This window comes from Odontesthes bonariensis, chromosome 20 (assembly GCF_027942865.1).
Source record: "Odontesthes bonariensis isolate fOdoBon6 chromosome 20, fOdoBon6.hap1, whole genome shotgun sequence".
NCBI classification, from domain to species: Eukaryota; Metazoa; Chordata; class Actinopteri; order Atheriniformes; family Atherinopsidae; genus Odontesthes; species Odontesthes bonariensis.
Genome location: NC_134525.1, coordinates 1,771,711 through 1,915,889, shown reverse-complemented (window position 1 = coordinate 1,915,889; position 144,179 = coordinate 1,771,711). Strand labels below are relative to the sequence as shown.

Here is a 144,179-nt window from a genome sequence, read left to right as displayed (position 1 = left end):
ACTGCTCGGCCAAAAGGAGGAAATGGCCACCGAGTCCTGTTTATCCTGTCCGGCCTCTTACTGTGAGGAACACCTTCAGCCTCATTATGATGGGCCAGAACCAGAACCAGGACCAGGACCAGAACCAGGACCAGAACCAGAACCAGAGAGCAGAGCTGGATTCTTAAGATATTCATGTGAAATCACTCTGGATCCAAACACAGCCCACACACGTCTGTTGCTGTCAGAGGGGAACAGAAGAGTGACGGTGCTGAAAGAAGAACAGTCTTATTCTGCTCATGCAGACAGATTCTCTGGCTGTTGGCAGGTCCTGAGCAGAGAGAGTCTGACTGGACGTTGTTACTGGGAGGTGGAGAGGAGAGGAGGAGGAGTCGATGTAGCAGTCGCATACAAGAACATCAGCAGAGCAGGAGGGGTGAATGAATGTGCGTTTGGGTTTAATGACAGGTCCTGGGCACTGAGATGTTACCAAACCCATAATGAATTTAGGTCCAACAATATGAAAACCTCCATCTCAGGTCCTGGTTCCTCCAGAGTGGGAGTGTACCTGGATCACAGAGCAGGTATTCTGTCCTTCTACAGCGTCTCTGGAACCATGACTCTCCTCCACAGAGTGCAGACCACATTCACTCAGCCGCTCTGCGCTGGGATCAGGATCGGATGGACTGGAGACTCAGCAGAGTTGTGTGAGCTCAAATAAAGTGGAAGTTCTTCTGTTTATTTGCTGCTGTTTCCTGTGTCTGTGCAGCCATGGAGGATATCACTGCTGATGAGGAGTTTGATTCACAGAAATATGAAAATCTAAACTTCTCTGAGCTCTAAACATCAGCCGGATCCTGGTGCTGGTGTGTCTGTATGTTGTTGTTTCTCAGACCTTCCTTTATCACAGACTCTGTTGTTGCTGTTTGTCAATAAATGAGGAAGTCTGTGATGAGATTTCCAGGATCATAATAAATTGGAGCGTTCATCGTGTTTCATGTGAGAACAAATGTAGGTTTTCAGAACAAATACAACTTTTAAGGAAAGTATTTCTCTTTGTTTTTATTTCGAGTTTTTGTTATTAAATTGACAAAACAGAAATATGTAGAAAAATCCCAATCATACGCGCTCACACTGACTCCTCGGGACGATTTAAAGTCTCTAATAAACCCAACCAGGTGGGAAAACCTACGCATGCACGGAGAAACATGCAAACAAGACACAGAAAGGCCCCCGCTGGGATTCAAACCAGCAACCCTCATGCTGTGAGGCAATGGTGCTAACCCCCAATACCAGCAAACTTCTCACTATAAAGTTAGCTCTGGAGCAATGTTGGCACTGGCTCAAAGGAGAGAAGTTTCCCTTTCTTGTGTGCACAGACCACAAGAATCTCTCTTACCTCAGATCAGCTGAAAGACTGAACTTTCATCCGGCACGCTTGGCTTTGTCTTTTGGACAATATGACCTCATAATATCAAACCCGATGCCTTGTCAAGCCGGTTTTCCTCTTCAGAAACCGCCGAGTCAGATACTATCCTGCAGCCTTTCTGTTTGGTAACCACTCTCACCTGGGAAATTAGAAGGAGCCGAGAGCCTGAACCATGTCCCAGAAATAGTCCAACAAACCGACTTTTTGTGAGTGGGGTACCAGCTGCCTCTATTTCCTTTAATTTCCTTTATTTATTTATTTATTTAAAACAGGGACAATGCACAAAAGCATTAATCGTGAGAGAAGAGATGCCTTGTGCCAGGTTGTAGCAACATTTGATCATTTCCACCCGTAGTCTTTGGGCACGTAAGGTAAGAACAGATTAAAATATGACAGATAAAAGTAATATACAGACCATAATATTTTAAAAATAGATCAAATACACTGGCAAAAAAAGAAAAAAATGCACATGACCCAGCTGTTCCAGATGTGCAAAACCACCTCAGTCTCTGCCGTAAGGTCTGGATGTTATGGGTGTTGTGAAAATAGTTTCTAAGACTAGAACTGCTTCCTTCACAGAGAAACTGGGAATGGATTTACCAATAATCAGCTCAATCTGATGTCACTGCGCCGTTATGTAAGTAAATACGGGGAAACTGCCCAAAGATAACACAGTTTGACAGACAGAAAATAGTATTTCTGCAGCAACATTAATTGTTTATAAAGAAAAAAGTACAGTTTGACTTCAGGGATTTTTTGAAGAAGCTCAGGAGATGTAAGTTATCAGATCAGATGCGGCTGTCTGGAGCTACACTCTTCACCAGCTGGTGGCGGTAGTGCACGATGACGTTGTTTGCTAACCCCTATTAAAAACAAATAGCAGAAGAAGAATGCGAAGAGGAAGAGAGATGGCAAAAGTTATGGGAGGAAGAAAGAAAAGGACGTTGGTTGTATAAATACAAAGGAAAATAGGGAAAATGAGAAGAACAGAAAGAAGTAGGAGAGAAGAGACAATTATAAAAAGACTTAGAATTGGACATAATGGATTGAATAAAAACCTATATATGATAGGAAAACATCAGTCAGGGAAATGTGAGTGTGGGGAAGATAATTGAACATGTTATTTTATATTGTTGGAATTATCAGGCTCAGAGAAATAATTTAATTAGAAATCTTAGTAGGGTGAAAATGAAATTGGATATAGTAGATTTATTGCAAAAAGAATCAGGAAACAGAGGATATCAGGTTATTTTTTTATTATTTAAAACAGTGTAGGTTGTATAATAGAATTTAGTATATATAAGAGTATATAAATGAGTGTATATGAGTAGGGAATATGTAACAGTGTAGGAATATATAGATATAAGGGTGGATATGTGTGTATATATATATACAAGTATATATAAATATAGGTATATATAATTGTCATGTGGACTCAGGTCAGCTGGTCCAGTCCAGAGTCCAGACTAAACATGGAGAAGCAGCATTTAGCTGTTATGCTGCAAACAAGTGGAACAAACTGCCAGTGGAGATTAAACTTTCACCAAATGGAGACATTTTTAAATCCAGGTTAAAAACATTTCTGTTCTCATGTGTCTATGCATGAAATCTGCACGATATCTTTGAACTTATCTGGACTGTTGCTTGTTTTTAAATTCATTTAAATTATTTTATTTGTTTCTCTTTATATTCTTTTATGTATTTTTAATGCTTCTTCCACTCCCTGCTGCAATGCTTTTATTTTATGTAAAGCACTTTGAACTGTTTGTACATGACATGTGCTACAAATCATTTTTATTTTATTTTTTTGATGTGATCCACACTCCTTACCAGTTGGTGGCGGTAATGCTTCTTTAAGTTGTTTACCAACCGCCAATAAAAAAAAAACGAAATAGAGAGAGAATGCGAAGATGGAGATTTGTGGTTTAAACGGTTCTTAATGTTACGGAAATTCAAAATAAACGAGTGACATGGAGGATTTTTGGGTGCTGGATTAGAATTTAGACGCTCTCTGCTTTGTCGGAAAAGTGTTCCAGCTTCATAACAGAGTTTGTTTCCTGGAGCCGTTCAAAGGTAACTACCAAGCTAACGTTAGCACAAGTTGGATTCATCTTAAATGCATCATGTTGTTTCCTGAATGTTGTCTTCTGCTTCTCTCCTTGAGTTTTGTTCTGAGGTCAGATGTGTTTAATGTAAAAAATAAGCTGAAGCAAGTGGAGAGTCTTTGGAGGAAATAACGGTTACGACCACAGCAGCTAAACGTTTAGCCGTGGAGCTAATCGCTAGCTCCTCCAGTTAGGGTTGCCAACCGTTCCTTGAAAAGCGGAATCGTCCCGTATTTAGAAACAACAGCACCTGTCCCGTATTGAGCTGAAAAGGGACGCACTTTGTCCCGTATTACTGTGAGAGTCTAAAAATAGTCAGTATCATGCCAATGGAAATGAATAACGGGGCTTTAAATGAAAATGTACGGTAAACTTGTTCCCAGGCCCTGTCCTGCTCTGTGACCAATGAGCTGACAGCATATTCACACACCATAAATACGCTGCCAGCTCATTGGTCACAGAGCAAGCCCTGTCCTGCTCTGTGACCAATGAGCTGGCAGCATATTCACACACTAGAATACGCTGCCAGCTCATTGGTCACAGTGCAGGCCCTGTCCTGGGGCCCGTTGCACAAAAGTAGGATTTAGACATCCAGGATGAATTACTTAGCCAGGTTCAAGGAATCCAAAACATGGCGCCCAGGCTTAGTTGGTTGCACAAAGGCCAAGCCAGGATGAGCAGACACGGATTCATTAAGCCAGGTGAAAGCGATCCTGGATAAGTGCTGCACACGGCTTGCTTAAATAGACCCCACGATCGATCATAGATTCACTGATTCACCATGGCAACAAGGGCGGCGTATTTCTCCCCAGCGGAGCAATAATTATTAATGGAAGCATATGAAGAGGTGACGGAGAAAATAAAACAAAAAGGAAATACTGCCACAGTTAAAAAACAAAGGGAGCAAGCGTGGCAAACCATTGCTGACCGCCTGAATGCGTAAGTAGTGCACAAATCACACTCACCACTCCACTGAAACTATCACAATTAGGCAGTGTTCGAACTACGGGGGACTCGGGGGATCCGAGACCCCCTGAAACTGACACGAGAACATGATTTGGGAAATGTTGGGGGGTCTTTAAAATATTGGCAAAATGTGATTTCCCCTGATGAGTTATGATTGCAGACGCGATGCGTGTGGAGGTGTGGAGCCTGTGTGCGTAATTGGCATAAAGCTGTGCTGTCCGCCGCGTATGATTCTGTATAGCTTCTCAGGTGTTTTCGAGATCCGCGCTCTGAGTCAAGCGCAAGCAAGCAACCAAAATGGACATGGCAGCAACTTTTTATTAAGAATGTGCCTGCCCACACAATGCCTGTACTGTTTTAGCAGTGAAAAAAAAACGCAATTAAAGGACTTGCAAGCATCTTCATCTCCTTCCCTGGGCATAGAAGACTCTGTGACATCAAGGAGGAGTTCTATAGGATTGCAGGTAAGAATTTAAAAAAAAAAAAATTACAGTTACAATTACAATGTTAACATTCAGAGTAAGATACTCATTGCATCGTATTACAGGTTTCCCCAATGTCATTGGTGCAGTGGACTGCACACACATCAAAATAAAACCCCCCTCAGGTGGCCATGAGGGGGATTTTGTGAACAGGAAAAACTTCCACAGCATCAATGTACAGGTGAACATGACTTTTGATAAAGTTAATTAATGAACACTGTACATTGCCTGTGATGTGCATTAATTGGTTTAACATCTTATCATTTCAGATGGTCTGCAATGCTGACTATTTGATCAGTAATGTTGTGGCAAAGTGGCCCGGCTCGGTCCACGACTCCCGAGTGTTTCGGAACTCAGAGATCTATCGGCGCCTATCACAAGGTGAGCCACAGAACCTCTATTGATGACCACTTTTAACATAATGGCTGTGTTAAGACTGTCACTACTTATGAGGTTGTGATGGTAACATTTTGTATTCTCAGGTGAATTCCTGGGTGTATTGCTGGGTGACAGAGGGTATGCCTGCCAGCCTTTTCTGCTCAGTCCATTTGCAGACCCTCTGGAGGCACAACTGGCATACAACCATGCCCATGCCAGAACAAGGGCCCGGATAGAAATGACATTTGGCCTACTGAAGGCACGCTTTCAGTGTCTGACCCACCTGAGAGTCAGCCCAGACAGGGCATGTGATATCATTGTGGCCTGTGCTGTCCTCCACAATGTGGCCTGCCTGAGAAAGGAGAGGGCCCCCAGAGTGCCAGCTCTCATAGACTGGGACATTCCTGCCATCTTCCCGGATGACGACTGTGGTCGGCTGGTCAGAGACCAATATGTGTTAAATTATTTTAATTAATATGCATGTTGATTTAAGTTGGGCCTGCAATGGCAGAGGAGTTTTTGTTAGGTTTTTGTGCTGTATAGGCAAGGCAATTTTATTTGTATAGCCCATTTTTACAAACAGTTTGTCTCAAACTGCATGCTTTGATTCTGTGCTTTTTGTCTTGTAGAGCACTGTGTGACTTCAGTTTTGAAAGGAGCTGATGGTTTACTTGCTTTGATTCATCCTTGTTCAATAAAGGAACATCATGGTACTCTCTAATGTGTATTTATATTTATATGGTGATGTTCTTTATGTGTAGTCTGTGGGAAACTAAATGATCTAGTGGTTCATCTAAAATCATCAGTTATCTAAAATGATTGTAATTAATGATCACAAATGTTTCAATAATGATAGTGGGTATAGTTAAATGTTTTAACAATATGTTCTAGGCAGTGGAATAAATATTGGTTTCCATTTGTGGCGACCGCTGACTGAGATAAGGAATGAGATTAAATAGATCCTGGAACTTAGCCTGGTCTGGAGCAGGCTAGCTTCACAGAATAAATCTCCATGGCAACTTACGTCTGAACATATCCCACTTTTGTGCAACCGGATCACGGATAAGTTGATCCAGGATAGCCAACATATCCCGGCTTAATCCCTTATCCTGCTTTTGTGCAACGGGCCCCTGCTCTGTGACCAATGAGCTGGCAGCATATTCACACACCAGAATACGCTGCCAGCTCATTGGTCGAGGAGGTACTGTTTTTTTTGTTGTTGTTGTTTTTTAATACAACTTTATTTTGCTTTACAAGATACAAAAACAGTGCAAAAACATGACAAGTATCATTAGTAATAAATGAAGAACAAATAAGCATACCAAAATAAATGCATACATAAGTAGTTTAAATAATAAATGAAGAGAGAGAGAGAGAATATACCAGGGGACATGAACAATGAGGATTACACTGAGTTAAAGATTTCAAAGTGGGAGACTAGATTTATAGTTTTGATAGCTTTCTTGTTATTAGAGGAGGAAATTGACTTGAAATACATCTGGAGTTCTATCATGAAAGCACAAAAATTGGGTTTGTCCTGTTAACGTGTTGGTGAAGACAGAATCATCATTAACGACGTTCAGTCTGCTCGCAGAATGCTGCTACAGAAAGAGTTTTCCGGCAAGGGGAAACGTGAAGTGTGTAGGCTGTAAACCAAACAGTTAGGTTAGCACGCTAGGCTACATGGCTACGTGTCCTCAGGGGAAGTGAAGCAGGGCTGTAGCTTCAGAATCAGATTTAGAATAAACATTACTACCTAGATATTGTCAATTTATGTATTTGTATCACATGCTGCTTAAAACAAATATACAGGAAGATGTAAACAAACCTGAAACAATAAAAAAACTAAACTCAACAGGAATGAAACCTCTGCATGCAAAGCTTGTTTATGCATCCTTAGATAATTGGCCCGTTTGCTCCTCTGATGCCATACATGAGAGCCACAGTAGTAAGCTTTCATGTTACTGACAGAGAAGTGACAGGGGCTGTCAGAAAAACACAGAATTCAGTTCAGCAAACTATTTTTTATTTTTCTGGAGGGATTTCCAGAACCTTCAAAGGCTGCAGATGCACCAATATGACATTTCAGGGCTTCTAACAGGCTGTTCTAACAAAGCATGAGGGAAGAAAAATGCGTTAGAGCAAAAGAATACACAGTGTATTCCAGTGAGAAATGTTAAATGTAAGCAGCCTTTTAATATGAACTTAGAGAAATAGCGTAATTTTCTGTTTAGGACTGAATCTTAAATTAATCAAAGTTTGAGTGTAAATCTGTCCTTCTCTTTGTAAAATACAGTTTGAGGCTAAAAACGAGATCTGATGTCACAGGTGGATGTCGGAGAGCGAGTGTGACCAAGGAGGATCAGTTCTTTCAGGGCAGCCGCTACCGAGGCAAAATGTCTTCTTCAGAAAAGGTGAGAAAAATGTCAAATAATCTGTTACACAAAGCGAGATGTTCTGAGTTTTCAAAGGTGATGCCAGCTATTTAGAGAAAATAGCAACTGATAGCTGATGGGTATGCAATTTCTTTTTGGATGAAGTACAAAGTAAGACACACATTTACTGAACTTAAAGGATCATCTATTCATACTTTTAGCACTTCCAAGTCTTGAGGCCATGACGCCTTCATTGGAAATGTGATTGCCCACTTCAGGTTGAGAATGAGTTTAATTTTCCCTAGGTTTTGTTCAGGAGTGGCAGACTGATGGGTGGATTTGGGCAGCATCTGCAGTGATGCAGTCATTGTACTGATGTGTCGTGGTGAATAGAGCCGAGTTGTCAAATTATCATAGATCTACTGTAAAATGAGCTTCCACAATACTTTCGTTGCTCCTCCTCCGTCAGGATGCCTTTCAGACACCTCCTGGGGGAAGAAGCCTCGGGGCAGAGCCAGGACTCTCTGGAGAAACCAGGGGCCTCATGTACAAAGACTTGCGTGGATTTCCTACTGAAACATGGCGTACGCTCAAACCAAAATGACCTCCAACGTCGGATGTACGAATCTGTGCGCACGCATTAATCCAAGCACATTTCCTTTGTACATCCCAATCAACGTGGAATTGAGCGCACATGTCGGAGCACCCGACTCCTCCCTGTCCACGCCCCTACTTAAATACGCAAATCATATTTAAATGAGCCCTGCACCTGCGATTCCCCTCTGTGTACGGTCAGAAAATAAAGAAAAAAAGCATGAGTAAGACGGGAAAAAAGAAAAATTACACTGAAAGTGAATTGGAAGTGCTACTGTCCGAAGTGGAGGCCCGCAAAAATGTACTCTTTGGCACGCTGTCATCCGGCATAAGCAGCAAATGCAAGAGGAGTGGGTGGGAGAGCCTGAGGCTGTCAATGCTGTGGGGTCAGAGGTCATTAAGGTGGAGGTGAAGCGGAGACTGGCTGCCCACCGCTGCAGTGTGGCCAAAACAGGCGGGTGGGGGGGGGGGGGGGGGGTGACCGACTCTGTTTGAACAGATAGTCGGGGCAACAATGGGTGACACTGCTCTCTCATGGGGTGGTGGGAGCTCATGTGATTACCCCCAAGCTAAATACCAATGTTTTTGTGTAACTCCCAACAAATGTGTTCATACAGTAACGTGCAGAAGTGTGCCGGGGAAAAGGTGAAGCTGATGAAGACATTTCACACTTTACGCACAGGGTTATTAACATTTGCCCACAGTGACGATCAGGGGCTTGTTAGAAAGATCTTAAACTGAAGTTTAACCAGCAAAAAACAGCAAGAAACTAACTTTATATATAATATAATAATGATGCTGTGAAGATGGGATAGAAACTGGGGGCGCACATACTCAATGCGCGTCACTGGGAATAATATTAGGACCATTACAAGAATGAAGTTACTCACCAAGAAGCCAGCCATCACGCACAGTGCCAGCTTGTAAGTCTGTTCCCAACGATGCTGTTACTCAGAATGTATGAATCGTGCGTTGAACCAGGCCACCTCGTCACAATGTTGGTTAATTGCATTTACGCATCACATATGATCTGATGAAAATATGTATGAAAATACATAATGATGAATGAAAATATTTCCTGTTAACATACAAATTCATCATGTGATAGCGCTTTTATAGCAATGTGTGCGCAGTCGATAGCTCCGATTACAAAATCGGCTCTCGCTTCAAATTGAGCTTTAATGTTGGCCTGTTGGGAATTTGATATACGTGGCTGAGATGCAGATAATTCTGTCCCACATGGCTGGCATGGCTCGGCTCAGGGTAGACTGGCACAGTCCCAATCGGTTGGCCAGCTCCCTCTGGAATGCCCCGGTTGCTATAGGAACCCCAGTGTGCACATCACCTGTGGGCACAGGCAGCGCATGCCTCCTCGCTGTGTTGCGCTCCAACGCCGGCCGCAGCTCTGCGCACAGTTCCAGGAGGATTTCCCTCAAAACGGCTAATGAGTCGCCATCATATGCCAGCTAATCCTCTCTGTCTCTGAACACACGCTCTCTTCGAATTGCACCATTTGCAAAGTCTTCTAATACTTTTAAAGCAGCCATTGTTTTTAATGGTATGCATTGCACCACTTTGCGCTGCTTTTATATCCGCTCGTGTAAATGCAGACACATGGGTGTATTAATTGTTTATCAGTATTAATTGTTCATGTGTCTCAAATGTGCACATCACTGTCTGAGGACAAATTGTTTTCACATTTATTTATTATAACAGTTTCCCAACATCACCTTAGGTGTCGCCAAAGAATCAACAGCTGCAGAAACGTGCGTACGCCAGCCCCGAAGTTGCCGTGAGGCACCGCACATTTCCACGGTCTTTTCGTTCTTTATACATCTGATCGTTGACGTGAAAAGGTGCGTACGCCACTATTTTGTGCGTACGCACGCTTTGTACATGAGGCCCCTGGTCTCTCTGCTGGCTTGGGGACCGGTATTTTTAGCCGATATTCGATATCGTTCAGTGTTTTATCAAATTGGACTTCATGTTCAGTTTTAATTCGGTGCCACATGTGTGATGTCACACACCCTTTATATCGAATGCATGAATTTAAAAGCCGTTGTAAGATTAAAACCCTTCCAGGTTCTTCTCTTCATCACTTTGAGATTTTCAGTGCAGATTTGAAGAAGAAAAACGTTTTGACTGAAAGTGGAAAGTCTTGTCATTTCCGTCACCATCATCAGCTGTTGTGGTGTTGTAAACAGTAAGGTTTTCCCTCTTACTTAACTTACTGCCTCTGTTTCTTTCTCCGTCTCCACAGAAACATAAAAGCAAAAACAGAGCGAGACCTCAGAGAGCCACAAACAAAGAGAAATCACATGACTGCGATCAGTGTGGGAAGAGTTTTTGCACTGCTAATTATCTCAGGAGCCACAAACTTATGCACAGTGGAATGAAGCCATTCATATGTGATCAGTGTGGGAAGGCTTTTAATGTGAAGGGATCCCTTATCACTCATCAGCTCACTCACAATGAAATTAAACCATTCTCCTGTAACGAATGTGGGAAGGCTTTCAAGATGAAGAGTCACCTGAAAAAACACAAAGTCATCCACACTGGAGAAAAAGGTTACAGGTGTGAAGAATGTGGGAAAGCTTTTTCTCAGATGGAAAACTTGAAAAGACATCGGCTCATCCACACCGGAGTCAAACCTTACAGCTGTGGTCTGTGTGAGAAGACTTTCAATCAGATGGGAAACTTAATAACTCATCAAATTATCCACTCTGGAATGAAGCCATACCACTGTGAACTTTGTGGAAAAACTTTCAGTCAACAAGGAAACCTAAAAACACACCAACGCCTGCACTCAGGAGAGGATGTGTACTGCTGTGACCACTGTGGCAAACCGTTTGCAGTGTACTCGCACTTAAAAGCCCACCAAATCACCCACACTGGAGATAAACCATACCGCTGTGGCCAGTGTGGGAAAGCCTACAGACAGATCAGCAGCCTGAAAGTTCACCAACGAAGCCACACGGGGGAGAGACCGTACAAATGCGATCAGTGTGAAAAGACTTTTAAATCTTCAAGTGATCGCAAACGACACGTAGAGACGCACAGCAGAGAGACTTTGTTCAAGGCAGCCACCAATAGGTGTGTAAAAATAAGTCCAATGGAAGTTTGTATATGTTTCTGATTAGTTTTAATTGACTACATTGTTTTATCTAAACCCATCAGTCAGAAATGTGCTGCTCGGTGAACTCTTTTCTATCAAATTAAAAATATTCCAGTTTTTTTTTTTAAATCAGCTGTAAGTAAAGATGATCATTTCAGACATGCTGGAGACCCTGACTTCCACTGTTTTATTTGTTTTTGTTTTATTTTAGAAGCAGAGCGGCAGAGATGGAGCCAGTTCACAGCCCCATTCTCTTTGTGCCTATAGTAAGCCACACCATTGTGACCAGTGTTGAAGAACCTTCAGCCAGCAAAGAACCCTACAAAGACATCAAAGTATGCAAACTGGAAAAGACTGATCCCCTGCCACGAATGTGGGACATGTTTCCCCACACAGACTTCATTTAAAGTCAACGAAGTCTTCAGCAAACTTAAGAACCTTGAGATCAGACTTCACATTAATTGACTAACGTGTTGTCTTGGACTTCCCTCTCCTTCCTACACGTAAATGCCATAAATATTCAGCAGGATATGCGGACTGTTTGATCAGCTCTTTTTCTGCAGTTGCTGTTCAGTTAAGCGCATCGCAGCCAGACGCTTTATGCTGAAAGTGTGAGGGACGGGGTATCGAGGGCGCACAGAATAAAAATACACTCTGGAAATCGCTGCGTTTTCTTTACAACATGTTGAGAATAGCGGATGAGGCACACTAATCTGTACATCCAGTTGTTGTTTCCACACCGCGCCACAAAGCAGTCGACCAGTTCCTCGTTTCCTCCCTCTTGTCCATCACTGATGCACCCAACAACTGCAGAGTCATCCGAGTGCTTCTGGAGATGGCAGGACTCTGAGGTAAGCCAGAAGTCTGAGGTGTACGGAGTGAGGAGCTGCTGAACACCTTCTCTGACATACAACCCGTCAGTCTCACGATCTGTGTTCTGTTTGTACATGAAATGTGCTATATAAATAAATTTGATTTGTTAGGTTATCAATAAACCATTTGGAGGCATTCACTTGTATTTTCTGCAGCATCTTACATATCAGCGCAAGCTGAATTGTATTTTAAGCACTGGGGAAATCGAAGAACATTATCCTCACAGTGCTGCCGTTGTCCAGTTGAGTGGTCTTCCTGAAGCCAACCCCAGGACCATAAGCAAACCGTAGTGGGCCCTGAAAGGTGTTCACTTGCATATTGAGGTGAGTTGATAAGTCTCAAGGACTTTCACGATATGGGATGTAAGCAGGGTTCTAAACTCTGTAAACTTTAGCAACATTGGAAACATTTTCAGGTGAGAAAGTAGTCGTTTAGATCCCCAACATGTTGAAAACCTGACAAAATACCGGCTGTTTACAATTTTGTTCCAACGAATTCGGCGCTACTAAAGCTAGCCGCAATGAGCAACGCACTTCCGGTTATTTTCACAAAATAAAATACCCGTTGCCTTTTATCATAGGGAAAGCCATTACCATACAATTGGTGCTTTTGTTTTGTAAAACAGGAAGTGAACCTACCCTCGTTGTAGCTAGCTTGAAACTGCCGTTTTGACAGGAAATGACGATCGGCGATGTCACGTTACGTTGCATCTTGGGTAGTTTGAGTATGAGTAGTAACCTCATGATGCATACCCAACATTTAGGAGAATCTAGTATGCATCCGGGAACTTCTCGCTTACTCAAACTCGAATACTAACTCAAAAAGTTAGGAGTAGTAGGAGAAGTATGCGGTTTAAAACACAGCCACTATCAGTTAATTGAATTCCAATTGGCTTGAATTGGACTTACTATCTAAGTGCCTTGAGATGACATTTGTTGTATTTGGCGCTATATAAATAAAAAATAAAAAAAAATGAATCAGAGCTCTGAGTCAGAGCAGCTGTTGGACAGGAGGAGAGTCTGATTTCTTCTTCTTGTGTCTCAGAGATCCAGAGAGCAGCAGCACCTGTAATAATGATCCCAACAGGGATAACAACAATAATAATTGTGTGAAACAGAAAATAAGTACTTTATTAATCCCATAGGGAAGAACACAGAATGAATAACATATGTATTAAATATTATAAATAAAATGATTTTAATTATTATTATAATGGTGGACGGCACCAGCTGCTTTACATTTATTGCCCACTTGATGGCGCGGTTGAGCAACTGAAGCGCCATGAAGCTCATTTGTGAACAACTCAGAGGCTTCATCTGGTCTTCACTGCTGCTGACCACCACACCACCGAGGCCATGTCGTCTGGTGAAAAGCTGAGTGCGTCGTCTTCAGCGTCCAACGGGAAGTGAAAGGAAGCACAGCAAAATGTTTCCATCTTTAAATCCACAGCATTCCGCTTTTTCTGTATTTTCTCTGACATTTTCTCAGATTTTTGTTGCAAAGACAGAAAATTCTCCTTCTGCTGTTAAAAGTTGTCTTTAGTGACACTAAACTGCTGCTAACACCAGTATTTACATCACCGCAGCATCTGCATCCAAACTGAATCTCTTGCTCCATCAAAGGTAGCTAGAAACCTTTTTTTAATATATTTTTTTGCAGGTGTTAAGCATCTTTGAGTGTCCAAAATATTTATTATTATTATTATTAATAAACATCTATTCTGTATTAAAACAGATGGAGTTAAAACACAAACTTCATGGAACATTTCTGGTTTATACGGCTCCTGATTTACATGAGAAAATATTTCATTTCTTGATATTTCAACTAAAACAAATCTATGGAATTAAAACTTCTCCAGGTTCAGATCTCAGTTGATCTCGAGGGAATCGTGAACATAAATAACAGGAAAGACACTGAAGACATTCATTTGTCTTTAATTCTGTCAGACAGAAATACATTCATGAGGCCAGATTGGCACATTTGTTGTTTATGAAAATATCAAAGAATGTTTAAATGTTTAAAACGTGAATGTAAACTGGTTCAGTGAGAGGCTGCTGGCCTCAAACTGGTCCCAGCAGCTGGACATCAGTGGTTGGACTGGTGGACTACCTCAGTGAAGAGTAGAGGACATCTGGCTCTGCTGGAGACTCTGAAAACAAACACACACAGTTCCAGCTGCAGGAAGCACAACTCCTTCACTGCCTTCTTCAGTGTGAGTGAAGGCAGTCAGCTGCTCCAGTTTAAGAAGCAGAAGGAAGAGCAGCACAGCAGCTCCCAGAGTCTGCTGAGACTGTGTGTTTCTGCCTCCTGAAGAAAAGAAGTGCCACAGCAAAGCAGCTGTTTGTAACAGTGAACTGAAGCAGCTGCAGCTTTACTCTGTGCTGCTGCAGAGGCAGAGGTGGACCTGCACCTGCAGCGCGTTAAAGGCCTAAAAGCACTTTGGAAGCTTATAGAACGGCCTCAGTTCCCCAGTGAAAAGGGCTTCAGCCGGATGAAAGAGTACAAAAGCATAGAGATAACCCATTCAGAGTTTTAGCAGCTGATACACACGGAGATCATGGAGACACATATACTTAGATATGAGATCAATAAGTGCTGCCAGCACACTGCACAGGACCCAAACTCTGAATGCTGAGCTGGAGTCAGGTTGGGTTATCTGAGCATAGAGGCTGGAAGCAGGGGGAACAGCTGCCCTGCTTCTGTCCAGAGTTGGGAATAAAGAGCAGCTGTACCTCTGGTCCTGTTGGATCTGATGACTGTTTGTCCAGAAGTGAGCTGGTCTGTCCTGACTGCAGAGCAGACTGCAGCTGGATGGCTTTCTGCAACATGAAATACATGCAGATTATATCCCTGCAGGTAAAACTTTAACATCACTGCTGCTGGGGGAAACATTAGACTTTCCTCCTGCAGCAGGACGAAGAAGACGTGATAAGACGTGCTGGTCCCACTCTGTATTACAGCAGAACCAGAGAACAATAACTGACAACAGCTGATGTTCTCTGTTTGATTTTTATTTGGGTAAAAAGAATAATGTGTTCACCTAAATGATTCATTCATTCATCTTCTTTGCCTCCTTTCTCCATTGAAGGTGGCCTGGAGTCTATCCCAGCTGCCTCTGGGCAGGAGGTGAGGTGCACCCTGGACATGGGACCAGTTGACCTAATCTGCAGGTTAAGGATGCTGGGAGGACCCGGAGAGAACACAAGGGGGAACATGCTATAACTGAGGGAAACAATCCTTTAGAAGTCTTTGTTTTGTGATGTTTATTTCTGCCACCAGGGGGCGAAGTGAGCCCACACATTTCCCTGACACCTGAGACAGCGGAGAGGACAAAGGTCTGTGTCCAGCTGCTGTTTCCCTCTTTGTCAGGTCCTTGTTCTTCCATCCATGGAACCGAGCAGAATTAAACTTTCTCAGCAGAACAAACCAGCAGCAGCACATGAATAAAAGCCTAAAAAATAAAATAAAAACTGCTCAGATCTCCTCGTGTTTTAATGATCCATCACTGATATCCATCCTCTTATTGATTTACACATGAACACAGTCTGACATCTGAACATCTGAGCACTGACATCTCCAGTGTTCGGGTTAGTTAAGCCCGATAACCTGCAGATAACCAACAGATAACCAGCAGATAACCTGCATATAACCAACAGATAACCAGCAGATAACCTGCAGATAACCAGCAGCAGATAACCTGCAGATAACCAACAGATAACCAGCAGATAACCAGCAGATAACCTGCAGATTACCTGCAGATAACCAGCAGCAGATAACCAGCAGATAACCAGCAGCAGATAACCAGCAGCAGATAACCAGCAGCAGATAACCTGCAGCAGATAACCTGCAGCAGATAACCTGCAGCAGATAACCAGCAGATAACCAGCAGATAACCTGCAGATTACCTGCAGATAACCAGCAGCAGATAACCAGCAGATAACCAGCAGCAGATAACCTGCAGCAGATAACCTGCAGCAGATAACCTGCAGCAGATAACCAGTAGCAGATAACCAGTAGCAGATAACCAGCAGCAGATAACCAGCAGCAGATAACCTGCAGCAGATAACCTGCAGCAGATAACCTGCAGCAGATAACCTGCAGCAGATAACCTGCAGATAACCAGCAGCAGATAACCTGCAGCAGATAACCAGCAGCAGATAACCAGCAGCAGATAACCAGCAGCAGATAACCAGCAGCAGATAACCTGCAGCAGATAACCTGCAGCAGATAACCAGCAGCAGATAACCAGCAGCAGATAACCTGCAGCAGATAACCAGCAGATAACCAGCAGATAACCAGCAACAGATAACCTGCAGATACCAGTCCAGTACCGTAGTCAAGCCTCTTTTGAGGAAATGTGGAGTGAAACACTTGATTTATATCAACAAAGTAACATTGACACGACTCAGCGAAAACCAACGAGGCCGAGAAAGAAAACAAAGGTGCTTCAGAATACTGTCGTCCACCACACCTTGGGACAGCATGTAGTTCCAGATAGCAAACACACGTTTTGTGTCTCTGTGTACTATCCAGTTCTGGATAACATGGTTGGAGACCAAACTGATTAAATTCAGTATATATACATCTGCCATTTGTTGCCACCCCTCAAAAATTCATGGCCCCCCTCGCCACCCCATAACTATTTTCCTAGATCCGCTGATGTGCTGCTTTCTTGGCACTTTTTACCTGAGACTGATGACCACAGACACTATCTTTTAGTCTTCCAACATGTTTCCTGTGAAGCAGCTTTGCTCATCAACTGTCTCTGGTTTGTTCAGCTGCTTGGTGTTCTGTCTCATGCTCTGTATCCCAATAAAGTCGAGTTACTACGACAAGGCAAGAAACTGAGAGGATCTGAAGTTTACTTGAATGAGCACTTAACTAAGAAAACGTCTGAAATTGCACGAGAAGCCCGAATCTTGAAGAAAAATAACAAGATCAAATCAACATGGACACGAAACTGCAAGGTGTTCATACAGCTGATCGGGTCCACCCCGGAGCAGTCCAAAGTCATACTGGTAAGGGAACGACAAGACCTTGAACAGTACAGATGATGAAGATGTTAAACTTAGTAGTAATAGTGGGGACGTGGAGGACTTTGAAATGGATGGTTATGAACTTGTATATGTAAACAGGAAAAACAAGGCTGGTGGAGGAGTAGCAATCTATGTGGACAATGGCCTGAAATTTAAAGTCTTAGATGATATGACAACTGTGGTTGACAATTTACTTGAATGTTTGACGATTGAAGTTTGTATGGGAAGAGGTAGAAATATTATCATAAGTTGTATATATAGAGAACCAGGAATTAGTATTGATGTGTTTACAGAATATGTTGAAAGCATGCTTGTAAACAAGAGTAATAAGACTATTTTCATTTGCGGGGACTTTAATATTGATTTGTTAAATCCTAACAAAGTTAAAGCTATAGATGATTTCATTGATACAATGTACAGCATGAGCCTATTCCCAAAAATTACTAGGCCCAGCCGAGTTACAACACACTCAGCTACTCTAATTGATAATATTTTTACTAATGATATGGAAAATCAAACTGTGAGTGGGCTATTGATAAGTGACATTACAGACCATCTGCCAGTTTTTCTGTTAATAAAAGGAAGATACAAGAAGAACATTTCAAATAGACCAAAACAATATAGAAGAATGCGATCTGAGAAATCCATTAATTTATTTAAAGAGGATTTGTTAAAACAGAGATGGGAAGTAATATATGAAAATGATGATGTTAACAGTGCTTATGAAACCTTCATTAAGATATTTGGTAATCTATATGATAAACATTGTCCAGTTAAAGAATGGAAAAGTGTAAGAAAGCATGAAAACAATGATCCTTGGATTACAAAGGGAATTGCAAATGCGTGTAAAAAGAAAAATAGTCTTTACAAAAAGAATTTCTTAGAGTAAGAACAAAAGAAGCAGAAAATAAATATAAGAAATATAAGAATAAATTAACTCATATTATAAGGGCAAATAAAAAGGGCTACTACAAGAAAGTACTCAATGAGAATAAAAATAATGTGAAAGGAATATGGAATACGCTAAATAATATCTTAAGAAAAGGAAGCACATCAAGAAATTATCCCCAGCACTTTATTTATGATGGCAAGGAGAATTACAATACACAAGATTTTGTCAATGGTTTTAATGATTTTTTGTTAATGTGGGCCCTGATCTTGCTAGAGAAATCCCAGATCCAGGGGAAAGGGGGAAAAATATGGAAGGACTACTGAAGAGTAATCCTAATTCAATGTTTATAAGTGATGTACAAGAAAGTGAAATATTGGATATAGTTAACAACTGCAAGAGGAAGTTATCTACTGACTTCAATGATATTGATATGACATTGGTGAAAAATGTTATTTCAGCCATATCTAAACCACTAACCTACATCTGTAACTTATCATTTCAGACAGGTGTTTTTCCAGATGAAATGAAAATCGCTAAAGTTATACCTTTGTTTAAGACTGGGAGCAAACATTACTTCACAAATTACAGGCCTGTTTCTTTATTGCCACAATTCTCAAAAATACTAGAAAAGGTTTTTAATAAAAGACTGGATGCATTCCTCGACAAATATCAGTTACTTTCTGAAAGTCAATATGGGTTTCGATCAAACAGATCAACAACAATGGCACTGACAGAAACAATTGAAGAAATCACTAAATCTATCGACAATAAGCAATTTGCAATAAGAATATTTATTGATTTTAAAAAAGCATTTGATACAATAAATCACCAATTACTAACCTGTAAATTGGAAAAGTATGGTATCAGGGGAGTGGTTCTAGATTGGGTTAAAAGCTACTTAGATAGGAGGCGTCAATTTGTCAAACTGGGGGACTGTTGTTCATCGTACTTAGATATTGTGTGTGGGGTTCCACAAGGTTCGGTGTTGGGGCCGAGTTTTGTACATCAATGATATATGCAAAGTGTCTAAGTTATTGAAATTGGTTCTTTTTGCTGATGATACAAACATTTTTAGTTCAGGAGATAATTTAAAGAAGTTACAGGATGATGTTATGACTGAATTGAGTAAATTGAAAGTTTGGTTTGATTATAATAAATTATCCTTAAACTTAGCAAAGACAAAATTCATGTTGTTTGGAAACTGTAAACGGGACACAGAGGCATGTATTTCAATTGAAGGGGTGAACATTGAGAGAGTTTTTTAAATAAAATTTCTTGGAGTCATAATTGATGATAAAATAAGTTGGAAACCACATATCAAATACCTACAAAGCAAGATATCAAGGAGTATTTCAGTAATGAATAAAGCCAAAATGTTTTTAGATTTTGATTCACTCTATATTCTGTACTGTTCTTTAGTTCTGCCTTATTTAATGTACTGTGTGGAAGTATGGGGCAATAATTACAAAAGTTCATTGAATTCTATAGTTGTTCTTCAAAAAAGAGCAATTCGTGTTATTCATAAGGTAAGATATGTGGAACATACTCATTCACTTTTTTTGCAGTCAAAGATCTTAAAATTTGTTGATATGGTAAAATATCAAACAATGCAATTTATGTATAAGGCAAAAAATAATAAGCTACCTGGTAACATTCAACAATTGTTTAGTCAGGAAGATGTACATTATAATTTAAGAAGGACATTCCATTTCAAAAGAACCAGGAATAGAACGACAATGAGAGGTTTCAGTTTATCAATATGTGGAGTAAGGATGTGGAATGCTCTGAAGGTGGAGTTAAAAAAATGTCAAAGTATGTATCAATTCAAGAAAATGTATAAACAGACCGTTTTTCAGAGATACATGAGTGAAAACATGCTGTGATTTTTTTTCTCTTGTTTTTTTTTCTTTATCTCTCTTTCTTTTTGTATTATTTGGATATGTATGTATAACATGTATGGTATAGTTTTGATTTTACATGGAGGTGCGTACAAGTAATATGTACAATATTTTGAATGTGTAGGGGTGGGATTCAATAAGCTATGCTTCTTCCCACTCCTTTTCAGGTGTGTTAAGGGGGATTTTGCTTATATGATTTTGTTTTGTTGACTTGGAGGCTGTTGATCTCCCTTGAACATCTGAAATAAAAATCAAATCAAATCAAAGTCTCAGACTTGTTGGTTTCAAACTTTGAAGACCGAGAAAAATTGAGTGGAACCTGGAAAAGGCTTGAACTCAGTCCCTATGAAGTTTAGGATTCAACCCTTCAGTGTGTAGTTGATCCATGCAGTTGTCTTATCCACCAGTGACCTCACATTTCCCCTGATGATCGAGGGAAATCATGTTTCAGAAGTCTCTGTTTTCACAGAGAAAATCTGAAGAAGATGCAAAGAATTCTGGAATAATGGTGCTGACCTGGTTCGGTTCCACCTGAACCCAAAACATTTCATCTGGAGCCAAAAGCTTCCATCCAATATGTATCATCAGTCTACATTTATAAATAACTAAAGCTGACACATAAGTTTATCATTTTATTTTTTTAACTAGAATTAAATTACGGTGGAATTCTGCAGTTAAAGAAAGAGGAAAACCTCCATTTCACCAGGAGTTACAGCAGATTAAATCTATAAGTTAGTGTAAATATAAATATATATGGCGAAAAACACTAACTTCATGGTCACACTGGAGGAAACTCAGGTATTCTGCAGAAGCACAGGAGTTCATCCCCTTCAGATCATGAATATCTGACGGTGATTCCTGCTTTTGATTAGTTTCAGGTGTAGTCTGAGTAAGAAGATTAATAATGCAAAACAAGAAACTGCAGCACTGATCAGACACGGCTCGATTTCAACAGGAAACACTCCCTGAGAACCAGATCTAACGTGTGACTTCCACTGTGAGTCAGCTCAGTTACAAACTGGGTTTAACTTCTGAGGCTCGTCTCTGACTGAGGGACTGTCTCTGTCACGCTAACAGCCCCCCCGGCTGGCTCGCCATGTTTTGCCACATAAACACAACATGACGGGGTTCATTCGGGGGAGGTGACTTCACTGATGACCATCTGCATACAGGAAGACAGTCCTGCGTAACATTCAATCGCTACAGCGACTGTCTTGCATTTCTGGTGGCTACTTCCTGTTCAGCCAGGACCGTAGCGCCAGTCGCTAACACACAAACGTCACTGCTGATCACATCTTTAGGCCAAAGTGGGATTTGTCAGTGAGATTCTCCCACTGTGAGCGACAGAAAGCGCTTTCTAAGAAACTCTTAAGGACATAATAGCTGTGGGGACGTAGTTACCACAAGAACACAATACAACTCCAAGTCTGTGCTGAACATTTTCCACTGAAATGCTCAGGGTACGCCAAACACAGTCAGCTTAAAACTAAAGGGAACAGAAACAGCCTGAAGCAGGTTTAAATGATCAGCGTTTGAGTTTGTACATACAATCCAATAAAGTATAAGGGTGTCGTGTGCACACTCTGCCACCAGGTGTTCTGGGTAAGTTGTGTAGCCGTCGGGGCAGAAGAAGAAGAAGAAGAAGAAGAGTTGTGGACTAAAACAACGTGAGCAGCGCGACACAGCATCTGAGATTACAGCAGAATGTCTGTTTGGTAAATCTGCTCAGTACCTGATTGTGTGAGTAACTGAGCAGTTCTAGAAGCAACAAACAGATCAGTTCAGTTTTCTCATGTTAAACGGTTCAATTCAAAGTAGCGTTAGCCTGCTTAGCTGCCTTTTCCCTCAGTGCAGCCGTGACGTTTGGACTAAAATCCGTTCACACATCTGATTCCAACACAACAGACATTTGAAAGAGTTTCACAGCTTGAAGTTGAGCCTCGTGCCCTTTTAGTGTTGGAACAGCCTTAACATTCAGCTTCAGTCATGAGCATCATACAGCTGTCTGGGAAGTAAAGGGAACAACTCCAAACCTTTTTCAGACTGCGTTAAAGATTTCTGGGTCTTTGGGGAAGATGATAAGGGTCAACTTTCCCTCATAACCAAACACACATTTTCTTCAAAAATATCTGTGTAGCAAGAACATGAAAAGCATGAGAAAAGTTAACATCTGACCTTTAATGAAATGCAGAACAATGAAATACAAACGAGTGTAAACCTCGACTTCACATCAAACTGAAATGATATATTGCTTCTTCAGATGTTTACATAAATACCCACAGCTGGTGCAAAGCTACTTTGTGGATCTTAACTTTAAACCAAACAAATATTTTCAGTATAACAGAATAAACATGTTTCTACTTTCAAATAGACTAAATTTTGTTCTGTCCATCAACTCACAATTGATGCCATGTTTGTCTTGAACGTCGGGAGATCCGTCCCCAGTTAAAGCAATCCCAACATATTATAAAGCACTTTCAATGGTTCTTCAAACATGTGCTCCCCACAGAACATTCAGAACTAAAGTACTGACAAGAGAAGGTGGTAATCCACAAACAAGATTTTTAATCTGAACAAAGGCAAGGCTTCTGATTGGAAGTTCCATTTTGCTGCTCCCAGGTGAATGTTTGCTTATTTGCCATAAAAAATTATGTTGATTTAAACCAATCATTTCTCTGCAGTGTGACTACGTTGGTGTTTCTTTAGAGCAGATATTTGAGTGAAAGCTGCCCCACACTGACCACAGCTGTATGGCTTCTCTCCTGTGTGAATACGTTGGTGTTTCTTTAGACTACTTAATTCAGTGAAAGCTGCCCCACATTGATCACAGCTGTATGGCTTGTCTCCTGAGTGAATACGTTGGTGTCTCTTTAGATTAGATAATTCATTGAAAGCTGCCCCACACTGACCACAGATCCAAGGTTTTTCTCCTGAGTGAATACGTTGGTGTGCATTTAGACTAGATAATGTAGTGAAAGCTGCCCCACACTGACCACAGCTGTATGGCTTCTCTCCTGAGTGAATATGTTGGTGTGTCTTTAGACTATCTAATCTAGTGAAAGCTGCCCCACACTGACCACAGATGAAAGGTTTCTCTCCTGTGTGGATACGTTGATGTTTCTTTAGACTAGAAAATTGAGTGAAAGCTGTCCCACACTGAGTACAGCTGAAAGGTTTCTCTCCTGTGTGAATACGTTGGTGCGTCTTTAGAGTAGATGATTGAGTGAAAGCTGCCCCACACTGACCACAGATGAAAGGTTTCTCTCCTGTGTGAATACGTTGGTGTGTCTTTAGATGATATAATTGACTGAAAGCTGCCCCACACTGACCACAGCTGTATGGCTTCTCTCCAGTATGAAGCCTCTGATGATTCCTCAGATTTGATCGTTTGATAACTTTCCCACAGTCCTTACAGCAGTGCCATCTGGATCCCTCTTGGGCTCTATGTTTCTGCAATGACAGAGAGGAAGAAGACTTAGATCCTTTTGAAGTTCACACAAAAGATTTCTCTAAGCTAACCTACGCTAACCAACATATTCTAACTGGAGCTGGACAGACCGAGCCACACAGGTCTCATTATCAAATGTGAACGCTGAGGGTGCGTTTATAAGTGCCCTCAGCTATCAGCACTGTGCTCTGATGTGTTCTGCACACGTTCAGCTTTTTAAGCAGTAAACTCTTGCTTTTTGCTTTTTTACTTATTCTTTTTGTCATGATGAAACTCTGAAAAGGAACTTGAGCTACAATATTTCTAAATGATGGAAGGAACCAGAGTCTTGTCCAAGTTGTTCACTTAAACACCATGTAGCTACCGCCCAATATCACTAATAAATGTAGACCTCAAAATAATCTGCAAAGCTCTCGCCAAAAGAATAGAAAAAATAACTCCCCTTATAATACATTCTGACCAGACAGGTTTTATAAAAGGGAAGGCACTCATCCACTAACACACGCAGACTAATTAATCTCATAGATTATTCTACCATCAACAACTTGGAAACCACAATTGTCTCTCGAGATGCTGAAAAAGCATTTGAAAAAGTTAACTGGAAATTTTTATTTGCAGCATTAAACAAATTCGGGTTTGGGTCGTACTTCATTAACTGGATAAGGATACTATATAGCTCCCCAAATGCATGTGTCAGGACAAATGATCAAATTTCTCCAAACTTTAGTCTCCAGAGAGGTACCAAACAGGGTTGCCCACTTTCACCCTCACTTTTTGCCATCTTCATCGAACCTTTAGCAGCTGCTATCAGACAAGATGGAAACATTAAAGGCATCCATCCCAAAAATATTGAACATAAAATAAGTCTTTATGCTGATGATGTATTACTTTTCCTTCAGAACTCAGAGACATCTCTCACTCACACGATCACACTCATAAATAAATTCTCAGCACTTTCTGACTACTCTATCAACTGGTCTAAGACCACAGTCCTGCCCATCAACTGTAGTTTCAAGAATATACCTGCTATCACTTTACAGTCAGGAAATATTAGATACTTAGGCATAAACATTTCCTCCAGGCTGTCAGAGCTAACAAAGCTAAAATATGTTCAACTCTTAAAGACAGTAGAGGATGATCTCACTCGTTGGAAGTCATTACCCATATCACTTATGGGGAGAGTCGCTACCATTAAAATGATGGTATTACCAAAAGTTAACTATTTGTTTTCAATGATCCCCATAAAACCATCCGCTACTTGGTTTAAGTCACTAGATTCATGCATCTCCAAATTTCTGTGGAAAAACAAACCACCACGTATTAGTTTAAAAACTCTACAGAAGACCAAGGACAGTTGTGGATTAGATTTACCTCATTTTCAGCACCATTTCTTAGCCAATAGGTTACAATATATATCAAAATGGTTTAAATCTAGCCCACTAGATGAACCATGGATAAATTTATAACAAGCTTTATGTGATAATATGGAAATCTCAGACCTGCCACTTATTAGTCCAAATGTAAGACATCACAAATGCTTCAAAAGCATTAACATCAGCACCTCTCTGACAGCCTGGTGGGAATTTCTTAAAATTACAAAGTCCTCACTTCTCCCGTGTAAACTTACACCCATCTGGAACAATCCTGACATCCAGCAAAACAAAAAAATGCTAAACTTTACTCTATGGAACAACAAAGGAATAAAACATCTGGAACATGTTGTCCAAAATGGAAATTTTATTTCATTCGATGCGCTCATATCAAAACATGGGTTAGGAAGCCAGTGTTTCCCACACATAGACTAATTTGTGGCGGTGCGCCACAGATTAAACATCGGCCGCCACATATTGCGTTTCGTTATTATTATTATTTTTAACGCTATTTAAAAAATACTCGTATTCGTATTTCCTTCCCCTGCTCTCCCTCTGTCTCTGTCAGTCACGCGTCTCTCTCACATAGCCTACTCACACACGCACACACAGCCCCTCCGTGCTTCCCTGGAAGCTTGCTAGCTTCAGCGTCGCTTAGATTAGCTCTATAGCTCTGGCTCAACCGAAAGAAGACTGCTGGCGAATTTCACGAAAGGTTGGTATCACGTGCACCTTTATAAAATCACACATTAAAAAGTCCTATAAAAATATTTTATATTTTGAATACAATGTTGTCCCGTCCCGTCCCATAGCAAACAAGCGATTACGCCTTCTATATAAAGTTAACTAGTCGCAAGTTTGCCGTAAAAAAAAAATGTAGTTGGGTTGTCGAGGTCTAAACACTATCAGCTGTGAATCAAATAAAGTAGTTTTTTAAAACTCTTACACTGAATGTTTGCTGCTTCAATCCAGATGAGTATTGAAAAATATTTTCCGCGATTGAAAGAGAGACGTGCGTTTCGAAGATGAGGACCAGCCTGAACCGGAGGTATCAGTCTGAAACAGAGCTGAACAGTCCCACCAGTGTAATTAGCTATGTTATTCATTTGTTTACAATGAAGATGTGAAAATCTGCAGATAAGCCGCACCTGTGTTACCCACCGTGACACAGGTGTCACACATCCTTACGTCCCCCATAATTTTCCTTGATGGAGAAATTATCCAGGTTCTTAACTCCCAATGTGACATATATGTCACATTACAGATCTCTGACAGTGGGGGGTGGTATTCTGGAAAAAAATTCTGAAATGGGTTCTATGTGGTCTATTTAGTCTGTTATAACCCCCTTAATTTTCATTTAAGTAGAAATGGGTCTGGGTTCTTATGGGTTAATATAATAAAGTTCTGTGTGACCAATTATTAACGAAGGAATTATTTTGAAGAATTTTTATTATTTGGTGGCTGGGGGGCTGCTGGCCCCCGGATGTGCCCGCTACGCCACACCCCAGCGGAGGTGGGGGATGGATGCATGTGCTGTGCGAGTGTTTGTGGATGTGTTTTTTTTTTATGTATGTATGTATGTATGTATGTATTTATTTATTTTTTTCTCTTATATGATTTATGGGGTGACTGGGTCTGGGTCTTGCTGTCCTCTGGCCTGCTTGTGCTGTTCCTGATGGGGGGGGGGCATTGCTTCTCCCCGCGGCCTCACTCACCTGTGGGCACGTCTTGACTCCCGGGGCGCTTGCCCAGGGGCACTGGGGCAGGCGCTGGCCCACTGCGGTTGGCTGTCTGGGGCGCCTGGCCTTCTCGGGTGTTGGGCGGGGCCCCTGCCGGCCTGCTTCTGATTGCTGGGGGGGGGGGGGGATTGTGGCCCTATACACTGATATTTAAGCATGGTTATTATGTGGGACCATCTATGTGTATTGCATGTTCACACACACTAGCCCAGTAGCATGCTCACTAAGCAGTTGTTGTGCTGTCCTGTGGTTTAAGGTCACCTGTGTATCATATGAGATTGCTGCTGCTTGTGTTTTTTTTGTTTGTTTGTTTGTGTGTTTGTTCTCTGCTTGTCTGCTTACAGGTGCTCCTGGTGCCTCTAAGGCTGGATTCCCCACAAAAGCCGTGAATCGTCTTCAGTTTTGTTTTTACAGGTGTAGCAGCTGGTTGTCTGATTTTTCATTGTTTGTCTCTTCATGTTTCTGTTCCTTTTTTCTCTTCTTCGCTCTCCCTCTCTCTCTGTCCCCCGGTCAGGTTAAAAAAAAAAAAAAAGAAAAGTTTGGGCTGAAAAAGGTTGATGACCACTGGTTTAAAGGAATAAAAGTAACAGTGGTGGTAATACATGACATTCTTTACGCTAACCCTCTGTTCCAGTTTACAACTCAGAGGTCTGCAGCCATTCAGCTCAACAGCCATCAGGGAAACACAGTCCGTTTTAACTCAACCTTTGTTTCTCTTTGTTAAAACAACTCTACAAACCTGTCATCTAACCATTAAAGACCCAGAATATTACCACCACCAGGTTCAATTCATGTAACCCAGAGACTTTAAACACAAATAATGAAGATTAGCTCCTGAACCTCTCAAATCTGCAGACTGAGAGCCAGAAAACGTCCCACCACAACAATCTGCCCGCTGATTTTCTTCCAGCAGATCATTCAGCCTGCAGCACATGTGGAGTCTGAGCACATCTGGATCTGCAGCTCATGTATTTAGAAAGGCTAGAGAAGCAGGGTGAGGTGGGGGAGTATTTATCTATGTCAGAGAGAAGTTTCAACAGGAACTAATAAGGTGGCCTAAAGACGTTAACGCTGAGTGTATTGGTCTAAATGCATCACTCTGCTCTGCAATGTCTTTTACTGCGATTTGTGTGGATCCACCTCAGCAAAGGATGTGTTTTATGATCATCTTCAGACAATCTTAAATCACTGCAACTCGAAGAAGGAAATCATCCTACTCGCCTATTTTAATATCAACTGGGACATCATGTCAGGAAAAAAATTAAGAGGAAGCATTTAATGGCATCCACCAGAGGTCACCAGTTCTACTTCATACCCAAAAGCCAGCAACAATTCCTGAATGAGGAAATCCAAAATCTAGAAGGTCTAATATTCTGGAAAATAACAACATTAAGGCTTGCTCAGATAACTTTATTAAAAAAAGTCAATGATATTATAACGATTCACAAAAAAAAGGTAAATCCAAGCAACATAGAAATAATCTGTCCTGGTTGAACAATGAAATTATAAAATGAATGAAAAATAGAGATAAAGTCTTAAGGATGACCCGTAAGGTGAAAGCAGATTCTATATTGAGGCCATAAATGAGGCAAATGGTAATTAAAAGCTAATATGGAACCATCTAAATGAGTTATCTCCCCATCTTAGTGATCTACAGCTCCAGGTAAATGATGAGCTAACTGACAATCTGGAGATTACTGTGAGTTATCAATAGATTTTTCATTGGCTCAGTTGAGGAACTTGGAATAAAGCTACTTTGATAGCTATCAGCTGTTTTTGGATGTCTGTCTCATCTTTAAGGTTTCCAAAGGAATAGCCCCTCCACTATTACAGGATTTCATAAAGACAGAATCCTCTAGAGTAAACCCCAGAGCACTAGAGGAGACTGATGTGCAATGATGCAGGACTAAGTTTGGCCAAATGGTGGAGTCCATCAGAGGAACAGTGCTGGAACACACTGCCAACTCGTGTTAGAAACTGGGACAATTCCACCACCTTTAAAAAGAGCCTTAAACAGTGGTTGAAAACAGCCAGAGCTGCTCTCATGGGTCACCTCTCCGTCTTTTCCCTTTTGTGTACGGACTCTTAACTTTGACGTGAATCTTTCTAAATATTTTCTGTTTGTTTGTTCTTTAGTTTTTTGTCATGGTGTATTGTCTGTATGTTTTTATGATACCTGCCTGAGGACAACGGACGAAATTTAGCAACTGTACTAACTTCGGCATATTTACATGGATGCTTTGCTGATATGATGATTAATGTGCAGAGTCCTAACCAAATAAATAAGAAATAAAATAAAAACCTCCTCCACACTGACCTGTGGCCCGGTGGACCCAGAGGATGAGCCGGCTCTGTTCCTGGTGGAGGGGTTCTGCTCCTGGTTCTGTTCCTGGTTCAGCTCCTGGTTCAGCTCCTGGTTCAGCTCCTGGTTCAGCTCCTGGTTCAGCTCCTGGTTCAGCTCCTGGTTCTGCTCCTGGTTCTGCTCCTGGTTCTGCTCCTGGTTCTGCTCCTGGTTCTGCTCAAAGTTCTGCTCAAGGTTCTGCTCCTGCTTCAGCTCCTGGTTCTGCTCAAGGTTCTGCTCAAGGTTCTGCTCAAGGTTCTGCTCCTGGTACTGCTCCTGGTACTGCTCCTGCTCCTGCTTCAGCTCCTGGTTCTGCTCAAGGTTCTGCTCAAGGTTCTGCTCAAGGTTCTGCTCAAGGTTCTGCTCCTGGTTCAGTTCCTGCTTCAGCTCCTGCTTCTGCTCAAGGTTCTGCTCAAGGTTCTGCTCAAGGTTCTGCTCCTGCTTCAGCTCCTGCTTCTGCTCAAGGTTCTGCTCAAGGTTCAGCTCCTGCTTCAGCTCCTGGTTCTGCTCCTGCTTCTGCTCAAGGTTCTGCTCAAGGTTCAGCTCCTGCTTCTGCTCCTGGTTCTGCTCAAGGTTCTGCTCCTGCTTCAGCTCCTGCTTCTGCTCAAGGTTCTGCTCAAGGTTCAGCTCCTGCTTCAGCTCCTGGTTCTGCTCCTGGTTCTGCTCAAGGTTCTGCTCCTGCTTCAGCTCCTGGTTCTGCTCAAGGTTCTGCTCCTGCTTCAGCTCCTGCTTCAGCTCCTGCTCAAGGTTCTGCTCAAAGTTCTGCTCCTGCTTCAGCTCCTGCTTCAGCTCCTGCTTCAGCTCCTGCTTCAGCTCCTGCTCAAGGTTCTGCTCAAAGTTCTGCTCCTGGTTCAGTTCCTGGTACTGCTCCTGCTTCAGCTCCTGTTTCAGCTCCTGGTTCTGCTCCATTCTGGTCCGACTGATGGACTCTGCAACTGTCAGCACATACAATAAGATCCAGCTTTGGCGTGCAGCGTGTTAAACCACACCCACTTTTCTTCTTCTCTTGATAACCTTTCTGCACAGTTTTTAACCATCCAGTCACATTCCATTAAACTCATTACTGTGCTTTTTATTTAAATCCCTGTGAACTTTAAAATGCTTCTTTAAAGACCCACTAAGGTCTCAGTTCAAAATATTTGCTCCTGTGATACGTTCCTGGATCACCCACAAGTCTTTATAATAATGCTATGACTCCTCTTCACACAACTTAAACTCTTCATGTAATTAAAGTATTTATATTGAGCATAATTAAGTCCCATTTTAAGATCTAATCATGAAATATGGCATATTGTGTACGTTAAACACATCAAATCACATGTTTTGGCTGCACACTTCTATCAAAAAGCCAAATGATACTCAGATAAGTCTGGAAAGTGTGGAGGAATAAATCTTTCTTTCTTAAGTCAAATAAATGAACTAAGTTGGTAGTGGATTTATTAAAATACATGCTCATTCAGAACACAGAGAGATCTCTGCCGTTACGGCGCGTCACACAAGCTTTTATACAGTGGTACAAACAAGTTACACAGAAAGGAGTTATTTCCTGTCTGGCGCGCGAGGCGCGATCTCGTGAGGTGCATGACGTGGCTTAACCTAAATCAACAGGATGTTCACACAGTTGGGCTGGCGCATCCCACGCTTACAGATAAAGAATAGATGGTAGCAAGTTGCAGGGCAGATTATACCATTAATATCATGCTGTTGCTAAGCAGAGGCAAAGTTCAAAAGTTCAGTGTCTGGTACAACACACATCACTCGAATATATGATTGCCTGTAACATGAGTACATCAATTCTTTCACAAAAGAACCATTCTACATTTGACATTGATCATCAAACTTTTTAAATCACAAAAGATTTCAGCAAAACTACAGAAAGAAGTTAAGAAAACTGCAGCTTTAGTGGAAAATGTGACAGGATGGTCAAAAAGTGCCCCAAAAGGTTAGAAAAGAGGAAGAAAAGGGCCCAGAAGTATGTTTCACACACAGCTAAAAGGATAAAGCTCCGGCTTATTGAAATCTATAGCTGAGGTTGTGTTTCTGGGATGGTTTAACGCTTTAATGCATGTGTCTATGCATGAAATATCTTTTAACTTATCTAGACTGTTGCCTGTTTTTAAATTCATTTAAATTATTTTATTTGTTTCTTTTTATATTCTTTTATGTATTTTTAATGCTTCTTGCACTCCCTGCTGCAATGCTTTTATTTTATGTAAAGCACTTTGAACTGTTTGTACATGAAATGTGCTATATAAATAAATTTGATTTGATTTTGATTTAACGGTTAGCATTAGCATGCCGGGCTAACTGTGAATAGCAGCCAGGTTATCTGAACTTTTTACTCTCTGCTGCATGTTCTGACTGCCCGTGTCCAGCAGCAGGAATTAAACCAATGACACAGAGGACTTTGAAGACATTTCTGCTAACGTCTGACCGCTAAATTCATTCTTTTCTGGACTCACCTGCATGCAGCTTCCTGTTGCTATGCTACCAGATGTTCCGAGATGAGCCGAGGCTTCGCAGTGTGTGTCGGGTAATGGGCCGTTTCTCAATGTGCGTATTTGTCTGTGGTGATGTTTCCAACAGGGTCTTGACTCTGAAGCGCGTGTCCAGTAACTTCGAAAGTATTTTGTGAAGCTCGTACTGAGGCGCGTGTCGGTGACTATATGGTGACGTCAGAGGCGTTTCGAACCGGCCGTACCATGTGACCGATTTAGGAGGGGGTTTCTTTTTTTTCAATAAAATGTATTGTTCTTGTCGAGGAATTTATCGTGGAGGCATTAACAAATCTTTCTCGAGTCAAATAAATGAACAAAGTCCGTTATGTGCCCTGGTAGTTGTTTTTTTGGTACGTGCTCATTCAGAACACGGAGAGATCTCTGATGCTGCAGCGCGTCACACAAGCCTTTACACAGTGGTACAAACAGGTTACAAAGAGGGAGACATTTCCTGTCTGGCCACGAGGGTCTCCTTTACAATTAAGGCTCGCGCATCCTATACATGAAACTGACAGCTGAGGATGCAGATGTTCGCAGATTTTGCAAGTTTGCAGAGCAGATTGATACGATTGATGACATGTCTTTGACATGTTTTTGCAAAGTATGATATCATGTTGTTGCAAGGCAGGGACAAAGTGCATTTAAAGGTTCAGTGTCCGGTAGTTCTAAGGGTTTGGTTTCTGATAGGGCAAAAGTTCAGTTTCTGTTAGTTCAAAGGTTCAGTGTGTGTTCAGACACAGAGCATGAATATAAGATTGCCTGCAGCATGAGTATATAATATTCTCTGCATTAGTGAGTATATAGGTACATATCATTACCTGTAATTATGAGTATGTAGAGTACATGAGATAAGTATATAAATTCTTTCATATTCTATGTAAATGTACAAAAAGCATGGCATACAAAACATTGTACAGATATCTGTAGTGTTGAGCTGACTGTAGAAATATCAACATAATCAACATGTTATTCTGTGTATGATTAAGTTGAAAAATGAAGAAATAATACATTATACATATAAGATAAAAACACAATAGACAGAAGCTATATATCAGAAAATAATTATATCTATATCTACATATATCTCAAAAGAAATTAAAATGTATATATTTATCTATATATATATATATATATATATACTAATGGATTTTAAATTTAATTACTTTGAAGATATGATAAATAAATATATCCATGATACCCCATAGTGATGCTGACATGATTCTGTTGGACTTAAATGATGCACTAACTGAAGGTTAATCTGACTGATGAAAGTATCTTGGGAACAAAGACGGAACAGGATGAGACCAAGAGGCTTCAGCTGAAGATGGTGTCATAAGTCTCCCACTAAGAATCTCTGGGGAAAACAGTGAAAACAATAAATATGTAGTTCCAGCATCCTGTCCTCGCACCACACTGCTAAGATTCCAATAAATGTCAGTCTGCTGTAGTTCCCCTACAGTCCAGCAGAGGGTGCTGTGACTAAGAGGAGCTGAATAAGTGGAATCTGTGAGATGCAGTTTTATCTAAGAAGCAGATGATGTTCTGGTAGAAGAGACATTTCCATCTTACTAACATGGCTGCGGGTGATAAAGTCAGAGGGTGGGACATGGTGGAAGATGGTTGTTCTGGGAACTACCAAGAAGCTGAAGATGTAAAAATCTACTTTTATGGAGGAGACTAAGAATGACAAAGAGTTGTGTTCCTGAAACTGAGTTTTCAGTGATTCAGACCTGATCCCACTCACTGGTGATTGATGGAAATGATCAGCATGACCATCGAACCCAACTCCAGCAGAGTTGGTTCATGGTTCACATGAGATATACAGAATAATTAGGTCTTCTACAGAAAAGAAGAACTGATCCCGGCTCATCAGTCAAAGCATCTACAGCCACATATTTCCCTCCAAGTCATTTAAAGCTTCTTTAAAATCATTTATTCAGCTCAGCTTTGCCATTCAGCTCATTGTCCATCTGACACCAGAGAGAACAGACAGACTGAAGGACATCTTCTACAGATGGAGTGTTTGGGACAACAGGAGGAACAGACAGTGATATCATGCTCTGTTGGAGGATGTAGATCTGAAGGTAAGCTGGACCGCTGGCATGATTCAGTATGAAGGAGGACGAGGTAGGGGCACCCTCTACCATTTAAAACGCTGATAAATGTGTCTCTGCCGCTCCAAAGAAGAATGTATATATATATATATATATATATATATATATATATATGTAGTGTATATATAGTGTATGTATATACACACATTTCCAACAGAATTTTTTTTACAAGTTTTATGTACATTTATGTGCAGGAGTCCACACGCATATAGTCAAAGAGGTTATTGCTGCTCAGCATACAAAGCTGAAAATGAAGCTTCTCTTCAGAGTGAACCAAGGCCAAAATGATTCAACAAAACAAACTAGATCTTAAAGCTTTGGGGCTGGTGGTGGTCAAGGTGTGGTACACACTATTTTGTAGGAAATATTTAATTTCTTCCTAAAAGCTCTCCATAGCTGCTGCCGATCACCGAAAGACCGAGAAAAAAACTCTCCGACGCACAGCGCCTAGTTACGGTTACTATGGCTACTACAGCCAATCACAATGTACTCCCATTCAAGCCGACAGCCATATAGTGTGACGTAATCAGTAGGCGACGGAAGCCGAGCCGATTCGACCAAACAATGTGTTCTGCGCTTCGGAAGCGTTGTGCCGTTGTGGTACTGCACTCTAGGGGGCGCCAACGAAGCAGTGCAGAGCAGGCAGAACTCTCTGGTGGTACTATGAGATCCACCTTAGATGCAGCCATTGCTTTGTATAGAATTTTTTATATTTTTTCATTTTAATTTTCCTAAAGGCAGGATAAATTATCCTTTAAAACGGCACTTGGTTTGATTTTTTTAGACTCACTAGATTTGTTTAAAATACACATTTATTGTCAGTATTGCATCCCGAGTGACGTCACGCATGTGGCATCACTTTACGGCATGGTCAGTCCTAGCGCTGAGCTAGCAGAGAGGTGTTAGCTCAAATGGTTACAGATTTCAGCACATTCCTTTTACATACTCTCTGACTAGCCTCTGGTTTAGCTTTGGTTGTTGTTAGCAGCACCAGGTTAGCACTCTGGCACAGTGGACGAGTGCCGTAAAGCAGCCGGTCGTAATCAGCCGTGCGTTCTTCAGATTCCGTTAGCTAGATGCTAGCGGATACTGACTCGCAACTGCCAGACCTGTAAGAAAACAGAAAGCTATAACTCCCAGGTTATTGTACTTGCGATATAAATCCACATCCCTCTGTCAGAAATCACAGTAATATTTTCAGGTTTCAGCCGCTAGCGGGGCCATTTTTTGAGTTATTAGCGCCAGCCCTATGGAAAATGGTCATTCTGCACTCGCTCGCCAGCGCCCCCAGACAAAATCAACTGAACTGCAGCCAAATTTTTTATAATGGGGCGAATAGGAAGTGGAACGGCTGTCTGTAAAAGGGCAGTGCTCCCGACTCTGAACATCTGGTAGCATAGCAACAGGAAGCTGCATACAGGTGAGTCCAGAAAAGAATGAATTTAGCGGTCAGACGTTAGCAGAAATGTCTTCAAAGTGCTCTGTGTCATTGGTTTGATTCCTGCTCCTGGACACGGGCAGTCAGAACATGCAGCAGAGAGTAAAAAGTTCAGATAACCTGGCTGCTATTCACAGTTAGCCCGGCATGCTAATGCTAAGGCTTGATAGAAGTGTGCAGCCAAAACATGTGATTTGATGTGTTTAACGTACACAATATGCCATATTTCATGATTAGATCTTAAAATGGGACTTAATTATGCTCAATATAAATACTTTAATTACATGAAGAGTTTAAGTTGTGTGAAGAGGTGTCATAGCATTATTATAAAGACTTGTGGGTAGGGTTGCCAACTCCATGAAAAATTAATAAGGGACACCTAAGGGAACCTAAATAAAGCCAATCTGGCTGCGTGTGGACTACAACATAATGATAATTGTAACACTGTAACGGCAAAAGACACAAGACTAACTTAGCCTACTTGTTGTGATATATTCATATGTACTTAAATAGCATGACGACAGGAACTTATTGCAAAGGATTTTGTGCAGCATTGGCTACGCCACAGAGGCTGTTGGCATTCGGTAAGTTTTTTTTTTTAACGAAGTCATTGGTTAACCTACTTTCCTGTAACACCGCCAAATGCACCGTACTCTGTTTGTGACTTTGTAACGGGGGCTTTTAACAGCCCGAGTTCGGTGCCGTGTTTGATTCGTGTTTAAAAAGTACCGTGACTGGAAGGGCGCCGAGGCGCGTAATGTGTGGCTGTGCATGTCTGCGCAGGCACAGCAATTATTTTTCTACCCAAAACCCTTATTCCTCCACAAGTACGCCTAGAACTAGTGTTCAATGATTGGGGAAAATGTATAATACCAAGGGCACGAACTAACATTGATTGTGTGGCGGGAGCCTAACCAGTCTAAAATGGGGGCATAACTTGCTGACACTGCTGAAAATGACAGATTTTCCTTTTTGGATCTCTGAAAGCAGAACTTCAATCTCAGAGCCCGTAAAGTTGTTCTTTTTGCGCCTTGATGCCATTCTCATGACTCAACAAGTCCTGGCACAGGAGAGAGGAAGCACAGCCTTATATGGTATAATTTTGGGCGTGGAGTATGCAAATCTACTATCCTCGTGCACGTGTACTTAGATACGCACGGGTGGGATTCATCATTTACGCAGGTCGTTTACACACTTTTTCCAAAGTTAAGAGCGTTTGTTGAATCTGACGTGGCGAGACCTTCGTACGAAAAAAGTAAGAGAAATTTAGAATAAAAATAGGAAAATGTTCTTGCATGAGGCCCAATGTGTAGAAGAGCAGAGTGATTAGACTGAAATCAGGACTAAAGGAGCCTAATGGGCCTTTTCCACCAGCTCGCTTTGGCTCGGCGTGCTATTGCGTGATTCCACTAGCACGCCGTACCTGCAACCGGCACGATTTTTCGTACCACCTCAGCCCTGGTTCTAAGCTGGCCGAAGCGTTACTAAAACGTGACGTCAGCTGACTGCCTTCCACCGGAGGTGGGAGAAAGTCCCCATGTTGCAAGTCCAAGTAGAGTCTAAAGTCTTTGCTCTCAAGTCCAAGTCAAGTCCAAGTCCTATGATTTTTGTTTTCGAGTCCCAACCAAGTCCTATGATTTTTGTTTCGAGTCCCAACCAAGTCCTAAGATTTTTTTTTTGAGTCCCAACCAAGTCCTAACAAATCGATTATAAATAATACGGATCATGACCACGCCTCAATTAAGTTGTTTATATTTTATTGTTAATGTTCTGCCACTTATTCATTTGTTTATTTTTATTAATATTGTGTTTAGATGCTTCGTCAATATAAGCACTACCTTCTTGTGCCAATAAAGCTATTTGAAATTTGAAAAAATTGGGCGATATCTTTAGTATCTTTTTTTTATGTGTATTGGCATTAATTATCCAGCCAAGACTGATAACAGGAGTGCATTTGTAAATCAATAGACAATAGACTTTGGGAGGTATTTCTCCTTTTATTTCTACACACACTTGCACATAAAAAAAATCATTAAAAAAAAAACACCATTCAAAACCAGCTGCACCCAAATGTGACCAGGTAAAGTTTTTGAATTTGCGACATACGGTAATTCACCAAATTCAGAGGGAATTTTAAACGTCTGTAGGGGGCGCTATTTCGCCATTTTGCGTCGAACGTGTGCTAGCAACCAAAAATATCGAATTTTGGATCCGGCCGCACGACTTGCTAAAGTTTGTGGAGTTTTTGAGCATGGGAAAGGGCCGAAATTGGGGCACGAAAAGGGTAAAGAATAATAATAATAAAAAACATTACAATTTCAATAGGGTCCTTGTCGGACGAGCCTTAATAAAAACGTGTGCTTACTGTTAGACGTTGGACCCCCCCGCTCCCTCCCGCCTATGGTTCAGGGTGTTTGGTTTGGAAATTATTTATTAAAAGGTGCGTTTTCACCATAAACCATAATAACCATAATAAAATATTTCACCATGTTACTTACATTTCTTTGTGTCCCCTCTCCAAATGCCGATTAAAGTTTGACGTAGTTTTGGTGCCATCCGTGATTTTCACGCCACATACGTTGCATTTGGCTTTCCGCCCTTTGCTGTCCTGTTCGTATTGCTTGAACCCAAACGCAATCGCTGGAACAGACATGGTCCATGCTTTGTAGCCTCTGGTCCGTTAGCTGTGCGTAAGGTAACGTGACGTAGTGACGTGGCGGGAGGCGTGAAGTTCAGGCGGCGTTCAGGTGTCACTGACGGATGGGATTTATGGTTGGTTGCTACAGTATTGATGCAACACTTTTAAAAAATATTTTAATATTTGTGCTTGCTGCATGTGACTTGACTCGAGTCCAGAGGGTTAAGTCCAAGTAGAGTCTCAAGTCTTTGCTCTCAAGTCCAAGTAGAGTCCAAGTCTTTTTTTGATTTGGTCAAGCAAGTCTCAAGTCATCAAAATCGGGACTCGAGTCCAAGTCAAGTCTCGAGTCCAAGTCCCCACCTCTGCCTTCCACTGATTGGGCGATGAGTGTCGTCACTGGAAGCGTCATAACAAAAGCTAGCGTTAGCAACCGTTAGCTTACCTCCAAACGTCGTCTTTTTAAGCTTTTAACAAAACTCTCCGGTACTTTTCAATATCGTTTGTCTGGCGGCCAGGAGTCTTCTCTGGCTCTCTTCTCTTGCTTTCTGTGCGACAAAAAACCACAAAACCAAACCGAGCCGTGGCGAGTCGTGTAGAGCAAGTGGAAAAGCGCCAAAAGTAACACAGAAGGAGCCACAGGTGTCCTAAATCACAGAAATCACCTCCCAGCAGGACAGACAGACACTCGTTAATACCACAACCAACCACAAGAGGACCCACGGGGTCATCACAAAGGTCATCACGAACATCATTTAACATCAGCCTTGTTTTCCTGTTTACTCATCATTTTACGGAGAGGTGGAAGGAAAAGAAAAGTTTTCTGTGTGAAGCCAAAAACATGTTCAACTGACAAACAAGTTGAATCATACACTTCTAGAATGAATGTCGTTCCCATAAACGATGCACATCAGTCTGTGTCAGTCAGTCCAGCAGCTGACATTTATTTCAACTGAGACAAAAAAGAGGCATTTTTTAAAGTTTACAGCTACAAAATGAATTGAAATGTCCACACAGCACAAATGTGGGCTAGTTTTAACATAACTTAATGTGATAAATTGATGAAGTTTATCTGGACACGGATATGATGTAATATAATCGATAAAGCTTCCCTTGGCATAGCAAATGTGTTTAGCATAAACGGTATTCAGATTACAATTCAGCTGCCATAATGCTGGACAGGTTAAGGGTAAAAAAAAAAAAAAAATTTAAAAAAAAAAAATCGATTCAGGGGAGAAAAATCGATTTTTAAAATCATCCCATAAAAAATCGCGATATGTACATGATTCGATTTTTTTCACCCACCCCTACTACTTTACATTTAATTCAAGGGATTGTTTCCAACTCCACTCACATCACTCCTAATGTTCCACTTCTTCTAGTTGGAAATTGTCATTTTAAGGCTATTAAGATTCCTAATAAAAACAATTTGAAAGATGTTTGATGACATCACACACCCTTTATTGTAATTTCGTAATTCCATTCTCACTCACTCCACTGGCTACCTGTCCATTTTAGAATTTATTTAAAAATTATTTTCTTTTCTTTTAAATCCCTAAATGGTCTTGCCCCAGTGTACCTCTCTGAACTCCTGCACCCCTACACACCCAGCCGATCCCTCAGGTCAGCTGACCAACTGCTCCTGAGGGTTCCCAAAACCAGGCTGAAGCTCAGAGGGGACCGAGCATTCTCGGTTGCAGCTCCCAAATTGTGGAATGACCTGCCACTGCACATTAGACAGGCCTCCTCACTGTCTAATTTTAAAACTCTTCTTAAAACGCACCTCTTTTCCTTGGCTTTTAATACTACGTAGGCTGTTGATTTTATGTTCACAGATGTTTTATTTGGGGTGGGGTTGTCAGTCTATTTATTTTATTGTGTTTTATGTATTTATTTTATTGTACAGCACTTTGGAAACCTTTGTGTTTATTTAAACTGTGCTTTATAAATAAAGTGGATTGAATTGGATAAACAAATTTTCTCCAAAGAAGACATACATTCGTTGCGTTTGAAATGATTTAAATTCCCCATTAATCCCAAAGTAAAAGAAATTCACTTTAAAATCCTAAATGGTGCATATCCATCCGAAGAGCTGCTGAGACGGAGGTTTGGCTGTGAGTCGGATGGATGTGTGTTTTGTGGAGAGGATGAAACTTCTGATCACTTGTTTTTTCATTGTATGTTTTCAACTTTCTGGATTGATGTACATGACTGGCTGCACACGGGGATCCGTCTCCAACCCTTCTCCCTAAAGTACATTATTTATGCTGTTATTATGGTTAACAGTGAATGGGACTTTCTGGTCAATAACATATTATTATTCAGAAAATATTTCATACATAAATGTAAATATATGAATGTAAAACCCAGATTTTTTGTATTTCATAAAGATTTTCTTTCCTTTACCAAAGCCCTTAATATTATAAAAAGTAAAAATGCTCCTTTAAAATGTATATGAGATGATGTAAGCCGTGTATTTTGTACATGATTTAATAAAAAAGTTCAAAATGTAACCGAGGGTCGTCTCGACTTTATTTACTGAAGAAAACAAAAGAACCACACGTGGCGTTCAACATTCACTGGCTCCTTTAACCTTTAATCCTCACCTTCACTTCCAGGTCAACCACAGAACCACTTCCTGTCTGGCTTATAAAATAAAGGTCTTAACATTAATACAGGATGTTACGTTTCCCTGTTCAAAAATGCTTCTATCCAGGGCTGATAAAAATACTTTATGAAGAGTCTGATACTTACCAACTGTGCAAAGGAGTTTTAGGAAACGATAAGAAATATGTAGTGACTGATAACCACCAGCTGTGTCGGGGGTCTCGGGCTAAATGAGGACATTTTGAGAACAACACACTCCCCAGTTAGTGTGTCCAGAGGAGGCTCAATAGATACGCACACTCCGTATCCGGGCTTTGGGCCTGTTGATGGGAAACATGCAACATCTTCAAGGTCACCAACATAGGCAGATTCTACTTAATGAAAAGCACAGCCACAGTAAGTCAGAGATTCTGGGAGATTTGGGGATGAAGGATCCTCTCCAGATTGATGACAATAAAAGTTTCTGAGTTCCACCAAGTCTGAAACATCATTATTTAGAAATAACAGATTCCAAATCTTCTGCTGTTTAACTTTGGGTCCCTTCAGATTCCTCTGAGAGTTCCCCACGCCTCGGTGTCAGCGCCCCCAGCTGGCCAGCCAGCTAAATGACAGGTTTCCAGCTCACTGACAGCTGCTAAATGTTGGTATCGGTTGCTGTGTTCAAACTGTTTGATAGTTACCTTGATGTGATACAACTCAATGACCAAGAGCTGCGCGGTGATAAATGTCCTTAAATATCCGTTAAAGACTCCGTGTCTGCAGCTCGATGATGTTGTTTTCATGAATCAGGCGTTTCTGAAGGAGGTGATGAAGAGGTCTCACTCTGACTTATTTTCACGATCCGAGGAACGGAAACTTGTCGGAACCAGGCGGAACCGTCAATATAAAGACATCCTTCTACAAATACACCATCTTTGCTGCAAAACGGTGCCTTACGAGGGTCAAAAGTCACGCGGGTCCTCATTGAAAGAGATATGGCGCAGAGGAGGAAAGAATGAAATGAAATAATGTAAAATTTTAAGTATTTATGAATATAAAAAGACAGTTATGCAAAAATTATGAAATAAAAAGAAAATTGAAAAGAATAAAATGTAATACAATGAAATCAAATTTCTGAAAATAAAAGACATCCTGATGCAGGGATAGAACAAAGAAATAAAAATCATGACCAGAAAAAGGAATGAAATGAAAACAAATCAAAGGGAAATAAACTGAAATGTATTAAAATGAAGACGATCTGACAACAAAATATTAAAATGCATCAACTTAAAAATCATCAAATAGTCAGACTAAATAAAGATAAATACAAATAAAAAGGGACAAAAATGGTGTCATCCAGTAAAAAACTTCTACTATCATTGTATGGATGTATTTACAGTAGATGGTATCATTAATACTGTTTCTAAATGTCATGGTGAGAATGTTTATACTTAAGACAAAAAGGTTTTTTCCAAAAACTATTTCATTAGTATACTATGACAAATTGAACAAGAAATAAAAACAGAAAACAAACTCTTTGCCACTATCCTGGTGAACTTACTTCATGTTAAATCCTGTCAACTTCAACGAAAATAAAAGACAACCTGATGCTGAGAAACCTTCAGGTAACATTGTTGAACTACTGACACCTAGTGGTCAGAGCTGGAGATAGCAGTCATCTCACTGGAACTCCAAACTGCATCTGTATACATTGTGTAATACGACCGTTCTGCTGGGAAGAAGTCAGAAATGCTTCTTCCTACAGTAATAAAACCATTTCTGTTCATCCAGCAAAGCTTCCAGATACTAATAGAAACAGTTTTTAATCTTTTTTTCCTCACAGATTCTTGTTATTGTGGCACATTACAACTTTCAGAGGAAATGAGTTGTGAACTGTGGCTTTTAAAGATTGAAGTTTGGCCCAGAAGAGGCTCTCTCTGTCCGTTCAGACGCAGCGAGTGCGTTGCAGCCATTTCATGTTGGGAATTATTCCTGCTCTTGGTGATCCTGCTGATGTGTAGACAGAGCAGATACTGAGACGAGCACTGCAGCACACCGGTAACAGTGGAACAGTTCATATTCAGGGTGGGAGGGCTTATGAGCAGCGGACCGACTGGTGTCGTGGCCGAGCTGCTCCTCAGTGTGAACACGCTCATGAAGCGTGCGCTGACCTGCTGATGGGAAGCTTTTCTCACAGTGTCCACAGCTGAAGGATTTCTGTCTGCGCTGGATTGTTTGCTGTCTTCTGAGGTCCGCTGCAGTGGTGAATGATGAGCCACCCTGCTGACAGCAGTCCTGTTCACCACTATCACGGTGCCCACAGGGCTCAGAACTGGCTCCATCTGAGCCGCTCTGCTTCTGAAACAACAAAGACACAAAGACAGGGAAGGTCAGGGTTTCCTGCTGCTTTTTACAATGAACACACTGGCTCTGAACTCAACCAATACCACCAAAGAAGAAGAAAGACATCTGCCAATGTTGTAGGAAACTGAAAGCTAAGAGTTTGATTTCAGTCTAATATCTGGAGGTTAAAACTAGAAGTTGGGAGCATTCAGTTAGAAAACAGATCACAGTTTGATGCCTGATGAAGTCAAATTCCTTCTTAGCACAAAGAACAAATACTTTCCACAATTTTTCTGAGGAAATGTCCTGATTTCTGCACTTTGTGCTGTGTTTACTTTACTGATTTAGCTAAATGAAAACAAACTGTGGTGCTTCTGCTCTGTTAGTGCCAATAATCTGACATCGAAATCCTAAACCAAACCAAACAAGCAAACTGAGACCGCTTGAAGAGGCGTTTTAGTCGAGATCGAGATATGAAAGCAGCACGGTCCAAAGACGTCCAGGAGTTTAGAAACATCTCTAGGATGCGCTGGGATGCATCATCAGTGATCTTCCTGGGGTCATAGTTAGCTCCGACATGATCACCCGCTTGGTGGCGTCTGAGTGAATAAGCAAGCCTGTCTGTCTCGTCTTGTCTGGGTGATGTGTTCAGGGACCTTTAACTGTTTTCCAAGGTCCACTTTCAGCTGCCAATCTGAGGCTGTGGACAGCCAACATGCATTTGTTTGCGGGCAGGATGGGGGCTTCTCTCCAGCCCTAAGAAAAGGGATGGGATTCTTCCTGGGGCGGTGTCTGCTAGAGAGAATAGCTGAGGTGACTGCTTCTGCAGCTGCCTTCAACACCTGGGCCATTAGTTTGTGGGCGGGAATGGGGCAAACATACAGAACAGATTCTTGATTTTAGACGTCAGTCAGTTCTAAACCTAGGAGCTGTGTTGCTCATTAGAGGTCAGCATAGGCATCAGAACCACATATTATCTTGATTTGTGTCTATCCTGTTGCTGGATGTGGTCACTGAGTCCATTTGTAGTGCCATCATCAACAGGAAACTCTTCAAACCATCATCCCACCAGATAACATTCATTAGAACAGGAGAACATCCCAGCTCCTGGCAGAATACTCAAGCAGATGCAAGTGAAACCTGGGGAAGCAGCTCAGTTTTACTAAAGACATCAGAGAAAAGGCTTAGACTGGACGTTACGCTTTTTGCAAAAACATCGAAACAGGTGGTCCTGGAGGATGGGGTTTAACTTGAAAGACCCAAAACCCTGTATGACCCAAGGTACTATCACTGATGATGTATACAAGAGTATCAAGAGATGCACGTTACAACCATGATAACCTTTCTTCGCCAGGGAATTCCAGCATTAGGATGGTGGATGACCATGAATAAACCAGGATCAACTGGAGGGAAAGCTGACAGATGCATCCGGGTCGGAAGGGGCAGCAACTCAACCTGCAGCTTTTGTGTGGGAGGACGCAAACCTGCATTAAAAACTCCCAAAGAAACATAACCCAAAGAGAGGCCAAGAGGAGATGAAACTGAGCACCCCGAAAGACAGATAAGCAGGCAACAACCCATGTGTTCACACAAATTACATCAAAACAACTTAATGTATGTGGCAAGACCTCCAAACACTCCCAAGGCCTGAAATCCACCAGGGTGAGATGAAATTGCAGGGAAAGGTGACATGAGGAGCCGTGTCGGGAATCTGGCTAGAAAAGCAAGAACCCCCAAGCCCTGAAAGCTCAAGCAACAGGTGCTTTAAAACACCAGCCATGGTTAAAGGGGCTTCCAGGAGGCAAAGGGAACTAAGGGCACAAATTTGATGATGTGGATGGTATTCTGGAAGTTACCAAGAAGGACAGGGCAGACAGAAAACTCCAGGGAACGACAAACACGACTGTCAGCATTGCCACAAAAAGGTTTGGTTTGGAAGAGGAGGGATCAAAAGACAGAATTCCAAGAACAAATCCTCCAGTTGAAACAAGAACTGCTTTTGAGGAAATAGCTCAAGTGGAAGGTGGAAAGATGAGAAATCTAAACTACAAGGCATCCTGAGGAATAAACTCTTGACCCTCCAACGAGCAGGCTGTAATAAGAACCGGACAATGGAAAAAATAAAAACATCGGGCTGCTTTTGGATTTACCAAACAAGTGCTATGTCAGTGACGTGGGGGGCACATCGCCTCACCAGAATAGGGGATGGACAACGATCTCAACACCACCTACAGAAACTAAACTAGGGAGAAAGACCTCAGAGAATACAAAGTCCTGATCAGTCCACCTGCACCAACCACAGACTTTAATATCAAAGGAGTTAACTGAAAGCAAATCCAATCAGTGGTCAAGACTGTTAGAACAAGATCAATGCCAGGACCCTATGGACTGCTATACCAGATGTATAAGAACTGTTCTAAACTATAAGTGCATCTGTGGAAGATCCTGAGGATGATTTGGAGGAGGGGAAAGGTGGTCCTTCAGTGGGTAGTCAAGCAGAGACCATGTCAACCAAGACCTGGAGGCAGGGCTGTACAGTGCGAGCGTTTGCTCGCATATTGCGCCTAAAATTTGATTGTGCGAGGGGGGAAAAAAAAAAACGGTCGCAAATGTGCGAGTATGTATTTCAACCCTTTCATTCGCATTTTGCTCCTAAAATAAATATACCATATAGAGAAAACCATTCCCACATCTGTACAAATCGACAAGAGTCTACAACTTAATATTTCCTTTTTTTATCATTAAATGTTACCGAGCGGGGAAATGTAGACCCTCTGATCTCTGTCTCTGGTCTGTTTCAAATTCGCTTTTCTTCGAGTTCAGCGGAGCTCTTTGTTTTAGCTAGCGACACGTTAGCCGCTTCCGGAAGACAACCTTCACACAGGTAAGACGAGTTTCGGTGTCGACTCGGGGTTGGGTGGGGAGGGGGATTCTGCTCGTTTCTATTAACTAACACAGCTGTAAGACTTTAATGTTGGAAGGATCTGTGCGGTTGTTAGTCCGACGCGTTTGTGTGGGGAGAAACGTCCGCCAACTGAGAGAAAAGTGAGTTTTTTGTGCTGAAGGTGTGTAGCAGTTAGCGCTCTGTCACCAGGCAGAGCTGAAGGTGAAGCCATGTCGTGCTGCTCTCTACCTGCTGTACTAACCAGGATACCTATGAAGCCCAACTTTTATTGCCTTTTGGATCTGTCACACTGGTGTAGAGATTAGGAGCACTGGGTTGTCAAAGGGGGACAGTTGAGTTATTTATGGTAGCAGACAACACAACACTGGCAGGGATGGAAAGTGATTGCAAATGTCCTCTTTACTCAGTTTCCTTTTCATGTGCGTAATATTAATGTTACCATGGGCAAAACTTCATTTTCATGTGCATTTTCTTTTTTAATGACGTGGAAAACTAAAGTATTTCCATTACACTCTATTCTACACTGACATTTTCTACATTTCAAAGAGAAAACGTTGCACTTCTCTGCCCTTACAGTCATTTGAATGCTGCTTCTAATTACTTTGCTGTTTTTATTATTATTATTATTATTTAAAAACCAAATATGGGATCAAAATATTATTTGGAGGAGTCTTTTCTATATTGTGGCTCTGCACACCAACGCAGCAACATTTCAGAGACCACAACCCCAGTTGGAAGTAAATGCAACCACATTCCACAAAGGGCAATAACATTTAGTTTTTTTAGGCAAAAGGGAGAGAGGGCAACTCTTTAATAAAAGTGGGACCGAGATGTTGTGTGTGTGTGAGGTGTAACTAATGATAGAAAAATAAGTAAAAACAATGAACTAAATACATAGAATCATATAAAATGTGTGTTTGTGTGTGGAAAAGGTACTCCTTGTACAGTATGTGTCTTTGTTAATAATAAAATTGCATCAAGAAATTTTTGCTCCTAAATTTTTATCTATGCTCCTAAATTTTTTCATTTAGGAGCACCTGTGCTCCTAGTGAAAAAGCTAAGCGTACAGCCCTGCCTGGAGGGATAACCAGAAGCAGCCAAAAGTTCTGGCCTTCCAAGAAAATTTAAAGCCTGGATATACCAACATGACATCCTACTCAGGAAATTGTGCCCACTGCTGGTATGACTTTCCACTGTGGATTAACTAAAGAGTGGTACGAGTATGGCCTTATACGGCAACAAAAGCAAGCTGATGCTCCCCCTCAGCAGTCAGGTGGGAGCTGGTCCTTCAAAGAAGAGTTCAATATCAGCAGCAAAAAGGAGGCGCTCCAGTACAAGAAGTCCAGCGATCACAAAGTTTAACAACCTTCCATGTAAGTGACGCCCAGGAGAAAGGGGAGGGCACAGAAGGCAGTGGGCCATTCAGACTATAGCCGCACTCGGACAGAGCAGTTCTAAGAATGGTCCACCTCGAATTTCGTTCTAATAACTATCCATCCCCACATTCGCACATGAGTCGGGACCCTGATAGGGACTGATGCGACGCAGCCGTCTGCGACAGTGACGTGTTATCTTAGCGCCACATTCAACAAGAAAAACAAAACCAACGAAAAGTAAGGAGAGAAGAAAAAACACCACCAAGAAGCTAACATGGAGAGCGGGGAGGCCACCGTGTTCATGGTCTGCATGACGGTGATATTAATCATCAGAAACAGGTTGCATTTTTGAGCCAAGTCCTCAGCATGAGTTTGTTCAGTGGGATTAAGGAGATCGTTTATTGTAGAGAAAAGCTGTTTAGAATTTCCCGGGCAGCTGTTGATGATGTTGGAATAATACTTAGACCGCGCTTCTTTTAGAGAAAAGGCGTAAGCTTTCTGATGTTCCTTATATGCCTGCTTGTGTACAGAAAGACCAGATGATTTTACACGTCTCTCAATAGGACGGCCTGCTGCTTTCATGTTCCGCAGTTCATCAGTGTACCAAGGGGCTGAGCGGGGGAATGACACCAGCTTCGATTTAAGAGGAGCATGGAGCTCCAGAAGCTCCTGAAGAGATTGATTATAGTAATCCACAGAGTCCTTTACAGATGAATGATTGACAGCAGTCAGGGAGTGGAGATCAGAGGACAAAGCCTCAAGGGAGATGTTTTTCAAGTCACAGAACTGAAGAAGACGTTTAGGATTTGGAGCAGACAAAGTTGAAGGCACTTCTAGAGAGATGACACCGAGGTCATATACAGATAAATCGTTGATAGTTACAGTGTCTGTAATCACCAAATCCAGCGTATGCCCCCTGTTGTGTGTAGGGGCGTCAACATGCTGAGTAAGATTAAGAGAGTCCAGAAGAGATTTAAAATCTGCTGCCAGAGGGGAAGAAGGATGATCAATATGGATATTTAGGTCTCCAAGAATGATATTTTTCACAGAACGGGCACAGAGAGAAGTAAAGAGGTCATGCATCTCTGAGTTAAATGAAGCATGTGGTTTTGGAGGCCGATAAAGCAATATAATATTCATCTGGAGGGGGGCTTTAAGATTGAAGGCCAAACATTCAACAGAAGAAAAGTCCTGAAGAGCCAGATGAGACAATTTTAAATTACTGCGGTAAATTGTGGCCAGACCACCACCGCGGCCAGTGCGGCGAGCTCTCTGCAGATAACTGTATCCAGGGGGACAGGCTTCATTCAGCGAACTGTACACATCTGGTTGGTGCCATGTTTCAGTAAGGCACATGAGGTCCAAATTCTTCTCCAGAATATGGTCATGAATAAGACAGGATTTGTTGGACAATGATTGTACATTGAAAAGTTCCATTTTAACACTGGCTGGAGTAGAAGCCTTTTGGAGAGGCCTCAGCAGACTGAAATCCACTCCACGTTCCACTTGCCCCCTCGTTCGCTGTGCTGCTCCCGCGGGAACTACAGACGCAGCGTTCTGATGACGTAATCGATGTGCGGCACGTTCGGTAGACCAGATGGTAACCATGGGACCAGACCCAGCCTGCCGATAATAAACAGTTCTCCTCCGAGAGCCTCTATGGACATAACGGGGTCTACGCAGAAGGCCCAGACGTTTAAAGATGGAGACACAAGGTGGAATGGAGCAGTTGTTAAGTCCAATAAGCTGGGAAGCGGAATAGGTCAACATCGACGAGCCAGCCAAGCCGGGAGAAGCTAGCACAGAGCTAACCGCTAGCAGCAGTCCCACGGCTCCAAAACAGATATTCAGAAAGCAGTGCGATGTAATCCACAGCTTTCTGCCAGATCACCGATCACGAAGAGTTCAGATAAGTGTCCATCAACCTGGCAACAGTAGAGTGGCTTGTTTTTCGCTTGTTTATCGCGGAGAAGCGGCGAACATTCAACGCCAGCATCCTCTCCCGATCAATAATCATCTCAACAACAGTCTCCTGGGGGATGTGTTCCTATAGAACCCAGAACAGACCCAGCTGAGGAGAAGGAGCTAAAATGGTTACAGGAACTGAGGGCCGTGGTCCCTAGTTCCTGTATGTCTGAATGCGGGAAAAAACGGCCCCGTTCCTGAAAAGGTTATAGGAACTGTAAAAGGTTCCTACAGTGGGAATGCACCCAATGTCCCTGAGTGCAGGTAGGATCTGTAGCAATTGGTTGCAAAGGGTTGGATAGAATTCAGAAAAAAGTTCAATAAAAAGACAGAGAGAGGTGGGATGTGGTCCAGAATATACAAGAGCTGGGGTTAACTCCTGGACCCGTTTGTTCTGTGACCCGACCTCGGATAAGCGGATGAAAATGTATGGATGGTTTGGATTGGCTATTGATGCTCCCTAACTGATTAATTAGTGGTTTTATTTAGACTACACGGCTGTTTGGTCCCAACATGTTGAATTCTCTCCACCCAGTATCTGATAATGCTCTTCCTTTCACAATTAAACATGACCTTACTTATACTGTTGACTCCCTTTGGTTCTGATTTCACCGAACATTTAAATGACATTGAACACTTCTGACATGGCTGTTTAAGGAGAAACAACTCACTGAATATGTTAGGATTAAAAAACTCCAACATCGCTATCCTTTTCCAGTGGGAGCCTCTTGCCTACTTGCTCAGTTAAATCCTAAACTCATCAGGAGATGGGAAAATAAGTGTTTGATGTACATACCTCACAGTGACTCTTCTTGGATCGTCTCTTTCTGCCGTGGCTTTGTTGGTGACTCTGAAAGCCACGTGGAGTCGTTAAACTTTCATCACACTGGGAATCACTGCATGCTTGTGCTCCATTGCAGACAAGCTGATGTTTTTTTAAGGCAGAGGAGTAACCAAAGGACTTCCCACACTGTCCACAACCGAAAGGTTTGACTCCACTGTGGATACGTTGATGTCTTGATAAGGTACTTTTCTGATTAAAAGCCTTCCCACACTGGTCACAATTGAAAGGTTTAAATCCACTGTGGATACGTTGATGTGTTACTAAGTCACTTTTATGAGTAAAAGCCTTTCCACACTGTCCACAAATGAAAGGTTTAACTCCACTGTGGATACGTTGATGTGTCATTAAGGTACTTTTCCGAGTAAAAGCATTCCCACACTGGTCACAACTGAAAGGTTTAACTCCACTGTGGATACGTTGATGTCTTATTAAGACACTTTTATGAGTAAAAGCCTTCCCACACTGTCCACAAATGAAAGGTTTAACTCCACTGTGGATATGTTGATGTCTTATTAAGTGACTTTTATGAGTAAAAGCCTTCCCACACTGTCCACAAATGAAAGGTTTAACTCCACTGTGGATACGTTGATGTCTTATTAAGACACTTTTACGAGTAAAAGCCTTCCCACACTGGTCACAACTGAAAGGTTTAACTCCACTGTGGATACGTTGATGTCTTATTAAGACACTTTTATGAGTAAAAGCCTTCCCACACTGTCCACAAATGAAAGGTTTAACTCCACTGTGGATTCGTTGATGTCGTATTAAGACACTTTTATGAGTAAAAGCCTTCCCACACTGTCCACAAATGAAAGGTTTAACTCCACTGTGGATACGTTGATGTCTTATTAAGTTACATTTCTGAGTAAAAGCCTTCCCACACTGTCCACAAATGAAAGGTTTAACCCCACTGTGGATACGTTGATGTGTTATTAAGGCACTTTTATCAGTAAAAGCCATCCCACACTGTCCACAACTGAAAGGTTTAACTCCACTGTGGATACGTTGATGTGTTATTAAGGTACTTTTATGAGTAAAAGCCTTCCCACACTGTCCACAACTGAAAGGTTTAACTCCACTGTGGATACGTTGATGTGATATTAAGGTACTTTTATGAGAAAAACCTTTCCCACACTGGTCACAATTAAACGGTTTGACTTGACTATGTATATGTTGATGTCTTACTAATTCATTTTTCTGATTAAAAGACTTCCCACACTGGTCACAGCTGTATGGTTCCTCTAGGTTTGCTGTTGTTGAAAGAGCTTCATCTTTATCCTGAAGGGAATTAGGTTCCACTGTGTTTGGGCTTTTAAACTCCTAAAAAGACAAAAAAAAGGAGATCATGAAGAACAAAGTTTATATGTATTTAGCATCTCAATAACATGAGCCAACTCCTTCTCACTGCTATTAGAAATAAACACCTCTGTAATAACAGATCTATGACACAAAATGACTGAAATTGACTAGACAAAAATGGAAATATCCTGAGTTCATATATCTTTGGTAATATCTTTATATAGATTATTAACTGATCCTGTAACAGAGTCAAACTGAATACTGAATTAATTTGTAGTTACACAGTGGGATACTGCACATATCTCCATTCAGATCTGCCATCAGGAGGACTCTGATGGAACATACAACACTGAGGCAGATAAACAACCTTACTTATACTGTTGATTCCCTTTGGTTCTGATTTCACCGAACATTTTAATGACATTGAACACTTGTGACATGGCTGTTTAAGGAGAAACAACTCAGTGAATATGTTAGGGTTAAAAAACTCCAACATCGCTGTCCTTCTCCAATGGGAGCCTCTTGCCTACTTGCTCAGTTAAATCCTAAACTCATCAGGAGATGGGAAAATAAGTGTTTGATCTATATACCTCACAGTGATTCTTCTTGGATCGTCTCTTTCTGCCGTGGCTTTGTTGGTGACTCTGAAAGCCACGTGGAGTCGTTAAATTTTCATCACACTGGGAATCACTGCATGCTTGTGCTCCATTGCAGACAAGCTGATGTGTTTTTAAGGTAGAGAAGTAACCAAAGGACTTCCCACACTGTCCACAACCAAAAGGTTTAATTCCACTATGGATACGTTGATGTGTAATTAAGGCACTTTTCTCATTGAAAGCCTTCCCACACTGTCCACAACTGAAAGGTTTAACTCCACTGTGGATACGTTCATGTGATATTAAGGCACTTTTCAGAGTAAAAGCCTTCCCACACTGTCCACAAATGAAAGGTTTAACTCCACTGTGGATACGTTGATGTGTGATTAAGGTACTTTTCCGAGTAAAAGCCTTCCCACATTGTCCACAAATGAAAGGTTTAACTCCACTGTGGATATGTTGATGTGTTATTAAGTGACTTTTACGAGTAAAAGCCTTCCCACACTGTCCACAACTGAAAGGTTTAACTCCACTGTGGCTACGTTGATGTGCTATTAAGACACTTTTATGAGTAAAAGCCTTCCCACACTGTCCACAAATGAAAGGTTTAACTCCACTGTGGATATGTTGATGAGTGATTAAGTTACTTTTCTGATTAAAAGCCTTCCCACACTGTCCACAACTGAAAGGTTTAACTCCATTGTGGATACGTTGATGTTTTATTAAGTCACTTTTATTAGTAAAAGCCTTCCCACACTGTCCACAAATGAAAGGTTTAACTCCACTGTGGATATGTTGATGTGTTATTAAGGCACTCTTACGAGTAAAAGCCTTCCCACACTGTCCACAACTGAAAGATTTAACTCCACTGTGGATACGTTGATGTGTGATTAAGGTACTTTTCTGAGTAAAATTCTTCCCACACAGTCCACAACTGAAAGGTTTAAATCCACTGTGGATATGTTGATGTGTTATTAAGGCTTTTTTATAAGTAAAAGCCTTCTCACACTGTCCACAACTGAAAGGTTTAACTCCACTGTGGATACGTTGATGTGTTATTAAGGTACTTTTCTGATTAAAAGCCTTCCCACACTGTCCACAACTGAAAGGTTTAACTCCACTGTGGATACGCTGATGTTTGTTTAAGTTACTATTACGAGTGAAAGACTTCCCACACTGCACACAACTGAAAGGTTTGACTCCACCGTGGATACGTTGATGTTTTTTTAAGGCACTTTTATCAATAAAAGCCTTCCCACACTGGTCACAGCTGTGTCGTTTCTCTCTATTTTTCCTTGTTGACAGAGCTTCATCATTATCCTGAAGGGAATTAGATTCCACTGTGTTTGGGCTTTTGAACTTCTAAAGAGACAAAAAAAAAAAAAAAAGAGATCATGAAGAACAAAGTTTATATGTATTTAGCATCTTAATAACACTGCTATTAGAAATAAAAACTTCTGTAATAACAGATCTATGACACAAAATTACTGAAACTGACCAGACAAAAATGGAAATATTCTGAGTTTATATATTTTTGGTAATATCTTTATATAGATTATTAACTGTTCCTGTAACAGAATCAAACTGAATACTGAATTAATTTGTGGTTACACAGTGGTATACTGCACATATCTCCATTCAGATCTGCCATCAGGATGACTCTGATGGATCCAACAACACTGAGGCAGGTAAACAACCTGTTAAATATTGATAACTGAAGATCATCCGATCAGAAACAGGGATATCAGAGCATCATGGGTTCATCCTCAACTCCGAAACCTAAACATTCTCCCTCTTCAGAGGTCTGTAGCACTAACACAGGTGACCGATATGTAATCCACCAGAATACACTTTTTGGGAACTATATCATAATGAAACCGTCTCACCTCTTCTGAAGAAGCCATTTTCCATCTGTAGTGGTTGAGTTGAGAAAACAAAATGTCTGCCAACGTTCCTCCTTCGTCATCTGTTAATCTCACCGAGCACCTGTAGCATCAGATATTCATTAGCCCCCATCATTGTTTCATGTTCATCAGCCAAAACAATATGTTTGACAAAGACAGTCTGGGAGAAAACCTTTAAGTTCAAGATCCTTTGGGACAGATAAGATAAAGTGAAAAAGCACACTCTCCTTATTTTAAGGATAAAGTACATAAATTCATTACATTCCACTCAGTGGAGGTCAGGTTGTGGAGGGAACATGTCCAGTTGGGACCTCATATATTATCAAATGACCAGTTCACTCCCTTTATTGAGCTGTTAGCGTTCCCCTGATGGACACGCAGTTCTCCATAGAACACTGGTGTTAAGATCTACTGGTGAAACTAGAGTATCTGAGAAAGATGTTTCATAGGCGTCGTTTTTGGGGATCAAAGGTCAAAAATGTTCATGTGAGTAAGCAGACTGCAAGAAAGCTGGAGAGACAGTGGCGTTCCTCTAATTTATAAGAGTCTCAATTAGTCTGGAAAATAGTTTAATAACGTATAAGAAAACCCTTTATAAAGCTAGAACTGCTTATTATTCATCATTTATAGAAGAGAATAAGAACAATCCCAGGTTTCTCTTCAGCGCTGTAGCCATTCTGACTAAGAGTCCGAGCTCTGCTGAGCCAGGTATTCCTTTAACTCTCAGCAGTGATGATTTCATGAGCTTCTTTATTAATAAAATTGTTTCTATCAGAGAGAAGATTGATGGAGTCCTTCCCACTATTATCAGTGATGTATCATCAGGTACAGCAGCTTTAGAAGTATCTTTAGAACCTGATTTGTATTTAGACGGCTTCTGCCCAGTTGATCTCTCTGATCTAACGACAGCAATAGTCTCTTCTAAACCATCGACTTGTGTTTTAGACCCAATCCCAACCAGACTGTTCAAGGAGGTTTTCCCCATTAATTGACACTTCCATATTGGATTTGATCAATCTGTCTTTGTTGACAGGATATGTACCTCAGCCTTTTAAGGTTGCTGTAATTAAACCTTTACTTAAAAAACCTACTCTTGATTCAGAAGTGTTGGCTCATTATAGACCTATATCCAATCTCCCTTTTATGTCTAAAGTTCTTGAAAAAATAGTTGCAGCTCAGCTTTGTGATCATTTACACAGAAATTATGTGCTTGAAGAGTTTCAGTCAGGATTCAGAGTGCATCATAGCACAGAAACTGCACTGCTGAAAGTTACCAATGATCTCCTCTTAGCCTCTGATAGCGGACTTGTGTCTGTGCTTGTCCTGTTGGATCTCAGAGCTGCATTTGATACGGTCGATCACAGTATCTTATTACAGAGACTTGAACATGTTATTGGGATTAAAGGAACTGCATTAGGCTGGTTTAAGTCATATTTATCTGATTGTTACGGCCCCTGGCCTCTAGAGGCTGTGCATGTGCATGTCTATTTGTTTATGTCTATGCAGATTCTAGTGTGGGAGCACTGTCTGGTGATTGGCTGCCTGGGAACTGCAGAGCAACGCTATTGGACCAGCGAAGATGACGAACCAATTAGTGAAGGATGAGGTCCACCTGCATGCTATAAAAGGCTCCTGAACTCATTTCCCCACGGGGACAGCCTTAGGAACTCATTGTGTACAGCTGATCCCCACTTTGCTTGCTGCAGACGTTTCTTTGATGGTTTATGGAAACTTTGATTGAATTTGTACTTCCACTTGTTTGCTTGGTTTAGCATTTTGAGTTAGCCGACTCTAGTGTTTCCAATCAGTGGTTTGTGTGGTTAGAGTCAGGACCATATCAAACACTGTCACTGCAGTTTCATTCTTTTGATTCTCCTAAAATAATTTTGTTCTATTTCTGAAGAATGCAAAATTCAAAGTCATGACAGAAACTTTGATTGAATTTATTGTACAAACAATGTTTCGGCCAGTGTGGCCTTTCTCAAGTTTTTACAAAAGTTTTTACACAAGCAAAGTGAAAACACCTCTTATAAATTGTCCTCTAGTATGTGATTGGTAGACAACAATCAGTTAATTATGACACCTGCCAATCAAGGTGGAGTCTCGTCACATATTAATTAGTCACATATGTTTATATTGGCAAATAGTGTCAAAAGGACAGGTAATAGGTTTAGACAATTTATAAGTATTGAAAGAAAAAAGAAAAACATAAACATAATAATACACCAGCCACTGTGAGTGCAAAAGATCCAAATACCAAGTGGTCTATATACAATATAGTCCCATGGTGGGAAGACAAAATAATATAAAGACAATACTTGCAATGTTTAAATCAGGCCACTAGGGGCCGTCATAAAAAGCATTGTATCACCCTGTCAACCCATCAAAAGAGTCCAGACCTGCAGAGTAACAATGAGTCTAGTTAGAGAAAACATTTCAGTTCAAATTCCACATTTAAACCAAAAGGAATTAATGTCCTATGGGAATGAATATATTCATTTTCTCTCTGAGATAGTAGACGTTCAAGGTTACCACCCCGTCTAGGTAGAGATACCTTTTCAATGCCTATATATTTTAGCGCAGAAACCGAATGACCAGCTTCCACAAAATGCGCTGCAACTGGATAGTTAAGGTTTTTACAGCGAATAGTGCTGCGATGCTCCGCAATGCGTACTTTTAACTCCCTACTGGTTTTACCAACATATGACTTTCCACATGGGCATGTAATCAAATAAATAACAGACTTAGTGTTGCATGTGATAATGCCCTTAATTGGAATAATTTTACCTGTATGTGGATGTTTAAATGAAGTACATTTATAAGTATAACTGCATTGCACACAGGAGCCACATTTACGGTTGCCATCCGGAATAGGAGTTAAAACAGACTTAGGGGGCGCAGTCAATGGTGGAAGATCAGAATTTACCAACTTGTCCCTTAGGTTTTTACCACGTTTGTACACTATCCGTGGTTGGTTCTGAAATGCATCACCAAGATTAGTATCTGATTTGAGTATGTGCCAGTGACGGTTAATAATACTCTTTAGTTGCTCGGAACATTTGGAATAACATGTAGAGAGCATAATGGTGGGTTCTTCTTTTTTCTTTGGCCTGTAACGCAATAAATCCGACCTGGGTCTGTTTTTGATTTTGTCATTTGCAAAGGTAATTTGAGGTGACTTGTATCCGTGCGCTCGAAACCTGGAGTCCATCGTGCGCATGCTGCGTTCGTAATCTGCCTCTCTGCTGCAAATGCGTTTAACCCTACAGAACTGACTATAGGGGAGGCTGTTCTTCAGTGGAAGAGGATGACAAGAATCGGCTCTTAAAAGACTATTGCGTGCTGTAGGTTTAATAAATAAATCTGTATACAGTGTGTCATTCTCACGTATGACCCACACATCTAAAAAGCTGATGCGGGTCAAATCAAAGTCCATTGAAAAAGCTAAACATTCCGTACAATTATTCAGATGAGTAAAGAAATCTTGTAAATCATTAATGCTCCCACGCCACAGGGCCAGTACATCATCTATATACACGAATACACCTGAGTGGTGGCAAAAAACTCACGCAGCCTAATGTTACGAAAAAACTTAAATAGATCAACCTTTACATCAAAATCATTTGGTTGTGTAGTAGGAACAAAAGATAAACCCTTTAACCAGCAGACCGCACGTCACAGCGCAACAGCAGCGCGGACGAGGGCAAGGACGAGGGCGGCCCCCAAAGACCCCCAAAGATTTAAGTTTTTTCGTAACATTAGGCTGCGTGAGTTTTTTGCCACCGCTCAGGTGTATTCGTGTCCAACTGGGATGTTGACTGAGTCACATTACCAACACACACAGACTGCCTTTCGGCCAAAAAGTGACTTTACACCTCCAGCCAACCGAAGTGCCTCGATTGAGACTTTCTGTAGGTTAGTTGACCAAGATGCGACTGAACTGTTGAAAACAAAACACAAATTCAACACACATAGTAACATATCAGCTGATGAGAAAAAAGCACTAAATGATTTACAATCTGATGTATCCATCATAATTAAACCGGCTGATAAAGGTGGAGCCATTGTGGTGCTAAATCGATCTGACTATGTGAATGAATGTGAAAGACAACTGACTATGGACATGTTTTATGAAAAATTACCTGGGGACCCAACTCGATCGTTCCAAAATTTGATTTTTGGGACACTTGATGAATTTGCTCACACGGGTGATATAACTAAAAAAGAAATGCAATTTTTAAGAGTGGACAACCCAGTCATTCCGACTTTTTATACACTTCCAAAAATCCATAAGAACCTTCAACAGCCCCCTGGTCGTCCGATTGTGGCTGGTATAGGCTCTCTGACAGCCTCAAGAGCCGCTTTCGGACTGTAGGAACCTTTGGCAGTTCTAATAACCTTTTAATCCGCGGGGCCGTTTTCTCCCGTGTTCGGACATACAGCAACTCGGGGCTTTCTCCCTTAGTTCCTATAACTATTTAGCTCCTTCTCCGAGGTCGGGTCTTTTCATGGTTCTATAGAACTAATCTAACGGAGGTGTGTGGTGGTCGGTAGCTACGCCCCATGTAATTCTATCACGGCTGAAATGTCTCCTCATTTAATAAGTTAACTTACACTGGTCTCATTTGTCTGCAGCGCTCTGCTCTCCTTTCTTCCTTCATGAAATAAAAAAGTATCGTCTCCTGACTCTCTCTGTGAGCTCTTCCAGCCTCGATATTAGACGCCTGATGTGATTGTCCATGATTAATATCACCATCATGCAGACCATGAACACAGTGGCCTCCCCACTCTCCATATTAGCTTCTTGGTGGTGTTTTTCTTCTCTCCTTACTTTTACCGTTTTGTTTTGTGTTTGAATGTGGCGCTAAACGGCTAACGGCTAACACGTCACTGAAGCAGACGGCTGCGCGCGGCACATCAGTCCCCATCAGGTCCCGACTCATGTGCGAATGCAGACTGAAACAGTTCCGCTGGGGAAGGACAGTTATCAGAACGAAATTCGAGGAGGGTAGTTCTGATAACTACTTTCTTAGAACTGTCTGTCCGAAAGCGGCTAATGTCTACTTTTGTTGATCATTTTATTCGCCCCCTAGCGGAGGCTGCGCCATCATTTATCAAAGACACTGGGCATTTATTGTCAGTTATTGACACTGTTAACCCTCTTCCAGAAGATGAAATGATTCTTGTGTCATTTGATGTGAACGCTCTTTACACCTCTATACCCCATGACGAAGGTTTGGAGGCATTAGAATATTTTCTTTCCGAACGAGAAACCTCCCCAAACCCATCTACTAACTGCATACTTGAATTTGCTAAACTAATCTTGACATGTAATTATTTTCTGTTTCAAGATGCATGGTTCTTACAGAAGCGAGGTGTAGCGATGGGCAGTCCTTTTGCTCCGTCCTTTGCTAACATTTATATGAGGTTTTTTGAAGAAAAATATATTTATGTGAACAACAGGTTTAGACCACATCTGATACTCTGGAAACGTTATATAGATGATGTACTGGCCCTGTGGCGTGGGAGCATTAATGATTTACAAGATTTCTTTACTTATCTGAATACTTGTACGGAATGTTTAGCTTTTTCAATGGACTTTGATTTGACCCGCATCAGCTTTTTAGATGTGTGGGTCATACGTGAGAATGACACACTGTATACAGATTTATTTATTAAACCTACAGCACGCAATAGTCTTTTAAGAGCCGATTCTTGTCATCCTCTTCCACTGAAGAACAGCCTCCCCTATAGTCAGTTCTGTAGGGTTAAACGCATTTGCAGCAGAGAAGCAGATTACGAACGCAGCATGCGCACAATATAAACATATGTGACTAATTAATATGTGACGAGACTCCACCTTGATTGGCAGGTGTCATAATTAACTGATTGTTGTCTACCAATCACATACTAGAGGACAATTTATAAGAGGTGTTTTCACTTTGCTTTTGTAAAAACTTTTGTAAAAACTTGAGAAAGGCCACACTGGCCGAAACGTTGTTTGTACAATAAATTCAGCATGATGGACAAGAGTGTGCGGTATCTTCCCCTTTGAAGTGAACCAGTACCCGCTACCTGCACCTCGAAACTTCTGGTGTGCGTTGGTTTCTTCCTCCTAAAATAGAAACTTTGATTGACTCGCTTAGTGAATTGTTTTAATAGTAAATGTAAATCTTTGAAATTAGTAATATACCCTTTATTTATGTATTTATGTTATTTATGTATTCATTATTATTATTATTATTATTATTTATGTATCAATTATTTATTTAATTATAATACAGTGAATACGTTTGATACTGAGTGAGTGAACAGTCAGGATGGTCCTGAGTTCAAGTGTACACGCCTTTGTCAGAAATTATGGATTTCACAGTTGGCCTTGCAGGTGCATGGTGATAAAATGCTTGCAGGAAAAAAACAACAACAACAGAACATTAAGCCACAGTTAGGGAACATACAATGTATTCTACACGTTCTACATATTAGTTATACTGTTTAATTTATGTGTTATTAATGAGTTTTTAGGCTACTGATAACCACTGTGCACTTTATTTTCTCACTCAGACCATTTTCTATTTGCAACCATTCCAGCGTTTTATTACTAGTTCAAAAGTTTGCGTGTTACACAAGGCTTAAACTATTATTGTGTTGGTAGAAAAATGAGGAATGTCACCCATAAGTGCAAACCAGGAAACAGAACATTATCCATCAGACAGTGTGACTAAAGCATTCGCCTCCAACCAGTTCAGATAAAGGTGTCAAAGTCGTGTTTTCTAAAATTAATCTTCCATAAAACTCCACCTTTATAGGGCATTCATAGCTAAACAACACGATTATATCATGAATATGTTTAAAAGTCGCCGGTCATATTTTTATCCGTTTTCTCATCGATATGCAGGAGTTAGAGCGATGCGCGTTCCCGCGTCAGGGGATGCATTTCTCTGCATAACACCGCCATGGCTCGCGTGAGCGGTGTTGATGACGTCACTGTTGTCTTAGCGGGACAAAAACAACAACTTTAACATTTACGACGCAGTTTTCCATAAATATTGACCCATAATGTGCATTGATCACTTCACTGACGATGTGTTTTATCAACGTTTTTCTTTCTTGGAGCCGCAGAGACTCATTTATCAGCGTTTTAAATCACTGCGGTCATTCAAAGTGCGCCCGTATTACAGAATTTATGGCAAATGCAGGACGTCCATGATACGGAGCGTGCACATATTTTACTCGACTGTAAAATCCTTTTGATCCAAAATTTCTGACAAAGGCGTGTACACCTGAACTCAGGACTATCCTGGCTGTTCACTCACTCAGTATCAAACGTATTCACTGTATTATAATTAAATATATAAATATATATTAAATCAATACATAAATAAAGGGTATACTACTAATTTCAAAGATTTCCATTTACTATTTAAATTTATCACTAAGCGAGTCAATCAAAGTTTCTGTCATGACTTTGAATTTTGCATTCTTCAGAAATAGAACAAAATTATTTTAGGAGAATCAAAAGACTTAAACTGCAGTGACAGTGTTTGATATGGTCCTGACTCTAACCACACAAACCACTGAGTGGAAACACTAGAGTCGGCTAACTCAAAATGCTAAACCAAGCAAACAAGTGGAAGTACAAATTCAATCAAAGTTTCCATAAACCATCAAAGAAACGACTGCAGCAAGCAAAGTGGGGATCAGCTGTACAAAATGTGTTCCGAAGGCTGTCCCCGAGTTCGAGCGATGCGCGTTCCCGCGTCCGGGGGACGCATTTCTCGGCATAACACCGGAGCCGAACCGAACAGCGGCCACCATGCCGGAAGCTTCCCGCTGTGTTTAGCTGCGTTAGCTGCCATCAGCAGCTGGACCTCTGCTGTGTGATTTAATGCAGAAACACAGACAGAATGAAGCTGCTCCTGCAGTCACACCAACAACCCTCCAGCTCTGCATACAGATACAGAGAGTTCCTCTGTTGGGCCCACAGGGAAACAGTTCAGCAGGGAGCTGGAAGCTAGCAGCAGATGCTAGCTAACAATGCTTTCTCATCAGCAGTGATGGACCAAGCCGGAGATGTGCACAGCGGAACTCGTGGTAATGCATGTGTCCCGTTAATTACTGTTAATTACTGGAAAACTTACCTGCGTCGCTGCTTCAGAGCTCCATAAAAACCAAGAAGACAAAAGTCTCTGGTGGTCTTCTGCTCTTTAGACCAGAGTCTGGCTGCAGACTCTGAGGACCGGAAGTTGATTCGAAGCCTTTCAAAATAAAAGCGAGTGTACCGGAAGCACGTATTTTTAAACGTTACGACCACTTCTTGGTTTATTCTACAGATGATCAATGGAGACTAGATGTACAGCGGTTATGATCCCCTTAAAACATTATTGGCCTACTCAAAACATGCATTATTTTACTCCAGTGTTTTGTTTTAATTTAATTTGCAAAAACAACAGCTGTTAGTTTAGTTTGCACTACAAATTCATTTTGAAACAATAAATCTCTGTAAGTACACATTAATGTATAATGCTTCTACTGTTGGGACCATTTACATATTGATTTGCTCAATTCTTTTATATAGGCATATTTTATGTGTGTTTACAAGTCTAATATTATATTATATATTCTAATAATATTCTATTAATATTGTTTGTGCTGTGTTCTTACCTTGTGCTGTCGGACCACACTGAGGGTGTGAGGGTTTATGATTTTAAATGAACTTAGCTTTGTGGATTCAAAGTGAATTACTGAATACCTAGTTACATGACCCAGATAGCCAATAACCTCTGTTACAGGAGAAAACAGTAGACACAATACAAACTTTCAATCGGCTTTTTTCTAAGTGTTTTAATTCACAAGAAACTTTCTCCACCATTGATGCACAGTGATGCATCTCGGACGACCGCACTGGTCTAAAGAAAAAAAAATGTGTCAGCTTTTTTGTCAGAGCATTAAAGGTCATTTTACAAAATGTAACAACGTGGAATGGAGATGATGGAGATCAAGCCTCCCTCTTCTTAAGTTCCCCACCTCCTGCACAGCTGGAGCAGCAGTTTGCTGCCACTTATTCTGCTTCTCTTCAGCCTAAATAAGTATTATTTTGCCTTAAATACAAGCAAACGTCACAAAGTCAGTTCTAAAACCATGTGCTGGGAGGGAAACTTAACATAAGATTTACTGAAAACAACTAATAAAGATTGAGAAAAAAGGAGTGCAAATAGCCTAGAAATCTAGACGCCCCTAGCGGCCGCAAATGGAATTTGCTCCGGGGCTAGTCTAGTCACTTGTGGTCGTTTTGCGAGGTTCCAAATCAAAACTTAATCGAGCCAATCAAATCGTGAGGAGCGGGGTCGGATGCCGGGCTACCTAGTGACGACAGAGGTGCGACGTTTCAGTGTGTAGTTCCAGAGAGAGGTAAAAAAAAGTCCCAGAGACAGGTAAACAATGGCTTTGCCCGGCGAACAGGCTTTCCCCAGTCGATTGCGAGCATGATGTACCGAAGACGGCGGGCCGATCTTCGTCTCAGAGCTGACAAAACTCTCCGGTAAGGCATTTGAACGGTCAAATTCCGTTAACGGGACGAGAGCAGTCAAAACGGCAAAACCGGAAGTGCGTTGCTCACTGCGGCTAGCTTTAGTAGCGCTGAATTCGTGGGAACAAAATTGTAAATAGCCGGTATTTTGTCAGGTTTTCAACACGTTGGGGATCTAAACGACTACTTTCTCGCCTGAAAATGTTTCAAATGTTGCTAAAGTTTACAGAGTTTAGAGCTTAAGTGAAATCAGCTTTTCAGGCCATAGACTACAAATCATTCCGTCGCGTTGACTACGTAAAACTTCTTCATCGCTCTGATTGGTTGTTGCGCCATCCTATTGCGTGGCGTTGAACTTGACAGACAACCGTTTATCCCGCCCACACTGCTATCCAGCGTCACTAGACCCCTGTACAGCTTTTTGCTATACGGGTCTGGCTTGCTAGGCTAGAGTGCAAACTGACCTCAGTCATGTCATCAAGCTTTGGCTTCTTCAGTCTAAAAACTGGTGGCACGTCACCTGCCAGAAGGGCTTTTGACGCCTTGGTCCAATGGGCAAACATGTTGCCATGGCTATAGTAATTGGTAAAAAGGGTAAAACAATTCAAATGACAGCTGCTGCTGCGGTACAGCTGTACAAATGTTTCTTTTCAGGGCTACATTTAGAGAGTCAGAGACCAGTTAGTTAGAGACCAATGACAAATAAGTAAGTACACACTATAAATACTGTTTATACTGTAGTGCTCTCAACACTGACGGCATAATTCACTTTCTTATATGTGTTCTGTTATCTGTTATGTTGTTGGTTCATCGTCTTTAATGTTGTGCGGTTCATTGTCTTGAATGTTATGATGCATTTAATAGTTGCGGTCTCTTTAAGAGATCCAGTGACGTTTCATGATAACAGCTGTTCTGTTGATGCGCGAGCTGTCAGTTGGAACTGTCAGTTGGAACTACCAGTTGGAACTGTCAGTTGGAACTGTCAGTTTTTGGTCAGTTAATAAACGCGACTCACAGAGTCTTAATGTGAGAAGTTTTCGGCTCATTTTTTCGCCTAAAGGCAACTTCCACACTGGTGACCCCGACGTTTGTTTACTGGACGTATCCAGATCGCCATGACCGCAAACGCTGTGTCTCTCAAGCTCCCCGAATTCTGGGAATCGTCTTCTTCTGCCTGGTTCACTCAGACTGAGGCACAGTTTGCCTTGCGTCAGATAACGGCTGACGAAACGAAATACTACTATGTGGTATCTGCCCTCGGAAGTTCTACGGCATCGAGAGTAGTGAGCCTTCTTAAACGTCCTCCTCTGACGAGAAAGTATGAAACTCTGAAAGAATACTTACTGAAAACATTCGAACTATCTGACACAGAGAGGGCTAGCAGGCTTTTCTCTCTTCAAGGGCTCGGTGACAGCAAGCCCTCAGAGCTAATGGACTGAATGCTCGATCTGCTCGGTGACAACAAGCCAGATTTCCTTTTCCTCCACCTTTTCCTGCGCCAACTGCCTGCTCATGTGAGAGCTGCTTTGGCCAACACTGCCAGCACTGATTGTAGAGAACTGGCTGCTGAGGCTGACAAGTGTTTCCTGGCTAGTCAACAGCCCTGCGCAGCTGCCCTTCTTCCTGCTGGTGCTGTTGCTGTATCAGAAATATCTGATGATCACATGCTCATCGCAGCAGCAGCCCCGCGTCGGCAGCAGTCTTCAGGTGTGTGCTACTACCATGCCAGGTTTGGCCCCAAGGCCAAACGATGCCGCTCTCCATGCAGCTTCAGTGGAGCGGGAAACGCCAAGGCCGGCGCTCACTAGTGGCCGTGAGCGTCGGCCATGCCGGCGGGCTGCTCTTCATCCACGACTCCATCTCCGGCCGGAGATTCCTCTGCGACACAGGGGCACAGCGGAGTCTACTTCCTGCTTCACAGGTGGACGTGGTGGCTGACACCCACGGCCCCCCCATGGAAGCCGCCAATGGAAGCCCTATCCGTACATACGGCACAAGGCATGTTGAACTGTGTTTTGACGGCCAATGCTTCGGCTGGGACTTTGTGACTGCCAAAGTCGCTGTTCCCCTCTTAGGATCAGATTTTTTGTGTGCATTTGGACTGTTAGTGGACGTTAAAAATCAGCGCTTGATCGACGCCGTCACTTTCTGTTCTTATGCCTGCGCGCTCAGCGACTCTGGCGCAGAACACCTCTCCAGCCTGCTCTCTGTCACGGACAGTTTCCAACGGCTGCTCGCCGAGTTTCCAGCACTCACCCAGCCCACTTTCTCCTCTTCTACAGCCAAGCACGGTGTAGAGCACCACATCGACACCACTGGCCCACCTGTGTACGCCCGCGCTCGACGCCTCGAGCCGAACAAGCTTGCCGTAGCCAAGACAGAGTTCGAGTCCATGGAGCGCCTGGGGATTGTTCGACGCTCCAACAGTCCTTGGGCCTCTCCCCTACACCTCGTCCCCAAACCAGGGGGGGGCTGACGTCCTTGCGGGGACTACCGACGGCTCAACGACGCGACAACGCCTGACCGCTACCCAGTGCCGCACATCCAGGATTTTTCAGCGCACCTGGCTGGCAAGGTCATGTTTTCGAAGGTGGACCTGATCAGAGGATACCATCAAGTGCCCGTACACCCTCGCGACATTCCAAAAACAGCTGTAATCACACCGTTTGGTTTGTTTGAGTTCCTGCGCACACCATTTGGGCTCAAAAATGCTGCTCAAACATTCCAGCGGCTCATGGACTCTGTGTTACGGGATCTGCCTTTTCTGTTTGTGTATCTTGACGACATCCTCGTGGCCAGTTCATCACCTCCAGAGCACCTTTCGCACCTTCGCACTCTGTTCGAGCGACTTACCGAGCACGGGCTCATCATCAATCCAGCCAAGTGCGAGTTCGGTCGGTCCACCATAGACTTTCTGGGGCACAGAGTCACGAAGGACGGGGTTGTTCCCCTTCCGTCAAAAGTGGAGGCCATCACCACTTTTCCACGCCCTGTCACTGTCAGAGCCTTACAGGAGTTCCTTGGCATGGTTAACTTTTACCACCGTTTTCTCCCCAGGGCTGCCCAAACCATGCGGCCCCTGTACGAGGCTCTGAAAGGTGCCAAGCCTAAACACACTGTGGACTGGAACCCGGAAAGAGACAAGGCTTTTGTGGACGCTAAGACAGCCCTGGCTAAGGCTGCCATGTTGGCCCATCCCGCCTCCTCTGCCCCAATCGCACTTACCACGGACGCCTCGGACTACGCGGTCGGTGCGGTTTACGAGCAGTGGGTGGGCAATGCTTGGCAGCCTCTCGCCTTTTTCAGCAGGCAGTTACGTCCCAGTGAACGGAAGTATAGCACTTTCGACCGGGAGCTACTTGGAGTGTACCTCGCCATCCGACACTTTCGTTCACTGCTGGAAGGACGCCAGTTCACCGTTTTTGTGGACCACAAGCCTCTGACCTTCGCCATGTCCAAAGTCACTCAGCCATGGTCCGGCAGGCAACAGCGGCAGCTGACTTACATCTCAGAGTTCACGACGGACATTGCACACCTCTCTGGGAAGCACAACCAGGTTCCAGACTGCCTCTCCCGTGCTGTTGCGGGGGCGGTCCACCTCGGTTTGGACTACGGCAGCATGGCAACGGAGCAGGCCACAGACCCGGACGTGCAGGCTTGCCGTTCATCCGCTACTGGGCTGCAGCTTCAGGATGTGGCATTCGACGACGCTGGCACCACTCTGCTTTGCGACATCTCTATGGGCTCCCCTAGGCCTGTTGTGCCTGCAAAGTGGAGGCGGCCTGTTTTCGACGCCATCCATAGCCTCTCACACCCCGGAACCAAGGCTTCACAACGGCTGGTGGCAGCAAAGTTTGTGTGGCACGGACTTAAAAAGGACGTGAGGGACTGGGCGAACACCTGTGTGGAGTGCCAACGTGCCAAAGTACACCGCCACACCAAAGCGCCACTAGAACAATTTCAAGTGCCTGAACGACGTTTCGACCACGTCAACATCGACCTAGTTGGCCCACTTCCACCCTCGCAGGGTTACACTCATGTACTCACTATGGTCGACAGGACCACACGGTGGGCAGAGGCTGTTCCACTGTCATCCACAACATCAGCGGATGTGGCACGGGCATTTATTGGCACCTGGGTGTCCCGTTTTGGCGCCCCTTCAGACATCTCCTCAGACCGTGGCGCTCAGTTTACCTCCGAGCTTTGGAACGCTGTCGCAGGGAGCTTGGGAGTTAAACTCCACCGCACCACGGCCTACCACCCCCAGAGCAATGGCCTCTGTGAACGATTTCACAGGTCCATGAAAGCCTCCCTGCGTGCCAGCCTGAAGGACAGTTCCTGGGCTGACAAGCTCCCATGGGTCATGCTGGGCATCAGGACAGCGCCGAAGGAAGACCTCCAGGCCTCCTCTGCAGAGCTGGTCTACGGTCAGCCACTGCGGGTCCCCGGGGATTTCGTCCCCAGCACCACGACCCCTTGGTCAGCCACACTCCAGCGCTCCAGCTTGTTAGACAATGCCAAGCTGTTTGCTCCACTTGCTACCTCCTGCCATGGTCTACCAAACTCTCACGTCCCCAGTGGCCTACAGTCTGCCGGGTATGTTTTCATTCGTGTGGATGGGCACCGCGGACCTCTCCGTCCGCCTTACGAGGGCCCTTTCCGTGTTGTGGAAACTGGGGACAAGCACTTTGTGGTGGACATCGGGGGCAAACCGGAGTGTATTTCTGTGGACCGCCTTAAACCAGCTCACCTTGATCTGGCCAGGCCAGTTGAGTTGGCGCAGCCCCCAAAACGGGGACGGCCTCTGACTAGGCCCCCCCTTTCCGTTCCTCCTGCCCCTCGACCATGCCGCAGGGGAGCCCCACAGACAGCCACTGAGGGGGCGGTTCCGCACTCTCAAATTCGGCGGAGCCGCACTGGACGTTTGATTCGCCCCCCACGCCGTTGATATTTTTTCTCAGGTTTTCTGTTAGAGTGAATTCTGGGGGGGCATGTGTAGTGCTCTCAACACTGACGGCATAATTCACTTTCTTATATGTGTTCTGTTATCTGTTATGTTGTTGGTTCATCGTCTTTAATGTTGTGCGGTTCATTGTCTTGAATGTTATGATGCATTTAATAGTTGCGGTCTCTTTAAGAGATCCGGTGACGTTTCATGATAACAGCTGTTCTGTTGATGCGCGAGCTGTCAGTTGGAACTGTCAGTTGGAACTACCAGTTGGAACTGTCAGTTTTTGGTCAGTTAATAAACGCGACTCACAGAGTCTTAATGTGAGAAGTTTTCGGCTCATCTTTTTGCCTAAAGGCAACTTCTACAATACTCTCTTTCTTACTGTTTATACTTTTCATTTTCTGCTATTGATTTGTCTCACATAACCCATACATATGGACCCCCTCATGCCTGAACATGGTGTTCGTTATGGACAGTCCGTGGCGAGCACAGAAGTCCAATAACAAAACACCACTCTGATTCAGATCAGGGGGGCCGTTCCTCCCAATCACGCCCCTCCAGGTCTCACTGTCATTGCCCACGTGAGCATTGAAGTCCCCCAGCAGGACGAGGGAGTCTCCCGGAGGAGCACTCTCCAGTGCCTCCTCCAGGGACTCCAAAAAGGGTGGGTACTCTGAACTGCTGTTCGGTGCATAAGCACAAACAACAGTCAGGACTCGTCCCCCCACCCTAAGGCGGAGGGAGGCTACCCTCTCACTCACCCGTAAACCCCAATGTACAGGTGCACAGCCGGGGGGCAATAAGTATGCCCACACCTGCTCTGCGCCTCTCACCAGGGGCAGTGGAAGAGAGTCCAACCCCTCTGGAGGAGGCTGGTTCCGGAGCCCAAACCATGCGTCGAGGTGAGTCCGACCATATCTAGCCGGAACCGCTCAGCCTCGCGCACCAGCTCAGGCTCCTTCCCCAGCAGAGTGACGTTCCACGTCTCAAGAGCCAGCTTCAGTAGCCGAGGATCAGACCGCCAAGGTCTCCGCCTTCGGCTGCCGCCCACCCAGCTTCTTTTATTTTTTTTAATCAAGACTAGTATGCAGAAAAAGTACTTGATAGTACCCATTGTAGTAGTCCATGGTGTACTTAGTCTGGCAGTATAGGTTTCATGAACTACTTATGGAAGAAACAGGTTTTATACCACATCAAAGTTAGACAAAATAGGTCCATTCTTGTTCAGTTTGTCTATGGATTACTCACAAAGTATACAGTGAAAGTATTTCATAGTACCCATGGTAGTAGTCCATTGTTTAATTAGTCTGGCAGTATGTTTCATGAACTACTTATGGAAGAAACAGTTTTTATACCATTTCAAAGTTAGACAAAATAGGTTTATTCTTGTTCAGTTTAAGGGACAGTTGGAAAACTGTATATAGATTTTCATTTTGAGTAAACAACATTTTATAGACAGACATGTAGTGTGTGAACTCTGCTTAGTGTGATACAAAGTAATTAAAGGGAACTGTGAGAAACAGGGTGCTCTGGTCTTCCCATGTAGCAGAATGTGCAACCACTCAACACGTGAGGAACTAGATGTCCCAGTGAAACATTTGTTGCATCTTGCTCACAAGATTGTTTTCCGTATGGTGATTGTAACTAAGCTGTGCGATAAAAAGAACTACACGGGGAAAGTCGGGTGGAGTCGTTTGAGCTCGGGTGAAGGAGGAAGATCTGTCACTCTGTCCGGCTCCCCTTGCAAGTAAAAATACAATCTTGTGCACTGTGTGTTTTGTTGCTCACTGGGGTTGTCCTGAGTGAACTGTGTTCCAGCTGGGTTCACTTTTAGACCCAACATTTCTTGGTCCTTCGAGCCGGATTCCAAGTTATTCATTCACTCGGTAAAGTTGGCATATTTCAGGCTAGATAGAGGAAACTTTAATGGTCAACGGGAATACACGGAGAGGAACACAGCCATGGCGAGGTCAAAGGCGAGGGTGTATACTTGTTGCGCGTTGATGCTGCTCTTCTTGATTGCCAGAATTGTGAGTACAGCTGTCCCTGTGAGGCGCAAGTGTCAAGATGGAACTTTCTCAAAAGCTGCGGTGGCTGCAGACTCAAAGAAATGTTCGGAGATCGGAAGGTGAGCGGTAATTAGAACTTTAAATATGGCTTCAAAAAATACATAGTTTATTTCTTCAGGTAAGGTCTGTGAGGAGCAGTGTACTATTACACACACTATCCACTGCTTGTGTGGGCGAACCTAGCATTTATGCTCACTGAAAGGCTTCTGCTTTTGAATCTGCTTAGCCTTAATAGCCAAGTGTTAAGTTGTGTTGGTCGACATCTGTTTACAAAACTATGGAATAAATTTGCTTCACTGATATGAATATGCATCTGTGTGACATTTTATTGACTTCATAAGCTTACACCTTCATATGCAAAGCATAAACACATCATTTCCTGACGGGGAAACATGCAGAAATATACCCAATGGGACAGTGATCAGTGGGAATTCTTGCAGGGAGATGCTTCAGAGAGGGGGCTCCGCTGTAGATGGCGCTATTGCTGCGCTGCTGTGCACCTCCATCATGAACCCGCAGAGCATGGGAATCGGAGGAGGCTGCATGTTCACAGTGATGGACAGCTCTGGTAACAAACACATTCACGCAGCCCACCCTCCAACAGCAGATGTAGCCTAGTAAATGTTAACCCATAATATCTGAACTTTTTTAAGGTGAAGTGAAAATCATCATCTCCAGAGAGACGGCACCCTCCAAGGTGAAATCTGACCTGCTGAAATCCTGTCCCAAGACTTACCAACCCGAGACAGGTACCCTGCTGGTCTGGTGTGTCAAATACATTCATATTTATTTCCTGATGAATGGGGAGAGCCTTTTTTTGTTTTTCCTGCTTAGTCTGCAGGAATTCAAGCTGAATTCGATGTTTATAGAAATTAACACAAAATGTCAAGAAAAAAAATGCAGCAAATCTTAATAGTTTTTTTATTACAGCTGGAAATGCATCTTCTTTGTCCTGGTTGTCAGGCAGTTGACCTTGATTACATTGAGAGGCCTAATCGTCCTGACATAAAAGCTAAGCTTTTTAAGCCAAGCCACAGAAGGACAACTATTTATGTAGTCTTGACGTGTAGTAATACATTTAGGCCTGTTCAAGTGGACAGTACAGTACAATGTATAAAGGATATTATAAGAACATTGTCCAGCTAGGAAAATCCTTTGTTTAGTGGAAAAAGTATGTAATTGGATAAAAACATGCAAAGAGCAACCCTCAAACAATATGGTTTGAGAGCAAAAAGTTACAACAGACACTAGTGATGCAGAGTCCTAACACGTAGCAAGACCTGCCACATAAGAGAGAATGATGTAAAAGAATTCCTGTGAAAGGATATTAAATTAAACTCCAGTCAGTGGATTTTTATCCCGTCAAATCATATGATTTATCATCTCAGGGCACTGTAATGACAAGCTAGACAAGAAATCCTAAAAAGACAATGTCTTAGTACATTAGCAGCAATGAGTGTTCATTTATCCTTCCATGCAGGGAGCCAATGGATTGGGGTTCCAGGGGAAATTCGGGGTTACGAAAAGGCACACAGGCTTTATGGAAAGTTGCCGTGGGCCTCCCTCTTTCAGCCAACCATCCAGCTGGCCAGAGAAGGATTCCCCATTCCTCCAGTCCTAGGTCTATATATCCAGAATATTGACTTGAGCGAGACCCAGCCCCTACAGTACGGCAGACGAGATGACTCACAATATGTCTCAGAATAATGAGGTGTGAAAAGGAAAGCTTGTCCTTCAGGAAGTTGTTTTCAGATGCAAACGGGAACTTGTTAAAGACGGGAGACATTGTGAAATTTGAGAAACTAGCCGATACTTTGGAGATGATTGCTAACCACGGAGCGGACATCTTTTACACTGGAAGAATAGCAGAGGATTTAATCCGTGATATACAGGAGCAAGGTATTGTCAGACTGGTTTAATCACGCTCTCTTTTCCAGGAATTATCAGCGGCCGCCTGGCACAATGATCTAATTACAAATTAACCAATCAATTGGGTCTGCGAAGCACTGCAGTGATCACTCAGTCTCCAACGTGAGCAGCCCAGAACCATTAAAAGTCTTTATTTCTGTGGAGCTGGGATGCTTTTTTTTAGTTTTGCTCAGTAGAATGCATTTGTTTGAATGTTTTTGCACTCACGCTGCAAGACTTGGCATCGTATAAAGTTACAGTGACCGATGCGTGGGTTGTTCCTTTGGGAGAGTACCAGATGTACATCCCCCCACCCCCCGCAGGAGGAATCCTCCTCAGCCTCATCCTCAACATCATGAAAGGTTCCTCCTGGACACAGATGGCAGAGCTGCTGCTCCTCTACACTTACAAATCACAAAACCAAGCATCTTAGAAAATCCTTTTTTTAAACAGGGACAGCCGGATTAATACTTTTATTTGTTGTTGCATGTGATGTTTTAATCTTAACATAGTGCTCTGTGTTGGCTTGTGTTTTGTGAAAAAAGAAAAAAGAATCTTGATCAGTTTTAGGAAATAGGTTACACCAAAAATGGAAACTTTAAAAAAGAAATGAATACACAATTGTTTTTATTTACAGGATATCCGTTGAATTCGGCTCCTCTGACTGTTGAACAGAAGACATGGTTTTATCACCGTTATATTGAGGCTTTTAAAATTTCCAATGGACTCAAGAAGGACATAAGGAATCCTCAGTGTGCCTCAGAGAAAGTAAGTATCAACAAATAAAAAATCAACAAACTGAAAACACATCTCTTTTCCCTGGCCTTCCACTTGCTGAAATGGAGTTCACCTTGGCTCGCTACTTTTATTGTGACTGTTATTGTTATTTTATTGCTAATTTTATCTCAAATTTGATTTTTATCTGTGATGAAGTCATTCTTATTGCTATTTTATTGATGACTCTCTTGTGATGCAGCTGCTGTTGTGAAGCACTTTGGTCAGCTGAGGTTGTTTTGATGTGCTATATAAATACATTTTGAATTGAATTTAATATATATATGTTATATAAATTTATATATATATATACACTATTGTTGAATTGATTTATTCTATTTGAAAGTTTAATTGAAATAAGGTATTGATGGAGGATAGTGGAAGAAGGGGATCTTTAGTAAAAGTGGCAGTGTAAAAATGGCCTATTGTTACAAGTGAAGGTCCTTACATAAGACTTGATGTAAGAGATTAGATGTAGTATCTACAAAATGTACTTAAAGGAACAAATGTAAATGGGCTTGTTTACTTATACCTGATTGAGGGAGAGTTAATGACAACTTCTTTATAAAATGTTTAGCGGTTTATCCAATGAAATAGTTTGATACGGTTTTAATTCACCATTTGTTTCATTTGGCATATATCATCGATGGTAGTTGTGAGAAAACTGAGATACCACTTATTCAATTCATCATTCTGGTGTCATGATGATTCAAGTAACATGATATTAGGGAAAGTTTGGCTGTACGCCTGAAAATTCATGGGTTTGGTGATTAGAAGTAGCCTAACATTAAATTAAGGTTGGATTTCCATAGTTTATATCTCTGTTAGTAATAGGTTGTTTTGTTATTTGCTTTCTATGAGCAGTTGTTTCTGCCAGTCACACAGAAAGGCCTTCAAATCGGACCAGTTGTTCAAATGTCAGATTTAGATATTGTAATATTGTTACTGGTTAATTCAAGGTGACTTCTAATCATACTCGTAAATTGTAAATCTTTTCCCTAAACTTTTTACGATAAATATTTCTTTGCTTCATCTTTGCCTGGTTTTTCAGAAAATTTGAACAGAAGAGTTTTATGGGCAGATAAACAGAAATAGTACAGAAACGGGGATGAAAAGGATTAAAAACAGGCAGCAAATCCCTTTCAAATTTAGCTCTGATTTAATCATTTTCTTATGCATTTTTTCCTCATTGTGTGTGTGTAAAAATGTTCTCTTCTTTTCACAGATGGCAAAGAAGTTCACAGAGGATATATTTGCCAGCCACATACGGAGTTTGATCAGCAGCAACAGGACACATGATCCTCGGTGTTACGATATCAGCCCATATGTGGACAGCTTGGGCACCACACATGTGTCTGTGCTGGCTGAAGATGGATCTGCTGCATCCGTCACCAGCACCATCAACCGCGTGTCAGTATCTGAAGAGTTGTACCTCACATTTGGAAACCAGCCGTCACATATCGATGTTAGTCTGAAAGTACAAGGATTATGGAGCTTTAAAAGATGACAGAACAAGTGTTTTTGTGAGGAAGAAAACTCCAGTCATCACAGACAAAAGCTTTCTACGATAGCACAGTTTGGTGGCTTCGTTTTTAAAGATAAATGACATGCGAGGAGTACAGACAGATCCAGTTCATCTGGTTCATGCATTTTCTCACCAGATTTGGTTCCATGTTCGTCTCTCCGAGCACTGGAGTAATCCTCAACAACCAGCTGTTGGACTTCTGTGGAAGAGTTGAACGCATCTTTCCTGGTAATAAAATCAGCCTAATGCATTTTCAGTTTGGTTTAGCAAATATGAAATAATACTGCTACAGTACTAGGCAACAGTCTCAGGCTCCAGCATGAAAGTAATTACAGTGTCGGCAGTTTTTTATTCAGCTAACTTCCGACTGAGCAATTCATTTGTCACAGTTTATACATCATCGTTGCTTAACAGGTTTTTTATACGCGTTAAGCAGGATGTTAGCATTGCCATAGTCAGCAAACTGATGTTAGCATTTAGCTAAAAGCATTTCCGTATCAGATTTCAGACTCAGAGCTGCATCTCATTTGTTGACTCTTGCTCTTGTTCTCTCTGAAATATGAACCTAGAAAACTCATCTTTTGTTTGGCCTAGCGAGGACTTTCTGATTCAAACGGCTACTTTCTTAAAAGAACCACAGGTTTCATGTGGGTTCAGATTTTAGCTTCAGCACAAAAAGTGAGTGCTTAAGCCTTTAGAGTTCTTTATTCAGAGTTGAACATGGAAAGCATATCAACAGTTGAAAGTGAGAAATGTTATTATATATATAAAAATATCAGCTAATTCTTAATTTGATGGCAACAACACATCTCCCGAAAAGTTGGATGGGTGCAAAAATAGGCTGTCCCAGCTGCCAATGCATGTGAGGTGACGTATGCACTGGACAAGTTGCCAGTCTATCACAGGGCCCATGATAATGTTCCTCAGCCTTCATCTGTGTTGATCATTTAGTGCATTTCTGCATTACAAGAAAAGCCCAATCAATGCTGAAAGGTGCAAACAGCAACATCTGCTCCCATCCAGATGACGTCTTTCTCAGGGAAGGCCTCGCATATTTCAACCACACAATGCTACACCACATGCTGCATCTATTACAACAGCAGGGCTTCATTATACAGACTAGCTGTTTGTCTTGCCTTTGTCTTCAACCAACTGAAAACATTTTACACATCTTGAAATGCAAAATATGACAAAGAGGACCCAAGTGTGCTGAGCAGCTTGAATCCTTTATCATCCAAGAATGGGACCACATTCCTCTGCCAGTTCTAGATGTTTACAGACTGTAAAAAAAGGGAGAGGCTACAGGGTGGTAAACATGGACCTGTCCAAACCTTTCTGAGACGTGTTGCTACAATTAACTTCAAGATCAACTTATATTTTTAAATAGGAAAATGTCTCACTTTCAGCATTTGATGTTTTAAATATATTCAAAAGAAAATGTATATTTTGATGGTTTTAACTTTCTCTTTCAGTGATTTCACATGTAAGTAGTAACCAAAATGACACCACACTTGTTGTGTTTAACTTACATTTATGTTGATGTGTAGATATAAAATATTCCATTTAGCAGATCAAAAGGAAAGAAATGAAAGTGACGGCTGATCGACACCCAGCTACCAGGCTGTGTTTTCTCATAGATTTTGTTCTGTTGTCTGACAGCAGAAACAGAGAAATATGGAGCTGAAATGAGTGCAGTCTTATTAGGAATTCAGCAGTAATGAATTGCATATACAGGCCAGCAAAGACAGCAGGAAAAAAACAATCAGATAGTAATGTAAACCACATTAACCACACCCTCACTAATGCGGCACTATAAACTAAATCTAGGACTTTCACTTTAGTGTTTTGCTGTAACCATCTTGGCTTTATAAAAAAAAAAGAATATGTATATTGTATATATACTGCACTAGATCTTCAGTTCCTCTGATATTGGGCGTGCACAAGGACTCCTACAGTGAATAAATACAGTCTGATGTGGGATTACATGGATGCCCTTCAGTATCTGACTGAAATCATGCAATGGCATTCTGTTGATGGCAGTCAGAATCATTTCCTTCTTGTTCTCCTCACGTTGATCAGACTGAATTGCAGTTGTCTTTCCTGTCAGTCAAGGCTTTTGTGTTGGCAGGGGAGCGGCCTCCCTCCTCCATGAGTCCCGCTGTGCTGAGGTCTCAGTCAAAGACGCTGGTGATTGGATCGTCTGGTGGGAGTATGATCACGACTGCGATGGCTTCAGTATGTGTCCGAGGCAATCGCACTGAGTGCCATTAAGATGAACTGCTGCACACAGATGCCACGTCTTCCTAGTCTCTTCACCATGCCTGTTATCCATTCTGTGATCATCACCCTCCCATCAGGCAGATTACAGTGTGTTGTTTTTTCTCTTCCAGACGCTCATCAATCACCTTTGGTTTGGAAAGAGCCTGAAGGATTCAATTGCTGTTCCTGTTGTTTTTGTAAACTCTACAAATGCTGTGAAGTTTGAACCCGGCTTTGATGAGGTAGTACATGCAAGGCATTCTTTCAAATGTATTAACACATCATACTGCTATTGTTCTATCTAAGCTCCCTCCCCTCTTTCCTCCTCAGCATGTAATTGAGGCTCTTAAAGCTCTTGGACACAATCGCGAACCGGCCCTAAAATTCTTAAACGTGGTAAATGCTGTGGAAAAGGTGGATGGCTGCATCTGTGCAGTGTCTGATGCCAGGAAACTGGGAGAAGCAGCCGGTTACTGAGACCAAGAGTCAGAAGTGTTGGCTATTCAGAGTCACTCAGACCTTACTCATGCAATCCCAAAAATACAAAAACTGTAGCAGAAGGTGTCTATCCTGCTGGAAAATCATTTAACAACACACTGAAAACCAGGTCCCATCAGCCCCCATCTGGACTAACCTTGACATTGAGAATAACATGGGTTTTTTAGCTGTGTGCAAAGAACAAAACGGCTCTTCCCTGTTTCTGACTTTGGATATATTTAGTTTCTAAGGCCATTTCCTCCATTTTTTACCATTTTTACCATTTGTTATATATTTCTGTTTGTTGCATACAAGTGACTTTATAATATTATGAAACTCATGAATACATAGCAGGCTATTTTAGTGATGAATAAGCTGTTCATATCTGCTATTTGCCATTCTCACATTCACATTGGAGTTTTTCTTTCACTATGTAAGCACTGTTACATGATGCAAATGAATTATGGACATTATTTGTGATATTCAAATTAAATATATTACTTTTTTACATGCTTTGCGTATATCAATGAACTGAATATATCCTTCATGTCTTAAGAATAAAAAATTATGTAAGAGGCTATAGATTCATTAAAACCTTTTTCTGGTTTGTGAAAATGCAGAATATGGCCATTTTACTGTTTTTTTTTTGTTTTTTTTTGCATTCTTGTTTCCGGTACACTTGCTGGTCGCTTCCGGTCCTCACAGCGCAGGTCTGCAGCCAGACCCCTCTCCACAAACTTCTAAAGAAAGAAAGGAATGAAAATAACCTCATCACCATCACTAAATATTATATTCACAAGTGTCCATATGCCAAATCCCCACCTTCATGGCTTGCATTAAAAAATGAAATATCCTTGTTAAAAAAATGTCTGAAACATAGAAATAATCCCCATGCAGATAAATGATACACACTCATAGCAAATCTTAACCTGTCCTAACCCCTTGTAACTGTTAAGAATGGACTTAACTTTTCTTTTTTCCTTGTTTTTTTTATTATTAAATTATCCCTTTTTTATCTTGTGCATCGAAGATCTTTCAATGTTTATTTTTCTATAAGAGATAGCCCAAACTACAATCATTTATTTTCTTTCTATTTGTACTATATGAGGAGGTAAATGTGAAGTTAAAAAAACAAAAGCTGTTTACTTTTGAGTATGTCATTGTTCTGTCAATGTGACATGTTTAAATAAATAAATAAAAAATAAGAAAAAGAAAGAAAGGAATGCGGAAGTCACGGAGCCGCAGAGAGTTCCAAATGTTGTGATGACATATGAACATTTTTGCCTCAAATATAATCTGATCATCAATCGAAACTTCTTTGAATCCATAATAAAAGCCATCCCCAAACCCACTTTACATTTAATTCAAGGGCTTGTTTCCAACTCCACTCACATCACTCCTAATGTTCCACTTCTTCTCATTGGAAATTGTCATTTTAAGGCTATTAAGATTCCTAATAAAACTATTATAAAGATGTTTGATGACATCACGCACCCTTTATTGTCATTTTGTAACTCCATTAAACAAATTTTCTCCAAAGAAGACATATATTCGTTGCGTTCTAAATATTTAAAATTCCCCATTAATCCCAAAGTAAAAGAAATTCCCTTTAAAATCCTAAATGGTGCATATCCATCCGGAGAGCTGCTGAGACGGAGCTTTGGCTGTGAGTCGGATGGATGTGTGTTTTGTGGAGAGGATGAAACTTCTGATCACTTGTTTTTTCATTGTATGTTTTCAACTTTCTGGATTGATGTACATGACTGGCTGCACACGGGGATCCGTCTCAAACCCTTCTCTAAAATACATTATTTATGCTGTTATTATGGTTAACAGTGAATGGGACTTTCTGCTCAATAACATATTATTATTCGGAAAATATTTCCTATATAAATGTAAATATATGAATGTAAAACCCAGATTTTTTGTATTTCATAAAGATTTTCTTTCCTTTACCAAAGCCCTTAATATTATAAAAAGTAAAAATGCTCCTTTAAAATGTATATAAGATGATGTAAGCCGTGTATTTTGTAGATGATTTAATAAAAAAGTTCAAAATGTAGCCGAGGGTCGTCTTGACTTTATTTACTGAAGAAAACAAAAGAACCACACGTGGCGTTCAACATTTGCTGGCACCTTTAACCTTTAATCCTCACCTTCACTTCCAGGTCAACCACAGAACCACTTCCTGTCTGGCTTATAAAATAAAGGTCTTAACATTAATACAGGATGTTACGTTTCCCTGTTCTAAAATGCTTCTATCCAAGGCTGATAAAAATACTTTATGAAGAGTCTGATACTTACCAGCTGTGCAAAGGAGTTTTAGGAAACGATAAGAAATATGTAGTGACTGATAACCACCAGCTGTGTCGGGGGTCTCGGGCTAAATGAGGACATTTTGAGAACAACACACTCCCCAGTTAGTGTGTCCAGAGGAGGCTCAATAGATACGCACACTCCGTATCCGGGCTTTGGGCCTGTTGATGGGAAACATGCAACATTTTCAAGGTCAACAACATAGGCAGATTCTACTTAATGAAAAGCACAGCCACAGTAAGTCAGAGATTCTGGGAGATTTGGGGATGAAGGATCCTCTCCAGATTGATGCATCATTCTGTCATTCTGATACAGACTTGGTTGACGATAAAAGTTTCTGAGTTCCACCGAGTCTGAAACATCATTATTTAGAAATAACGGATTCCAAATCTTCTGCTGTTTAACTTTGGGTCCCTTCAGATTCCTCTGAGAGTTCCCCACGCCTCGGTGTCAGCGCCCCCAGCTGGCTAACCAGCTAAATGACAGGTTTCCAGGTCACTGACAGCTGCTAAATGTTGGTATCGGTTGCTATCGGTGTTCAAACTGTTTGATAGTTACCTTGATGTGATACAACTCAATGACCAAGAGCTGCGCGGTGATAAATGTCCTTAAATATCCGTTAAAGACTCCGTGTCTGCAGCTCGATGATGTTGTTTTCATGAATCAGGCGTTTCTGAAGGAGGTGATGAAGAGGTCTCACTCTGAATTATTTTCACGATCCGAGGAACGGAAGCTTGTCTGAACCAGGCAAAACCGTCAATATAAAGACCATAGACATCATATAGAACACTAGACTGAGCATTGGCTGCTGAGACGCGAGAAAAACGGCCGCCATCTTGGAGTGGTGAACGTCAAGCTCACGATAACGTTTGTCATTGAATTTGCAACTAGAGACTTGTCAAGATGCCTGGCTGGTGTTCAGCATACAACTGCTCAAACGAGCGAACCAAGGAAAACAGAAGTCGTGGGATTACTTTTCACAAGTAAGATTTAACATTACCGTACTATTGAATCTATTTGTTTTACCAGAGTGTTGTAGTATAAATAGATGCTCCTGAGGCCGTGGCTAGGTAGATTAGCTCACAAGATGAATATGAATGGCTTGATGATATGAAAATGAAAACATGACATAGGCTACTTGAACAACAAAGTAATAGCGGAGGGCAACGGCAGAGTAATATTGGCGTATTAACACTATGCGACCACATCGTAAATGAATGACCGATCAGCTAACAGCTGACAGATGACAGCTGAGAGCTGACAGCTCGGCATCAACCATAGCATCCTATTATATAAATGGCTTGAAATTAAGGAAATTAAAACATGACAAACTTTAACAACAAAGTTTAAAATAAAGATAAACAATAAAAAACTGTACAGCATTTAATGAACTTCATTTTAGGCAAACGTATGCTAAGGTTACTGAGTCGTATCACTGTTGATATGGGTGGTGGAGACGTAGCACATTACAAATGAAAACCAGAACATGAATGTGAACATGATGAACAACAAGGAATGACCAAAGTTACATCTGACACTTTTTAAGGTTTCCACAGGATACAGAGTTGAGAAAAAAGTGGGAAGTGGCGCTGAGGAGAGATGGGTTCGCGGAAACGGATCATTCCATAATATGCAGCCAACATTTCATGCAAAGCAGTTCTCTTTCAGGGCTTTTAGTCCTCTCTGTCTCTCCCTCTCTCTCAATTCAATTCAATTGAATGAGCTTTATTGGCATGAAAAAGTAAATGTATTGCCAAAGCATAAAATATAATGAACATGTAATGATTAATTTATATTATACACATTGTTTTTGCTGCAATAAAGTGCAGTGTGTCTGAGGGACTTGTTTTGAGGTGCATCCAAAATTGTAGTGCTCTTTTTTGTATATTAATGGCCAGTGGATATCTTCCCTACATATATATATATGTACATATATAATTGTGGGGAAAAAAAGAAGTGTGAAAAAAAACAATATTGAAATGTAATGTTGAAGGTCTGTGTATGATTCACTTGAGAACTAAAAATAAAAATAAAATGAAAAAATGACTCGTTATCTCATTGTTTGTTTTTCAAAGGTGAACCATGAACTATTAATGACTCATGTAGGCCTATATTGTGTTACGTTATGCCAAGTATGAACAATAAATCCCGCCAAACCATGTTTTTTTTTTATCAGTGCTTCACGGATGACATTTAAAACGCATAAACACGAGTGTTATTCAGCGATATATTATTAATTAAATGCGCTGACTGTTCATTGCTCCTATCAACCCGGTTATACTGAATGGAGCGAATCACCACTCCAATGTGGCGGCCCTGCGTTACGTTCGGCCCAAGAGCGGTTACGTTCGTTGCTCAGTCTAGTGTTCTATATGATGTCTATGATAAAGACATCCTCCTACAAACACACCATCTTTGCTGCAAGACGGTGCCTTACGAGGGTCAAAAGTCACGCGGGTCCTCATTGAAAGAGATATGGCGCAGAGGAGGAAAGCATGACATGAAATAATGTAAAATTTAAAGTATTTATGAATATAAAAAGACAGTTATTCAAAATTTATGAAATAAAAAGAAAATTGAAAAGAATAAAATGTAATATAATGAAATCAAATTTCTGAAAATAAAAGACAACCTGATGCAGGGATAGAACAAAGAAATAAAAATCATGACCAGAAAAAGGAATGAAATGAAAACAAATCAAAGGGAAATAAACTGAAATGTATTAAAATGAAGACGATCTAACAACAAAATATTAAAATGCATCAACTTAAAAATCATCAAATAGTCAGACAAAATAAAGATAAATACAAATAAAAAGGGACAAAAATGGTGTCATCCAGTAAAAAACTTCTGCTATCATTGTATGGATGTATTTACAGTAGATGTTATCATTAATATTGTTTCTAAATGTCATGGTGAGACTGTTTAGACTTTTAAGACAAAAAGGTTTTTTCCAGCCATCACACATGCCCATGATGCACAGCGGTGGGTATTTAAAGCAAAAACTATTTCATTAGTATACTATGACAAAATGAATAAGAAATAAAAACAGAAAACAAACTCTTTGCCACTATCCTGGTGAACTTATTTCATGTTAAATCCTGTCAACTTGTTTAGGTTTCTGCTCCATCACATCTGTGGACCTCTGCTCTGATCCATGCAGTCGAGTTTTTACCTGGTCCACCATCACAGTCTCACTGCAGCACCCCAAGACTTACGGGGACCTCATCAGAGCAAAAAATACAAAGACCATCAAAGACAGCACTTGAAATGTGACCATGTGAGCTGAGAAAGCTTCAGGTAACATTGTTGAACTACTGACACCTAGTGGTCAGAGCTGGAGATAGCAGTCATCTCACTGGAACTCCAAACTGCATCTGTATACATTGTGTAATACGACCGTTCTGCTGGGAAGAAGTCAGAAATGCTTCTTCCTACAGTAATAAAACCATTTCTGTTCATTCAGCAAAGCTTCCAGATACTAATAGAAACAGTTTTTAATCATTTTTTTCTCATAGATTCTTGTTATTGTGGCACATTACAACTTTCAGAGGAAATTAATTGTGAACTGTGGCTTTTAAAGTTTGAAGTTTGACCTGAAGAGGCTCTCTCTGTCCGTTCAGACGCAGCGAGTGCGTTGCAGCCATTTCATTTTGGGAATTATTCCTGCTTTTGGTGATCCTGCTGATGTTTAGACAGAGCAGATGCTGAGACGAACACTGCAGCACACCGGTAACAGTGGAACAGTTCATATTCAGGGTGGGAGGGCTTATGAGCAGCGGACCGACTGGTGTCGCGGCCGAGCTGCTCCTCAGTGTGAACACGCTCATGAAGCGTGCGCTGACCTGCTGATGGGAAGCTTTTCTCACAGTGTCCACAGCTGAAGGATTTCTGTCTGCGCTGGATTGTTTGCTGTCTTCTGAGGTCCGCTGCAGTGGTGAATGATGAGCCACCCTGCTGACAGCAGTCCTGTTCACCACTGGGACGGTGCCCACAGGGCTCAGAACTGGCTACATCTGAGCCGCTCTGCTTCTGAAACAACAAAGACACAAAGACAGGGAAGGTCAGGGTTTCCTGATGCTTTTTACAATGAACACACCGGCTCTGAACTCAACCAATACCCAGGGCTTAATTTGAGCCGGAACACGCCGGAACATGTTCCGGCACCTCTGAAATTGGATCCGGAACCTTTTTTATTGGATCCGCCACCTCCCGTGTCACTATGAAAAATAAATCGCCAAAATGAAAAAAAAAAACGACTGTTTGTGCGGTGTTCAATGTTGTTATATGTCTAGTTAGTCTTTATTCCCCATTGAAGTTCCTCAAAAATCTTGTGTTTGCCTTTTTGATGTGTTTCAATTTTCAGGGTAAGCGGGGGGAGAGGGGGGAGAGGGGGAGACGAGAGGTGTGACACATACGCTTGCGCTGGTTGAATGACAGTTAGCTTCGTGTCTACGATGTCAAAAAGACAACAAACTTTACTTAACTTTTTCAAAGTCAGTGACCAGTCTGGTCCAAAACGATCAAAAATAGTTTCTGAAAATCATGAGTGTGAAGACCACGGTGGAGAGAGCAGTAGTATGCAGCCTGCCATTGATGCTGCTAATGCACCTGTCGTTAGAGGGGATAGCGACTCACACGGGGAAGGAGATGAAGAGGACGAGACGGATGATGGGCACTTGGAATCTGCGAGAAATAGTGATGGCGATGAAGCAGGTATTGTCAGGGACACTCGCGATGGGCAAATCTGGACGGACGCCCAGTTTACACAGAAAAAAAAAAGTTATCCATGGCTGAGGAATATATTTTTCCATGCTGTGTTTGATTATTGGGTGGTCTATGGTTTAATTTGTCTGCAAATCTATATTGAAATCGTAACTTCGTAGAAATCGTAATTCCCACAAGGCAGTGTATTTTTTTTGTTCCCTTACCTATAACACCCATACTGAGCCGCCGGATCCACCCCCCCTCTGCGTTCCGGCACCTCCCACTTTACAAATTAAGCACTGCCAATACCACCAAAGAAGAAGACAGACATCTGCCAATGTTGTAGGAAACTGAAAGCTAAGAGTTTGATTTCAGTCTAATATCTGGAGGTTAAAACTAGAAGTTGGGAGCATTCAGTTAGAAAACAGATCACAGTTTGATGCCTGATGAAGTCAAATTCCTTCTTAGCACAAAGAACAAATACTTTCCACAATTTTTCTGAGGAAATGTCCTGATTTCTGCACTTTGTGCTGTGTTTACTTTACTGATTTAGCTAAATAAAAACCAACTGTGGTGCTTCTGCTCTGTTAGTGCCAATAATCTGGCATCGAAATCCTAAACCAAACCAAACAAGCAAACAGAGACCGCTTGAAGAGGCGTTTTAGTCGAGATCAAGATATGAAAGCAGCACGGTCCAAAGACGTCCAGGAGTTTAGATACATCTCTAGGATGCGCTGGGATGCATCATCAGTGATCTTCCTGGGGTCATAGTTAGCTCCGACATGATCACCTGCTTGGTGGCGTCTGAGTGAATAAGCAAGTCTGTCTGTCTCGTCTTGTCTGGGTGATGTGTTCAGGGACCTTTAACTGTTTTCCAAGGTCCACTTTCAGCTGCCAATCTGAGGCTGTGGACAGCCAACATGCATTTGTTTGCGGGCAGGATGGGGGCTTCTCTCCAGCCCTAAGAAAAGGGATGGGATTCTTCCTGGGGCGGTGTCTGCTAGAAAGAGTAGCTGAGGTGACTGCTTCTGCAACTTCCTTCAACACCTGGGCCATTAGTTTGTGGGCGGGAATGGGGCAGTCAGTTCTAAACCTAGGAGCTGTGTTGCTCATTAGAGGTCAGCATAGGCATCAGAACCACATATTATCTTGATTAGTGTCTATCCAGTTGCTGAATGTGGTCACTGAGTCCATTTGTAGTGCCATCAACAACAGGAAACTCTTCAAACCATCATCACACCAGATAACATTCATTAGAACAGGAGAACATCCCAGCTCCTGGCAGAATACTCAAGCAGATGCGGGTGGACCTGGGGAAGCAGCTCAGATTTACTAAAGACATCAGAGAAAAGTCTTAGACTGGACGTTATGCTTTTTGCAAAAACATCGAAACAGGTGGTCCTGGAGGATGGGGTTTACCTTGAAAGACCCAAAACCCTGTATGACCCAAGGTACTATCACTGATGATGTACACAAGAGTATAAAGAGATGCACGTTACAACCATGATAACCTTTCTTCGCCAGGGAATTCCAGCATTAGGATGGTGGATGACCATGAATAAACCAGGATCAACTGGAGGGAAAGCTGACAGATGCATCCGGGTCGGAAGGGGCAGCAACTCAACCTGCAGCTTTTGTGTGGGAGGACGCAAACCTGCATTAAAAACTCCCAAAGAAACATAACCCAAAGAGAGGCCAAGAGGAGATGAAAATGAGCACCCCGAAAGACAGATAAGCAGGCAACAAGCCATGCGATCACTTAAATTACATCAAAACAACTTAATGTATGTGGCAACACCTCCAAATACTCCCAAGGCCTGAAATCCACCAGGCCGAGATGAAATTGAAGGGAAAGGTGACATGAGGAGCCGTGCCGGGAATCTCGCTAGAAAAGCAAGAACCCCCAAGCCCTGAAAGCTCAAGCAACAGGTGCTTTAAAACACCAGCCATGGTTAAAGGGGCTTCCAGGAGGCAAAGGGAACTAAGGGCACAAATTTGATGATCTGGATGGTATTCTGGAAGCTACCAAGAAGGACATGGCAGACAGAAAACTCCAGGGAACGACAAACACGGCTGTCAGCATAGCCACAAAAAGGTTTGGTTTGGTAGAGGAGGGATCAAAAGACAGAATTCCAGGAACAAATCCTCCAGTTGAAGCAAGAAATGCTTTTGAGGAAATAGCTCAAGTGGAAGGTGGAAAGATGAGAAATCCAAACTACAAGGCATCCTGAGGAATAAACTCCTGACCCTCCAACGAACAGGCTGTCATAAGAACCGGACAATGGAAAAAATAAAAACAAATCGGGCTGCTTTTGGATTTACCAAACAGGTGCTATGTCAGTGACGTGGGGGGCACATCGCCTCACCAGAATAGGGGATGGACAACGATCTCAACACCACCTACAGAAACAAAACTTGGGAGTAAGACCTCAGAGAATACAAAGTCCTGATCAGTCCACCTGCACCAACCACAGACTTTAATATCAAAGGAGTTAACTGAAAGGAAATCCAATCAGTGGTCAAGACTGTTAGAACAAGCTCAATGCCAGGACCCTATGGACTGCCATACCAGATGTATAAGAGGTGTTCTAAACTATAAGTGCATCTGTGGAAGATTCTGAGGATGATTCGGAGGAGGGGAAAGGTGGTCCTTCAGTGGGTAGTCAAGCAGAGACCATGTCAACCAAGACCTGGAGGGATAACCAAGACCTGGAGGGATAACCAGAAGCAGCCAAAAGTTCTGGCCTTCCAGGAAAATTTAAAGCCTGGATATACCAACATGACATCCTACTCAGGAAATTGTGCCCACTGCTGGTATGACTTTCCACTGTGGATTAACTAAAGAGTGGTACGAGTATGGCCTTATACGGTAACAAAAGCAAGCTGATGTTCCCCCTCAGCAGTCAAGTGGGAGCTGGTCCTTCAAAGAAGAGTTCAATATCAGCAGGAAAAAGGAAGCGCTCCAGTACAAGAAGTCCAGCGATCACAAAGTTTAACAACCTTCCATGTAAGTGAGGCCCAGGAGAAAGGGGAGGGAACAGAAGGCAGTGGGCCATTCAGAGTCAAGACTATAGCCGCACTCGGACAGAGCAGTTCTAAGAACGGTCCACCTCAAATTTTGTTCTAATAACTATCCATCCCCAGGGGAACCAAGGTGGGATATGGTCCAGAATATACAAGAGCTGGGGTTAACTACTGGACCCGTTTGTTCTGTGACCCGACTTCGGATAAGCGGATGAAAATGGATAGATTGTTTGGATTGGCTATTTATGCTCCCTAACAAATTAATTAGTGGTTTTATTTAGACTACACAGCTGTTTGGTCCCAACATGTTGAATTCTCCCCACCCAGTATCTGATAATGCTCTTCCTTTCACAATTAAACATGACCTTACTTATACTGTTGATTCCCTTTGGTTCTGATTTCACCGAACATTTAAATGACATTGAACACTTCTGACATGGCTGTTTAAGGAGAAAAAACTCACAGAATATGTTAGGATTAAAAAACTCCAACATCGCTGTCCTTCTCCAATGGGAGCCTCTTGCCTCCTTGCTCAGTTAAATCATGAACTCATCAGGAGATGGGAAAATAAGGGTTTGATGTACATACCTCACAGTGATTCTTCTTGGATCGTCTCTTTCTGCCGTGGCTTTGTTGGTGACTCTGAAAGCCACGTGGAGTCGTTAAATTTTCATCACACTGGGAATCACTGCATGCTTGTGCTCCATTGCAGACAAGCTGATGTGTTTTTAAGGCAGAGAAGTAACAAAAGGACTTCCCACACTGTCCACAACCGAAAGGTTTAACTCCACTGTGGATACGTTGATGTGTTATTAAGGCACTTTTCTGATTAAAAGCCTTCCCACACTGGTCACACCTGAAAGGTTTAACTCCACTGTGGATACGTTGATGTGTTATTAAGGCACTTTTCTGATTAAAAGCCTTCCCACACTGGTCACACCTGAAAGGTTTAACTCCACTGTGAATACGTTGATGTGTTATTAAGGCACTTTTATCAGTAAAAGCCTTCCCACACTGGTCACAATTGAAAGGTTTAAATCCACTGTGGATACGTTGATGTGTGATTAAGGTACTGTTCTGAGTAAAAGACTTCCCACACTGTCCACAACCGAAAGGTTTAACTCCATTGTGGATACGTTGATGTTTTATTGAGCCACTTTTATCAGTAAAAGTTTTCCCACACTGTCCACAAATGAAAGGTTTAACTCCATTGTGGATACGTTGATGTTTTATTAAGCCACTTTTCTGAGTAAAATTCTTCCCACACTGTCCACAACTGAAAGGTTTAACTCCACTGTGGATACGTTGATGTGTTATTAAGTCACTTTTCCAAGTAAAAGCCTTCCCACACTGTCCACAACTGAAAGGTTTAACTCCACTGTGGATACGTTGATGTGTCATTAAGGCACTTTTATCAGAAAAAGCCTTCCCACACTGTCCACAACTGAAAGGTTTAACTCCACTGTGGATATGTTGATGTCTTATTAAGTGACTTTTAGCAGAAAAAGCCTTCCCACACTGTCCACAACTGAAAGGTTTAACTCCACTGTGGCTATGTTGATGTGTTATTAAATTACTTCTCTGAGTAAAAGCCTTCCCACACTGTCCACAACTGAAAGTTTTAACTCCACTGTGGATTCGTTGATGTGTTATTAAGGCACTTTTCCAAGTAAAAGCCTTCCCACACTGTCCACAACTGAAAGGTTTAACTCCACTGTGGATATGTTGATGTGTTATTAAATTACTTCTCTGAGTAAAAGCCTTCCCACACTGGTCACAGATGTGTGGTTTCTCTCTGTTTGCCCTTGTTGACAGAGCTTCATCATTATCCTGAAGGGAATCAGGTTCCACTGTGTTTGGGCTTTTAAACTCCTAAAGAGACAAAATAGAAGAAATCATGAAGAACAAAGTTTATATGTATTTAGCATCTCAATAACATGAGCCAACTCCTTGTCACTGCTATTAGAAATAAACACCTCTGTAATAACAGATCTATGACACAAAATGACCGAAATTTACCAGACAAACATGGAAATATCCTGAGCTCATATATCTTTGGTAATATCTTTATATAGATTATTAACTGATCCTGTAACAGAGTCAAACTGAATACAGAATGAATTTGTAGTTACACAGGGCGATACTGCACATATCTCCATTCAGATCTGCCATCAGGAGGACTCTGATGGAACATACAACACTGAGGCAGGTAAACAACCTGTTAAATATTGATAACTGAAGATCATCCCATCAGAAACAGGGATATCAGAGGATCATGGGTTCATCCTCAACTCTGAAACCTAAACATTCTCCCTCTTCAGAGGTCTGTAGCACTAACACAGGTGACCGATATGTAATCCACCAGAATACACTTTTTGGGATCTATATCATAATGAAACCGTCTCACCTCTTCTGAAGAAGCCATTTTCCATCTGTAGTGGTTGAGTTGAGGAAACAAAATGTCTGCCAACGTTCCTCCTTCGTCATCTGTTAATCCCACCGAGCACCTGTAGCATCAGATATTCATTAGCCCCCATCATTGTTTCATGTTCATCAGCCAAAACAGTATGTTGGACAAAGACAGTCTGGGAAAAAACCTTTAAGTTCAAGACCCTTTGGGACAGATAAGATAAAGTTAAAAAAGCACACTCTCCTTATTTTAAGGATAACATAAATCCATTACATTCCACTCAGTGGAGGTCAGGTTGTGGAGGGAACATGTCGAGTTGGGACCTCATATATTATCAAATGACCAGTCCACTCCCTTTATTGAGCTGTTAGCGTTCCCCTGATGGACACGCAGTTCTCCATATAACACTGGTGTTAAGATCTACTGGTGAAACTAGAGTATCTGAGAAATATGTTTCATATGCATCGTTTTTGGGGATCAAAGGTCAAAGAAGCAGCAAATAAACAAAGTTAGCCCTTAGAATCATAAAAGTCCTCTTTCTGAACCGTAACAACACAACAATCTCATGTCAAATTAACTTTAGCCTGAAAAAAGTTATGCATTAAACTATGACAAATTCTTATTTTGACAAATATTAACTGATATTTCAGATTCATTAGTTCTCTGTTCAGAAGAAGGAGACGGAGAATGTGCTCATCCTGCCCCATCCCCCCATCCTGCTGCGGCTTGAAAAGGTGGCGCGGCGTCATCCACCAGTCGATATTTGTAACTTGGTGCACGCTGAGAAAGACAAACCGGATGGACCAACTGGTAGACAGGCTCACGGCTGACGGTTGTGTCATGTAAAATACTTTGTGCAATTATTTGTAAAGAAATGATGTCATTAGGAATTTGCTGTTGTTTCATTCACTGGAAGCGGCGTTGAGTATTAAGCGCTGTATAAAACCGATCTAATATTATGGGTGCCACGTATTACTCCTGTGCTGGACTATTATTCTTCCGTTTCCTTCATGAATTTCGGTTCGCTAGTGGTCAAGCAGCGAGCTCAACGAGTGCCAAAATGGCCTTTTTTAGAGGCCTTATAACTCAGCCATAAACCATAACAAAGACCTCATTCAAAGTGTATATGTGACAGGAGACTCGGCTTTAACTGAACTGAAGGGTTTCAAATTCAGGTGAAAAATTATTTTAAAACTGCCATAGATAACGAGCCAGACATAGTCGCCGAATGAAAATTACACCGCTGGCTTCTGCCGTCTCTTGGGGCGCTGACGGTTCAAGAATTATTCGGATACGACTTTCACTTTTCGAACAGCGACCGTTTGTTCGAGACAGTAGGCTACAGTCAAAATTAGTCTAATTTTAAGAAGCCATAGTGTGTGCACATATGTCAGTTTGCTCTCTGTCTAACACAGACAGCTGGTTCCGTCTCTGTAGCAACGCATTAGGAGCCTGCTCTGTTCTAAGACTGCTTATGAGGGCAGAGCCAAGATGGATGCCCTGTTATAACAGCTTAATGTTATCAATCTGATCTGCGTTTCTCCTTTAAACTGATAGTGAGGGGAAGTTTGAAAATACTCACAATGCAATCTGAAAATGCATTGAAAAGCACTTACCGAGGCCATTTTGAAAATGCCATAAAAGCTGTATTTTAAACAGGACCTTGATAAAAATGACATAACTGTCTTCATCATACCTGTCTTAGAAATTTTGGGCCTCAATCGATTTAAAAGCACTTTTTTGACAAAAAAATGCCAAAAACTGCCCTATTTTGGAGGCCTCATAACTCAGCCATACGACATCAGAGAGACCTCATTCAAAGTTTATATGTCACAGGAGACTCTCAACTTTAACTGAACTAAAGGGTTTGTTGATAGGGCGGGCAGTAGATCGGCACCCATCTAAATTTCTTTTAGTTATTATTATTGTTGCATCCTGAAAGGTAACAATAATTCCCAAGTGTGCCCATTGAAGCACACTATTTCATAACAAACAAACAAAGGGTAACACAATACACTTAAAAGTCCTATAACAATATTCTAAGTACTATATCAGACTATAATGGTGAGAACACACCTATTGAAATTTCAACTTCTGCAGGCTCATCAGCTATTATGTAAATAATCTTTCTCTTTGGCCCCTTTTGGCCGGTAAGGTTCTAAGCAGCAGCATCATTGATCACAGTGCTACAGGGGCATTGTTTTCTTCTCCACTTTCCTCCTTGAAGAGTAGTTAGCGGTAACGTTCTCGTAGCAGCGACACCTCTGTGACGGAGAAAACTGCAACTACTGACACATCAACTCTCGCCACTATAAATGGCCGGAACGAAACCGTGACGTCATCAACACCGCTCACGCGAGCCATCGCAGCAACCATGCATGAAGCTTTACGCTGTGTTACCTGCGTTAGCTGCCATCACCAGCTGGACATCTGCTGTGTGATTTAATGCAGAAACTGTTAATGTTAGCTTTGTTATTAGACATTATGAATTCTGTATTTTACTAAATAATATATGTTCCTAGTTTGTACTTTTCCACTGCTCATATAAACACAATGTATGTCCAAAACTTCAAGGTGACATAATGGGACTAAATAACTGGGTTAGATGAAGAGTCTGGGAAAGCAGATGCACGCTTAAAGCGGACGCTTACTCTACCTGCTCTCTGCTTGCTTTGCTTATTTTATTGATTTTATCGTGATTTTTCCCCTTTTTTTCCCCATGTGAGCCTACCTGCGATAGCTTCTGGACACTTATAAATCTCTGGGATTAAAGTTTTTTAAACAGAAACAGCAACATTTTTATAGTCCTTTATCTTCAGCGCTCCGTGTGCGTGGCCTACACACAAATGAAGCCTGATTTACAGTGTCTGGGCACCAAGCACTCAGCTAAAGCTAAATAGGCTGTAAAGGTGCAAACCGCTAGGCTAACTAGCAGCAAGATGCCTCCCTTCTCCACAGATGACTACTACAGCCTCCTGGAGAAGATTGCAGAACTGGAGACAAAAATCCATGGCTTAGAAGTAAATGTGGAGGTAAATGGACTGTGTGGAAATTAAACAACCTCGCCATTGATTCAGAATAGTGGAGACGAGCAAGCTAACACACAGCTAAGAAGCACAGATAACACGACCAAGAAAGCAGACTCTGTGCACTATAATAAATCATCGCATAATAATCCTCCCTGGAACCTTCTCGGTGCAAAACCAAAAAGTAAATCATGTCTCCTGGAAGTGGGAGGACGTATCACAGGCAGGGCACAGCGAGCTGAAATATGTGAAACCGACTGGCCTTCACTTCTCACCACACAGAGGAGCTCTTCTACCCCTGTACATGGGAGGAAACAGGACTGGACATCCGTGAATGGGAAGGTTAACAACAAACCTCCAAAACAACCGAGCGTGAAACTGCAGAACAGATTTGCTCCACTATCGAAGGACTCTGGATCTTTATTGGATGACCATCCATTCCAAAGCAGCAAGGCAAGGACTGAAAACCTGTCAGAAGGTAAAAGGCCACAGGGAAAGCTAAAGGCTGTGCCTGAGACTCTGATTGTGGGTGACTCTGCCGTAAATGTTGTACAAAGGATGTGCGGTAAGAACACTGAAGTCCTCGGCTTTCCTAGGGATTTGTCAATGATATGAAGGAGAGAATTCCTGAAATTTCAGATGAATATCCATCTGTGACAAACATCGTTCTGCATACAGGGTCAAACGATGTGTCCCAGCAACAATCTGAGGTTGTGAAATGGGACTTTATTGGATTATTAAACGCAGTGAGCTCGCTGAATGCAGCTGTATTCATCAGTGGACCTGTACCACCCATCAGAGGAGGAGAGGAAACATTCAGCAGCTTGTTGGCACTGAATAAATGGCTTTTATCGGCATGTGCTGACCACTCAGTGCATTTTATTCATCATTTTAACATTTTTTAGGAACGCAGGCATCTTTTTAAGGCAAATGGATTTAATTTGAACAAGTCAGGGGTGAAACTGTTCACCTCCAACTTATTTTACTTCCTACGTCATCCATCTGTGCTCGGTGCCAAGACTGAGATAAACCAGGAGTTATCTCATAGTGAGGAACAATCAAAGCCCAGCAGAAACCTTGAGGAGGAACTCCATCTGCCCCCACCAGATAAACTGAAACTTGGTTTGAGCAAAATAACAGAGCTGCTGTTCTCATGTGTCGACCCCTCCTGGTTACAGCTTTATCAGCGAGGCCAGAGTGAGCAGGAGAGGAGGAGGGGGGGCAGTCTTATTTAATGAATCATTTCAATGGAAGCAGTTATCTCCTGGAAGTTTTCAGTCCTTTGAATATGTGGCTGTACAGCTGAAGGCCTCATCTGTCTGATCATTCCTGTGTTTTCTTTGAGAGTACGATTTCACTGCACACAAATGTCTCAGCAGCAGTGATCTCTAAACGGTGTAGAACTGAAAACAGCAGTGAGATCTTTAACCAGGTCTTCTCTTTAACACCTGCCCTGTCCGGGGCTTCAGTCAATGAGCTCGTCAGTAGCTTCGATGCTAAAATGTTAAATGTTATGGATGCTATTGCTCCCATTAAGGTGAAGCTTATCTCTGGAAGGAAGAAGTCTCCATGGCCAAATTCCACACTGGTGAAAAATGGGAAGAGAGAGTGTCGGAAAGTTGAGCGCAGATGGAGAAAAACAAATCTCCAGGTTCATTCTAACATCTATAAATCCTCCTCTTGCTGCTTAGACATCAATTATACATCAATTTTGAGATTTTGGGCCAGTCTACTCCTTCAACATGTGTTCTTTCAACCTGCTATAAAGAAAACGTCGAAAAAATAAATTCAAATGTTTATTTTATTACATTTTGTTTACTTGCTATAGCACGTTTCCCCCGAATTTACCAAAAAGTTAGCATTCCTACGCGCCATGCCGAGCCTCGTCTATTTACTGAAGTCTGTCATGACCGGAAAGCTCCGAGTCTCCTGCACAATGATAAGTCACCCAAATAATGGCAACTTCCTTTCTATCAGTAACCAATCATGAATGTCTAAAGGCGGATTTATAGCTAATGACCAAATCTCATTGGCTGCTGCTCGTTTCTGCTAACGGGATTCGCTCAGATGCATCCGGTAGTCGACTCTGACGCTCCCGTAACACCGCAACTTTCAAAGAAAAGAAAGCAACAATTGTGCTTTGCAAGATGCAATAAAGGAAAATCTATCAGATCAGCTGATGAAGCATCAGGAAGCAGCACAGCTGACCGTAAACTGTCGTTAGGAAACCGAGTTGATGACAGAGGCTGCTCATACATGTCGATCTTTCATTGTATTGTATTGAGCTTGTATTCTTTATTGATAAGATTATTTTATTCTATATTAGTATTACTAAGGGCCTGAGCATTTATTCTGTTGTTTCTAATACAAATGTATTGAATTCCCCTATTTAATTCTTTAAATGCCGTTTTTCTCAAAATCAGTTTTTTGTATTTTTCCGGTATCTCAGACTATGGAGCACCTACTAACACCAAACTGTCCAGTTATACACTTAACAGTATTCCGAAGATATTTAAAGATGGATTTGTTGATAAATCATTCCTGGCCAGATTCATGTGACATTATAATGAAAACATATTGCGAAAATCAATGTTTTTTAGACTATGGACAGTATATTTTGATTTCCTAGGATATGAAAGCAGATATTCTGAAATCCCTCTGTAATTTTCTTTTCATTCTGTGTGTAAACAAAATGAAAAAAGAATTTTGCACCTGGCTTTATCATATGTTCAGATCTAGCTTCCGGAAATATATGCAAATTTAATGAGATAATGCCTAATTTGCACAATTAAACATACACATTTCTTTTTTATTTCTTATTTTTCTCATTTTTTTCATACTTGTATAAGTAATAAACTGAGGAAGTTTCATGGTGATATCTATTATTTTAAAACATTAACATTAATATTAAGGTAGTGTCTCACCTTACGTTGTTAATAAACCAAGTTTTGCTTTTTACATCTTTTGAGTCCAACCCACCACCACACCACATCTACAGACTCTGAGTGATCATTGGCCGGCACTTTAACAGCACCAGAGCTACATAGAGTTATTTAGTAGGTGAGTTTACAATGATAATGGAAGTTTAGTTTTGTACTAGAGCAATTATTATTCATTCATCTATTTATTTTAACATGCATATGATTGGGAGAGATACCAAAGTACATAAATAATCTGAAAACAGCTTTTCAATGCAAGAATCACAGTGAAGAGATAAGAAGCAATAAAATGTCCAATAAAAAAAATCCAGGAAGAACACGATGTTTAAAACTAGACATCCATACAAGTTGTTGCTGAAATAAGCTTTAACAGCTCTCTGAAAGAGCTAAAGTCAAACACACAAGCAGAGCGTTCAGAATATTTGCTCCTTTAATTAAAAACTATCTGAACAGAAGATGTTCTACAGATTGAGACTTTATGATTTCCACCTGAAGCAGGACTGAGATCAGACAGTCAGACCATGTGACATATGTTAAACTATCAGGATTTAACAGCAAGGCCAGACAGTCAGATGTCAGACAGTTTGTTAGCATCTTAAAGCAGTAAAGGTTAGCCTTTATCCTTTTAGAGATCAGATTAACACCACTTTAAACATTTAGCTGCTCTAAATATTTCTCCTCTGCCTCTTTTCACCAATTCTGAGTTAATAGTTATCATCAACATTTAGATTTGATCTCATTAAGCCATTTTAGTATTGAACTAAATCACTGAACTGTTTAACTGCAGCAGATCTCTGAAACAATGAATATGCTCTGTGAACAAAGCAGCAAAGTGCTTTATAGAGAGCTTTAAATGAGTTGGATTATTAGGAGATGAACAAAAACACAGCTGCAGGGAGACTGAGTCATAACAAGACAAGTCAAGGTTTGTTTTTATGGCGCATTTAAAAACAGCCACAGTGAGCAGAGCGCCGTGCGAGCGGAACAATATATCAGCAGGAGAAGCAGCTTCTAACCCTGCAGATAAACTCTTAGAGAGCAGAAACAGCAGAACATTGGACAGAAGGAGGGAAACAGAAATAAAATGCTGTTTGCAGCTAAAGAGATGCCACCCAACCAGATTAACAAACACTTTGGATATATTAACCTCATTAAACACTTGTACTCGGAGACCTCCATCTTTCTCAGAAACATGGCGATAATGGAAGGCCAACACAGCGCATTTATTGGCTTTGGCGGTGTTTTTAACGCTGCTTCGTGTGGACCGTGTCGGTCCAAACAGGAAGACTGAACCGGAGCCGAACCGTCCTAACGATGAAGATGGAAAACTTACCTGCGGCGCTGCTTCAGAGCTCCATAAAAACCAAGAAGACAAAAGTCACTGGTGGTCCTCTGCTCTTTAGACGTTTAGGCGTTCAACCCCCGCTGGCTCCTTTAAGCACAGCGCCAGTAAATGGAGGACGATACACATGAATCACACAGCGCAGATGGAGCAGTGCGGCAGCATTTAGTGACAACAGCTGCAGACACAACAACCAGAGCGGAAGTGATGCACGGTTACTATAGCAACCGGGACAAACGGAAGCGAGGCACGGTTACTATAACAACCACAAACAATACTGTCAGCCCTTTTTTTTCTATGATAAAGAACCCCGCCCCCCCAACAACACAGCAGAAACACCAGGGAACATCAGGCAGCACCACAGAGCAGCAAGGCAAGACAATTCAATTCATTCTTATTTATATAGCGCCAAAAAGAACAAATGTCATCTCAAGGCACTTAGATAATAAAGTCCAATTCAAGCCGATGTCAATGTGACATGTTTAAATAAAAATAAATAGATAAATAAATAAAAAATAAGAAAAAGAAAGAAAGGAATGCGGAAGTCACGGAGCCGCAGAGAGTTCCAAATGTTGTGATGACATATGAACATTTTTGCCTCAAATATAATCTGATCATCAATCGAAACTTCTTTGTATCCATAGTAAAAGCCATCCCTAAACCCACTTTACATTTAATTCAAGGGATTGTTTCCAACTCCACTCACATTGCTCCTAATGTTCCACTTCTTCTAGTTGGAAATTGTCATGTTAAGGCTATTTTAACTTATCTAGACTGTTGCCTGTTTTTAAATTCATTTAAATGATTTTATTTGTTTCTCTTTATATTCTTTTATGTCTTTTTAATGCTTCTTCCACTCCCTGCTGCAATGCTTTTATTTTATGTAAAGCACTTTGAACTGTTTGTACATGAAATGTGCCATATAAATAAATTTGATTTGATTTGATTTGATTTTGATTAAGATTCCTAATAAAACTATTATAAAGATGTTTGATGACATCACGCACCCTTTATTGTCATTCCGTAACTCCATTTAACAAATTTTCTCCAAAGAAGACATATATTCATTGCGTTCTAAATATTTAAAATTCCCCATTAATCCCAAAGTAACAGAAATTCACTTTAAAATCCTAAATGGTGCATATCCATCCGGAGAGCTGCTGAGACGGAGGTTTGGCTGTGAGTCGGATGGATGTGTGTTTTGTGGAGAGGATGAAACTTCTGATCACTTGTTTTTTCATTGTATGTTTTCAACATTCTGGATTGATGTACATGACTGGCTGCACACGGGGATCTGTCTCCAACCCTTCTCCCTAAAAGACTTTATTTATGCTGTTATTATGGTTAACATTGAATGGGACTTTCTGCTCAATAACATATTATTATTCAGAAAATATTTCCTACATAAATGTAAATATATGAATGTAAAACCCAGATTTTTTTATTTCATAAAGATTTTCTTTCCTTTACCAAAGCCCTTTATATTATAAAAAGTAAAAATGCTCCTTTAAAATGTAAATGAGATGATGTGAGCCGTGTATTTTGGACAAAATTTAATAAAAAAGTTCAAAATGTAACCGAGGGTCGTCTTGACTTTATTTACTGAAGAAAACAAAAGAACCACACGTGGCGTTCAACATTGGCTGGCTCCTTTAACCTTTAATCCTCACCTTCACTTCCAGGTCAACCACAGAACCATTTCCTGTCTGGCTTATAAAATAAAGGTCTTAACATTAATACAGGATGTTACGTTTCCCTGTTCAAAAATGCTTCTATCCAGGGCTCATAAAAATACTTTATGGAGAGTCTGATACTTACCAACTGTGCAAAGGAGTTTTAGGAAACAATAAGAAATATGTAGTGACTGATAAGCACCAGCTGTGTTGGGGGTCTCGGGCTAAATGAGGACATTTTTAGAACGACACACTCCCCAGTTAAGGCTCGTGTATACTTTGCAGCAGTGTGTCGCAGTGAGCTTGTCGCAGACACGACGCAGTTATTTTTGATTTATGCATACTTTTGAAGCGCTGAATGCGCTATGTTAATCCCACGCCACAACGCAAGAGGGACAATCACGAACAAGCTAGGATTGTGGATGTTACGGTTACGGAGGTCATTCAACAACAATGGCGACTGGACCAATGCGCACTTTGATTGAGATGCAGCTGATCGATCTAGAAATAGAAGAAATATTGCTACTACTGGAGCTGGCAGAGAGGCGAAAGAAGCGTCACGGTTAGCACGGTTAGCGTCACCATTAGCCGGTTAGCAAACCGGAAATACACATAGTGTAGAGCGGATGTAGAGTTGACTAATCAGAGGCCTCCTTTCTCTCCTCCCTGCGGCGATGTCTGCGGCACTGTCTGCGGTCAGTTACAATTTTGGGGAGGTGCACCAGAGTGTCTGCGTAAGGGGGGGGGGGGCATGTCTGCGTTAACTGCGACACACACACAGACAACCTGGTTTCCGACCATAAATCAGCCTTTAGTGTGTCCAGAGGAGGCTCAATAGATATGCACACTCCGTATCCGGGCTTTGGGCCTGTTGATGGGAAACATGCAACATCTTCAAGGTCACCAACATAGGCAGATTCTACTTAATGAAAAGCTCAGCCACAGTAAGTCAGAGATTCTGGGAGATTTGGGAATAAAGGATCCTCTCCAGATTGATGCATCATTCTGTCATTCTGATACGGACCTGGTTGACAATAAAAGTTTCTGAGTTCCACCGAGTCTGAAACCTCATTATTTAGAAATAACGGATTCCAAATCTTCTGCTGTTTAATTTTGGGTCCCTTCAGATTCCTCTGAGAGTTCCCCACGCCTCGGTGTCAGCGCCCCCAGCTGGCTAACCAGCTAAATGACAGGTTTCCAGGTCACTGACAGCTGCTAAATGTTGATAACGGTTGCTGTCGGTGTTCAAACTGTTTGATAGTTACCTTGATGTGATACAACTCAATGACCAAGAGCTGCGTGGTGATAAATGTCCTTAAATATCCGTTAAAGACTCCGTGTCTGCAGCTCGATGATGTTGTTTTCATGAATCAGGCGTTTCTGAAGGAGGTGATGAAGAGGTCTCACTCTGACTTATTTCACGATCCGAGGAACGGAAGCTTGTTGGAACCAGGCGGAACCGTCAATATAAAGACATCCTTCTACAAACACACCATCTTTGCTGCAAGACGGTGCCTTACGAGGGTCAAAAGTCACGCGGGTCCTCATTGAAAGAGATATGGCGCAGAGGAGGAAAGAATGTCATGAAATAATGTAAAATTTAAAGTATTTATGAATATAAAAAGACAGTTATTCAAAGATGATGAAATAATATTGAAAATTGAAAAGAATAAAATGTAATATAATGAAATCAAATTTCTGAAAATAAAAGACATCCTGATGCAGGGATAGAACAAAGAAATAAAAATCATGACCAGAAAAAGGAATTAAATGAAAACAAATCAAAGGGAAATAAACAGAAATGTATTAAAATGAAGACGATCTGACAACAAAATATTAAAATGCATCAACTTGAAAATCATCAAATAGTCAGACTAAATAAAGATAAATACAAATAAAAAGGACAAAAATGGTGTCATCCAGTAAAAAACTTCTGCTATCATTGTATGGATGTATTTACAGTAGATGGTATCATTAATATTGTTTCTAAATGTCATGGTGAGAATGTTTATACTTTTAAGACAAAAAGGTTTTTTCTAAAACTATTTAATTATATGACAAATTGAACAAGAAATAAAAACAGAAAACAAACTCCTTGCCTCTATCAAGGTGAACTTAATTCATGTTAAATACTGTCAACTTCAACTTCAACGAAAATAAAAGACAACCTGATGCTGAGAAACCTTCAGGTAACATTGTTGAGCTACTGACACCTAGTGGTCAGAGCTGGAGATAGCAGTCATCTCACTGGAACTCCAAACTGCATCTGTATACATTGTGTAATACGACCGTTCTGCTGGGAAGAAGCCAGAAATGCTTCTTCCTACAGTAATAAAACCATTTCTGTTCATCCAGCAAAGCTTCCAGATACTAGTAGAAACAGTTTTTAACAGTTTTTTTCTCTCACAGATTCTTGTTATTGTGGCACATTACAACTTTCAGAGGAAGTGAGTTCTGAACTTTGGCTTTTAAAGTTTGAAGTTTGGCCCAGAAGAGGCTCTCTCTGTCCGTTCAGACGCAGCGAGTGCGTTGAAGCCATTTCATGTTGGGAATTATTCCTGCTTTTGGTGATCCTGCTGATGTTTAGACAGAGCAGATGCTGAGACGAACACTGCAGCACACCGGTAACAGTGGAACAGTTCATATTCAGGGTGGGAGGGCTTCTGAGCAGCGGACCGACTGGTGTCGCGGCCGAGCTGCTCCTCAGTGTGAACACGCTCATGAAGCGTGCGCTGACCTGCTGATGGGAAGCTTTTCTCACAGTGTCCACAGCTGAAGGATTTCTGTCTGCGCTGGATTGTTTGCTGTCTTCTGAGGTCCGCTGCAGTGGTGAATGATGAGCCACCCTGCTGACAGCAGTCCTGTTCACCACTGGGACGGTGCCCACAGGGCTCAGAACTGGCTCCATCTGAGCCACTCTGCTTCTGAAACAACAAAGACACAAAGACAGGGAAGGTCAGGGTTTCCTGCTGCTTTTTACAATGAACACACCGGCTCTGAACTCAACCAATACCAAAGAAGAAGATAGACATCTGCCAATGTTGTAGGAAACTGAAAGCTAAGAGTTTATTTCAGTCTAATATCTGGAGGTTAAAACTAGAAGTTGGGAGCTTTCAGTTAGAAAACAGATCACAGTTTGATGCCTGATGAAGTCAAATTCCTTCTTAGCACAAAGAACAAATACTTTCCACAATTTTTCTGAGGAAATGTCCTGATTTCTGCACTTTGGGCTGTGTTTACTTTACCGATTTAGCTAAATGAAAACAAACTGTGGTGCTTCTGGTCGGTTAGTGCCAATAATCTGGCATCGAAATCCTAAACCGAACCACACAAGCAAACAGAGACCGCTTGAAGAGGCGTTTTAGTCGAGATCGAGATATGAAAGCAGCACGGTCCAAAGACGTCCAGGAATTTAGAAACATCTCTAGGATGCGCTGGGATGCATCATCAGTGATCTTCCTGGGGTCATAGTTAGCTCCGACATGATCACCCGCTTGGTGGCGTCTGAGTGAATAAGCAAGTCTGTCTGTCTTGTCTTTTCTGGGTGATGTGTTCAGGGACCTTTAGCTGTTTTCCAAGGTCCACTTTCAGCTGCCAATCTGAGGCTGTGGACAGCCAACATGCATTTGTTTGCGGGCAGGATGGGGGCTTCTCTCCATTCCTAAGAAAGGGGATGGGATTCTTCCTGGGGCAGTGTCTGCTAGAGAGAATAACTGAGGTGACTGCTTCTGCAACTGCCTTCAACACCTGGGCCATTAGTTTGTGGGCGGGAATGGGGCAAACATACAGAACAGATTCTTTATTTTAGACGGCAGTCAGTTCTAAACCCAGGAGCTGTGTTGCTCATTAGAGGTCAGCATAGGCATCAGAACCACATATTATCTTGATTTGTGTCCGTCCAGTTGCTGGATGTGGTCACTGAGTCCATTTGTAGTGCCATCAACAACAGCAAACTCTTCAAACCATCATCCCACCAGATAACTATAGCCGCTTTCGGACTGCAGGAACCTTTGGCAGTTCTAATAACCTTTTAATCCGCTGGGCCGTTTTCTCCCGTGTTTGGACATACAGGAACTCGGCTACAGAACTCGGGGCTATCTCCCTTAGTTCTTATAACTATTTAGCTCCTTCTCCGAGGTCGGGTCTTTTCATAGTTCTTATAGAACGAATCTAACGGAGGTGTGTGGTGGTCGGTAGCTACGCCCCATGTCATGCTATCACGGCTGAAATGTTTCCTCATACACAGACACAACCAGCGGGTGTTTAATAAGTTAAACTTACACTGGTCTCATTTGTCTGCAGCGCTCTGCTCTCCTTTCTTCCTTCATGAAATGAAAAAGTATCGCCTCCTGACTCTCTCTGTGTGCTTTTCCAGCCTCGATATTAGACGCCTGATGCGATCGTCCATGATTAATATCACCATCATGCAGACCATGAACACGGTGGCCTCCCCGCTCTCCATATTAGCTTCTTTGTGGTGTTTTTTCTTCTCTAATTACTTTTACAGGTTTTGTTTTGTGTTTGAATGTAGCGTTAACGGCTAACACGTCACTGAAGCAGACGGCTGCGCGCGCCGCATCAGTCCCTATCAGGTCCCGACTCATGTGCAAATGCAGACTGAAACAGAAGGACGGTTATCAGAACGAAATTCGAGTAGGACAGTTCTGATAACTGCGTTCCTATAACTACTCTGTCCGAAAGTGGCTATGCATTAGAACAGGAAAACATCCCAGCTCCTGGCAGAATACTCAAGCAGATGCGGGTAGACCTGGGGAAGCAGCTCAGATTTACTAAGGACATCAGAGAAAAGGCTTAGACTGGACGTTATGCTTTTTGCAAAAACATCAAAACAGGTGGTCCTGGAGGATGGGGTTTACCTTGAAAGACCCAAAACCCTGTATGACCCAAGGTACTATCACTGATGATGTACACAAGAGTATCAAGAGATGCACGTTACAACCATGATAACCTTTCTTCACCAGGGAATTCCAGCATTAGGATGGTGGATGACCATGAATAAACCAGGATCAACTGGAGGGAAAGCTGACAGATGCATCCGGGTCGGAAGGGGCAGCAACTCAACCTGCAGCTTTTGTGTGGGAGGACGCAAACCTGCATTAAAAACTCCCAAAGAAACATAACCCAAAGAGAGGCCAAGAGGAAATGAAATTGAGCATCCCGAAAGACAGATAAGCAGGCAACAACCCATGCGATCACACAAATTAATCAAAACAACCTAATGTATGTGGCAAGATCTCCAAACACTCCCAAGGCCTGAAATCCACCAGGCCGAGATGAAATTGCAGGGAAAGGTGACATGAGGAGCCGTGCCGGGAATCTGGCTAGAAAAGTAAGAACCCCCAAGCCCTGAAAGCTCAAGCAACAGGTGCTTTAAAACACCAGCCATGGTTAAAGGGGCTTCCAGGAGGCAAAGGGAACTAAGGGCACAAATTTGATGATCTGGATGGTATTCTGGAAGCTACCAAGAAGGACATGGCAGACAGAAAACTCCAGGGAACGACAAACACGACTGTATGCATTGCCACAAAAAGGTTTGGTTTGGTAGAGTAGGGATCAAAAGACAAAATTCGAAGAACAAATCCTCCAGTTCAAACAAGAAATGCTTTTGAGGAAATAGCTGAAGTGGAAGGTGGAAAGATGAGAAATCTAAACTACAAGGCATCCTGAGGAATAAACTTCTGACCCTCCAACGAGCAGGCTGTCATAAGAACCGGACAATGGAAAAAATAAAAACAAATCGGGCTGCTTTAGGATTTACCAAACAAGTGCCATGTCAGTGACGTGGGGGGCACATCGCCTCACCGGAATAGGGGATGGACAACGATCTCAACACCACCTACAGAAACAAAACTAGGGAGAAAGACCTCAGAGAATACAAAGTCCTGATCAGTCCACCTGCACCAACCACAGACTTTAATATCAAAGGAGTTAACTGAAAGAAAATCCAATCAGTGGTCAAGACTGTTAGAACAAGCTCAATGCCAGAACCCTATGGACTGCTATACCAGATGTATAAGAGGTGTTCTAAACTATAAGTGCATCTGTGGAAGATTCTGAAGATGATTCGGAGGAGGGGAAAGGTGGTCCCTCAGTGGGTAGTTAAGCAGAGACCATGTCAACCAAGACCTGGAGGGATAACCAAGACCTGGAGGGATAACCAGAAGCAGCTAAAAGTTCAGGCCTTCCAGGAAAATTTAAAGCCTGGGTATACCAACATGACATCCTACTCAGGAAATTGTGCCCACTGCTGGTATGACTTTCTACTGTGGATTAACTAAAGAGTGGTACGAGTATGGCCTTATATGGCAACAAAAGCTAGCTGATGCTCCCCCTCAGCAGTCAGGTGGGAGCTGGTCCTTCAAAGAAGAGTTCAATATCAGCAGAAAAAAGGAGGCGCCCCAGTACAAGAAGTCCAGCGATCACAAAGTTTAACAACCTTCCATGTAAGTGACGCCCAGGAGAAAGGGGAGGGCACAGAAGAAAGTGGGCCATTAAGAGTCAAGACTATAGCCGCACTCGGACAGAGCAGTTCTAAGAACGGTCCACCTCAAATTTCGTTCTAATAACTATCCATCCCCAGGGCAACCAAGTTGGGATATGGTACAGAATATACAAGAGCTGGGGTTAACTACTGGACCCGTTTGTTCTGTGACCCGACTTCGGATAAGCGGATGAAAATGGATAGATTGTTTGGATTGGCTAATTATGCTCCCTAACAAATTAATTAGTGGTTTTATTTAGACTACACAGCTGTTTGGTCCCAACATGTTGAATTCTCCCCACCCAGTATCTGATAATGCTCTTCCTTTCACAATTAAACATGACCTTACTTATACTGTTGACTCCCTTTGGTTCTGATTTCACCGAACATTTAAATGACATTGAACACTTGTGACATGGCTGTTTAAGGAGAAAAAACTCACTGAATATGTTAGGATTAAAAAACTCCAACATCGCTGTCCTTCTCCAATGGGAGCCTCTTGCCTCCTTGATCAGTTAAATCCTAAACTTATCAGGAGATGGGAAAATAAGGGTTTGATGTACATACCTCACAGTGATTCTTCTTGGATCGTCTCTTTCTGCCGTGGCTTTGTTGGTGACTCTGAAAGCCACGTGAAGTCGTTAAATTTTCATCACACTGGGAATCACTGCATGCTTGTGCTCCATTGCAGACAAGCTGATGTGTTTTTAAGGTAGACAAGTAACAAAAGGACTTCCCACACTGTCCACAACCGAAAGGTTTAACTCCACTGTGGATACGTTGATGTGTCATTAAGTGATTTTTCTGATTAAAAGCCTTCCCACACTGGTCACAACCGAAAGGTTTAACTCCACTGTGGATATGTTGATGAGTTATTAAGGCACTTTTCTGATTAAAAGCCTTCCCACACTGGTCACACCTGAAAGGTTTAACTCCACTGTGAATACGTTGATGTGTTATTAAGTTACTTTTATCAGTAAAAGCCTTCCCACACTGGTCACAATTGAAAGGTTTAAATCCACTGTGGATACGTTGATGTGTGATTAAGGTACTGTTCTGAGTAAAAGACTTCCCACACTGTCCACAACCGAAAGGTTTAACTCCACTGTGGATACGTTGATGTTTTATTGAGCCACTTTTATCAGTAAAAGCTTTCCCACACTGTCCACAAATGAAAGGTTTAACTCCATTGTGGATACGTTGATGTTTGATTAAGCCACTTTTCTGAGTAAAATTCTTCCCACACTGTCCACAACTGAAAGGTTTAACTCCACTGTGGATACGTTGATGTGTTATTAAGTCACTTTTCCAAGTAAAGGCCTTCCCACACTGTCCACAACTGAAAGGTTTAACTCCACTGTGGATACGTTGATGTGTTATTAAGGCACTTTTATCAGAAAAAGCCTTCCCACACTGTCCACAACTGAAAGGTTTAACTCCACTGTGGATATGTTGATGTCTTATTAAGTGACTTATAGCACAAAAAGCCTTCCCACACTGTCCACAACTGAAAGGTTTAACTCCACTGTGGCTATGTTGATGTGTTATTAAATTACTTCTCTGAGTAAAAGCCTTCCCACACTGTCCACAACTGAAAGGTTTAACTCCACTGTGGATATGTTGATGTGTTATTAAATTACTTCTCTGAGTAAAAGCCTTCCCACACTGGTCACAGCTGTGTGGTTTCTCTCTGTTTGCCCTTGTTGACAGAGCGTCATCATTATCCTGAAGGGAATCAGGTTCCACTGTGTTTGGGCTTTTATACTCCTAAAGAGACAAAATAGAAGAAATCATGAAGAACAAAGTTTATATGTATTTAGCATCTCAATAACATGAGCCAACTCTTTCTCACTGCTATTAGAAATAAACACCTCTGTAATAACAGATCTATGACACAAAATGACCAAAATTTACCAGACAAACATGGAAATATCCTGAGTTTATATATCTCTGGTAATATGTTTATATAGATTATTATCTGATCCAGTAACAGAGTCAAACTGAATACTGAATGAATTTATAGTTACACAGGGCGATACTGCACATATCTCCATTCAGATCTGCCATCAGGAGGACTCTGATGGATCCTACAACACTGAGGCAGGTAAACAACCTGTTAAATATTGATAACTGAAGATCATACCATCAGAAACAGGGATATCAGAGGATCATGGGTTCATCCTCAACTCTGAAATCTAAACATTCTCCCTCTTCAGAGGTCTGTAGCACTAACACAGGTGACCGATATGGAATCCACCAGAATACACTTTTTGGGAACTATATCATAATGAAACTGTCTCACCTCTTCTGAAGAAGCCATTTTCCATCTGTAGTGGTTGAGTTGAGGAAACAAAATGTCTGCCAACGTTCCTCCTTCGTCATTTGTTAATCCCACCGAGCACCTGTAGCATCAGATATTCATTAGCCCCCATCATTGTTTCATGTTCGTCAGCCAAAACAGTATGTTGGACAAAGACCGTCTGGGAGAAAACCTTTAAGTTCAAGACCCTTTGGGACAGATAAGATAAAGTGAAAAAGCACACTCTCCTTATTTTAAGGATAACATAAATCCATTACATTCCACTAAGTGGAGGTCAGGTTGTGGAGGGAACATGTCCAGTTGGGACCTCATATATTATCAAATGACCAGTCCACTCCCTTTATTGAGCTGTTAGCGTTCCCCTGATGGACACGCAGTTCTCCATATAACACTGGTGTTAAGATCTACTGGTGAAACTAGAGTATCTGAGAAATATGTTTCATATGCATCGTTTTTGGGGATCAAAGGTCAAAGAAGCAGCAAAGAAACAAAGTTAGCCCTTAGAATCATAAAAGTCCTCTTTCTGAACCGCAACAACACAACAATCTCATGTCAAATTAACTTTAGCCTGAAAAAAGTTATGCATTAAACTATGACAAATTCTTATTTTGACAAATATTAACTGATATTTCAGATTCATTAGTTCTCTGTTCAGAAGAAGGAGACGGAGAATGTGCTCATCCTGCCCCATCCCCCCATCCTGCTGCGGCTTGAAAAGGTGGCGCGGCGTCATCCACCAGTCGATATTTGTAACTTGGTTCACGCTGAGAAAGACAAACCGGATGGACCAACTGGTAGACAGGCTCACGGCTGACGGTTGTGTCATGTAAAATACTTTGTGCAATTATTTGTAAAGAAATGATGTCATTAGGAATTTGCTGTTGTTTCATTCACTGGAAGCGGCGTTGAGTATTAAGCGCTGTATAAAACCGATCTAATATTATGGGTGCCACGTATTACTCCTGTGCTGGACTATTATTCTTCCGTTTCCTTCATGAATTTCGGTTCGCTAGTAGTCAAGCAGCGAGCTCAACGAGTGCCAAAATGGCCTTTTTTAGAGGCCTTATAACTCAGCCATAAACCATTACAAAGACCTCATTCAAAGTGTATATGTGACAGGAGACTCGGCTTTAACTGAACTGAAGGGTTTCAAATTCAGGTGAAAAATTATTTTAAAACTGCCATAGATAACGAGCCAGACATAGTCGCCGAATGAAAATTACACCGCTGGCTTCTGCCGTCTCTTGGGGCGCTGACGGTTCAAGACTTATTCGGATACGACTTTCACTTTTCGAACAGCGACCGTTTGTTCGAGACAGTAGGCTACAGTCAAAATTAGTCTCATTTTAAGAAGCCATAGTGTGTGCACATATGTCAGTTTGCTCTCTGTCTAACACAGACAGCTGGTTCCGTCTCCTTAGCAACGCATTAGGAGCCTGCTCTGTTCTCAGAATGCTTATGAGGGCAGAGCTAAGATGGATGCCCTGTTATAACAGCTTAATGTTATAAATCTGATCTGCGTTTCTCCTTTAAACTGATAGTGAGGGGAAGTTTGAAAATACCCACAATGCAATGGGAAAATGCATTGAAAAGCACTTACCGAGGCCATTTTGAAAATGCCATAAAAGCTGTATTTTAAACAGGACCTTGATAAAAATGACATAACTGTCTTCATCATACCTGTCTTAGAAATTTTGGGCCTCCATCGATTTAAAAGCACTTTTTTGACAAAAAAATGCCAAAAACTGCCCTATTTTGGAGGCCTCATAACTCAGCCATACGACATCAGAGAGACCTCATTCAAAGTTTATATGTCACAGGAGACTCTCAACTTTAACTGAACTAAAGGGTTTGTTGATAGGGCGGGCAGTAGATCGGCACCCATCTAAATTTATTTTACTTATTATTATTGTTGCATCCTGAAAGGTAACAATAATTCCCAAGTGTGCCCATTGAAGCACACTATTTCATAACAAATAAACAAAGGGTAACACAATACACTTAAAAGTCCTATAACAATATTCTAAGTACTATATCAGACTATAATGGTGAGAACACACCTATTGAAATTTCAACTTCTGCAGGCTCATCAGCTATTATGTAAATAATCTTTCTCTTTGGCCCCTTTTGGCCGGTAAGGTTCTAAGCAGCAGCATCATTGATGAAAGTGCTACAGCGGCATTGTTTTCTTCTCCACTTTCCTCCTTGAAGAGTAGTTAGCGGTAACGTTCTCGTAGCAGCGACACCTCTGTGATGGAGAAAACTGCAACTACTGACGCATCAACTCTCGCCACTATAAATGGCCGGAACGAAACCGTGACGTCATCAACACCGCTCACGCGAGCCATCGCAGCAACCATGCATGAAGCTTTACGCTGTGTTACCTGCGTTAGCTGCCATCACCAGCTGGACATCTGCTGTGTGATTTAATGCAGAAACTGTTAATGTTAGCTTTGTTATTAGACATTATGAATTCTGTATTTTACTAAATAATATATGTTCCTAGTTTGTACTTTTCCACTGCTCATATAAACACAATGTATGTCCAAAACTTCAAGGTGACATAATGGGACTAAATAACTGGGTTAGATGAAGAGTCTGGGAAAGCAGATGCACGCTTAAAGCGGACGCTTACTCTACCTGCTCTCTGCTTGCTTTGCTTATTTTATTGATTTTATCGTGATTTTTCCCCTTTTTTTCCCCATGTGAGCCTACCTGCGATAGCTTCTGGACACTTATAAATCTCTGGGATTAAAGTTTTTTAAACAGAAACAGCAACATTTTTATAGTCCTTTATCTTCAGCGCTCCGTGTGCGTGGCCTACACACAAATGAAGCCTGATTTACAGTGTCTGGGCACCAAGCACTCAGCTAAAGCTAAATAGGCTGTAAAGGTGCAAACCGCTAGGCTAACTAGCAGCAAGATGCCTCCCTTCTCCACAGATGACTACTACAGCCTCCTGGAGAAGATTGCAGAACTGGAGACAAAAATCCATGGCTTAGAAGTAAATGTGGAGGTAAATGGACTGTGTGGAAATTAAACAACCTCGCCATTGATTCAGAATAGTGGAGACGAGCAAGCTAACACACAGCTAAGGAGCACAGATAACGCGACCAAGAAAGCAGACTCTGTGCACTATAATAAATCATCGCATAATAATCCTCCCTGGAACCTTCTCGGTGCAAAACCAAAAAGTAAATCATGTCTCCTGGAAGTGGGAGGACGTATCACAGGCAGGGCACAGCGAGCTGAAATATGTGAAACCGACTGGCCTTCACTTCTCACCACACAGAGGAGCTCTTCTACCCCTGTACATGGGAGGAAACAGGACTGGACATCCGTGAATGGGAAGGTTAACAACAAACCTCCAAAACAACCGAGCGTGAAACTGCAGAACAGATTTGCTCCACTATCGAAGGACTCTGGATCTTTATTGGATGACCATCCATTCCAAAGCAGCAAGGCAAGGACTGAAAACCTGTCAGAAGGTAAAAGGCCACAGGGAAAGCTAAAGGCTGTGCCTGAGACTCTGATTGTGGGTGACTCTGCCGTAAATGTTGTACAAAGGATGTGCGGTAAGAACACTGAAGTCCTCGGCTTTCCTAGGGATTTGTCAATGATATGAAGGAGAGAATTCCTGAAATTTCAGATGAATATCCATCTGTGACAAACATCGTTCTGCATACAGGGTCAAACGATGTGTCCCAGCAACAATCTGAGGTTGTGAAATGGGACTTTATTGGATTATTAAACGCAGTGAGCTCGCTGAATGCAGCTGTATTCATCAGTGGACCTGTACCACCCATCAGAGGAGGAGAGGAAACATTCAGCAGCTTGTTGGCACTGAATAAATGGCTTTTATCGGCATGTGCTGACCACTCAGTGCATTTTATTCATCATTTTAACATTTTTTAGGAACGCAGGCATCTTTTTAAGGCAAATGGATTTAATTTGAACAAGTCAGGGGTGAAACTGTTCACCTCCAACTTATTTTACTTCCTACGTCATCCATCTGTGCTCGGTGCCAAGACTGAGATAAACCAGGAGTTATCTCATAGTGAGGAACAATCAAAGCCCAGCAGAAACCTTGAGGAGGAACTCCATCTGCCCCCACCAGATAAACTGAAACTTGGTTTGAGCAAAATAACAGAGCTGCTGTTCTCATGTGTCGACCCCTCCTGGTTACAGCTTTATCAGCGAGGCCAGAGTGAGCAGGAGAGGAGGAGGGGGGGCAGTCTTATTTAATGAATCATTTCAATGGAAGCAGTTATCTCCTGGAAGTTTTCAGTCCTTTGAATATGTGGCTGTACAGCTGAAGGCCTCATCTGTCTGATCATTCCTGTGTTTTCTTTGAGAGTACGATTTCACTGCACACAAATGTCTCAGCAGCAGTGATCTCTAAACGGTGTAGAACTGAAAACAGCAGTGAGATCTTTAACCAGGTCTTCTCTTTAACACCTGCCCTGTCCGGGGCTTCAGTCAATGAGCTCGTCAGTAGCTTCGATGCTAAAATGTTAAATGTTATGGATGCTATTGCTCCCATTAAGGTGAAGCTTATCTCTGGAAGGAAGAAGTCTCCATGGCCAAATTCCACACTGGTGAAAAATGGGAAGAGAGAGTGTCGGAAAGTTGAGCGCAGATGGAGAAAAACAAATCTCCAGGTTCATTCTAACATCTATAAATCCTCCTCTTGCTGCTTAGACATCAATTATACATCAATTTTGAGATTTTGGGCCAGTCTACTCCTTCAACATGTGTTCTTTCAACCTGCTATAAAGAAAACGTCGAAAAAATAAATTCAAATGTTTATTTTATTACATTTTGTTTACTTGCTATAGCACGTTTCCCCCGAATTTACCAAAAAGTTAGCATTCCTACGCGCCATGCCGAGCCTCGTCTATTTACTGAAGTCTGTCATGACCGGAAAGCTCCGAGTCTCCTGCACAATGATAAGTCACCCAAATAATGGCAACTTCCTTTCTATCAGTAACCAATCATGAATGTCTAAAGGCGGATTTATAGCTAATGACCAAATCTCATTGGCTGCTGCTCGTTTCTGCTAACGGGATTCGCTCAGATGCATCCGGTAGTCGACTCTGACGCTCCCGTAACACCGCAACTTTCAAAGAAAAGAAAGCAACAATTGTGCTTTGCAAGATGCAATAAAGGAAAATCTATCAGATCAGCTGATGAAGCATCAGGAAGCAGCACAGCTGACCGTAAACTGTCGTTAGGAAACCGAGTTGATGACAGAGGCTGCTCATACATGTCGATCTTTCATTGTATTGTATTGAGCTTGTATTCTTTATTGATAAGATTATTTTATTCTATATTAGTATTACTAAGGGCCTGAGCATTTATTCTGTTGTTTCTAATACAAATGTATTGAATTCCCCTATTTAATTCTTTAAATGCCGTTTTTCTCAAAATCAGTTTTTTGTATTTTTCCGGTATCTCAGACTATGGAGCACCTACTAACACCAAACTGTCCAGTTATACACTTAACAGTATTCCGAAGATATTTAAAGATGGATTTGTTGATAAATCATTCCTGGCCAGATTCATGTGACATTATAATGAAAACATATTGCGAAAATCAATGTTTTTTAGACTATGGACAGTATATTTTGATTTCCTAGGATATGAAAGCAGATATTCTGAAATCCCTCTGTAATTTTCTTTTCATTCTGTGTGTAAACAAAATGAAAAAAGAATTTTGCACCTGGCTTTATCATATGTTCAGATCTAGCTTCCGGAAATATATGCAAATTTAATGAGATAATGCCTAATTTGCACAATTAAACATACACATTTCTTTTTTATTTCTTATTTTTCTCATTTTTTTCATACTTGTATAAGTAATAAACTGAGGAAGTTTCATGGTGATATCTATTATTTTAAAACATTAACATTAATATTAAGGTAGTGTCTCACCTTACGTTGTTAATAAACCAAGTTTTGCTTTTTACATCTTTTGAGTCCAACCCACCACCACACCACATCTACAGACTCTGAGTGATCATTGGCCGGCACTTTAACAGCACCAGAGCTACATAGAGTTATTTAGTAGGTGAGTTTACAATGATAATGGAAGTTTAGTTTTGTACTAGAGCAATTATTATTCATTCATCTATTTATTTTAACATGCATATGATTGGGAGAGATACCAAAGTACATAAATAATCTGAAAACAGCTTTTCAATGCAAGAATCACAGTGAAGAGATAAGAAGCAATAAAATGTCCAATAAAAAAAATCCAGGAAGAACACGATGTTTAAAACTAGACATCCATACAAGTTGTTGCTGAAATAAGCTTTAACAGCTCTCTGAAAGAGCTAAAGTCAAACACACAAGCAGAGCGTTCAGAATATTTGCTCCTTTAATTAAAAACTATCTGAACAGAAGATGTTCTACAGATTGAGACTTTATGATTTCCACCTGAAGCAGGACTGAGATCAGACAGTCAGACCATGTGACATATGTTAAACTATCAGGATTTAACAGCAAGGCCAGACAGTCAGATGTCAGACAGTTTGTTAGCATCTTAAAGCAGTAAAGGTTAGCCTTTATCCTTTTAGAGATCAGATTAACACCACTTTAAACATTTAGCTGCTCTAAATATTTCTCCTCTGCCTCTTTTCACCAATTCTGAGTTAATAGTTATCATCAACATTTAGATTTGATCTCATTAAGCCATTTTAGTATTGAACTAAATCACTGAACTGTTTAACTGCAGCAGATCTCTGAAACAATGAATATGCTCTGTGAACAAAGCAGCAAAGTGCTTTATAGAGAGCTTTAAATGAGTTGGATTATTAGGAGATGAACAAAAACACAGCTGCAGGGAGACTGAGTCATAACAAGACAAGTCAAGGTTTGTTTTTATGGCGCATTTAAAAACAGCCACAGTGAGCAGAGCGCCGTGCGAGCGGAACAATATATCAGCAGGAGAAGCAGCTTCTAACCCTGCAGATAAACTCTTAGAGAGCAGAAACAGCAGAACATTGGACAGAAGGAGGGAAACAGAAATAAAATGCTGTTTGCAGCTAAAGAGATGCCACCCAACCAGATTAACAAACACTTTGGATATATTAACCTCATTAAACACTTGTACTCGGAGACCTCCATCTTTCTCAGAAACATGGCGATAATGGAAGGCCAACACAGCGCATTTATTGGCTTTGGCGGTGTTTTTAACGCTGCTTCGTGTGGACCGTGTCGGTCCAAACAGGAAGACTGAACCGGAGCCGAACCGTCCTAACGATGAAGATGGAAAACTTACCTGCGGCGCTGCTTCAGAGCTCCATAAAAACCAAGAAGACAAAAGTCTCTGGTGGTCCTCTGCTCTTTGGACGTTTAGGCGTTCAACCCCCGCTGGCTGCTTTAAGCACAGCGCCAGTAAATGGAGGACGAGACACATGAATCACACAGCGCAGATGGAGCAGTGCGGCAGCATTTAGTGACAACAGCTGCAGACACAACAACCAGAGCGGAAGTGATGCACGGTTACTATAGCAACCGGGACAAACGGAAGCGAGGCACGGTTACTATAACAACCACAAACAATACTGTCAGCCCTTTTTTTTCTATGATAAAGAACCCCACCCCCCCAACAACACAGCAGAAACACCAGGGAACATCAGGCAGCACCACAGAACAGCAAGGCAAGACAATTCAATTCATTCTTATTTATATAGCGCCAAAAAGAACAAATGTCATCTCAAAGCACTTAGATAATAAAGTCCAATTCAAGCCAATGTCAATGTGACATGTTTAAATAAAAATAAATAGATAAATAAATAAAAAATAAGAAAAAGAAAGAAAGGAATGCGGAAGTCACGGAGCCGCAGAGAGTTCCAAATGTTGTGATGACATATGAACATTTTTGCCTCAAATATAATCTGATCATCAATCGAAACTTCTTTGTATCCATAGTAAAAGCCATCCCTAAACCCACTTTAATTTTAATTCAAGGGATTGTTTCCAACTCCACTCACATTGCTCCTAATGTTCCACTTCTTCTAGTTGGAAATTGTCATGTTAAGGCTATTTTAACTTATCTAGACGGTTGCCTGTTTTTAAATTCATTTAAATGATTTTATTTGTTTCTCTTTATATTCTTTTATGTATTTTTAATGCTTCTTCCACTCCCTGCTGCAATGCTTTTATTTTATGTAAAGCACTTTGAACTGTTTGTACATGAAATGTGCCATATAAATAAATTTGATTTGATTTGATTTGATTTTGATTAAGATTCCTAATAAAACTATTATAAAGATGTTTGATGACATCACGCACCCTTTATTGTCATTCCGTAACTCCATTTAACAAATTTTCTCCAAAGAAGACATATATTCATTGCGTTCTAAATATTTAAAATTCCCCATTAATCCCAAAGTAAAAGAAATTCACTTTAAAATCCTAAATGGTGCATATCCATCCGGAGAGCTGCTGAGACGGAGGTTTGGCTGTGAGTCGGATGGATGTGTGTTTTGTGGAGAGGATGAAACTTCTGATCACTTGTTTTTTCATTGTATGTTTTCAACATTCTGGATTGATTTACATGACTGGCTGCACACGGGGATCCGTCTCCAACCCTTCTCCCTAAAATACTTTATTTATGCTGTTATTATGGTTAATAGTGAATGGGACTTTCTGCTCAATAACATATTATTATTCGGAAAATATTTCCTACATAAATGTAAATATATGAATGTAAAACCCAGATTTTTTTATTTCATAAAGATTTTCTTTCCTTTACCAAAGCCCTTAATATTATAAAAAGTAAAAATGCTCCTTTAAAATGTATATAAGATGATGTGAGCCGTGTATTTTGTACACGATTTAATAAAAAAGTTCAAAATGTAACCGAGGGTCGTCCTGACTTTATTTACTGAAGAAAACAAAAGAACCATACGTGGCGTTCAACATTGGCTGGCTCCTTTAACCTTTAATCCTCACCTTCACTTCCAGGTCAACCACAGAACCACTTCCTGTCTGGCTTATAAAATAAAGGTCTTAACATTAATACAGGATGTTACGTTTCCCTGTTCAAAAATGCTTCTATCCAGGGCTCATAAAAATACTTTATGGAGAGTCTGATACTTACCAGCTGTGCAAAGGAGTTTTAGGAAACGATAAGAAATATGTAGTGACTGATAAGCACCAGCTGTGTCGGGGGTCTCGGGCTAAATGAGGACATTTTCAGAACGACACACTCCCCAGTTAAGGCTCGTGTATACTTTGCAGCAGTGTGTCGCAGTGAGCTTGTCGCAGACACGACGCAGTTATTTTTGATTTATGCATACTTTTGAAGCGCTGAATGCGCTATGTTAATCCCACGCCACAACGCAAGAGGGACAATCATGAACAAGCTAGGATTGTGGGTGTTACGGTTACGGAGGTCATTCAACAACAATGGCGACTGGACGATTGCGCACTTTGATTGAGATGCAGCTGATCGATCTAGAAATAGAAGAAATATTGCTACTACTGGAGCTGGCAGAGAGGCGAAAGAAGCATCACGGTTAGCACGGTTAGCGTCACCATTAGCCGGTTAGCAAACCGGAAATACACATAGTGTAGAGCGGATGTAGAGTTGACTAATCAGAGGCCTCCTTTCTCTCCTCCCTGCGGCGATGTCTGCGGCACTGTCTGCGGTGAGTTACAATTTTGGGGAGGTGCACCATAGTGTCTGCGTAAGGGGGGGGCATGTCTGCGTTAACTGCGACACACACGCAGACGACCTGGTTTCCGACCATAAATCAGCCTTTAGTGTGTCCAGAGGAGGCTCAATAGATACGCACACTCCGTATCCGGGCTTTGGGCCTATTGATGGGAAACATGCAACATTTTCAAGGTCACCAACATAGGCAGATTCTACTTAATGAAAAGCTCAGCCACAGTAAGTCAGAGATTCTGGGAGATTTGGGGATGAAGGATCCTCTCCAGATTGATGCATCATTCTGTCATTCTGATACGGACCTGGCTGACAATAAAAGTTTCTGAGTTCCACCAAGTCTGAAACATCATTATTTAGAAATAACGGATTCCAAATCTTCTGCTGTTTAATTTTGGGTCCCTTCAGATTCCTCTGAGAGTTCCCCTCGCCTCGGTGTCAGCGCCCCCAGCTGGCTAACCAGCTAAATGACAGGTTTCCAGCTCAATGACAGCTGCTAAATGTTGGTATCGGTTGCTGTCGGTGTTCAAACTGTTTGATAGTTACCTTGATGTGATACAACTCAATGACCGAGAGCTGCGCGGTGATAAATGTCCTTAAATATCCGTTAAAGACTCCGTGTCTGCAGCTCGATGATGTTGTTTTCATGAATCAGGCGTTTCAGAAGGTGATGAAGAGGTCTCACTCTGACTTATTTTCACGATCCGAGGAACGGAAGCTTGTCTGAACCAGGTGGAACCGTCAATATAAAGACATCCTTCTACAAATACACCATCTTTGCTTCAAGACGGTGCCTTACGAGGGTCAAAAGTCACGCGGGTCCTCATTGAAAGAGATATGGCGCAGAGAAGGAACGAATGACAAGAAATAATGTAAAATTTAAATTATTTATGAATATAAAAAGACAGTTATTCAAAGATGATGAAATAAAAAGAAAATTGAAAAGAATAAAATGTAATATAATGAAATCAAATTTCTGAAAATAAAAGACAACCTGATGCAGGGATAGAACAAAGAAATAAAAATCATGACCAGAAAAAGGAATGAAATGAAAACAAATCAAAGGGAAATAAACAGAAATGTATTCAAATGAAGACGATCTGACAACAAAATATTAAAATGCATCAACTTAAAAATCATCAAATAGTCAGACTAAATAAAGATAAACACAAATAAAAAGGACAAAAATGGTGCTATCCAGTAAAAAACTTCTGCTATCATTGTATGGATGTATTTACAGTAGATGTTATCATTAATATTGTTTTTAAATGTCATGGTGAGACTGTTTAGACTTAAGACAAAAAGGTTTTTTCCAAAAACTATTTAATTAGTATTCTATGACAAATTGAACAAGAAATAAAAACAGAAAACAAACTCCTTGCCTCTATCAAGGTGAACTTAATTCATGTTAAATACTGTCAACTTCAACTTCAACGAAAATAAAAGAAAATCTGATGCTGAGAAACCTTCAGGTAACATTGTTGAGCTACTGACACCTAGTGGTCAGAGCTGGAGATAGCAGTCATCTCACTGGAACTCCAAACTGCATCTGTATACATTGTGTAATACGACCGTTCTGCTGGGAAGAAGTCAGAAATGCTTCTTCCTACATTAATAAAACCATTTCTGTTCATCCAGCAAAGCTTCCAGATACTAGTAGAAACAGTTTTTAACAGTTTTTTCCTCACAGATTCTTGTTATTGTGGCACATTACAACTTTCAGAGGAAATGAATTGTGAACTGTGGCTTTTAAAGTTTGAAGTTTGGCCCAGAAGAGGCTCTCTCTGTCCGTTCAGACGCAGCGAGTGCGTTGAAGCCATTTCATGTTGGAAATTATTCCTGCTCTTGGTGACCCTGCTGATGTTTAGACAGAGCAGATGCTGAGACGAACACTGCAGCACACCGGTAACAGTGGAACAGTTCATATTCAGGGTGGGAGGGCTTCTGAGCAGCGGACCGACTGGTGTCGCGGCCGAGCTGCTCCTCAGTGTGAACACGCTCATGAAGCGTGCGCTGACCTGCTGATGGGAAGCTTTTCTCACAGTGTCCACAGCTGAAGGATTTCTGTCTGCGCTGGATGGTTTGCTGTCTTCTGAGGTCCGCTGCAGTGGTGAATGATGAGCCACCCTGCTGACAGCAGTCCTGTTCACCACTGGGACGGTGCCCACAGGGCTCAGAACTGGCTCCATCTGAGCCGCTCTGCTTCTGAAACAACAAAGACACAAAGACAGGGAAGGTCAGGGTGTCCTGCTGCTTTTTACAATGAACACACCGGCTCTGAACTCAACCAATACCAAAGAAGAAGACAGACATCTGCCAATGTTGTAGGAAACTGAAAGCTAAGAGTTTGATTTCAGTCTAATATCTTGAGGTTAAAATTAGAAGTTGGGAGCTTTCAGTTAGAAAACAGATCACAGTTTGATGCCTGATGAAGTCAAATTCCTTCTTAGCACAAAGAACAAATACTTTCCACAATTTTTCTGAGGAAATGTCCTGATTTCTGCACTTTGTGCTGTGTTTACTTTACTGATTTAGCTAAATGAAAACAAACTGTGGTGCTTCTGCTCTGTTAGTGCCAATAATTTGGCATCGAAATCCTAAACCAAACCAAACAAGCAAACAAAGACCGCTTGAAGAGGCGTTTTAGTCGAGATCGAGATATGAAAGCAGCACGGTCCAAAGACGTCCAGGAGTTTAGAAACATCTCTAGGATGCGCTGGGATGCATCATCAGTGATCTTCCTGGGGTCATAGTTAGCTCCGACATGATCACCCGCTTGGTGGCGTCTGAGTGAATAAGCAAGTCTGTCTGTCTCGTCTTGTCTGGATGATGTGTTCAGGGACCTTTAACTGTTTTCCAAGGTCCACTTTCAGCTGCCAATCTGAGGCTGTGGACAGCCAACATGCATTTGTTTGCGGGCAGGATGGGGGCTTCTCTCCAGCCCTAAGAAAGGGGATGGGATTCTTCCTGGGGCGGTGTCTGCTAGAGAGAATAACTGAGGTGACTGCTTCTGCAACTGCCTTCAGCACCTGGGCCATTTGTTTGTGGGCAGGAATGGGGCAAACATACAGAACAGATTCTTTATTTTAGACGTCAGTCAGTTCTAAACCCAGGAGCTGTGTTGCTCATTAGAGGTCAGCATAGGCATCAGAACCACATATTATCTTGATTTGTGTCCGTCCAGTTGCTGGATGTGGTCACTGAGTCCATTTGTAGTGCCATCAACAACAGGAAACTCTTCAAACCATCATCACACCAGATAACATTCATTAGAACAGGAGAACATCCCAGCTCCTGGCAGAATACTCAAGCAGATGCGGGTGGACCTGGGGAACCAGCTCAGATTTACTAAAGACATCAGAGAAAAGTCTTAGACTGAACGTTATGCTTTTTACAAAAACATCGAAACAGGTGGTCCTGGAGGATGGGGTTTAACTTGAAAGACCCAAACCCTGTATGACCCAAGGTACTATCACTGATGATGCATACAATTGTATCAAGAGATGCACGTTACAACCATGATAACCTTTCTTCAGCAGAAAAAAGGAGGCGCTCCAGTACAAGAAGTCCAGCGATCACAAAGTTTAACAACCTTCCATGTAAGTGAGGCCCAGGAGAAAGGGGAGGGCGCAGAAGGCAGTGGGCCATTCAGAGTCAAGACTATAGCCTCACTCGGACAGAGCAGTTCTAAGAACGGTCCACCTCGAATTTCGTTCTAATAACTGCCCTTCCCCAGGGAAACTGTTTAATTTTGCATTCGCACATGAGTCGGGACCCTGATAGGGACTGATGCGACACAGCCATCTGCGACAGCGTCGTATTACTTTAGCGCCACATTCAACAACAAAACAAAACCAACGAAAAGTAAGGAGAGAAGAAAAAAACATTTCCAAGAAGCTAACGTGGAGAGCGGGGAGGCCACCGTGTTCATGGTCTGCATGACGGTGATATTAATCATGGACAATCACATCGGGCGTCTAACATGGAGGCTGGAAGAGCTCACAGAGAGAGTCAGGAGACGAAGGATGGAGCGCAGGCCATACTTCTTGGTTTCATGAAGGAAGGAGAGCAGAGCGCCGCAGACAAAGGAGACCACGTGGAGGTTTAATTTATTAAACGCACGCAGGTTGTGTCCGTGTCGTATGAGGAAACATTTCAGCCTGACAACATGACAAGGGGCGGAGCTACCGACCACCAAAAACCTCCGTCAGATGTGTTCCTATGGAACCCAGAACAGTCCCAGCTGAGGAGAAGGAGCTAAAATGGTTACAGGAACTGAGGGCCGTGGTCCCTAGTTCCTGTATGTTCGAATGCGGGAAAAAACAGCCCCGTTCCTGAAAAGGTTATAGGAACTGTAAAAGGTTCCTACAGTGGGAATGCGCCTAATGTCCCTGAGTGCAGGTAGGATCTGTAGCAATTGGTTGTAAAGGGTTGGATAGAATTCAGAAAAAAGAAAAAAGTTAAATAAAAAGACAGAGAGAGGTGGGATGTGGTCCAGAATATACAAGAGCTCTGGTTAACTCCTGGACCCGTTTGTTCTGTGACCCGACCTCGGATAAGCGGATGAAAATGTATGGATGGTTTGGATTGGCTATTTATGCTCCCTAACAGATTAATTAGTGGTTTTATTTAGACTACACAGCTGTTTGGTCCCAGCATGTTGAATTCTCTCCACCCAGTATCTGATAATGCTCTTCCTTTCACAATTAAACATGACCTTACTTATACTGTTGACTCCCTTTGGTTCTGATTTCACCGAACATTTAAATGACATTGAACACTTGTGACATGGCTGTTTAAGGAAAAACAACTCACTGAATATGTTAGGATTAAAAATCTGCAACATCGCTGTCCTTCTCCAATGGGAGCCTCTTGCCTACTTGCTCAGTTAAATCCTGAACTCATCAGGACATGGGAAAATAAGTGTTTGATGTACATACCTCACAGTGATTCTTCTTGGATCGTCTCTTTCTGCCGTGGCTTTGTTGGTGACTCTGAAAGCCACGAGGAGTCGTTAAATTTTCATCACACTGGGAATCGCTGCATGCTTGTGCTCCAATGCAGACAAGCTGATGTGTTTTTAAGGCAGAGAAGTAACCAAAGGACTTCCCACACTGTCCACAAATGAAAGGTTTAACTCCACTGTGGATACGTTGATGTGTCAATAAGGCACTTTTATGAGTAAAAGCCTTCCCAGACTGTCCACAAATGAAAGGTTTAAATCCACTGTGGATACGTTGATGTGTTATTAAGGCACTTTTCTGAGTAAAAGCCTTCCCAGACTGTCCACAACTGAAAGATTTAACTCCACTCTGGATATGTTGATGCATTATTAAGTCACTTTTATGAGTAAAAGCCTTCCCACACTGTCCACAAATGAAAGGTTTAACTCCACTGTGGAAATGTTGATGTTTCATTAAAATACTTTTATCAGTAAAAGCCTTCCCACACTGTCCACAACTGAAAGGTTTGACTCCACTGTGGATACGTTGATGTGTTATTAAGGCACTTTTATTAGTAAAAGCCTTCCCACACTGTCCACAACTTAAAGGTTTGACTCCACTGTGGATACGTTGATGTGTTATTAAGGCACTTTTATTAGTAAAAGCCTTCCCACACTGTCCACAACTGAAAGGTTTGATTCCACTGTGGATACGTTGATGTCTTGATAAGACACCTTTCTCATTAAAAGCCTTCCCACACTGGTCACAACTGAAAGGTTTAAATCCACTGTGGATACGTTGATGTGTTATTAAGTGATTTTTCTGAGTAAAAGCCTTCCCACACTGGTCACAACTGAAAGGTTTAACTCCACTGTGGATATGTTGATGTTTTGTTAAGGTGCTTTTACAAGTAAAAGCCTTCCCACACTGTCCACAACTGAAAGGTTTAACTCCACTGTGGCTATGTTGATGTGATATTAAGGCACTTTTATCAGTAAAAGCCTTCCCACACTGTCCACAACTGAAAGGTTTAACTCCACTGTGGATACGTTGATGTGTCATCAAGTGATTTTTCTGATTAAAAGCCTTCCCACACTGGTCACAACCGAAAGGTTTAACTCCACTGTGGATACGTTGATGTCTTGTTAAGGTGCTTTTACGAGTGAAATCCTTCCCACACTGTCCACAAATAAAAGGTTTAACTCCACTGTGGATACGTTGATGTCTTGTTAAGGTAATTTTACGAGTGAAAGCCATCGCACACTGTCCACAACTGAAAGGTTTAACTCCACTGTGGATAAGTTGATGTCTTATTAAGGCACTTTTCTGAGTAAAAGCCTTCCCACACTGTCCACAACTGAAAGGTTTAACTCCACTGTGGATAGTTTGATGTTTTGTTAAGGCACTTTTATTAGTAAAAGCCTTCCCACATTGTCCACAAATGAAAGGTTTAACTCCACTGTGGATATGTTGATGTGTTATTAAGGCACTTTTACGAGTGAAAGCCTTCCCACACTGTCCACAAATGAAAGGTTTCTCTCTGTTTGCTTTTGTTGACAGAGCTTCATCATTATCCTGAAGGGAATTAGGCTCCACTGTGTTTGGGCTTTTAAACTCCTAAAGAGACAAAAAAAAAGAGACCATGAAGAACAAAGTTTATATGTATTTAGCACCTCAATAACATGAGCCAACTCCTTCTCACTGCTATTAGAAATAAACACCTCTGTAATAACAGATCTATGACAAAAAATGACTGAAATTGACCAGACAAACATGGAAATATCCTGAGTCCATATATCTTTGGTAATATCTTTATATAGATTATTATCTGATCCTGTAACAGAGTCAAACTGAATACTGAATGGATTTGTAGTTACACAGTGGGATCCTGCACATATCTCCATTCAGATCTGCCATCAGGAGGACTCTGATGGACACTACAACACTGAGGCAGGTAAACAACCTGTTAAATATTGATAACTGAAGATCATCCGATCAGAAACAGGGATATCAGAGCATCATGGGTTCATCCTCAACTCCGAAACCTAAACATTCTCCCTCTTCAGAGGTCTGTAGCACTAACACAGGTGACCGATATGTAATCCACCAGAATACATTTTTGGGAACCATATCATAATGAAACCGTCTCACCTCTTCTGAAGAAGCCATTTTCCATCTGTTGTGGTTGAGTTGAGGAAACAAAATGTCTGCCAACGTTCCTCCTTCGTCATCTGTTAATCCCACCGAGCACCTGTAGCATCAGATATTCATTAGCCCCCATCATTGTTTCATGTTCATCAGCCAAAACAATATGTTTGACAAAGACAGTTTGGGAGAGGACCTTTAAGTTCAAGATCCTTTGGGACAGATAAGATAAAGTGAAAAAGCACACTCTCCTTATTTTAAGGATAAAGTACATAAATCCATTACATTCCACTCAGTGGAGGTCAGGTTGTGGAGGGAACATGTCCAGTTGGGACCTCATATATTATCAAATGACCAGTCCACTCCCTTTATTGAGCTGTTAGCGTTCCCCTGATAGACACGCAGTTCTCCACTATGCTGTTTATAATTTATTAATTACTGTACACTAGCACTGATAACGTGGAGGTGCGTCGCTTACTTAAAAAAGATCCGGGTTACTGTAATTTTGAATTTTTGTCGTAAAGTGGGTGTTACTGACGTCCTCGTCGTGCTACTACCACAGACAGCCCACAGACCTGCTGCCTATTTATTCATTCGGCTAAAATTCAAAATTAGTAACCCAGATTTTTTTAAGTAAGCGACGCATCTCCACATTATCAGTGCTAGTGTACAGTAATTAATAAATTATAAACAGCATAGTTTGGGCCTGTATAACGTTGCCCATAGGAAACCGTTTTATGGCCGAATATCTCAAGAGAGCAGCCAGACGCCTCTCGAATATCTTCGGAACAGCTCCAAATTACCAACAACAAGCAGGGGTGAGTAGAACATCATGTTATAATGTGAAATCAAGGGCCCAATGTCAAAAAACCGGTCTTATCCTTTAAGATCTACTGGTGAAACTAGGGTATCTGAGAAAGAGGTTTCATAGGCGTCGCTTTTGGGGATCAAAGGTCAAAGAAGCAGCAAATAAACAAAGTTAGTCCTTAGAATCATAAAAGTCCTCTTTCTGAACCGTAACAACACAACAATCTCGTGTCAAATTAACTTTGAAAAAAGTTATACATTATACATTGAACTAGTCAGACCCTGAAGAAGAAAGAGATCCTAAGTGTGTCCATTGAAGCACAGTATTTCATAACAAACAAACAAAGGGTAACACAATACACTTAAAAGTCCTATAACAATATTCTAAGTACTATATCAGACTATAATGGTGAGAACACACCTATTGAAATTTCAACTTCTGCAGGCTCATCAGCTATTATGTAAATAATCTTTCTCTTTGGCCCCTTTTGGTCGGTAAGGTTCTGAGCAGCAGCATCACTGATGACAGTGCTACAGGGGCATTGTTTTCTTCTCCACTTTCCTCCTTGTGGAGTAGTTAGCGGTAACCTTCTCGTAGCAGCGACACCTCTGTGACGGGGAAAACTGCAACTACTGGCGCATCGACTCGCGCGACTATAAATGGCCAGAACGAAACCGTGACGTCATCAACACCGCTCACGCGAGCCATCGCGGCAACCATGCATGAAGCTTTACGCTGTGGGGGGTTCCAGCAAGATGGCGGCGTAAGCGGTACCAAGTTATCGAGCTATCAGCACCAAACTTATGCAAAGTTTTTTTTGACCGTTTATCTTTTGTTAAAACTGCTAGCACACTCCACTAGAGACCTTATACAGATCATTGTAGTGCAAAACTAAGGCTAACTCAATCAGAATGTCGAACAAAATCAGTTAAAAGCGACATCCAGCAAGGAGGCTAAGGCTAGCTTCGCAGCTAGTGACCATGACCATGAAAACAGCATGGAGAGCAACCTACAGACGCTCTGTGATGTAACAGTCACAGTGCCGTGTGGATTAAGAGTTTTTCAAACTTTGACAAAACCAACATTCCTGTGGGGGATGTTTACGTATGTGGATATAAACCAGATCTTCATTTTCTTTCCACAAAGGAAAAAGAGACAGAAACTGCCTAATTTACGTTGATCTTCTACCCTCTTAAGAGCTTTTGGGGAGTCGAACTCACTCTTGGAAAAGTGGGAGACTTACTATCTTATCTAGACCATAACTCGAAAGTTGACACTTTAACACCCCTTTTCACCAGGAATCCGACCAGATGGCTACACATGAACTAAGAAGACTCACTTTTAGTCAAATCTTAAACTATATTAAATGTGTTTGATAACCGTGTACAATTTCTTTCAGGTTTCCCGCTTGATCACAAGACGCATATAGAGACAATTTGTACGATTCTGGCTTAAATATTGACAAAGAACTGATTTTGGTGGAAAATGCCCAACCTGCCTGATGGAACCACATTGCCCCCTAGTGGTCTGCAGTGTTGATTAGTTGAGAGGACTCAGTAAAATGGACAATTATGCAGCTAGTAACTTCTAACGATGTCCCTTCGGTATCTATTTGGTATTTGTTTAGTGTCCCCATTGTTAACACAGAAATTAGCATTGTGTAATTCAATATTCATATGTCACGATTTCATAGATATTCATCTGAATTTTGAAAGTCATAATTGTCTTTATCATGTGTGTTATTTTGATGTCTTTATATTACAAGTCTATGTTATATCTTTAATCTGCATATCTTAACAAGATTTGGTGTTTTCAGAATCACCGAGACAAATGTTCTGAGATGGGAGTAATGGAGAAATAAGAGTTTTCTTTGTCTCATCCAGAAATCCCCCTAGCACAGATCACCTTACAGAGACATGCACACAGTTCAAGCATGTCATTGGCTGAAAAAGTAGTGTAAGCCCCGCCTCCGAGAGTCAAAACCCGGAACAGCGGAAAAACACAGCCTCTTTGCTCTTTGCTCTCTTGCCTTCTCCCCTTCTTGCGGCTCGTGTGCTCTGGCTCGCTTCAGGCGCCTGCGCTTGCCCTCTGGTGCTCTGGATCTTGTTCCAGAAGGGTTCCAACCCAGAGTTTCAGAAGAAGATTTGAGCAGAAAACAGCTGCTCATAGACTTTTAGAGATGATATAAGCAGAAGAGAAGAGCTCACCAGAGTTTGGGAGTTTTCCATAATCTCAGGAGAGAGCGGAAGGACGTGTGGATAACGATGCAGCGGACGACCGGAGGAGACCCTCCAGAACCCAGTGAGACCCCGGAGACGAAAAAGAAAGATCCGAACAAAGAAACAGATTGAAATACTCTGAAGATGCACGTTTTACGTGTTTGTGTTCGTCCCTCGCCATCCACGTCCTAACCAACCTGTTTCACGCCATCATCACCTTTTCTTACCAAGAAAGCCAACTCCAAGCAACCTTTTATTAATCTTCTGTGAACTTAAGTTCACTTCATCAGAGAAAGCAGCAACGGACCAACTCTGACACAACGATGGATTTGATCATCCCACAGTAAAGCCCTCGACACCATCGTCCCCGTTTCCCGGTGAAAGAAGCAACTGAGACGCTAAAAGGGTCAGCCACCACAGCCAGGAAGGCCCAGAGAGCGGAAGAGAAATCCCCTCGGACCCCGCGTGGCCGCTACCATTGGTCCGAACCGACTGAACAGAACTTCAGCACAGTAAGACCGACCCGTTTTCACCTTAAAGTGGGTTTGATGGATGTCTCGAGGCTTTCACAGAATGATAAATTAATCCGAAATGTCAGTACAGTATTTAGATTCAAATAGTCAGCCAACCCAAACTATTTGAATAAATCCAGTATTTTCCCATTCCCCATATTTTATTTTATATTCACTAAGTGTTTTATATAATCACCCATATTCAATGCATCTCCTGTTTGTTTAAAGGTTCATGTCTAAGATCATATCATTGTAATAAACAGCTCATATATCTATATATATGTTATAATCACAGATTGTGTCGTATGCTTTCTTTACGTAATGTCTGTCCAACCAAACGAGAACTTCACGAAAGTAGCGAGATATGAGACTGAATATTAATTGAATATTAATTTAACACCAGGATCGTAAGATTTCGAACAGTTTTCCGACCGGACTGTGACTTAAAATTAAGTCAAAACCTAGGTTGGTGGTGCCCCTAAATTCGAGGTAAGGTTTATTTGAGACTGTAAGAACATCTCATAAATCCTTATATTTAATAGGTATATAAATACCCGGTAACGCTACATATTTTTGGTGCGCCGTGCGAGGCGTTTTACGGTAGACTGACTTACGTGAAGGAAAGCATAAACATGATATTGGCTGGTTCATTATCTGTGTGTGAGCAATGCAAGCAGTGGCTGTGTCTGTCTTTATAAACTTAGAATGACTAAAAGCACTTTATCAGAGTAATCGTGGACGCGTGATAACTCTCCAAATCCGTGGGTGCGCAATATTAATTGCACACCGCAGAAGAGCAGCCAGCTGTCGCTGGTCCCCCCAGAATAAAGATTGCATGCACAGCGTAAGAACGCTGAATTTAAAGGCCTGGCCGTAGTTGCGAGTTTCCAACACGGTTGATTTTATTTTTATGAGTATCACAAATTCAGCCGCGAGTCCCGGTGAATTTAGTCAACTCAGAGCCTCCTCAAACACAGGAGTTTTGATCTGCTGTAATCTTGCAGCCGGACATAAAAAAAGCATCAAGGTGCTATATTGAAACCCCATGAAGTGGGGGAGCGAGTTTAAACGTTGTTTAACGGAGCGTTGTGACGCCTAAAATAAAGTAATACAGATTACTTATTGAAAGTTAAAGCTGCTGAGCTTAACTGAATGAGTCAGAGCCGTCGCTCCTGATAAAATAAATGAATAAAATACACACGGTCACAAAACGTGATCGCATGAATGACTTAAACAGTCAATTGTTTTTGTATTATTAAATAAACGACCGGAACGCCGTGTCTGTTGAACCCAGTTGAAAGAAAAACTGAGGGTGTGTTTATTTTTAAAATGCTTACAAGCCCTAACTAAAATAATATACGGCAGTAGTGGACAGACCAATTTTGCTGCAGAAAAATTGAGTTGGTGACTCTATTCGTTGTTATTATCAAAGTTGGTGACTTTTAGAAGCATTCTGAACTGAGGCCGCCGTGTCAAGCATTGTGAATGTTGCAAAGCTGTGTTTAAAAAGTTTGTGAGCAAACCACAACATCGCTTGTGCACTGTCTGTGAGAGACGTTAACCCTTTCATTCCCCAGTTGAAATGAGGCAAATTCACTGGGTACTTGAAGGACTATTGGTGGGCGGTGCTAGAAATCGTCACCAGTGACGTCAACTCCTCACTCCCTTCTCTCAAACCCGCCCACTTGAAGCTTTTTGACATGTGAGCGCTCAGGATCACATTAAATAGGATCACGAAGGAAGCTGATCATTTTGCTTGGTACTAACGAATACCAGCTTTATTTGAATATTCTTTAATGCATTTGAATCAATTGTTTGACACAAACAATACCAACTTTGTTATTGGGAAACATTAATTGAAGCTAATTTATCTCAAATGTGTGTCTTTCACCAAATCAGATTACCTTAACAGGAACTGATTATAAGACACTAAGGCTTAAAGAAAACAACAGCCAAGAGCTTGTATGTTCCCTTTTGTGTTAGCATTAATGTTTTCCATCTTTTTACCATAACGGTTAATGATAAGCTTCTAAATTAAATGCATTTCTTCCAGTTTTGAGTAAAATAACACAATCGTGTTTATTTTAACATCCTTCCTTATTTGTTTCTCAAGTAAACAAATTCAAAGGGAAGAAATTAATTTCAGGAGAACAATCCTTATTCCCAACTACCTTCACATTAACCCAACTATTTTCCCTTGTTCCAAACTCAAACTTATTTTCAAGAAAGAACCCTTTCTGAGACAAGTGAAGACAAGATGATGGACTTAACAAAACAGTTGATACTGGGTTATGCCTTAAAGAAAAGATGCATTAAAACACCTGAAACAGAGCAAATCAGTGTAAAGCCATCGGCTGAGACAAAAGCTAAAAAGCCCAAAGAAGAATCTCTGACCAAAATGTTAAGTAGTCTAGCTGTGGTGTTCGTTAAACATGCACACCAAGTGATGGAACAAGCCGCTGACAAACTTAAAACTCGGTCACAGAAAAAGCCACAGTTTCAGGAGGAAACCAAATTCCTCCAACACCAACTTAAAGCCACTGAGAGGGCATCCAGCCAAGCTAATGCCCAAGTAACAGAGTTAACAACACAGGTTGAGAACTCAAACCAACAAATTATTCAACTCAATGAAAACAACAAAAAGCTTGAACAGCTACTTCAAAACTGCCAACAAGAGTTGATTTCAACCCAAGTCCAACTGAAGAAGGTGGACCAAGCACAAAAACAGTCCCAGCAATCTCTACATGTGGTTCTGCAGAAAGTGCAGGATTTAACAGTCAAAGTGCCAACTGATGACAAGCATCTTAATGTTGAGCAGGAACAAATGCAGCTGTTGACAGAACAGCTAAGCAAAGCTAAGGATGAGCAAAACGCCGCTCATCCACAGCAGGAACACCTATCAGATAAACCAGAAGGTGTTGAGATAGACCTACGTCAGTCTTTGGAGACTGGACATGAACAGGAAACACATGGCTTCCCCCAGGAAGACAGAGGGAACCCTTTTCTTGAAGTGAAAACAGCCTACAAGAGCTCAATTATTTCACCCCCGTCTTCAACGACAACAAATTCTTTCAGATCTGAAAAGATCGTTTATGATCCAGGTAAACCGGATCAATCATTTCCTACTCTAGGACCCCACGTTCCACAAGCTCCTTCTGACGAAGAGCTTGACAAAATTGCTCGCCATGTGCCCAGATTCGAGCCGACTCTCGGGACGCCACATGACACCCGAGCATATTTGGACGACATTGATTTCTTCCTGCGAAGGTTTCCAAACGCATCAGTTAACAACAAATTCTACTTGATTAAGGTTACATCTAGCCGCGAAGTCAGTAGATTCATTGAACGTCAACCCGATTACATCCGGAACGACTATACACTCCTCTGCCAAACACTCGAACGCGAGTTTTCAGACGAGCTGACCCCATCTGGCTTAACCGCTGCCATGATGGTTAAACAGGGACAGAATGAGCTGCCTCAGCAGTATTATTACCGCCTCCTCAAAGCTTATTTTGGTTTCAGCAACAAGGTAGGAATGGAAGAAGACATGAGTTTCAAAACTCTTTTCCTTCAAAACCTCCATCCAACTACCAGCTATCACTTAGGAGTTATAGCTAACCCTCACACTGCTACCATTCAGCAGCTACGTGAATGGGCCAGTCTAGGTTTCCAAAAACATAGACAAGCTAAACAGCCAGAACCCATCACCACACAGACCCAGAACCCTGGTTCTTGGTCCCCAGAGTTAGAAGTGGGACAAAGTGGCAGACCTCCAGCAGAGGTCCCCCACTGGCCACATTCTCAACGGCCTAAGAAAGGCTCCAAACACAACTATTCCAAACCCTCATGGCCCAGCCATGACCCAACTCACTGCCACAGTGAAAACCACAGTGTTCATTCAAACCCGAAAAAAGACATGTCTTTTCAAAATCGACATGACCAGCAGTCTGCTCGAAACCGCAACTGCAATTATAGACTTCGGTCTCGCTATAAACCATCACACACTGCATGGTCACAACCATCACCAGATCAGAAAACAACTGAGATGAGCAGAGTCATCGACAAGGACCACATCAAAGCTCAGCAATGGTCTAGTGAAATAAGTGCCATCAGTCAAGACGATATTGATAGCCTGAAAAGTCTGCTACTAAAAGAAAAGAAAAGTTCAGAACCCAACCGTGCTAACAGAGACTTAGAAATGCTAGCCTGTTCCTGGAGGTAGGACCATACACTCCAACAAACATTCTAGTAACCCCGAATACCAAACCTTTAACCATAGCTAACTCTTAAAGGAAGCAAAGAAGCTTACCCTCAAAATATCACTTACCCAATCACGATAAAACTACTCCGTAGAATCATGATGCCTCAAGATTGAATCCAGACACCTCAGTGTTCAAAACTTCAATTTTCAAGTCTATCATCATCTGGTGACACACTCAACTTACCTTATTTCACCCATGTGACATCTACAAATGGGGGAAACTGGTCTACAACTAAATTAAAAGCCAAATTAGCAGTGAAACACTGACAACAGCTTTCACCATGGATCCTTTTAGTTAGAATATCACTCGTTGCTACTGTACAGTGAAGCCCTGTCCAGGACCGCCGCCGCGACAAATATGTTACACATTACTGTTCGTATAAAGTCCTGCGAATATGCTCACACTCAGGTAGTAAACGTGCTCATTTCCTAACTATTAAGAAATACCACATCCTAGATCATGACTCTAACATGAGTAAAATTCTCCCCTAACATTGATCTTTTTCCAAAAGAAATCTGCATGCTTTTACTAGGATTTTCCATTTGAAATTATATAGGCTTAGAAACCTTTACTTATGAACATTATCTTTAGCTATTAGACACTTACTACGTAGGTTAAGTAAGCTTAACAAAATTACGTTTATAGCCATTGTACGTTTATAGCCATTGTTGTTTCGGAATTGTATTAGGCTGTCTCGAGACACCCACCATAACCCTCTTGAGAGTCCTAGCAACCACCAGACTCGGACACACTGGACTTCTTCACCTGCGATTCGGATCAGCCACGAGTTCAGATCCGATTCGAATGGGGGAATGTAACAGTCACAGTGCCGTGTGGATTAAGAGTTTTTCAAACTTTGACAAAACCAACATTCCTGTGGGGGATGTTTACGTATGTGGATATAAACCAGATCTTCATTTTCTTTCCACAAAGGAAAAAGAGACAGAAACTGCCTAATTTACGTTGATCTTCTACCCTCTTAAGAGCTTTTGGGGAGTCGAACTCACTCTTGGAAAAGTGGGAGACTTACTATCTTATCTAGACCATAACTCGAAAGTTGACACTTTAACACCCCTTTTCACCAGGAATCCGACCAGATGGCTACACATGAACTAAGAAGACTCACTTTTAGTCAAATCTTAAACTATATTAAATGTGTTTGATAACCGTGTACAATTTCTTTCAGGTTTCCCGCTTGATCACAAGACACATATAGAGACAATTTGTACGATTCTGGCTTAAATATTGACAAAGAACTGATTTTGGTGGAAAATGCCCAACCTGCCTGATGGAACCACATTGCCCCCTAGTGGTCTGCAGTGTTGATTAGTTGAGAGGACTCAGTAAAATGGACAATTATGCAGCTAGTAACTTCTAACGATGTCCCTTCGGTATCTATTTGGTATTTGTTTAGTGTCCCCATTGTTAACACAGAAATTAGCATTGTGTAATTCAATATTCATATGTCACGATTTCATAGATATTCATCTGAATTTTGAAAGTCATAATTGTCTTTATCATGTGTGTTATTTTGATGTCTTTATATTACAAGTCTATGTTATATCTTTAATCTGCATATCTTAACAAGATTTGGTGTTTTCAGAATCACCGAGACAAATGTTCTGAGATGGGAGTAATGGAGAAATAAGAGTTTTCTTTGTCTCATCCAGAAATCCCCCTAGCACAGATCACCTTACAGAGACATGCACACAGTTCAAGCATGTCATTGGCTGAAAAAGTAGTGTAAGCCCCGCCTCCGAGAGTCAAAACCCGGAACAGCGGAAAAACACAGCCTCTTTGCTCTTTGCTCTCTTGCCTTCTCCCCTTCTTGCGGCTCGTGTGCTCTGGCTCGCTTCAGGCGCCTGCGCTTGCCCTCTGGTGCTCTGGATCTTGTTCCAGAAGGGTTCCAACCCAGAGTTTCAGAAGAAGATTTGAGCAGAAAACAGCTGCTCATAGACTTTTAGAGATGATATAAGCAGAAGAGAAGAGCTCACCAGAGTTTGGGAGTTTTCCATAATCTCAGGAGAGAGCGGAAGGACGTGTGGATAACGATGCAGCGGACGACCGGAGGAGACCCTCCAGAACCCAGTGAGACCCCGGAGACGAAAAAGAAAGATCCGAACAAAGAAACAGATTGAAATACTCTGAAGATGCACGTTTTACGTGTTTGTGTTCGTCCCTCGCCATCCACGTCCTAACCAACCTGTTTCACGCCATCATCACCTTTTCTTACCAAGAAAGCCAACTCCAAGCAACCTTTTATTAATCTTCTGTGAACTTAAGTTCACTTCATCAGAGAAAGCAGCAACGGACCAACTCTGACACAACGATGGATTTGATCATCCCACAGTAAAGCCCTCGACACCATCGTCCCCGTTTCCCGGTGAAAGAAGCAACTGAGACGCTAAAAGGGTCAGCCACCACAGCCAGGAAGGCCCAGAGAGCGGAAGAGAAATCCCCTCGGACCCCGCGTGGCCGCTACCATTGGTCCGAACCGACTGAACAGAACTTCAGCACAGTAAGACCGACCCGTTTTCACCTTAAAGTGGGTTTGATGGATGTCTCGAGGCTTTCACAGAATGATAAATTAATCCGAAATGTCAGTACAGTATTTAGATTCAAATAGTCAGCCAACCCAAACTATTTGAATAAATCCAGTATTTTCCCATTCCCCATATTTTATTTTATATTCACTAAGTGTTTTATATAATCACCCATATTCAATGCATCTCCTGTTTGTTTAAAGGTTCATGTCTAAGATCATATCATTGTAATAAACAGCTCATATATCTATATATATGTTATAATCACAGATTGTGTCGTATGCTTTCTTTACGTAATGTCTGTCCAACCAAACGAGAACTTCACGAAAGTAGCGAGATATGAGACTGAATATTAATTGAATATTAATTTAACACCAGGATCGTAAGATTTCGAACAGTTTTCCGACCGGACTGTGACTTAAAATTAAGTCAAAACCTAGGTTGGTGGTGCCCCTAAATTCGAGGTAAGGTTTATTTGAGACTGTAAGAACATCTCATAAATCCTGATATTTAATAGGTATATAAATACCCGGTAACGCTACAGTGAGGACGAATTCCCACTCTTACCGGTTACTCCAAGTAAGCCTCCACTTCCAAAGAAACCCCCCCTAATCCAGCCGCATAAAGAATATGCGCCCGGGTCTGATGATGCTGTTCAATCCCTGGCTGACCTCATCAATAGCAGAAGCGACACCTTCAAAAAAATTATGGAGTCTGTCCGCCGAGAGATAAAAGCACTGGATGAAAAAGTTGTACACATCAAAAGAAGAGTAGAAAGAACAGAAAACGATGCTCTGAAAACTACGAATTGGAACGCTACAGTCGGTGGTGGAATCTGCGGCTCCATGGCTTGCCAGAAACCAGGAGGATGTACGGGCACCAGGGATCAGCGTATGCCAGGCGGTTCTACACAGAGAGGGAAAACCTCGACAGGATAACATGAAACCCAGAGGGGTTATCATGAGATTCATCTCCCGAAGATTCAGGGATGCAGTCTGGAAAGCGGCAAAAAGCAGCTCCTTTCTCCAGAATAAGGGCCTACGCTTCGCAGAGGACTTAACTCAAGAGAACAGACAAAAGCTGTGGCCCTCCATAAGGAAAGCTCGGGATGAAGGGAAAACGGCCTACTTTGTGGGAGGTAAAGGCTATATAAACGGGTCAGAAATTCTCCCTTGATGTGTCAAATTTAAGACGCCTAAGTTTGAATAAGTGCCTTTTTCTCAGTCCTTAAGAACGCAGGGTTGTCTATTTGTCATAGACGAGATGTTCACAAATTCTCAAGTTCTTTGACATTCCCTGTTCCACTTAAATATCAGGTAATATGCCTGCTGGTCTAAAAAGGGATCAGTCTCTTTTTTCTATTTTTTATTGTTAATTTTTTTTTACCTACATCTGATTTTGACTGAAATTTGCACTTTTATAAATATTTTTGTCTCTTTTTATATAAAGAGGTAACGTTGTTTTCCCAATTACAAACACTATTCGGCTCTCCCATGGAACAGAGCGTTCTGCTGGGGTTGCTACGTTACCTTTAAAACAACAGATTTAAAGGTAATGTTCTGATCACAGAATGTGATCCTAATGGTCACTTCATTTGCCAAACCATTAAACATAATGATTCAATCTATATTATTTCCAATATTTATGGTTACAACACAAAAAAAGAAAATTAAACTGATGCAAGCGATAGATCATATTTTTGCAAGTTGGCTGATTAGATTGCCAAATGCATTTTTAATACTAGGTGGGGATTTCAATAATATTTTGGAAGAATCTTTAGACAAAATGCCACCACCTCAACAAATTAGAGCAGATTCTAAGCTAACTGACTTCCTAGAAAGGTTCAATCTAGTTGATATATGAAGACAGAAGAACCCTAATAGTAGAATATACACCTGGAGTAATAAATCTGGCTCTAGACAGTCTCATTTGGACTATTGGCTTATATAGTTTAGACAAAAATAATATAGATGTTCGCATCTGCCCAACACGTTGACTGACCATAAAGCTATATACACATCTCTTTTAATATCTCCAATGGTCCAACTCCTGTCACTCGTTCTAGTTACTGGAAACTCAACTGCTTTATACTACAAAATGTTGAAAATAAAAAAAAGATAAGGGATTTGATCTCATTTTACTGGTCCAAAGCAATTAAGGAAAACACTTTTGGGACTAACTGGGAACTCCTTAAATATGAGATAGGAAGATTTTTAAGAAATAGTGGTGCTGAAGTTGTCAAATCCAGGAAAGTAGAAGAATTAATAACTGTCTTAAGCATAACTAACTTATCTAGCAAAGACCCTAACTCCTTAACCGAGGAAGAAAAAGAAGAGCTAGCTTTATCACAAAATAGACTTGACGATTGCTTTACGATAGCTTACGCTGTGTTTAGCTGCGTTAGCTGCCATCACCAGCTGGACATCTGCTGTGTGATTTAACGCAAAAACACGACGACAAATTTCGCATCCGATTCGCCAATTAAAGGGGTGGGTATAAAGGGCCATTTCACTGCATTTTTTTGCATTTTGATCGAACAAAACAAGGTCCTGTATGGAAACTACAATAGTTAGACTGCTCAAATCCGGATAAAATTATTCTAAAGAGGCTATAGATTCATTAAAACCTTGTTTGGGATTTGTGGAACCTTTTTCTGATTTGTGAAAATGCATAATATGGCCATTTTACTGCTTTTTTTGCATTCTGATCACCCTAAACTGGGTCCTGTATGGAAACTAGCGTATTTTCCGCACTATAAGGCGCACTTAAAAGCCTATAATTTTCTCAAAAAACGAAAGTGCGCCTTAAAACCCGGAGCGCTTTATATATGGATTAATTCTTGTTGTGCTTACTGACCTCGAAATGATTTTGTGTGGTACATGGCGCTCTGTCAAAACGTTTTAGTAAGACTTTGGTAAACTACAAAGCCGCACCGCAGCATTACGGCTACAGTAGTCATGAGCGTAGCGGCTTTATTGTGCGCGCCCATTTCACCGATGCTGTCAAAAACAGAGTGAAGCAAACCAATTCGGAGCTTGCCATCATTCCAGGTGGTTTAACTAAAGAACTCCAGCCGCTACATATTGGTGTCAACAGTGCGTTCAAAATTAAACTGCGAGCTGCGTGGGAGCAGTGGATGACAGAAGGCGAACACACATTCACCAGGGGAGGGAGACAGCGCCGGGCGACTTACGCTACTATCTGCCAATGGATCGTGGATGCCTGGGCTAAGGTATTAGTCTCAACTGTGGTCCGAGCTTTTACGAAGGCCGGAATCATCACTGAACTGCCAGGTAACAGCAACGACACTGACTGATAATGACGAGAGGGATCCGGGGATGCTGGATGCCGTAATCGCCCAACTGTTTAACTCGGACACTGAAGATGATGCATTTGAGGGATTTGTGGATGAGGAATGAACTGAAAAAGTGTGTATATTGTGTTCTATTTTATGTGTTATAACTGAACAATTTTGAGTTATTGTGAATACGCTACGGTTTGATTTAGCGGTATCAGACTTTTTTTTTACATGTTACAACTGAGCAAGGTAGGGAGTTGTTTCGCTTAATGCGCCTTATAGCCCGGTGCGCTTTATATATGAAACAAAATCGATAATAGACCATTCATTGACAGTGCGCTTTATAATCCAGTGCGCTCTATAGTGCGGAAAATGTGGTAAAAGTATGGTGTAGACCTGCTCTATATGCAAAGTGCCCTGAGCTGATAGATGATCCATCAGCTCATTAATGAAACTGACCTGAACTGATCAGAAGGCTTTGTAAAAAGGGGAGATTTGTGCTGAGAATTAGGATAATTTTTAAAATGTGATTTAGTGTCAGAAGCAGAGCCAGCAGCCAGTAGTGATGAGGGAACTGCTTCTGTCAGTATGGGAGGAACAGGTGAGCTGTTGTACACTCAACATGTGAGGTTATAATTACAGGATTTTAATCATTTGTTCTGATCCAAAGTGGGTCTGAGGCATGAAACTCCAGGGCTGGAAATGAGTCCCACTCCAGCCCTGGTATAAACACACACACACACACACACACACACACACACATATATATATATATATATATATATATATATATATGTATATATATATATATTTACACTGTATATACTATATTTATACATGTTTAGACATATATATATAAAAAAAAAAGGTTAAAGTCAGCTTGTCACCCTGAATATTTCCAACCTGCTTCACACCCTGTTTGGGTTGCCAGTATTCGTTGCCATGGTGATATCCCAGATAAGAAGCTGAAACAATCTGAACTAAACAGTGAATCAGAAAGCTGAAACAATCTGAACTTGATGGTTTTACACCCGAGTTGGATCAGTTCTTTGTATCAGAGCCGTCCGATCAGCTTTGTTTTAACACCAGAAACAAGCTGCTGAGTTCTGCTTCTTCTTCCTCTGCAGTCCACAGAGAGGAAACCCACTCAGAGACTCTGACAGTGAAATAAGAAGAAGGTTGTTCACACTCACCTGATTCTGACCTCAGGTTTCCTCCTGCTGCTGTCCACTCAAAATGGAGCCTGAACTGTGTGCATCTGGTTCACCTCGGTCCCTTTTCCTTTACAGAAAATCAGGTGAGCTCATATCAGTGTTTATGGTGCTCAAAGGTCAGCTTTTATCACCCAACCCAACGCCGACACTCCCATTCATAGCTCACATATTAATCTGTCCTCACACACAGCAACATCACTCAGAGTTGGAGCTGCAGCAACAAAAAGTCCAGCAGAGACTTTTCTTTCTCACCAACTCAGAGAGAAACAACAGCTGCTGCTGCAGCTTCCTGCAGTACTCATTCAAAGTCCTCACATCAACATACAGGTATCAATGTAAACCGGGCGAGTCTGAAACATGTCAGAAGAAGCAGAAACACAGAGTCAGTGAGCCGTCACAGCAGCCAGCTGGAGCCCAGCTCTCCACAGAGCGCACGCGCCTTTGAACGCATCATAAGCAACATTAATCATTTCAATTACAGACATCATCAAAGTGTAATATGGTTTCGAAACGTTTATAATTCCTCATAGATGGAAGGCGCTGTACAAATTAAAAGTATTATTATTTTCAAGCCAGTTCGGGTCTCATTCACAGACATCCCAAGTCTCCCGGAAGTTCCGGGAGTCTCCCTGATATTGATAGTTAATCACGGATGCCCGCGAGTCGGATAAAATATCCCGGATTTTAGACCATGCGAGGGAGTGTTTTTTTAAATTTTGTTTTTCAATGCGAGTGAGAGCGTGCAGGCAAAACAATAACTCGTGCACCATGCACGTTTGGACTGCGCAGGCATGAGAGAGAGAGAGAGAAAAGGGTGTGGGGAGAGGTGTGAAACCTGTGCGTATCCGTCCAAAGCGATGCTCTGTTCAACCAGCGCTCAAGGCGACTGCTTGTCAGAGGGCGCGCTGATTGGCGTTCGTAGGGGAGCGCCGGGTCGTTTGAAACACTTCAGTTAAACGTCTTTTTCAAAGATGACATAACGTATACAAATAATTTGATCATGTGATTAACAACTCACATGTGTACTCTCTTAGTTACATGTGTAATTTAATACATATGTTGGATGATCGAGCTGTTTTTTAACTTTGAACGTAAGTTGACATTTGTTTCAAACGCCCCGCCTAGTCGGGACGGTTGAAACACAAATGCGGGACGGATGAAACACCTTATTTTAAACAGAAACTATTGACTACAATCGTCATTGCTCATATTTCACATTATTTCTCATTATATAAATAGGTCAAAAAAATATGTTTGTCAACGAAATCACGATGATTACAGCTGACCTTTATGCACGCGTACCCACTGATCTTTAACTTGTGTGTCAATCGCCCCGACAGCGACTAATAACACATAAACCTTTTTTGCCACTAAACTTCAAAACTCTGACATTGCACACTTCAGGACATGTTTAATTACTAATTCACCTTTTGTATACTCATATTATTATTGCATGAAACAAAAAATACAAGTGTTTATTACAAAAAAAATACTGCACGGAAGATTTTACTTACCACATTGAAAAACAGGTTCGAAATGAGTTGGAATAAGACTTTACTATTACTATTTTGGGCTTGCATACCTTTGTTGTTGCTGAAGTGAAAGTATGCAGGTTCACAGATAAAACGAGCTGCCTGGGCTGCCTCCACACAGGACTGTCCCTCTGGTACAAGAAGTCAGAGAGCTGAGAATACAGCGGGCCAGCTGGGGGGAGCCGTCACATTGGACACCAAGCCAAGGGTTGTGGAACTGACCAGGGTCCCAACCAGAGGGCATATAATCCTTCTGCCATCAGCAGACGCCCTTCTGGAGAGGTGGACGGGAACCAAAGGAAGCTCTGCTGTACAGAAGTCCTGAGGGTTAAAGATATGTTAGAGTTAGATTGTGCCATCATATTGTGTCTTTCATCATGTTTACAGCATTCATCTGCATCCATGTACTTAAATATATGTATTCCAAATCTGAGCAAGTAAACAAAGTCTGGCGGGCTAAACGCTGGCTTCTGGCAACATGTTTGCCCATTGGACCAAGGCGTCAAAAGCCCTTCTGGCAGGTGAGGTGCCACCAGTTTTTAGACTGAAGAAGCCAAAGCTTGATGGCATGACTGAGATCAGTTTGCACTCCTTTTTTCTCAATCTTTATTAGTTGTTTTCAGTAAATCTTATGTCAAGTTTCCCTCCCAGGACATGGTTTGAGAACTGACTTTGTGACGTTTGCTTGTATTTAAGGCAAAATAATACTTATTTAGGCTGAAGAGAAGCAGAATAAGTGGCAGCAAACTGCTGCTCCAGCTGTGCAGGAGGTGGGGAACTTAAGAAGAGGGAGGCTTGATCTCCATCATCTCCATTCCATGTTGTTACATTTTGTGAAATGACCTTTAATGCTCTGACAAAAAAGCTGACACATTTTTTTTTTTTAGACCAGTGCAGTGGTCCGAGATGCATCATTGTGCATCAATGGTGGAGAAAGGTTCTTGTGAATTAAAACATCCATCCATCCATCCATTATCTTCCGCTGGTCCGGGGATCGGGTCGCGGGGGCAGCAGCTTGAGCAGAGAGACCCAGACTTCCCTGTCCCCGGCCACTTCCTCCAGCTCCTCTGGGGGGACCCCGAGGCGTTCCCAGGCCAGCCGAGAGACATAGTCTCTCCAACGTGTCCTGGGTCTTCCCCGGGGTCTCCTCCCAGTGGGACGGGCCCGGAACACCTCACCGGGGAGGCGTCCAGGAGGCATTCTCACAAGATGCCCGAGCCACCTCATCTGACTCCTCTCGATGCGGAGGAGCAGCGGTTCTACTCCGAGCCCCTCCCGGATGACCGAGCTTCTCACCCTATCTCTAAGGGAGAGCCCAGCCACCCTGCGGAGGAAACTCATTTCGGCCGCTTGTATTCGCGATCTCGTTCTTTCGGTCACTACCCACAGCTCGTGACCATAGGTGAGGGTAGGAACATAGATTGACCGGTAAATCGAGAGCCTCGCCTTCTGGCTCAGCTCCTTCTTCACCACGACGGGCCGGTGCAGAGCCCGCATCACTGCAGACGCCGCACCGATCCGTCTGTCAATCTCCTGCTCCATTCGTCCCTCACTCGTGAACAAGACCCCGAGATACTTGAACTCCTCCACTTGGGGAAGGATCTCATTCCCGACCCGGAGAGAGCATTCCACCCTTTTCCGGCCGAAGACCATGGTCTCAGATTCTCAGAAAAAAAAAACAAAAAAAACAATTGAAAGTAGACACAATACAAACTTTCAATTGTTTTTTTTTTTTTTTTTTTTTTTTTTTTTGTAAATGTTTTTAATTCAGAAATCTGAAATCTGAATTAAAACATTTACAAAAAAAACAATTGAAAGTTTGTATTGTGTCTACTGTTTTCTCCTGTAACAGAGGTTATTGGCTATCTGGGTCATGTAACTAGGTATTCAGTAATTCACTTTGAATACACAAAGCTAAGTTCATTTAAAATCATAAACCATCACACCCTCAGTGTGGTCCGACAGCACAAGGTAAGAACACAGCACAAACAATATTAATAGAATATTATTAGAATATATAATATAATATTAGACTTGTAAACACACATAAAATATGCCTATATAAAATAATTGAGTAAATCAATATGTAAATGGGCCAGCACGGGAGAAGCATTATACATTAAGGTGTACTTACAGAGATTTATTGTTTCAAAATGAATTTGTAGTGCAAACTAAATTAACAGCTGTTGTTGTTGCAAATGAAATTAAAACAAAACACTGGAGTAAAATAATGCATGTTTTGAGTAGGCCAATAATGTTTTAAGGGGATCATAACAGCTGTACATTTAGTCTCCATTGATCATCTGTAGAATAAACCAAGAAGTGGTCGTAATGTTTAAAAATACGTGCTTCCGGTACACTCGCTTTTATTTTGAAAGGCTTCGAATCAACTTCCGGTTCTCAGAGTCTGCAGCACAGCCCTTTTACAGACAGCCGTTCCACTTCCTATTCGCCCCATTATAAAAAATTTGGCTGCAGTTCAGTTGATTTTCTCTGGGGGCGCTGGCGAGCGAGTGCAGAATGACCATTTTTCATAGGGCTGGCGCTAATAACTCAAAAAATGTCCCCGCTAGCGGCTGAAACCTGAAAATAATACTGTGATTTCTGACAGAGGGATGTGGATTTATATCGAAAGTACAATAACCTGGGAGTTACAGCTTTCTGTTTTCTCACAGGTCGGGCATTTGCGAGTCAGTATCCGCTAGCATCTAGCTAACGGAATCTGAAGAACGCACGGCAGATTACGACCGGCTGCTTTACGGCACTCGTCCACTGTGCCAGAGTGCTAACCTGGTGCTGCTAACAACAACCAAAGCTAAACCAGAGGCTAGTCAGAGAGTATGTAAAAGGGCTGTACTGAAATCTGTAACTATTTGAGCTAACACCTCTCTGCTAGCTCAGCGCTAGGACTGACCATGCCGTAAAGTGATGCCACATGTGTGACGTCACTCGGGATGCAATACTGACAATAAATGTGTATTTTAAACAAATCTAGTGCGTCTAAAAAATCAAACCAAGTGCCGTTTGAAAGGGTAATTCATCCTGCCTTTAGGAAAATTAAAATAAAAAAATTTAAAAAATTATATCCAAAGCAATGGCTGGATCTAAGGTGGATTTCATTGTACCACCACAGAGTTCGGCGTGCTCTGCACTGCTTCGTTGGCGCCCCTAGAGTGCAGTACCACCCGGAAATAGCCGCCAGTTTTCCCTCTCCTCATAATAGAGGCTGTGTTCGAAACCGCCTACTTTTCCTACTATTCCTACTAGTCATACTTTTTTAAGTTCCCGGATGTACAGTAGATGCATACTAGATTCGCCGAAATGTTGAGTATTCATCATGAGGTTACTTGTCACACTCAAACTACCCAAGATGCAACGTAACGTGACGTCGTCCATCGCCATTTGAACGGTCAAATTCCGTTAACGGGACGAGAGCAGTCAAAACGGCGAAACCGGAAGTGCGTTGCTCACAGCGGCTAGCTTTACTAGCGGCGAATTCGTGGGAACAAAATTGTAAATAGCCGGTATTTTGTCAGATTTTCAACACCTTGGGGGTCTAAATGACCATTTTCTCGCCTGAAAATGTTTCAAATGTTGCTAAAGTTATATATTTACAGAGTTTATAGCTTAAGCGAAATCAGCTTTTCAGGCTGGCTGATTTCGGCTCGGACAGGAGTGAAGTGCACTGTGTGTAAACGCTCTGCATACTGTCTGATCGATGAGTATGCCGTTTTCAAGTATGTAGTATGT

The 144,179-nt window shown here is 41.7% G+C and overlaps 6 protein-coding genes across 6 annotated transcripts; 2 read left to right on the top strand and 4 right to left on the bottom strand.

The window, feature by feature from the left end:
- The first annotated feature begins 3,233 nt into the window (after positions 1 to 3,233).
- Positions 3,234 to 12,421, top strand: LOC142370148 (uncharacterized). The gene is made up of 4 exons (XM_075452594.1): positions 3,234 to 3,481; positions 7,668 to 7,753; positions 10,569 to 11,401; positions 11,635 to 12,421. Exons 2-4 carry the CDS (start codon positions 7,736 to 7,738, stop codon positions 11,828 to 11,830), a joined length of 1,047 nt encoding a protein of 348 aa, XP_075308709.1. The 5' UTR covers positions 3,234 to 3,481; positions 7,668 to 7,735; the 3' UTR covers positions 11,831 to 12,421.
- Positions 12,422 to 22,377: 9,956 nt separating this feature from the next.
- On the bottom strand, positions 22,378 to 24,735 carry LOC142370447 (uncharacterized). Its single transcript, XM_075453028.1, has 2 exons — positions 24,715 to 24,735; positions 22,378 to 23,572 (listed from the first exon to the last, which is right to left on the bottom strand). The coding sequence occupies exons 1-2, from the start codon at positions 24,733 to 24,735 to the stop codon at positions 22,790 to 22,792; spliced, it is 804 nt and encodes a 267-aa protein (XP_075309143.1). The 3' UTR covers positions 22,378 to 22,789.
- Positions 24,736 to 69,702: 44,967 nt separating this feature from the next.
- Positions 69,703 to 79,065, top strand: LOC142369678 (glutathione hydrolase 5 proenzyme-like). The gene is made up of 12 exons (XM_075452009.1): positions 69,703 to 70,131; positions 70,513 to 70,640; positions 70,726 to 70,821; positions 71,553 to 71,739; positions 71,811 to 71,972; positions 72,197 to 72,342; positions 72,618 to 72,748; positions 73,980 to 74,164; positions 74,416 to 74,507; positions 76,408 to 76,514; positions 76,670 to 76,780; positions 76,869 to 79,065. Exons 1-12 carry the CDS (start codon positions 69,965 to 69,967, stop codon positions 77,013 to 77,015), a joined length of 1,659 nt encoding a protein of 552 aa, XP_075308124.1. The 5' UTR covers positions 69,703 to 69,964; the 3' UTR covers positions 77,016 to 79,065.
- A 2,867-nt stretch (positions 79,066 to 81,932) lies between these two features.
- LOC142369676 (uncharacterized) lies at positions 81,933 to 96,962 on the bottom strand. The gene is made up of 4 exons (XM_075452007.1): positions 96,771 to 96,962; positions 89,470 to 89,569; positions 87,651 to 88,934; positions 81,933 to 83,363 (listed from the first exon to the last, which is right to left on the bottom strand). Exons 2-4 carry the CDS (start codon positions 89,485 to 89,487, stop codon positions 82,992 to 82,994), a joined length of 1,674 nt encoding a protein of 557 aa, XP_075308122.1. The 5' UTR covers positions 89,488 to 89,569; positions 96,771 to 96,962; the 3' UTR covers positions 81,933 to 82,991.
- A 3,218-nt stretch (positions 96,963 to 100,180) lies between these two features.
- On the bottom strand, positions 100,181 to 114,697 carry LOC142369677 (uncharacterized). Its single transcript, XM_075452008.1, has 4 exons — positions 114,557 to 114,697; positions 107,257 to 107,356; positions 105,522 to 106,721; positions 100,181 to 101,376 (listed from the first exon to the last, which is right to left on the bottom strand). The coding sequence occupies exons 2-4, from the start codon at positions 107,272 to 107,274 to the stop codon at positions 101,005 to 101,007; spliced, it is 1,590 nt and encodes a 529-aa protein (XP_075308123.1). The 5' UTR covers positions 107,275 to 107,356; positions 114,557 to 114,697; the 3' UTR covers positions 100,181 to 101,004.
- Positions 114,698 to 121,894: 7,197 nt separating this feature from the next.
- On the bottom strand, positions 121,895 to 123,800 carry LOC142370437 (uncharacterized). The gene is made up of 3 exons (XM_075453015.1): positions 123,774 to 123,800; positions 122,052 to 123,513; positions 121,895 to 121,947 (listed from the first exon to the last, which is right to left on the bottom strand). Exons 1-3 carry the CDS (start codon positions 123,798 to 123,800, stop codon positions 121,895 to 121,897), a joined length of 1,542 nt encoding a protein of 513 aa, XP_075309130.1.
- Between the last annotated feature and the right edge of the window lie 20,379 nt (positions 123,801 to 144,179).

Coding starts and splice junctions, on each gene's coding strand:
- LOC142370148 (XM_075452594.1), top strand. Junction 11,402..11,634: donor TTCAAGGCAGCCACCAATAG/GTGTGTAAAAAT, acceptor GTTTTATTTTAG/AAGCAGAGCGGCAGAGATGG.
- LOC142370447 (XM_075453028.1), bottom strand. CDS start 24,735: ATGGGTAATGACTTCCAACGA. Junction 23,573..24,714: donor TGGGTAATGACTTCCAACGA/GTGAGATCATCC, acceptor CTGTCATTGCAG/AAACATAGAGCCCAAGAGGG.
- LOC142369678 (XM_075452009.1), top strand. CDS start 69,965: ATGGCGAGGTCAAAGGCGAGGGTGTATACTTGTTGCGCGTTGATGCTG. Junction 71,973..72,196: donor CGTGATATACAGGAGCAAGG/TATTGTCAGACT, acceptor TTGTTTGAATGT/TTTTGCACTCACGCTGCAAG. Junction 76,781..76,868: donor TTGAACCCGGCTTTGATGAG/GTAGTACATGCA, acceptor TTTCCTCCTCAG/CATGTAATTGAGGCTCTTAA.
- LOC142369676 (XM_075452007.1), bottom strand. Junction 83,364..87,650: donor CCAAGAAGAATCACTGTGAG/GTATGTACATCA, acceptor TTGTTGTTTCAG/AAGCAGAGCGGCTCAGATGT.
- LOC142369677 (XM_075452008.1), bottom strand. Junction 101,377..105,521: donor CCAAGAAGAATCACTGTGAG/GTATGTACATCA, acceptor TTGTTGTTTCAG/AAGCAGAGTGGCTCAGATGG.
- LOC142370437 (XM_075453015.1), bottom strand. CDS start 123,800: ATGGAGATATGTGCAGGATCCCACTGT. Junction 123,514..123,773: donor TATGTGCAGGATCCCACTGT/GTAACTACAAAT, acceptor TTGTCTCTTTAG/GAGTTTAAAAGCCCAAACAC. Junction 121,948..122,051: donor ACAGTGTGGGAAGTCCTTTG/GTTACTTCTCTG, acceptor CGTGGCTTTCAG/AGTCACCAACAAAGCCACGG.